Source organism: Malaclemys terrapin, chromosome 4, assembly GCF_027887155.1.
Source record: "Malaclemys terrapin pileata isolate rMalTer1 chromosome 4, rMalTer1.hap1, whole genome shotgun sequence".
In the NCBI taxonomy this organism is placed as follows: domain Eukaryota; kingdom Metazoa; phylum Chordata; order Testudines; family Emydidae; genus Malaclemys; species Malaclemys terrapin.
This window is the reverse complement of record NC_071508.1, coordinates 22,374,443-22,500,155: the sequence shown is the minus strand read 5'-3', so window position 1 is coordinate 22,500,155 and position 125,713 is coordinate 22,374,443. Positions and strand designations below refer to the sequence as shown.

Below are 125,713 nucleotides of genomic sequence, written 5' to 3'. Positions count from 1 at the left end.
AGCCTCCTCCTCGCCTGGTTTTTCAGGTTCTGGTTCAGCATAAACTGCACAATAATGTGCAAGGTGTTTACAATGTTCATGACTACTGTGTTGAGCTGAGCGGGCTCAATGCTTGCCGTGGTACGGCATCTGCACAGTTCACCCAGGAAAAAAGGCACGAAATGGTTGTCTGCCGTTGCTTTCACGGAGAGAGGGGTGAGGCTGTACCCAGAACCACCAGCGACAATGTTTTTTGCCTCATCAGGCATTAGGATCTCAACCCAGAATTCCAATGGGCAGGGAAGACTGGGGGAACTATGGGGTAGCTATAAGATAGCTACCCACAATCCAACACTCCGGAAGTCAACGCTAGCTCCTGTACATGGACGCACACCGCCGAATTAATGTGCTTAGTGTGGCCGCATGCACTCGACTTTATACAATCTGTTGCCAAAAATAGAATTCTGTAAATTCGGAGTAATCCCATAGTGTAGACATACCCCTAGTAAAGTTATTTCACCCTTCTCCGTTTTGCACATGCCAGATCACATAGCTTCACCAATAGCGTCTATGTCATATCCAAGGCTGGAAACAGTCTGAGGAAAAATTGGATCGTGCCAAGATTACAGATATTCCTCTGAGTTTCACTGCCAAAGAGAGTATACATCTAGAAATGTTGCATACATCTCACCCTTCAAGATACAATATGGTGCTGCAGTTTAGTTACTGGCACAACTGACAAGGCCTACCCAAGGCTGGATAGCACTAATGTTTGTTGCCTAGGTACTACAGAGATGTTCCACAGTTGTAGGAATGCCTCTCCATCCAGGGACCAGGAAGAGACTCACTCCATCAATCAGAGGTTCCCAGATCTGGTCACGTCTCCTGGTTTCCGGAGCATTCTCCCACCACAGTGCCTGACAATTTATCAGAGGAAGAAATGGAATACCAGCAGTTAGAGGCAGAACTGGAAGCTGAATTTTTCCCAGATGAAAATTATGGGATTGCTTCAGCTTCCTTTCCCTTCTGAGGATGCTTTGCAGTTTCATGATCTTGAATGGCCAGGACTTTGAAGCTGTCACACTGGAGGAAAACTTCAGATCCTCCATCCTCCGTCAAAGAATACACTCTCTCTCCCAATTTTAGATGGATTATTGCAACCAGTGTAAGCCGTTTAGTCTACCCCTTTGTCTTGTTAAACATTTTCCAAAAAAAGGCTGACAAGTTGTATCAGCTACTATATGAGAGGTTTACTTTCTTTCACATGTACCCTAATCCCAATTCTCTACTAGTGGCAACAGTGGGCCATAGTCATAGAAGAGGATAATCTCATTCTGCTTCACTGGTATAAATGGCAAATTCCCAGGCAGTGATGTCACAGTTTCAATATCACTTATAGGAACAGATTTCTGTGTTTGCAAAAGCACTCCCTGAGGAACAGTGTAAGTTGGCTAGCGTCTTTAATAACTGAAGGTCAGACAATGGCAAAACATGTAATGAGAGCCTCATTTATGTTAGTATACTTTGCAGATATGAATGGCTGAAGTCCTCTACTCTTTCTCCAGAAATCAACTCAAAAGCAGATCTTCCTTTCGAAGAGGATGGGTTATTTAGTAATAATACTGATGAGATACTGGAGAAGTTGAAGGACACAAGATCTACAGCAAGATCTTTGGGTGTCTTCCAACCAAGTGGGAGAAAGACCTCTGGACCTGTCTTCAGGTACCATGGGCAGTTTTATTCCCCATTTTACTATTTCCAACAATGTCATTTTCAACAGCAAAAACCCTTTTCCTCCTCACAGCCACGCCAGAGAAGCAGACCTCTTTCTTAAGCCACGAATGAAAGGAAAACAACCTTCAACTTTACTTCTGGTCCAAATGTCAGGCATCAAGTGGGGCAGGGATAGCTCAGTGGTTTGAGCATTGGCCTGCTAAACCCAGGGTTGTGAGCTGAATCCTTGAGGGGGCCCTTTAGGGATCTGGGGCAAAAGTCCGTCTGGGGATCGGCCCTGCTTTGAGCAGGGGGTTGACTAGATGACCTCCTGAGGTCCCTTCCAACCCTGATATTGGGGGGGGGGGGGGGGGGGGAAATGTGTCCAAGCTGCTCTATGAGACATGAGGATCAGAAGCTTCAGACCAATCTACACTAACTCTCCCTCCCTACCCTTTGGAAACCAACTTTCTCATTATGTCAACACATGGAATTCCATCACAGATTCTGCGAGAACAGAAAAAGCATATGCCGTTCAGTTCGAAGCCCTTCCTCCACCCAACACCCCTCTCCCTTCCCTATTCAGGGACCCCTCTTATGAAAGCATGTTAAGATCAGAAATTGAGTCCCCACTACAAGTGGGAGCAAGAGAGGAAGTTCTGAGTGAAGTCAGAGGTCAGACCTTCTTTTCCAGCTATTTTCTGATACCAAAAAATACAGACGGCTTTGTCCAGTTTTGGATCTGAGGAAGCGCAAGGCCTTTATCTGAAGATTCCATTTCCATATGTTAACTCTAGCATGCATTATACCTTACCTTTCCACTTTAGATTGGTTTGTAGCTTTCAGTCTAAAGGATGCATCTTTCTATATGTTTATCAGACCAAGTCACACCAAGAATCGCTGCATCATAGCAGATCAGAATCATTTGCAATATAAGGTCCTACCCTTTGGCCTATCTACTGACTCCAGAGTTTTTATGAAGTGCCTATCTCCGATAGCAGCTTATTTTAGATGGTAGGCAGGGTACTTTCATTTACTCTTATTTAGATGATCGTCTCTTCAGAGCCTCACCAGAAGATGGCCATATCAGGGACATACGCTATATATGTTCCTTTTTTGAGTGGTTAAGACTCTTGTTAAACATGGAAAAATTCCTTCTGCTTCCTCAACAGAAGATCCCTTTCATAGGAGCAGGTCTTGATTCTCATGAGGGCAGAGCTTTTCTGCTTGAAGAAATATTTCTTAAGCTTTAATCCACGATAAGGGTGCTCCATCAAAGTCCTACCCAAAAAGTAGTGTTCTTTCTAGATCTCATGGCTTCAGCCATATGTCACACCTGATGCTAGGCTCAGAATGAGAACTTGTTAAATTACAGATCAGGTACAGACAGGATGTTCATAAGATTCCTAGAAGAAATTCTGCTTTCCTTGACATGGTGGACTCAGTGTACAAATGTTTTGAAGGGGGTATCATTCAGCCTTCCACGTCCATCGATGACAATCGTCTCGGATGACCCCAACAAAGGGTGGGGAGCATATCTCAGACTAACAGTTCAAGGTCATTAGAGCTCTCAAGAAAATAAGCAACAGATCATAAACATCCTAGAATTGTGAGCAAACCCTCTTATTCTCAGATCTTTTGTACTTCATATCCAAAATAAGGTGGTGCAAGTTGTCACAGAAAACAGCAGCAGCACTGTATTACATGAACAAGCAAGGAAGCAAGTTCACTCTTCCCAACTATTCAAGGAAGCAATTGTGTTACAGGATAGGTGTAACCAGCACAGGATTTATCCCATTGCTCTACACCTAGCAGACAAGGACAACAGCCCAGCGGATCAGCTGCACACAGATGCATTGGAACTACACAAATGTTCACTAAAGAAATAAGTGATAGATGACATCTTCAACCTGTGGGAGTTCCTAACCTAAATCTCTTTGCCACCAGACAGAATTCAAAGTGTCCCTGCTGTTGCTCAAAAGCAGGGAGAGACAGTCTGCCCAGATTGGACACTTTCCTTCTGAACTGGGGGAGAAGTCTAGTCTATGCTCCACCTCTCAACCCCCACTTTCCTTTCCAGAGAGTGATAAAAGAAGATAAGACAGAATGAAACCAAGATAACTCTAGTTGCTCCAGCATGACCAACACAACAGTGGTACACAGCCTCTCCATTTCTCCAAGGGAGTGTACAAACTTCTTGCAGTGTTACTGGACCATTATCTCAACAAGACAGCAGAATTTATCAGCTGAACTCTCTATCACTACACCTGATTGCACGGGCTATAGATCTTTAATGGACTTTGAAAAATTTTGCCCTTTAGAAGTGCAGCATGTATTGATTAACTCTAGAAGACAATCAAGTAGAAGGTCTTATCTCAAGTGGACTAGGTTTGTGAGGTGGATAAGGGAGAAACAGAGATCCACCATGGGCATCAATTCAATATATTCTGGAATATTTATTCAATTAAAAAAGACGGTTACTCACCGTTGTAACTGTTGTTCTTCGAGATGTGTTGCTCATATCCATTCCATTAGGTGTGTGCGCGCCGCGTGCACGATCGTCGGAAGATTTTCTACCCTAGCAACACCGGCGGGTCGGCTGTGGAGCCCCCTAGAGTGGCGCCTTCATGGCGCTGAATATATACCCCAGCCGACCCGGCGCCCCCTCAGTTCCTTCTTGCCGGCTACTCCGACAGTGGGGACGGGGGGCGGGTTTGGAATGGATATGAGCAACACATCTCGAAGAACAACAGTTACAACGGTGAGTAACCGTCTTTTCTTCTTCGAGTGCTTGCTCATATCCATTCCATTAGGTGACTCCCAAGCCCAACTTAGGTGGTGGGGTCGGAGTGAGACATTGCTGTGTGCAAAACCGCTGATCCGAAAGCAGCATCGTCTCTGGACTGCTGCACTAGTGCATAGTGAGCTGTAAATGTGTGGACTGATGACCAAACCGCTGCTCTACAAATGTCCTGGATCGGAACTTGTGCCAGGAAAGCCGTCGAGGAAGCCTGGGCCCTCGTGGAGTGAGCGGTGAGGTGCGGTGCTGAGACACCTGCCAGGTCATAGCAAGTCCGGATGCAAGACGTAATCCAGGAGGATAGGCGTTGTGAGGAGACCGGTGAGCCTTTCATTCGGTCGGCCACTGCAACGAAGAGTTGCGTCGTCTTTCTAAAGTGCTTTGTGCGGTCAGTATAGAAGGCCAGGGCCCTTCGTACGTCCAGGGAATGCAAACGTTGATCCTGGTGAGTGGCATGTGGTTTGGGATGAAAGACCGGGAGAAAGATGTCCTGGTTGATATGAAAAGGAGAAACCACCTTAGGGAGAAAGGCAGGATGTGGACGAAGCTGCACTTTATCCTTATGGAAAACTGTATAAGGGGGCTCGGATGTAAGCGCCCTGAGTTCAGAAACGCGCCTTGCTGAGGTGATGGCTACAAGGAAGGCTGTCTTCCAGGATAGGTACAAAAGTGAACAGGTGGCCAGTGGCTCGAATGGAGGACCTGTGAGCTTGGAGAGAACCAGGTTGAGGTCCCACGTCTGAACGGGCTGACGTTGTTGTGGGTACATCCGGTCTAAGCCCTTGAGGAATCTAACGACCATCGGGTTAGAGAATACCGAGGACGCGAGTTCCCCTGGGTGAAAGGCCGATATAGCGGCCAGGTGAACTCTAATTGAAGATATCGCCAACCCCTGCTGTTTTAGGGAGAGGAGATATTCCAAAATGAGAGGAATGGGTGCCTGCAACGGGGACATGGCTCGTTGTTCGCACCAACAGGAGAACCGCTTCCACTTGGCCAGGTACGTGGTGCGTGTTGAGGGCTTCCTACTGCTCAGCAGAATCTGTTGGACAGAGTGCGAGCATTGCTGCTCTGCCTGGGTGAACCATGGAGCAGCCACGCTGTGAGGTGGAGTGATTGCAGGTCGGGGTGACGCAGCCGGCCGTGGTCCTGAGAGATGAGATCCGGACACAACGGAAGCGGGATCGGTGTCTGAACCGAGAGTTCCAACAGTGTGGTGTACCAATGTTGTCTCGGCCACGCTGGAGCGACCAGAATTACCTGTGCCTGGTCTCTGCGCAATTTGAGCAGTACCTTGTGGACCAGAGGAAACGGAGGGAAGGCATAAAACAGGTGGTCTTTCCAGGGAAGGAGAAACGCATCCGAGAGGGAGCCCGGAGCTCGACCTTGTAGGGAGCAGAACACGTGGCACTTCCTGTTGTCTCGAGATGCAAACAGGTCTATCTGGGGAAACCCCCACTTTTGGAAGATGGAATGTATGATGTCCGGACGGATAGACCACTCGTGCGTCTGGAAGGACCTGCTGAGTCGGTCCGCTAGAGTGTTCTGGACTCCAGGGAGGAACGATGCCGTGAGATGGATTGAGTGGGCGATGCAGAAGTCCCACAGGCGAATGGCCTCTTGGCATAGAATTGACGAACGTGCTCCTCCTTGCTTGTTGATGTAAAACATGGCCGTGGTGTTGTCGATGAGAACTAACACACATCGGCCACGTAGGAGGTTGAGAAATGCCTGGCACGCCAGGCGCACCGCCATCAGTTCCCGAACATTGATGTGCAGGGCTAGCTGGGGTGCAGTCCACAGGCCCTGGGTATGGTGTTCGTTGAGATGGGCGCCCCAACCCAGAGATGAAGCGTCTGTGACCAGGTGCAGAGAGGGTTGTGGGGCGTGAAATGGCATCCCCTCGCAGACCACATTGTGATCTAGCCACCAGGTGAGGGAGGTCAGGACCGAGATCGGGACCGTGACCACCATGTTCAGGCTGTCCCGATGTGGTCGATATATTGACGACACCCAGGTCTGGAGTGGGCGAAGCCGAAGTCTGGCATGCCTGGTTACGTACGTGCAGGAAGCCATGTGACCCAGCAGGGTAAGGCACGACCTCACCGTGGTAGTTGGGAACGCCTGGAGCCCTTGAATGAGGCTCGTGATGGTGCCAAATCGGTTGTCTGGCAGGATGGCTTGTGCACGTCTGGAGTCTAGAACTGCGCCTATGAATTCTATTCTCTGGGTAGGTTCTAGAGTGGATTTGTCCTTGTTGAGTAGGATGCCCAACTCGTTGAATGTGTGCACTATTATGTGGACGTGAGCTTGAACTTGCTCCTTGGTGCGACCGCGTACCAGCCAGTCGTCTAGGTACGGGAACACCTGTATCCCTTGCCGACGAAGGTACGCTGCCACGACAGCCATACATTTCGTGAACACTCTTGGGGCCGAGGATAGGCCGAAGGGAAGGACTGCAAATTGGTAGTGCACCGTGTTTACCACGAATCGCAGGAAGCGTCTGTGAGGTGGGTAAATTGAGATGTGAAAGTATGCGTCTTTCATGTCGAGGGCGGCGAACCAGTCTCCAGGATCGAGGGAAGGGATAATGGCCCCCAGAGAGACCATGCGGAACTTCAACTTTACTACGAATTTGTTGAGTCCGCGCAAGTCCAAGATGGGCCGCAGACCTCCTTTGGACTTGGGGATCAGGAAGTAACGGGAATAAAATCCCCTGCCCCTTAACTCTATCGGAACCTCCTCTATGGCCCCCATGGCCAGGAGCGTAGAAACCTCCTGTATAAGAAGTTGCTCGTGAGAAGGGTCCCTGAAGAGGGACGGGGAAGGGGGGTGGGAGGGGGGGATAGAAGAAAACTGGATAGCGTATCCCCTCTCCACCGTGCGGAGGACCCAACAGTCCGAAGTTATAAGGGACCAAGCGCGGTGGAAGTGGGAGAGACGATCCTGAAAGGAGGGGGCTGGATCCTGGGGGATGACTGGGGCGCCGTCCTCGACCGCACCTTCAAAAGTTCTGTCTAGGACCTGAAGGTGGTCTTGGTGGCCCCTGGTTCTGACCGGGTTGAGGGCCAGCCCATCTTCTCCTACCACCTCGCCCTCGCCTCCGGGCCGAGTCTTGTCTCTGACGAGGCGGGGGGGGGTAGAAGCGCTGAGGCTGCGGCCTAAATGGTCTGCGCTGAGGGCCCACAACATGCATCCCCAGGGAGCGCATGATTGTTCTCGAGTCCTTGAGGCTCTGCAGGCGAGAGTCCGTCTTGTCCGAGAACAATCCATGTCCCTCAAAGGGCAGATCCTGTAGGGTTTGCTGCAGCTCCGGAGGCAAACCCGAAACCTGAAGCCAGGAGATCCTGCGCATAGCGATACCCGAAGCCAGGGTCCTCGCAGCTGAGTCTGCTATGTCCAAGGAGGCCTGCAAGGAGGTCCGAGCCACCTTCTTGCCCTCCTCTACCATGGCCCCAAACTCTTCCCTGGACTCTTGGGGAATCAACTCCTTAAACTTTCCCATAGAGTTCCAGGAGTTGAAATTGTAGCGGCTCAGTAGCGCCTGTTGGTTTGCCGCTCTAAGTTGTAGCCCTCCGGCTGAGTATACCTTACAGCCAAACAAATCGAGCCGCTTAGCCTCTTTTGATTTAGGCGCTGCAGCCTGCTGGCCGTGGCGCTCTCGTGCGTTCACTGATTCCACCACCAGTGAACACGGTTGGGGGTGGGTATACAAGTACCCATAGTCCTTAGATGGGACAAAGTACTTCCTTTCCACCCCTCTCGCTGTGGGTGGGATAGAGGCAGGAGTTTGCCATATCGTATCCGCATTGATTTGTATCGTGCGGATCAGGGGTAACGCTACCCTCGATGGGGCATCCGCTCCAAGGATATTCACGATCGGGTCGTGCACCTCCACTATCTCCTCCGCCTGCAGGTCCATATTACGGGCCACCCTGCGCAGAAGATCCTGGTGAGCCCGAAGATCTATTGGAGGTGGGCCTGTGCACGATGTGCCCGCCACTGCCTCATCCGGAGAAGAAGAGGAAGATGCCTCCGGTGGAACAGGATCCAAGGGCTGGTCCTGGTCTCTCTGTTCCTGGGCTGGAGCATCACCTGCGCCTGGGTCCAGGGCGTCAGGTGGTGCGGACACAGAAGCCTCCATGCCCCCTGGCGGAGGCCGCGAAATGGTGGACTCCGGGGCCCCTCTGATGGAGTGACCGGAGCGAGAGGTCGAAGCAATTGGAGCCCCTTGCGCCTGATGGTACGCCCACGGGGTCCAAAACGACCAGTGAGATGGGCCATGAGAATGGTCCTCTGCCATCTCCTGCCAATGGCCCAAGTCCTGTTCCTCGGCTTGCCCCTGAGGGGGGTATGCCGATCTCGAGAGGTCCTCCGAGGAGTGGGACTCCGATCTCGATGGCCACGGCGGTGCCGAGAGCGTCGAGACGATTCCGATTGGCTGCGGTGCCGCACGGTGCCGGTCCGGAGATGATCTATCTCTACGCGGTGCCGGCGATCGGTGCCGGGACCGCGACCGGTGCCGATGACCTCGTCGGTGCCGGGAGTCGGATCTGGACCTCGACGAGGACCTGGAGTATGCCCGGTGCCGGGAGCGGCCTCTCGACGTCGAGCGTCGACCGTAGCGGTGCCGAGAACTACGTCTCGACGTTGATCGGTGCCGACGATCATAGCGGTGCCGAGACGTAGAGCGGTGCCGCGAAGAAGATCTTGGCTGCGAGTACGACCGGTGCCGAGGCGATATTCGGTGCCGGGACTGCGAGCGGCGTGGGGACCTGCTTCGGGACCTGGATCGGTGCCGAGGTTCCAGCCCTTGCGATGGAGGGCGCATCAAGGCAGGTTTCCCCCTCGACTGGACCGGGCGAGTCAACGGTGCAGTCGGTGCCGGTGGTTGAGGCGGTGCCGGCTCCGTGAGAGCTATTAAGTCTCTCGCCGCCGCGAAGGTCTCTGGAGTCGACGGGAGGCACTGTATCACCGCCGGTCTCGGTGGAGACGCTATCTGCACCGGACTCAACGGCCTCGGCGCTGGAGTCGACGGTGCTGGAGGCACCTGTTTCCGGTGCTCCACCGGCGGACGCGGCTCTACCCCCGGCACTGGGGGAGCCGGCGTCTTCGGCACGGATGTCCCCGTCTTATGGGCTTTTTTATGCCCCGGGGATAATGACCGGCGCCGAGGCACTGCTTGCTGTGCCGACGAGGTCCGGTGCCGGGGAGGCTTGTCTGACGCCACTCGCGTGGTCGTCATAGCCGGTGCCGCCGGGGCACTGCGCACCGAGGTGCTAGGTGCCGGGGCCTGACTTGTAGATGGAGCGTCCGGACTAAGTGCCGCCTCCATCAGGAGTTGCCGGAGCCGAAAGTCCCGCTCCTTCTTGGTCCTTGGTCTGAAGGCCTTACAGATCTTGCACTTGTCTGTTTGATGGGACTCTCCCAGGCACTTCAGACAGGAGTCGTGCGGGTCGCTCGTGGGCATAGGCTTAGCGCAGGAGGCGCACTGCTTGAAGCCGGGAGCGTTGGGCATGAGCCCGGCCCCGCGGCCGGGGGAGAAAGGGGGAGACGACCCCCTTAATCCCCTGAACTACTTAGAACAACTAGAACAACTTTTAAACTATTTAACTATTTAACTATAAACACTAGAACTATAACTATAACTATAACTGTGATACAACAAACTAAGCTAGGGAGAGTGGAGAACAGCTAAGCAGCGCTCCACAGTTCCAACGACCGTCAGGCGCGGTAAGAAGGAACTGAGGGGGTGCTGGGTCGGCTGGGGTATATATTCAGCGCCATGAAGGCGCCACTCTAGGGGGCTCCACAGCCGACCCGCCGGTGTTGCTAGGGTAGAAAATCTTCCGACGATCGTGCACGCGGCGCGCACACACCTAATGGAATGGATATGAGCAAGCACTCGAAGAAGAACTATCAGGTCTTTCCATACCTTCTTTAAAAGAACATTTAGAGGCTATAGTAGCACATCATGCATTCACAGATAATAAATCTGTCTTTGCACATAATACAGTTAAGAGATTAATGAAGGGACTTGCCAACATTTACCCACCAGTCAGACATTGGTTCCATCATGAGACCTCAAGTCCTAAAGCAGCTCATGAAGCCTCTATTTGAACCTATGGCTGGTTGTTCTCTGTTCCACCTCTCTGATAAAACAGCTTTTATAATAGCCAAGTAACATCAGCCAAGTAAGTGAGTGAGTTACATATCTTCCTGACAGCTCCACCCTTCGCTATCTTTCACAAGGATAAAGTTGTACTTTGTCCTAACCCTAGATTCCTTCCCATCTTTGTATCTGACTTCCAAATTAATCATACATTTAGCCAATTTTCTTCCCTAGACCTCACACTCACATAGGGAAATCAAAGTTACATACTTTAGGTGCTAAGAAAACTTTAGACTACTATCTTAATGGTAAGGGTTAGGCTATATCTTCACAGTCATTATCTAGATGGTTTAGACTGTGTATGGAAGAAAGTTGTAAACTAGTATCTATTCCTTTCACTATTGGAATAAGATCACATTCCACCAGGGCAGTGGCTACCTCTATAGCACATCAATGGACACATTCCAATTACTGAGATCTGTAGGGCTGCTTCATGGAGGCTTGACACATTTACAAAATACTATTCCTTAGGCCTAGTGTCTAGATTGGATGCTCACTTTGTTAGGGCAATACTTCAATCCCAAGTCAATTAGGACTCCGAGTCCCACTGTCCATTGAAGGGCTACTGCTCACCAAACTGTCCCATGAGTGGGAATATGCAGAGGACATTCTAAGAAAAATATAAAGATTCTTCAAGTTCCGGGGCATGTGGTTTCCACTTATTGTGAAGCAGCAACCCTTGCACAGGAGTTCAGAAGTTCAAATAGCAATGTCCAGTAAGGGTCGCACATGCACTCTGCTTGCCCATGCACCTCCTCCCCAAAGGTCAGCACGACCCATTCACCCTCAGTTCCTTCTAACTGCCCTTCAGCAATGAGTCAGATGTATCCAAAATGCTCTACACTGAAACTCTCCCCCCTCCACAGCAATGAGTCTCAGAGCCTGGGTCAATTGACTTGGGCTTGCAAGGCTTGTGCTACAAGGCTAAAATTAGCCATGTAGATGTTCCCACTTGGACAGAGGTCATGGCTCTGAAACCCCATGAGGAAGAGAAGCAGTTACGTTGACCTGAGCCCCAGCGTAGACACTGCTAAGTTGAAGGAAGAATTCTTCCATCAATCTAGTTGCCGCCTCTCAAGGGGGTGGATTTGCTAGTGACACAGTAAAACTTTTTCCATCATTGTAGCAAGCATCTGTTCAACAGCAGAATAGCTGCAGCACCACAGCTGTGTCACTGTAGCCCTTGTAGTGTAGACACTTGGATAAGGTGGATAACATTATCCACTGACTGATGGCATGGTTGGATACATCTGTGCAGGCCCTTTTGCCAGGTGCCTCTTGGTCCACTCCCTCTGGGGCACCTGGCATTGGCCACTGTCGGTAGACAGGATACTGGGCTAGATGGACCTTTGGTCTGACCCGGTACGGCCGTTCTTATGTTCTTATGTTCTCCTACCTGAGGAGGGGAAACTGAAGCAACGGAAGGGCCCAAAGCCAGATCAGGTGATTCCCGCTACACTTAGCTTAATTTAGTTACTCCTGGTTATATCACCGTTGTACCCCCCAAATAATTTAATTTCTTTCTTGATATTCTATATGGCAAATGATTACTGCACTAATAAATTTTTAATGTTGATTTTCAATAAGCCTTGGTATATTGAGGAAGTTCCAAAAGACAGCTAATTTTGTGCCAATTTTTAAGAAGGGTAAATGGGTTAACCTGGGTAATTATAGGCCTGTCAGCCTGACATCAATCCCAGGCAAGAATGGAGCTGCTGATATGGGACTCGATTAATAAAATTAAAGGACGGCAATGTAATTAATGGAAATCAATTTGGGTTTATGAGAAATAGATCCTGTCAGACTAACTTTGTATTATTTTTTTTTTAAATGAGTACAAGTTTGGTTTAGCTTCAACTTCCAGACATTGGAAGTTAGACCTTTCTCTGCTAGACTGAAGAGCCCATTGTTAAATATTTGATCCCCATGTAGATTCTTATAGACTGCGATCAAGTCACCCCTTAACCTTCTCTTTGTTAAGCTAAACAAATTGAGCTCAGTCTCACACTACAAGGCATGTTTTCTAATCCTTCAACCATTTTTGTGGTTCTTCTCTGAACCCTCTTCAGTTTATCTACATCCTTCTTGAATTGTGGGCACCAGAGCTGGACATAGTATTCCAGCACCAGGGCCAAATACAGAGGAAAAATAACCTCTACTCCTACTGGAGATTCCTCTGTTTATGCATCCCAGGATTTCATTAGCTCTTTAGGCTGTAGCATCACATGATGACCTGATGTTCAACTGATTGTCCACCATGACCCCAAATCTTTTTCAGAGTCACCACTTCCCAGGATAGAGCTCCCCATCCCTTAAGAATGGCCTACATCCTTTGGTTTTAGATGTATACGTTTACATTTAGCCTTATTAAAATGCACATTGTTTGCTTGCATCCAGTTTACAAAGCAACCCAGATCACTCTGAATCAGTGACCTGTCCTCTTCATTATTTACCACTCCCCCAATTTGTGTGTTATCTGCAAATGTTATCAATTATGGTTTTATGTGATCTTCCAGGTCATAGATAAAAAAAATGTTAAATAGAATAGGGCCAAGAACCAATCCCTGCACTTTTTGATGCTACACTGAAAAGCCTGGCTTAGCTACAAAGATACCTCCAGGCTGCCAACTGCATGAATTTTAAAAAAATATTTTGAATTTCTTTCTAACTCTGTGTAAAAAAATTCAAATATATAATAATTCAATAAATGCGTTTTGTCAGTTTTTGCCTCTATACCCATCTACTACATTACTTTAAAGAATAAAACATACTTTTACATCTGTTACAGAAATATTAATGGGAGACAGAACAGTTCTTTGTACTTATGCAGGACTCTTCATTTGAAGCTGATCTCAGAGCACTTCTGAATATTAGGCAACTTGGATTTTGGTGCCTAAATGTAAACACCCAAGTTCAAACAATTTGGCTAAGGTGTCTGAAGTTGGAAACCAAAGAACAGAGGAACCCAAAATTAAAGGCCCTTTTTGGAAACTCAGTCTTAAGAATCTTGCCAGCCTTCACATAATGAGTTTGTGGTATAGCCTGTCAGTTCTGACTTCCTCTCTCTAACTAGTAAACCTGCTGGATGGCTTCTCAAATAAACTCTGTTTTCCTGCCCGAGTCACTGTGATGCCACCTGCAAGTCTTAATTGCTTTCCTAGAAGAACTGATGAAGAAGCAAATAGCACATTGAAGGAACAGTGAGAAGGACCCACTGAAACACCCAAACCATAGGCGCCTACTCCGTGGATGCTCTAGGGCTGGAGCACCCACGGGGAAAAAAATGGTGGGTGCCGAGCACCCACCGGCAGCTCCCCTACCAGAACCTCCCCCCAGCACCTCCTGCCTGCCAGCGGGCCCCAGTGATCAGTGCCTGCTCCCCCTCCCTCCCAGTGCCTCCGAAGGATTAGCTGTTTCACAGCATCAGGAGGCACTGGAGGGGAGGGGGAAGGAGCGAGGGAGCAGCATGCTCAGGGGAGGGGGCAGAACTGGGCAAGGCTAAGTGGGGTCGGGGCCTTGGAAGAAGGGATGGGGTGGGGCGTGGGCGGAGCACCCCCCGGCAGATTAGAAACTCGGTGTCTATGACCCGAACTCTTGAAAACCAAGTTAAGAGCCAATTAAAAACTGGTGCAAATGAGTAAGAAAACAAAGAAACACCAGGTAAAATTCTTCCATCTGGGGTTTTAATGAGAAATACATTCATCTTTGGCACTGAAAGATGTTTCTGGTGCAGTTTCCTCCCACAGGACAAAGCCCAACACTCTTGTGTATTCAACATCCTTGTGTTCCACACATGCACAGAAGTTCCACACGCCCATATTGATAAATATCTGACCCTGGGGTGGTCCAAATCCTGACAGGCGTCCTCTTTTGTGACCCAGCAGGGGGATTGAGCCCCAACCTTGGCTGGCCCAGCCACTACAAAGACATACCACTCCGCCTCTTGGAGTCCTTCCGGGCAATCGGACTGAAGGACTGAATCTCATTGTATGTATGCCCTTGAAAATGAACAACATGATAATGAGTATCAATAGCGTATATAAAATAATACTGTCACATGATTCTAGAGGGTGTTAAAGAGAGCGTGAGCATGAGGGCAAATAAGAGCTGGGGGCAGATTTCAGATGTAGGGGTACATCACATGGAGGCTGAAAGGATAAAATATAGCTGGGTGTTGGAAAGATGTAGGCAAAAGGTATCTTCAATGAGTGCTTAGAGGCTAGGGGAAGAGGATGGGCATGAGACTACATCAGCAGGATGTGCGTAGGGGGCCGCATACGGGAGTGGGGGTGACATCAGGCATACTCAGCAGGTACATACAGGACAGTGGGAGGGACTAGGAAGTTCCACACAAGGTACTGACAGCAACCCATAAAAGTTCAACATCTTACTTCTCCACTCATCTATGGAAAGCTTCTCATGCTCCAACGAATCGTCGTAGGACTGCTGGGCCTCCGTCTCCTCCTCAATGTCTCGGAATTGGTCAAAATACGCGTGGGCCAGAGCTTCTGTGGCTGTGAGACGCTTTTCCACATCCAGCTGCAGCATCTTGTCGAGCAGGTCCACCGCTGCAGAAGGATGGGAATACTTGGCTAGGTGAGTGAAGCAATGATATTTAGGATGTCCTGCATATAAAGTCTGCGAGGACCTTGGGGCTCATGTTCCTAGCATCCAAGAATATAATGGGTTTCTAGTGGGCAGAAGTTCCCATCAGTACAGCGGCACTAAAATCAACAGGCCAAACATCAGCTAGTTTATATCCCAAACTTAAATTTTGTTTGAAAGAATGGAAAGGGAGAAGGGATACAAAACACAAAGAGAAGAAATGTTTCACAGTTTAATGTTTTTTTTCTGTCATTTAAGCTTTCCCCTGCAGCGTTGCGAACCTAAACATAACCTCGTGCGAGTTATTGAAAATTAGGGAGGGAAAAATAAAACAGAGCTATCTAGCTTCATTGTTGAAACCAAGCAAGCTTCGAGGACATCAATAGTGAGAAGTGACTTCAAGTTTAAAATTCTTTCAGTTCCGATCTGTGTTGGGGGGGGGTGTGGCAAAGTATTTTACAAAGCAAATATAAGCAACCCAAGTAATCTATACAGTAATCTATACTAGGGTTGGTAAACAGGAAGGCAGGAAATGCCAAAGGCAGGCTGATTTCCTTCTTGGTTTTACTGCTTTAAAGTTTCAGAGTTTGGTGGAGCTCTGCTTACCCAAATCTATGACCTATGAGGGGAAACAGTTCATTGTAGGAGGCTTACTTTTTACCATGAACGCATAAACAAATTTCAGTTACCAACTTTGTATAAAAAATGTCCCGATATCTGATACGCAGTTGGGAAGTGATTCATATACTTTCCCTAGTAAAAGGTGGCTGAAGCAGTGTATGCAACTCTCTGTGCCCCTTGCCAAAGATCGCGCTGCCTTGGGTCTGGGAAAAGAACAAAGGAAAGAGGGGTAACATGGATACCGCCTGGTTTGCTCTAGGCAACTTGATCCTGGAGCTCAGTTGTGGCCAAAGTACATTCCACTGGCCAACTGGGGCCCAGAGAGTTCTACAGTGTGATCAGCTACTGGCCTCTTTCCATAGGAAGGTGTGGGAAGCTGCATTCTCCAGGTTCCATTACACAATGGTCTCTCTTCGGACAAGAAGCCATGCCACTTGGCTTACGAGGGAGCATCGCATGCTGTGAGCTGTACATGAATTATGAATGCAGGTGCCATCTGCTCCATTTTAAGCAAATTAGGTGTGGCCCTCGAGCTCCTGATTTAAGGCAAATGTGGCCTTCAGTTCAGTAAATCTAATGACCCCAGCCAGGATCTAATGACCTCTGGATTCTTGGAAACCAAAGTGAACTGGGTTGTATAGGATTGTCTTCCCTTCACAGGTGTGTCTCCATCCTGTCCTCACAAGTGTGTGTAAGACCAGAAGTTTCCTTCTAAATTTGTTCATAGAACTAGGTTCCTTTGACTGTAGGAAAAAGTGAGCTTGGAAGAGGCACCACAGAAGTCTCCAGATGGACTAACATTCTGCACTTAAGTTAGTCCCATTCTCCCCGCCACCACAGCACTACGGAGCTGAGAGATATTTATGAATAAGGCTGGGTTCGCAGTCATGAGAAAAAATTCACAAGTTTGGGAAAAGTGCCAAAAGTCCTGGGTCTTGTTATTTTAAGGGCAGGGGAAGGGAGAGCACAAAGAACAGCAGAAAACTGCTATTTTAATGTCAATAATAATTGTTTTGCCACTTAATTTTACGTATTGTCAGCCCCCGTGGAAAGGGCTGATAAGCAAGAGAAACATCATTAGCCCCTGTAGGGGGCACAGGCAGCAAGAAGTCATGAGGTCTAAGAGAAAGGAAAAGTCCTGGAGTCCACGAACATTGTGACAATCTGCCTTATAATGGACTGGAAGTGGCGTGGGAGAAATAATGAAGATGACTTACCCAGAGGATTGGCTTTGGGGAAAAGCCGGGATAAATCCATTTTGGGAATTTTGGGAAGGGACTGGATATACTTCTTAGCCTGAAAGAGAGAGAGGAATGCACAGCATACAGACATGCTGAAGTCAGACAAAGGGGACTGTAGAAAAGTCCATCGGGGCCTTGCCTAGATGAGCAGGATAGTAGTAAATTATCCAAGACTCCACATTTCTGTGGGCCTCTTTCATGTGAGGAACTGGTTGGTTTTCTTACAAATAAGAGAGCCCTATGACACCCCTGTAAGGTACAAAAATATCCCAAGCTTACAGAGGGCTCAACTGGGTTACAGAGAGGTGGAATGATCTGCCCGAGGTCACACAATGAGTCGCCAGCTGCCTCTGGCCCAGAACCAAGGAGTCCTGACTCTCAACTCCTACACTCTCTGTTCACCCCCTTTAAAGGAATACTTTCACTCATTGGTAAATAGGACTTTCTTTTAAAGTCGAATGGTTTGGAGGTGCCACTTGCAGGGATAGATGCCAAGGCCACTGCCTTAGTTAGGATGATTTATGTTACTAAAAACCACATGCAGGCACATGTCAAAGACAATGTAAAAATAACTTATTTTCATGTGGTTTCCACAGCAATGCATTCAGAAGTACAGCCTCAGGCACAGTGTTTTCCTTACCGCTTTGTCCTCCAGTTTCTGCACGAACTCCTCTCCTGGGAGTCCGGTTACTTTCAAGATCTGGGTCAGCTGATCTAGATCTGGCAGGCTGAGTTAAAGGTTATTTAGGGCCAAATCTTGGACCTAGCCAACAGCCCAAGTATGCTGGCTGTGTGGCTAGGAAGGTCTGTGAGGATTAAGGAGAATGAATCTTTACTCCAAATGGCTCTGGGACGCCTAATGCAGAGTCAGAGCTGCAATAGCTCCCAGCTGCTGTGACCTTCCTAGGCAGGCTTTGGTGGCTGGATCTGTGCATCCACAGGGCCTGCTCCCAGCCCCCTTCTGCCATGGTGTGCAAGCAGCCCTCACAGAGCTGTGTTCTGCAATGGGCTTGGGGCCCTGCATGGATAACCTCAGTTCCTCCCCACAGCACAGAATGCCACTGACTGGCCAGGGCAGTATGCTTGCAAGAGGACACAGGGCAGAATTTACCTCAGTGTACCAAGTTGACACCCTCCTCCCCCAGTATCCCCACCCTCACATGCCTGTGTAAACACCCAGTCACAAGTACCCAGAGTGTCCGTTTCAGGCACAGCTACAGGGCTTCTGGGCCACCCCAGAGGAGTTTGCCCCAATTTGAAAGGATACAATCTTTTCCTTTAAACAGGGTTTTCCCAGTCAGCATTTCTGCCATGATACAACCAACAGACCAGATGTCCACTGTGCAGGAAAAAACCGAGAGGCACATGAGAAAAGAACAAGGCCGGGAGACGGAGGAGAAACACAGTTCAGGGGCTTTGTCCTGCTTTGGGGACTACAGTAATGTCTGCTGAGTTATTTAGTCATTGGCGTGGTTTTGCTCCCACCCTCAACCCCCTTCTCCCACCGCTGTAGCTTCTTGGTTACTACAACCTTGGGTTTCAGCTTTCCCAATGGTGACAGCTTTGGGTGGAGCGGTCTCCTGATGCTTGATTAGCCGGGAGCCTCATAACTGCTGCTGGAGATAAGGTGCTTTTTGTTCCTCCTCAACTTAACAGCCAATAGAGGAGGGTTGTGTGTGATCCACACTAACCCTCCAGAGGGAGTCGCAGTGATGATCTCCAGAAAGCCACAGCTGACGGGATTTAACTCACCGGTCTGGTTGTAATGCATCCAGTTCAGAATGACTTCTGGTGCTCTGTACCAACGGGTCACAACGTAGCCAGTCATCTCAGCATCTGTGTGTCTCGCCAAGCCAAAGTCCAAGATCTACAGATCAACGGAGGAGGGAGACGGTGAGGGAAGGAAAAGAAATCCTGCAGGCAAAAGAGAACCTGTTTCCATGAGGATATGAAGTGGATCCCATCAGAGAGCTATAGCCTCACTGCTACACTAGAGCCACCCCAGCCAACGGTTCGAACAGGTTTGTCTTAATTGCACTGTGAATTACAGCCAGGCTCCAAAACCAGTTGTAGCCTGCAGCCCCGCAGAAGAAATCTGTAGTGTGTGTGACCAATAGAACATATGTTTTAGGAAGGTGGTGATCCTTATTTTTCACAGGACTGTTCTGTGTCCTGTAAGCCAAGCCATTCTCCAACCCCACCTCTCCTACGAAAACGTCCTGTTGCTACCAATGTTCCTCCAGCGGGAGCTGGAAATGCTTTGGCCTGACCTTTAGCGTAGACAGGGCCAAATCGCTTTTAGCAATTCCCAGCAAAGCAGGCCCTTCCTTCCACCCGGGCTCTAACAAGCCTTTTCTACCAGGAGTTGAAAATGGCTTTGTCTACAATAGGTCTTCAGCTCTAGCCGATGGGAACACAGGGGAACTGTGGCTGCCCTCGGTTATCATCCTTGGGTTATTCTTCTAATATAGATGTGGCCCTAGGGCATTGAATTTCTGTAAGGTATTGCTGTGCACGTCAGAGTGCAGTAGGAACTGCACCCAGTGCAGGATGTTCACTCCAGCCTCAGGCCCTGATTCAGCAAGGTACTGGAGCATGTCCGAACATCAAGCACATGAATAGTCCCATTGATTCAACAGACACGGTGTTAAATACCTTGCTGAACATGGGCCTCAGGATGCATTAGGAACTACACTGGTGCGTTAACAACAGGATTCACGCACTCAGAGCGGTTCACCAGCCACCCAACACGCCGCGTGTTTCGCAAGCCATGAAGTGGCACCTTCTTTCCTACCTTTAGTTCACAGTCTTCGTTCACAGCCAGATTGCCTGGCTTCAGGTCCTGCAGCAGACGAGAGCAGAGCAATCAGGACACAAAGCAAATTGCAATTCAACAATGTAAATCTCAGCCAAGTCTCAGCTTGGCCTTTGGTTTGTTGTATCATCGCATCCCAAATCCACTCTTGCCACAGCAGTGGAGACAACATCCCAGAGTAGTTACAAGGATTATTTTCTTTACTGAAGCATCTTTCATTAATCGGAAGGCATTACAAAATTCTCCACAGCCTGTTGCAAAATATTGCATTGCCCACGGAGCAAATCCAGGCCATCACAGGTAGGAAGGGAATGAGGCAGCAAAAGGGAAGAGGTAGAAGTAGTTTAGGGAGAACTTAAGGCCAAGGCTCTTAGTGAGAATACGTTCAAGGCGATGGGAGAAGCTGTTAACACTCTGGCTGAGTTGTGCTTCTCCCAGAGAACAGAAATAAAAGCACAGTAACAGTGCACATGAACTTACCCGGTGAATGATTCCAGCAGAATGAATGTACTGCAATGAAAAGGGAAGCCACAGTGTGATCACCAGCAAGCAAATCTTTCACTTCCCCATAGGAGAAACACGTGTTAGCAACAGAGCCTGTCTATTGAGACCAAAGCAACCTACATTCTTTTTCTGCAAAATCCCCACTCCCAACTCTGTGGCTCTACAGCACAGGTCACAAATAGGAAGAAGAAACTCCTGCTAGAAACCCAAGTGAAACCCATTCCCTACACTACGTTCTCTACAATAGCTGGAATTAGAACACTCCTTGAAGAGGCATAGCTGGTATGGCATGAAAGTTACTTAAATCAACTATCATCTTAGAAGCCTCAAACTTATCTAGTGAGCAGGTAAGGGCTCATTGTAAGAAGGAATGTAATCACTAAATTGCATGAGTTGTGGTTATTCTACCTATCAAGTCATATAGGAAGGAAACAGAGTCTAGCAGCTAAAGCACAAGATTAGGAGTTGAGATATTGGTTCTACTACTCTAACCTCTCCCCATGCTCACTAAGTGATTTTGGGCAAGTCATTTAACCTCTTTGTGCATTGGTTTCCCCCATCTGGGTTTCACAGTGATCTGGGGAAAGAGGCATTGTGGAGTTTAAGTCCCTAATGTTCATAAAGCACTGTGAGAATTGTAGCTGGAGGGCAGTCTAGTGTGAAGTATTATTAATCATTAGTTACACAGTTCAGTGTTCAGATTGTTATAAGGGGCTGTCTTTTACCATTCCACTTCGTCATTGTTGGTTTAAAAACGGACATTCTTGGCTCATAGTAACTGAGGAAATTGCGTTCCATGTGTTTTCTCTAAAAGCAGATGGAATGAGGGAACCAACAGACGCTCCACTTGCTAAAAGCCTCTTGCCACCATCAATAGTTTTGCTAAGGAATCTTGGGCTGTGGGGACTTGAACAGAACAAGCCAACTGCCTTCCTAGCAAGAAATTGCATGACTTATGATGGATTGAATTGGTTAAGTCACCTGATGACCAATATGAAAAACCAAAGCCACCTCTGATACTTCTGAAGTATAAGTTTTCAATGAAAGCAGGTCAGGAATTTTTCAATTAGCCTTTTTTTGGGGTCAGAAAATAACAATTTGTCAAAACAAAATGTTTCTGCGGGAGCGTATCAGTTGCAATGAAACTTCTATCAGCAAAAGTTTCTCAAGATGGGAAACCAGAGAGAGACACCTATCCCAGAATAACCAACAGCCCAGTGGTTATGGCTGCCCTAATGCTGGGCTATTGGCTAGTCCGGATCGGCAGATAGTGTTCGATGTATCGGGGATCGATTTATCGCGTCTCATCTAGACACAATAAATTGATCCCCAAATCGACGCCTGTACTCCACCTCGGCAGGAGGAGTAAGCGGAGTTGATGGGGGAGTCACGGCGGTTGATTCACTGCCGTGAGGATGGCCAGGTAAGTCGAACTAAGATACTTCGACTTCAGCTACGCGAATAGCGTAGCTGAAGTTGCATATCTTAGTTCGGAACCCTCCCCCCCCCCCAGTGTAGCCCAGGCCTCTAGTTTTTCATCAAAAAAATTGAAACGTCTCAGTTTCATCCCATTGCAGACCAGGAAAACACTTGAAATCTCAAAGTTTCATGGGATGGGATAACCATTTCGTGCCCAACTCTACTTCCGATTGATGTGTGTTAGATCCAGATTAGTTCAGCAGGAAAAATGACTTTTCAATGGATAAGCATGGAGACATGAATTGTATCATAAGGATGATCCTACAGGTTAGTCTGTCCATGATTTAAGGGTCCACTCAGGGATAATACAGAGCGAAGTCTACTCGTAAGGCAGACCTGATGATTCAATGTGTAAATCCCTCAGAAACCAGTTCTTGCTTTTGACTATTCCAGACCCACCTACCTTCAAACCTTTCAGCATTTGATAGACCAGGTACTGGATTTTTTCATCACTGAACTCATGTCCCATGATCTTTTGTAAATCTGTCCGCATGTACGGCATCACCAGGTAGCTAAAAGGCAGTAAGATAAGTCCCTGAGTCTAGGAGAAAAACATAGGGAGCCATGCTAGCCTTGTTCTCGCTATGAAGATCAGATCAGTTGCAGCAAGCCTTAGTGTGTCACTGGGTTACTAAGACCTGGCGTGGCTCTATGTTTTTTGCTGCCCCAAGCACGGCTGTCAGGCGGCCTTCTGCGGCATGCCTGTGGGCGGTCTGCTGGTCACGCGGATTCGGCGGCATTTCCGCGGGTGATCTGCCGGTCCCACGCCTTCGGCGTACCCATCGCCGAATTGCCGCCGAAGTCGTGGCACCGGCGGACCTCCCACGGGCATGCCGCCGAAGGCTGCCTGACTGCTGCCCTCACGGCGACTGGCACGCCGCCCCCCGCGGCTTGCTGCCCCAGGCACGCGCTTGCTGCACTGGTGCCTGGAGCCGCCCTAGACTAAGACAACCAGTGAGGAAGTTAAAGTTGCTACCTGCTCTGAAAATTGTTATTTCTACTCTCCTGAATTTGGAAAAATCAGTCGTCCTCATTGTGCCCATTGCAAGATACTAAATATGAGAGCGAGAGAGAAAGCACTGTTCATAGCTTTAAAGTCTTCCATCATCAGCGATAAGCAAATCAGGTGTGTGAAATAGCTTATGGATTTTTAAAGAGAATTTTTCAAAACTGCTGTCTCGGGTCCCAGACTGATCCCCACAGTGCCTCAACCCTGGCTGGTCCAGCTTCACCATCCAAGCTGATGGCAATGCCCAGCCTCCCCCCGCACCAAGAAAAACAAAAACAGATCAACATAAAGGGTGGAAAAAAATAGATTTTTAAAATTGTTTCAGTTTTAGTAGTCTAGGATCTGACAAATATTTTGTTATTGTCCCTGTGCCCTCAATACACCAGCATGACATATAAATCACTACGCTAACATACATCGTTCTATCTTAGGAATATCTAATGTGCCCATTACCATTATATTTAGGTACCAATTTCTGGTATTTACATGATATAAATCAATACGTCTGATCCATTCTCCCAGAATATGGGGTGTATGAGCTGCTTGCTTATATTTTTCTCAGGGATTTTACCAACTGGAGCTGATCTGTGCTTCTAACCTTCCTAATGTAATTTTATTCAGATATCTCTGGCTTTAGATTGGCCCCTTTTCAAATCAACTCATGGGATTGCTTCTCAGCATGACAAACTTCCTTCTTCAAGTGCTAAATCTGCCATTGTCCTGGACAACGACAGAACCTATAGCGAATGCAAACCACTTGGTAAAACCCCCCACAAAAAACTTACAAGTCCTGGAATCCATTGAAGGAGGTGGCTGAGGTAAAGACATCAAGCAACCCAATGACCTGTGGGATAAGTGGGTAAATGTAAGACTGGAAAGTACACACACTGGAAGAGCGGTATTCTCTGTAACAGCTCGCAACTCAAGAGTCATGGGTCAGTGATACTTTAGGATTCCATGTGAGGGATTTAGACTCTCGTCAATGGGCTTTAGACTCTCGTCAATGGGCTTTAAGGCTATTTCCTCTCTTACAAACAGACTGAACGTTTGTCTGTGCTGCAAGTCCAACTTCACTCTTGGAGCAATAGCAAGGTGACAGCGACAAAGAACCCATGGAAATGGGAACTGAACATGGAAACTGAATTTTCCTCTAAACTCCAAAAAGGGTGGGGTCCCTCTACATCAGGCTGGGTGTCCATTAGCTATTCCTGGGGGCATTCTGTGCCAAAACGATTAAAAATTTTGTGCTTAAAAAAATGAAAATTCTGCGCACAATATTTTAAAATTCTGCAGATTTTATTTGTCAAATAAATGTAGAGACTCCAGCATAGCAGTGGGGAGCACAGGCCACTGGCTGAACAGAGGTGGGAGATCACTTTGCAGCTCCCCCTCCCCCAAAGACACTGACTCAGCGGTGAGGCTGTACCCAACCCTGCCACAGTGCAAGGACCAGGCCTGCCCCAGAAACACCCCAGGGCCAGGTCCCTCCATGCCAGGTGCACCAGGTGTGGACAGGCAGGCTCAGCAAGGCAGGAACCAAGTATGGAGGGGCTTAGGGTGGGGGGATCCAGGTGTGGTTTGAGAGGGGTCTGTGTGGGGCAATCTGGGTGCGGGCAGCTCAGTGGGGGATCCAGGTGAGGGTCCGGGGGGATGTGGATGCACAGGGACTTCTTGGTGGGTTCTGGGTGCAATGGTAATGGAACTCTGCTGGGGAGTCCAAGTGAAAGTGCTTGGGGCTCAGCAGCAAGGGGGGTGTCCGTGTGGGGGCTCAGTGGGGAGGGGGTCCAGATCCTGGGGGGAGTGGGGCTCAGTGGGGTGGGGACCCAGGTGCAGCTAGTTGGGGCTCGTCGGGGTGGGGACCCAGGTGCAGCTAGTTGGGGCTCGTCAGGGTGGGGACCCAGGTGCAGCTAGTTGGGGCTCGTCAGGGTGGGGACCCAGGTGCAGCTAGTTGGGGCTCGTCGGGGTGGGGATCTCAGTGTGGGGGGCTCGTCGGGGTGATCTACATGCAGGGGGCTCGTCGGGGTGATCTACGTGCAGGGGGCTCGTCGGGGTGATCTACGTGCAGGGGGAGTGGGGCTCAGAGGGGGTTCTGAATGCAGGGGGGTGAGGCTTGGCAGAGGATCTGGGTATAAGGGAGTCTGAATATACAGGGGTTGGGTGGCTGGGGGAACAGCTCCCTGCACATGGATCCCTCCCCCTGCAGCTGAGGAACAATGGGTGCAGGAAACAGGGGGAGTTTGCAGAGCTTCCTGCAGCTCAGGGAGAAATCTGGGGGTGGATCTGACTTAGCCCCGGATGCTGTGCAGGGGAAGAGGAAGTCCCATCCTCCACAGCCCAGCCGGGTCTAGCAGCTGAGCCCGGCACAAGGTAGGAGCCACCAGCCAGCTCTTCCCCAGTCCCGCTCCCTACCCCATAGTGATTTACCTCTCTACAGGCTGCCCTGAGCACCCAAAACATACTGCTGGAGAGGGTTGCATGACTGCTTTTGTGGCTTCTCTTTGCTTCCCCGTCAGAAAGTAATTTTTCTGCAGGGAAGCAAAGAAATCTGTGGAGGACATAAACTCTGTGCAAGCGCAGTGGCGCAGAATTCCCCCAGGAGTGATTGACAGTGAAGCCCACCTTGCAGCAGCTTCAGGAAAAACATGAGGGCTTTTATCTCTAAAGTCACTATCACTTGATCTTACGGTAACTCAATGGGAGCAGCTCTGTAGCCCTCTCTCTTGTGTCCGCATGGAGAGAGGCAGCGACTCACGTTCTCATGTTGCATGTGCTTCAGCAGCATAAGCTCCCTGTATGATCTCTTGGCAAAGATCACCGACTGGAATGGTCGGCACAGCTTCTTGATGGCCACTTTCTCCCCCGTCTTCTTATCTATGGCTGAACTGTGGCAAACAGATAAAACCAGTTCTGAGTTAAGCAATGAATTTTCATGGACGATGCAATGTTAATCCAACAAGTGGCCTAAGAGGAAGGGATGGCTACTGGAATCCGGAGCTGATCAAGGAAAAAGTTCCATTTTTCCTTGATCTTTCCACAATGTACATGGAAGAAATGCAGTTGATAGACACTAGCATTATACTTCAATTTTTTCTACTGCATCTCTGGTATAAACATGCTACTACCAATATTTTAAACCAGCTGTATCTGCTCTGAGGGAGGTTAAAACGCGCATGGTTGGTTACAGTAGCACTGCCCCATTGCTCCAGCCAGTGAAGATGGGCTGGTGCTAGAGAAATGGTGGGTAATGTGAAGATAGATGCTTGGAAGTCAGGGCTAACCATAATCCTGTACCCACATACTGTGTCCTGCCACTGATTCTTTGACAGCCACTTCTCTTCTGAGCTAACTGGTTCTTGAGAACCCAGCTGATTCTCTCCTCCTATGCCCTTGCCCTGCACCTGTCTGCTCAGGATTTCTAAAATTTGGGGACAGGAGAATGTGGGGTGAGTGTTTGTGAGAGGGGAGATATTCACTTTCTGTGAATCATCCAGAATGCTGTTATTGCTTGGGAGAGAGTCAGCCCTGGGACAACTTACTTCGGGATGTGGTGGATTCTCTCTCATTTGAAAATTTGGATGTCTTTCTAAAATATATGCTTTAGCCCAAACAGAATTGATGGGCTTGATGCAGAAATTACCAGGAGGAATTCTCTGGCTTGTGTTATGCAGGAGATCAGATCAGATGGTCACAATAATCTCTCAGGGCCTTAAAAAAAAATCTATGAATTAATTTGATAATGTTTGTAAAGTGTTCTGAACATGAAAGTACTTTGTGCTACACATTTGGTATTAACAGTGTATACAGGTGGATTTTTTTTTTAAAGACAGTTAATAGTATTCAGCACTTGAAAGTGCTTTTCATGTTCAAAAAATGTATAAATATTACTAGATTCATGCTCACAACAAAGCTATAAGGTAAGGTAGGTATTATCCCCATTCTATAGATATGAAATTGATGCAAAAATGACAACAGAGGGAATCAGTGTCAAAACCAAGATTTGGAGTCGAATGAACTCCACTTTGGAGTTCTTGGCTCCTAGCCCCATGCTGTCAAGAGGGTACAAGAGAGTCCCCCAGTCATATTTGTTATTTATTTCTCCATATGAAGCAATTCAGTGACACCTCTTCTCTCAAAGTCCCGTGGCAGAGTTGCAGAGAAGGCAGGCCTTCGATATAATCAGCAAAGGGATGGAAAGAAAAGCCATCAGCAGCAGTCATCCAGAGACTGCTATGATTCTTCAGATTCTTTTCAGGGTGAAAGCATTTGAAGAGGAACCTCCATAATGAACTGCACCACACCTCGCTGAGCCAGTCAACCCTGGATGGCTGTGAAAGGTTGCCTGTGTTTTACGGCTGACAGCTTCCAGCTGCTGCCTCTTGAAGGGAGAGAGAAAGGCAGGGCTTTCTAGCCCAAGCCTCCTTGTTGGGCTGTGCACTTCCCATCACTTTGCAATTCCTTCTCTCTCAGCTCATTAAACTAGAGAACTGTAAATCAACATGTCTTTCCTGCTGTGACTGCTAGTGGTGCAGCGTGACCAAACCCATGTGAATTTCAGCGTTATCACATTGCACACTTCATCCCATATCTACTTCCTGTTTGAAACCAGATGGTCCCTTTTCTCTTCTCATCACCTTTGAAAGGAAAGCAGGGCTCCCTACCACCACCCATCCACACACTAACAGGCTACAGCCCCTGTTCTTGCTCTGGTGACCAGTAGTGGCTCTAGGATTTCCAAAGGTGGTTGGAGGGAACCACTCTGCAAAATAACTGTTTCTAATCTGCAATAGTTGCATGATAGCTAATGGTTCAGACAAGCAATTTCCCAAGCTCCTGGCTGACCTGCGAAGTTAGTCAGTAGCATTTTCGTTCAGTGTGTCTCAGACCACCTCTGGATGCAGCCGCATCAGAATTACTCAATTACTCAAACCTGATCAAAACTAACTCTCTATACAGACGTGTGAAATCTGCTATAGAAATTAAACAAATATTTTATTTTAACAAAGAAATTTAACAAAGGAATTAGTTTTTCAGGGGAATTAGGGAAGCTTTTGTAACTTGCTCTATTTGCTTCTATTTAAGTATCCGTAATCGCATATAGAGCTTTAAAGAAACCCAAATATATGGACTATTGTAGAAAGAAACATCCCAGTGGTTCCCAGCAGAGGACAGCAAATCCTAATTCCACAAGCTTCCACTTGTACTTCATCCAGGAATCAGCACCAAAACCAGCAAGCATTCGTCATCCATGGAGTTCTGGCACTCCCCGTTTAGTCTAATGGGTGTCATTTAGGGCAAACAAGCTGCTGTTTTTTGGGAGTTTCCACATCAGCTGAGCTACAGGCTGGTTTTATTTAAGGGAGCAGTAAAGGATTTCTTTTGTTTGTGTTTTTCTTTTTGCTTTAGGCTTTATAAAGAAGATCTGGAAAGATCATTTCTCCCCCTCCTTTAAAATGTGTGTGTGTGTGTGTTTTTTTTTTAATCTTTACAAATGTCAAGAATATTAAGTCTGGTTTTCCCTGATTTTGCTGGAGAAGCCTATTAGGAGCATGCACATAGCAATTGAAGGGGCAGAGATGTCGAATCGTTAATAAAGACGAACATTTTGGAGAAAGAATGTTAGCTATTGAAGTTAAATAGATGTGACCCAAAATACAATTTCAAGCCATTGGAGTGAAAAAAAAACTTTCTTTCTGTGACTCTCGTTTGCTTCTTGTGCTGCCATAATTCTACTCTTTCTCCAGGGACCTGCTGTCTTTTAAAGTAGACAAAATTTATACGTCTAATATGAAAAACAAGTAGAGAAAACAAATCTTCCAGACCCTGTTTATGCATCAAAAAACAGCTAACCAGGGTGTAAGTCCAGTGGTCCCAGGACTATGAATTAGGTATATTATGTGACCCTGGTAATGACAATCAGGCAGGATATTTCCTGCAGAATACCTAGTACAGGGAATAAATCTCTCTCTTGTCTTCGTGTATTGGTGTATGGACTAGATTCTGATTTCATAAACTGAGAGTAACTCATTAAGGTCAGTGGAGTTACTCTAGATTTACACACATGCAACTGAGCAGAATCTGACCCTATACATTCATTTTTGTATTAGCTGCCTTTGCCCAGCTGATTGGATTGAATGACTATGCATTGTTTTTCTGTCTGTCTTGTCCCTTCCTAGGCTCAGAATTAATCATTAAACTGGCAAGAGGTTCCAGTCTAGACAGGCTATATTAGTTCCTACCCCGGGACAGAGCATAGCAGGGGCTGGCTGTCCTGTTCATCAGAGAGAGTGAGGAAACCAAGGGACTGAACAAATAAAACCAAACAGAAGGGATGAGCCTCTAGTCCCCATCACCTGGAGGGTGATCAGTACAGCAGCACCTCTCCCCAAAATGTAATAATTTAGGGTTAGGGAGGCCCAGCTCTTCAGGCAGTAAACACACACACAGCAGAACAGCTGCTCAAGCTGAAAGTGACTTAAGGTATGGCAGGCAGGAAACAAACCTTCATCTAACATGCAAATTTATTTCATAATGGAGGACAGCTAAGAGGCACCTCCCCTGTTTTCTTCCCGTGAGCCATGCTTTAAATACCCCCACCCCGTTCCTTCCTGCCAGGGCCCTTGAAAGAAGAAAGGCCAAGACCTACTCACCAGACAGAGCCATAAGCCCCGGATCCCACTGGATTGATGGAGGTATATCTTCTGGGCAGCTCCCACACAGTTTTGTTTACTTCCTGCCTGTAAAAACCTTTGCGCCAGGTTAAGCTCATCTTCTTTTGGCTCTGGACTGACTCCTCCAGAGCACAGGTCTAGGGTGAGACTTCTGGGGGAAAGAGGTGAAAAGACTCCTCTTGTTCCTGTCTTCAGCTGAGAAAGTAAGTCCTGGAGTTTCTTTCTCTGTCTTCATTAGCTGTGTGCGTGAAGGAACACGTCCCTCCTCCCTCCACTCCCACATCAGCCCAAGGATGAGGCATCAGGTTTCAATCTAGACACACCCCTACATCACACAGGTACCTGTGAGGTGGCCCTATCGGAAGGAGGAAATACAGTCCTCCTCTGTCCAAGTAGCCAAGCAGCAAACTCACCTGGGCAAAATGCAGAACTGGAAACTGCTGCTAAAACTAGGGAACATCCTCATCTATGGCTGTCTAGGAAGAGAGAATACAGGACCCACCCTGGTGCACCAATAAATATTTTCATTTAAAAATCCCTTAATGCAGTTAAATGGGTCTTGTAAAAATCAAGGAGCTGTACCTTGGTGGATCAGGATTGTTTTGAGAGAGTCAGGAAATCTAGATTCTATTCCCAGCTCTAGCACTAACTCTCAGTGACCTTGATCAAATCACTTCTATTCCCTTTGGTTTCCCTGCTTGGGTGTGCACATGTATGTAAAGAGGATAAAACTGACCTATCTCACGGGGTGCTAATGAGGCTCATACTCTATTTGTAAAGTGCTTTGTGAGCCTTAAATGGAAGGAACTGTATACAGTATTGATATTAAACCGGTCTGTCCCCCTCCACCAGGCCAATTTGTATTTGCGAATTCTTGATCACCATAGTGAAGAACTAAGGGTCAGCTCCTCAAAGGTATTTAAGCTCCCATCCTCCATTAATTGCAATCTGACCAGTTTCCCTATGCCAGTTCCTGCAGGGAGGGGAGCAGGTTCAGATCTCATTCACACTGGGGTTACCTGTAGGGAAGGGAGAGTTTTGAACAAATAATATTGAAGATAATAGGGCAGCTGATTCCCCCCTCTAAAAACACCCAGTAATTCCCCCATTATTTTTCCCCACCAACTGTTTGCTTTTAATTTTCCTACTGAAGCACCAAAGAGGCAATAGGGAACGTGATCTGCTCACTTATGCTGGGTGACACAGGGGAGAAAGAGGAGAAGAGGAAATACCATTTTCTACAGTACATGGACCTTCTCCAGAACAGACGGTTGTAGATAACAATGAGATGAAACAGGACCATCCCTCAATAGATTAGTAAGCAACAGTAATTATGTCACTGGTGAGTTCCTGGGTCTTTGCCTTCAGCAGAGGGCAGATGAAAACACCTCTGGTTTTAAAACAGCCTTAGAGGCATGATATGCATCCTCAGTCAGGCAACTAGGCTCCTTCCTGCACTCCAAAGTTAGTTCTGACTACAGGCAGTGAAGGAGCACAATGGGGGCCATTTACAGCTTCCTGGCTCATTCCAGCTCAAAGCAATCCTTGATGCCTTCACAACACTTTCCTACAGCCTGTATCCTGTACTGCCATGCTAGGTCAGATTCTCCCCATTTAAAATATCTTTCAGCCCACTTGCTCTCCTTTGGCCAGACAAAGACTAAGGAGACTAAAGCCACACTTCGCAACCTTTGTTCCTTGTGCCTGTAGTCTAGATCCCCATCTTCTCCGACCATACAGAGAGCAAGGGAAGCAAGTTTACATGGTTGAGTCCATTTGAGTCACTACAGACCAGTAAGCCCATATATCTTACACGGTAAGTCATTTTCCTGATAGGAGAGACTTCAGTATATAATGAATGAGTTTCAAAATCTACTGGATGAGCCGCCTAAGGATAAGGTGGTGCTGTGGGTGCATCCCAAATACCTTCCAAAGAGAACCAAGGAGTTTATCTTAACAAGTCAGTCATCTTACCTACATTTCCCCTATAAAAGGGACAGAGCCTTTGCTAGATGCTTGATGTAAAAAGGCATTGGGGCTTATTAAATGGAACCTTAAAGTTGACCCAGCTTTTAGTACCCTTAGACACTAATAATTAACTTTCATCAGGAATACCTGACATCTAGATAACGTGTTAATAAGTGCCTCAGAAAAACCTAGAAGTGATGAGAGCTAGCTGACTGCATCCAATATGGCTACAAGCTGGCAGACTTACAACTTGAAGGTCACAGCTAGACTCACTGTATTTGGAGTGGAGTGCCTTCAGCAGCCAACCTCAGCTACATCTCCTGAGGGTACTGTAAAGCTGCTATACACGGCCTTCTCTGCTCCTTGCTTAAACGGGAACCTAGGTTCAGGTTAACATGCTACAGAGTTTAAGATCATGAGGAGTGCCAAATTCTCCAGTTCCTAGAATTTTAATTGGTTTAGAGTTTTAATCTTAGATTCTCTTCTTGATGGTGCCCCTCCTTTTAGAATTCTCATTATCTTACCCCTCATTTGTTCTTCACACTGTTGAGGAATATTGCCCCTCACATATACAAAAACAGATGCTGTATTTAAACTTTTAAGGCATGTTAGCATTTGTGTGAGTACTTATAAAGTATGTTACATTTTCATTACAGACACATTCCTTGAGTTTTAAAATCTCAAACAGTGGGAATCCAGGGAGAGTCTGTGGAATTTTGAAAAAAAAAACATACTTTCCTGGAAATCTTGTTCTCTGAAGGTGGCAACCCACCAAAATATATTCAGCTGCTCTGATCCCTCCCTGTTTGGAGGGATTCTGTAACTACTGTGTTTAAAAAAAAACAAAAAAAAAAAAACTTTTTTTTGGTAGCTGTTGCCTTTATCTTTTGAAAGGAACTTACCTAGAAAAGCAGGAGGGCAGCCCAAGGACCTGAAAAGACCAAAAATGTAAAGCTAAAGGGCTTTGTACTGGACTTCTCCTTGAAAGCATGTGATCAAAAGTGCTAATCGACAATGAGCTATTCTCAGATTTTTTTAAAAAACTTTTCTTCTAAAGATTTTGGAAAATTGCCACAGATGAAAAGAACAATCCACACAACTGTCAAAGGTAGGGAGAAGGAAAGAATAGTACTGAATGAGAATAATGAGTCCTCAGTTAAAAAGGTCTCCAGAAATATTTATACAAACACAGAAAGTTGATCCAATCAATGGTCCCTATAGTTCAGCACCAGGTAATTCAAAGATCCAAGAACTCCAGAATGGACAATTCTGGAATCCCCTGCCCATAAGGAAAGCATCATCAAGTATTGGTTTGTCCCTGAAGCATGAGAGGTTTTATCCCAAACAAATTTTGTTACTGTGGCTATTCTCATTCATATAAATATCAACCCCTTCTTTAAATCCTATTATTTGGGCCTTGATGACAGCTAGTTGCAATAAATTCCACAGACTGATACTTTTTACAAGATGTATAAATAATTTTATTTCATAAGTTTTGAGTTTACCATTCAATTTCATTGAATATCCCTTTGTTCCTGCATTAGAGGGTAAATATCACCCAAGTTACCTGCTCTGTATAATGTTATAATTAATATTTTTAATCCCATTTCTTATGCATTTTACAACATTGTTTATTTTTTGATCATCGCTATATTCTGAACATTTTTATTAACTGCCTAGAATGCCACGTGAGTTGTGACAGTTAAAATTCAGAGCCCAGCAATGTGTAGATCAAATTATTCCTTCTTGGGTACATAACTGGTTGGAAAATCATTCCCAGAGAGTAATCATCAGTGGTTCACAGACATGCTGGAAGGGCATAATGAGTGGAGTCCCGCAGGGATCAGTTCTGGGTCCGGTTCTGTTCAATATCTTCATCAATGATTTAGATAATGGCATAGAGAGTACACGTATAAAGTTTGCGGATGATACCAAGCTGGGAGGGGGTGCAAGTGCTTTGGAGGGTAGGATTAAAATTCAAAATGATCAGGACAAACTGGAGAAATGGTCTGAAGTAAATAGGATGAAATTCAATAAGGACAAATGCAAAGTACTCCATTTAGGAAGGAACAATCAGTTGCACACACATGCAAAATGGGAAATGACTGCCTAGGGAGGAGTACTGTGGAAAGGGATCTGGGGGTCATAGTGGATCACAAGCTAAATATGAGTCAACAGTGTAACGGTGTTGCAGAAAAAGTGAACGTCATTTTGGAATGTATTAGTAGGTGTGTTGTAAGCAAGACACGAGAAGTAATTCTTCCACTCTACTCCATGCTGATTAGGCCTCAACTGGAGTATTGTGTCCAGTTCTGGGCGCCACATTTCAGGAAAGATGTGGACAAACTGGAGAAAGTCCAGAGAAGAACAACAAAAATGATTAAAGGTCTAGAAAACATGACCTACGGGGGAAGATTATAAAAATTGGGTTTGTTTAGGTTGGAGAAGAGAAGACTGAGGGGGGACATAACAGTTTTCAAGTACATAAAAGGTTGTTACAAGGAGGAGTGAGAAAAAATGTTGTTCTTAACCTCAGAGGATAGGACAAGAAGCAATGGGCTTAAATTGCAGCAAGGGAGGTTTAGGTTGGACATTAGGAAAAACTTCCTAATTGTCAGAGTGATTAAGCACTGGAATAAATTGCCTAGGGAGGTGGTGGAATCTCCATCATTGGGGATTTTTAAGAGCAGGTCGGACAAACACCTGTCAGCGATGGTCTAGATAATACTTAGTCCTGCCTTGAGTGCAGGGGACTGGACTAGATGACCTCTCAAGGTCCCTTCCAGTTCTATGATTCTATGACTGTGCATTATCTTGTTTTTAAACAAGGAGTTTTATGCATCATTGTGCTTTCCATTCAGCTAGCTCTTTTAGGTCTCTCAGAATTACTTAGTTTTGACTATCCTAAATAATGGTCATCTGCAAACTGACTCCTCACTGTTCCCTCTTTTGTCCAGATCATTAATATATTTACCAATCCTAGCACAAAACCTGTTGCCATGGTGAAACCTGATAGTTCATTCCTACTTCCCCAACCATCTTTTATGGTAGACAATTTTTTTTTTTATTAAGAAAAAGCTCTTGGTTACATTCAATCCTCCTTTGCAAAAATCCATAACTCAGTCACCCTGAGAGATTACATGGCATTTAGGCCATCTGGGAATAAATACATTAATAATGAAGCAGCTTGTTATTTATCTGTTTGTGGTAGCAACTACAGTGTGCTTGGGCTTTCCAGTGATTCAAGGGTCCCTATCCTATCGAGCTCACTCTAAGGACAGACAAGACAGGTACACAGATAAGGAGCAAGGGGAACAGTTTAAAAAAATCCCCCAAAATGTATTAGATCTAAAATTTTCCCTCTGATTTTTAGTTAGGAGGAAAACAGAGGCAAGAAAATCACGAGGGACCAAGTTCTCTAAGATCATGCACAGGAATCAAGAAATAGCTCAAGTGTAATACAAATTAGTTCCATTCAATAGAAAATGGATTTTTGCTAGGGGAAAAAAGGATGCTTGGGCACCAGTTAGAATTCTCCTTTTGAGAGATCTTTTCCCCATACTCTTTCCACATTTGGTCCCCTGAATGTTCAAATTCACAAGTATAATGTAAAGCATAGGTTTCCATCAGCAGTTCTTATTTGCCCTCAATTTTCTGTTCTTATGCTCCCGAGTGAGGAAACAACATCCATTCACTAGTGTTCAAGTTCATAAAAACAGCAGTGGTTTTCAGGCTAGGGCTTTGGTATTTTTATTATATAAAAATCATTACTGGGTTGGAAAGTATTGTGTTCAGTTTGGTCTTATATGTCTATATCTCATTTACATAAATACACAAGTTTTACAAATATACTTTTTTTTAAAGTACATCAGAAGCAGGAATCCTATCAATTAGTGGGGCCACTGGACAATCAAGGTGCTAAAGGAAGGCGTACAAGGCCATTGTACACAAGCTAAATGAATTCTTTGCATCAGTCTTCACTCCAGAGGATGTGAGCGAAATTCCCACACCTGAGCCATTCTTTTTAGGTGACAAATCTGAGGAACTGGAGGTGCCAACAGAAGAGGTTTTGGAACAAATTGGTAAGTTAAAGAATAAGAAGTCACAAGGACCAGATGGGATTCACCCAAGAGTTCTGAAGGAACTCATATGAAATTGCAGCACTAACAACTTTGGCATGTAACCTATAATTTAAATCAGCTTCCGTACCAGATGACTGGAGGATAGCTAATGTGACATTGATTTTTTAAAAAGGCTCCAGAGGCGATCCTGGCAATTACAGGCCAGTAAGCCTGACTTCAGTATCCGGCAATTTGATTGAAACTCTGATAAAGAACACAATTATCAGACATATAGATGAACATGATTTGTTGGGGAAGAGTCACAGTTTTTGTAAAGGGAAATCACGCCTCACCAATCTATTAGAATTTTTGAGGGGGGTCAACAAGCACGTGGACAAGGGGAATCCAGTGGATATAGTGTACTTAGACATTCAGAAAGCCTTTGACAAGTCTCTCACCAAAGGTCTTAAGCAAACTAAGCAGTCATGAATTAAGAGGGAAGGTCCTCTTGTGGATCTGTAACTGGTTAAAAAAGACAGGAAACAACAGTGTAGGAATAAATGGTCAGTTTTCAGAATGGAGAGAGGTAAATAGTGGTGTTCCCCAGGGGTCTGTACTGGGACCTGTGCTGTTCAACATCTTCATAAATAATCTGGAAAAAGGAGTAAAACAGTGAGGTGGCAAAATTTGCAGACGACACAAAATTACTAAAGATAGTTAAGTCCCTAACTGACTGCAAAGAGTTACAAAGGGCTCTGATTAACTGTGGGACTAGGCAACAAAATTGCAGCTGAAATTCAATGTTGATAAATGCAAAGTAATGCACATTGGAAAACATAATCCCAACTATACATATAAAATGATGAGATCTAAATTAGCTGTTACCATTCATGGAAGATCTTGGAATCATTGTGGCTAGTCCTCTGAAAATATCTGCTCACTGTGCAGCAGCAGTCAAAAAAAAAAAGCGAACAGAATGTTAGGAACTATTAGGAAAGTGATAGATAGTAAAACAGAAAAATATCATAATACCATTATATAAATCCATGATACGCCCACACCTTGAATACTGTGTGCAGTTCTGGTCGCCCCATCTCAAAAAAGATATATGAATTGGAAATAGTTCAGAGAAGGGCAACAAAAATTATTAGGCGTATGGAACAGCTTCCATATGAGAGATTAAAAAGTCTGGGACTTTTCAGCTTGGAAAAGAGATGACTAAGGGGGGGGGGGGGGGATAGGATAAAGGTCTATAAAATCATTAATGATGTGGAGAAAGGGAATAAGGAGGTGTTATTTACCCCTTCTCAAACACAAGAACCAGGGGTCACCCAATGAAATTAATAGGCAGTAGGTTTAACACAATCAGAAGTAAGTATTTCTTCACACAACGCCCAGTCAACCTGTGGAACTCATTGCCAGAGGATCTTGTGAAGGCCAAAACTATAACAGGGGTCAAAAAAGATTACCTAGAGGATAGGTCCATCAATGGTTATTAGCCAAGATGGTCAGGGATGCAACCCCATGCTCTGGGTGTCTCTAGCCTCTTCTTGCCAGAAGCTGGGAGTGGACAACAGGGGATGGATCACTTGATGATTGCCTGTTCTGTTCATTCTCTCTGAAGCACCTGGTGTTGGCCACTGTCAGAAGACAGGATATTTGGCTAGATGGACCATTGGTCTGACCCTGTATGGCCGTTACTATATTTTGTTCAAGTGTACACAGCATAGGTATAAGGGTGGAGAGGAGACTATGCAGAAGATTACTCACCTGTGTATTTATACAACTAAAGAAGTTATTGCAAAAGAAATACAAAATATTGCTTATGCATGTGCAAGTCCGGAGCTCATGTATGTAAGCAAAGCTACACAAGTCTCAAGCAATGACAGGCAGTTATGGGTCGCTAGTGACTGGGACATTACAAATGTCTAAGATGTTTCATGGCTACAGCATCTTGTTGTTGTTGAACTATTTGGTCTAGGGATAGGTCCTAATTTGTCTAATTATTTTCTAGTCAGTAGGTTTACCTCTCCATAACGGATATGCCTACTCACAGATTTCAGCTAGTCATGATAGGAGTGTTTGTCCCTGCCCTTTCAGCATCTGAGAGCTATGGCACCGGAGATGCCACCCATTTTCCTACAGGTGTGTGATCAGTTCTCAGTGAATGAGAAGGAATAGTATTTCAAGGGAATCACCTGAAATATATTAGACAATTTATTTTTAATATTGCAGTATGCTAAAAAGAACGTCTGCTCAAAGTTATGGAGGTATGAGGAACAGACTGTCCTTTAGATATGTGAGGTCTCCACTCACAGTGACGTTCCTGGAAGCCTCCACAGGACAAGGATCCAGTCTGAATGAGGTCTGTGTAGCAGTGGAATGCAAAGGGATACTTAGAGACCTTATACTTATATGCTGAAGCGAACAGGATTTTCAGTCATTGCTTTTGCAAGCTTCAGCAAGAGCTACCCTTGGAATCTGCTGAAGACTGCATCTTACTGCACTACATACACATGCAGTGGTTTCAGTGACAGCTGTAGCTGCAGTCAAGGCAATAGTCCATACTAAACTGATCTGTCCACAGAAAGGAAAAAAAAAGTATGAAACCAAAGATAGTTAATCACTGAAAGGCAAGTCTTTTTGGCTGACCTTGTTCATAAAGTCACTGCCTAGAGATGACACTGCAGCTTTACAGCCAAGCTGGTCTAGCTTACAAATGCACAAACTCCTCTTTAGACTAAGCAGCATAAAAGCCTCTTCATCCTCTTAGATGGAAACTAAGACAACAAAGGACAGAAATATCTAAAATGGGAGCTCTTATGTTACACAGATTTGCTACTGTAGCCGGCCAGAATGGAGTGTCCATTGAGGGTAGGAAGAATATGTACTTCAAAAGATAGTTGATGGCTTTGAAAATTCTTTGCAGCTGTCATCCTTTTCACTTGCTTTTCAGAGAATCTCAAAATTCTTTGGAAATGCTTAGAACCCTTTTATGTCTAGTTGAGTTTTGCAGCTCCTAGCAGCACTGCATTGCACATGTACACACTTAGCAGATTAATTTTTAAGGGAACTACAGCACTAGAAATGATGTTCAAAATACTTAATACTGTATGCTGTAATGCAGACTAGCTCACCATGGTGCAGCAACTGTAGAAGCTGTAGTGTAAACAGGGTTCAGGCTTTTACCACTGTGTTTTTCTACTCCAGGGATACATTACACTGTAATAAAAATGCCTCCGCCCTGTCTGTACTACAACTGCCTTGTTTGTTGTCACCAAAAGGGGAACTTTAGCTATGAAGTTTTCTAGTGTAGAAGCCTCTGAGGGTGACCAAGCTAATCCTTTTTCCAATACAGCGAACTCCCCAACTTGTTGTTCCCTTTGACTTGGCAAAGCTAAGGTTGGAAGGTAGGTCTCTCCATCTGTCAGTTCACCTAACCTGTTCCTGTACAGTTGAACTGTACCATACAGAATACTGGCCAGTACTTTGGGATACGTTTGTTAGCATAGTGATCTATTAAACGAGTTCACTCTTTACATTTGTGTAATAAAATTTCCCCATAAAGTTTTGTCTTTGGTAATAGCCAGCTATTGTCAGGCTCTTACTAGAGATTTCCAAAAATGCAGCTTGATTTGATCAATAAGTACTACCTCTGCAAGAGTAGTATACTAGGGAACCTTATACCCTCAGAATCAGAGAGCGGCAAGGCTATGCTCCCATGATTGCACCACCTAAGTGACAATACAAGAATCAGAGAACACTCACTTGTAAATAGCAAGAGAGGAAAGAAAACAAAAATCAGAATTACTTAGAAGAGGGGCAGGCCGAGGGCAGAGTGTCAGTACTGAAACAGAGGCAAAACCTGGACCATTATGTTGGACAAACACTTCTTAAGTTTCCACTAACAGAGCTGCCTAGGAACTAGCAAGCACACTTTTCATTGGCAGACAACATTCATGGTCAAACTCTAAACTGTCTCTTTATTGGTTGGAGAAGCCAGGTCAAAGGAATGTGGATACTGATTTCAGAGTAAGTGGAGGAAAGGTATGCATCCCTATCAACTAGGATCCAGTATGAAACCAAACATGCAATCTCTTGGAGGAGCCAAATTCACTTAAATGAAACATTTAACATTACAAGTTTGTATGCACCAGCAGCCAATAAATCTGAAAAATAAGTTTTATTTTAAACCAGTGGTATTGTGTGACATCATATATGGCAGAACCGATTACAGCAAAGTTCATGGATACAAACAAAATAGCAGAATTTCTTTTTTGAAGTGTGTACTTCTGTTCAGAATTCAGGTAGCTGAACAGCACCGCTCTGAAAACAGGGAGTGCGTGCCACGGGAGCTCCCATTAGAGTCTGGACTTTGAAACATTCCCACTCATACATGCAATGTCTATATTTTAAAAAAATCTTGAGCAATATTTCTGCATGAAATCACACTGTAGCGTCTACACATAACATGGCTGATAAAAATAGTCTTGCTGTAGGTTTACAGATTTCCATTTAAATACCTGGACTGCAGATCCAGCAGAGAAGGAGGTTTTCTATTGTCAATTTCATTTGGTCAGGGGGAGAGTTCTGTACCCAAGGCGTGAAAGAATTGCTCTCTGCACCCCATCCCAAGCTTCTCTAAGAGGGTTTGACCTAAAGAGAGATCACTGGAAAGTGTTCTAGGAAAAACTGATGGCTTTATCATCCACCTCCCACCCCTTTGTGCTGCCTCTTTATGCATAGGAATAAATACATTAAAACAGCCGCTCTCAACTCCTATATCAAAGATCCACCAGGATACAAAATACTGCAAAAGCCCTGCTCTTCCCACACAGGAGATGCCTGCAATACATGAACGAATGAAAATGCCCTTTCCCCTATATCCTAAAAAAAGGGCATCTGAGCCACCCAGGACAGCTGCAGTATACAAAATACTGAAAGACACTTTCCTCTCCCCAGTCCCTAAACATGGCCATTTCATTCACACAGGATCCCTGTAAAATACAAAATATTCTAACCAACTTTGTCTTTAAACATACTCCCTTTTCCTGTTTCCTCAGGCAGAGACCAACCCACTAAAATAGCCAAAAAGCTCTTTTCCAGGAGGGTAAAATAAAATCACCTTATTAAAGTGTTAATTACACATCCACACAGATACAGACAGTGAAAGGGAGGTTCTGACTTCATGCATGCTCATTCTTTGTTTTGGACTCCAGCATTTCTAAGAAACTTCTTTTGGGGGGCAAAATAACTTCTAAGTTTGGACAATTAAATTGTCTCATGTTTATCTGCTCCTTTGAAGGACTTGTTTCATCCTTTACTCTATAAATCCAAATCTTTTGAAACCAGAGAAAAGAAAAAGGTGCATGTTTATCTGTCCCATATATTTTATCAAAGCTCCCAGAATGGCAGATATGTTCACAATGAGTTGTGCTACAAGAGGGAGGATACTGTGATTTTCCTACAGCAGAGGAACTCAGTACAGTATTTCATTGGCAGACTTACTGCCCCAGTGCCCTCCTCAAAGATAATGCAACAAAGGTAGGTCTACATGCACATACAGCTACAACATGCAAAAAAACCCCACCCCATCTTGTTAGGAATAAAGTACACAAGCACACAGACACAGCATGAATCATCTCCAGCCTCTGCCTGTGTCTACTGGGCGCTAATGCTGGGAAGCCTCAGAATGAGAGAAAAGGAAGAAAGAAGTATGGTGATTCCCAACCCAAGGGCACACAGTCTGTTGCCTTGGAAAGTATATTTCCTGGTTATAGTGTTCATGCCTGGCGACCTGCAGCCCATGGAAAGCTGTGGTCTCAGAATTCCATTCAAGAATGTTAACTCCAAACTCACTTTCACTCTTTTCCCATTCATTTAAGGCACAAAACATATTTACATTTTCAAACAAATCCTTCTCATGTTTCAAGAATCAAACCGAGATATTTATACTTTCTGCTGGTACACAATACTGGAAAGAGGCTTTGGATGTAGATCGGCCCTCTGGCATGAAACAGAAAAAGACATCACCCCAAATCTGGTGCTGCAGAAAGCAGGGGGCTCTGTTCAAGTATACAGCTACCTTCCATTATCTATAAAGTCACTTCCTCAGAGGAGAACCATTTTAATGGCAACAAATGTGACTGAGAATTAACTGAGCTTCCCTGCATTATGTCTGCCTTGCCCCAGCAGCAATGCAAATTGGTTGCTGTCTGTTACTCTGGAAGGGCTTAAAAAAAAAAAAGTGAGTGACAAATAGATCTTCAGAGGCTTGTCCTAAGCTGTACACAGAATACAAGATAGCATGCAGCATGTTTACATACAGTCAGCCTTCCTCCCTCCCCCCATTCAATACACACACACAAACACGCACACAAAACCCCTCCACCAAGGAGAATATCTTTCTGTCAAGAGGCACTTGAATGATATTTGGAGAGTCCCTATGAAAAGGCCTTCCCCTCACAGTGAAGTGGGACAAACAGAAGAGAGGCAGTTTCTCAGGACTCCATCTCCTCTTGGTCAAGCGGCGGTGGCACAAAGCTGACTACTTCATCATAAGTCAGACCTGGAGGGGAAAGAGTGACAAACTTAATACAGCAAGACTGCAATTTTATAACACAGCTTCTGTTGGATTCCAATGCTCAGAGCCACATTTCAAAAAGAAAACATGCTCTAGATATTCTGAGCAAAAAAAGCCAATGGGCTGATATGCCAAATCAGTCTACATCAGAATGTTACTTCCAGAATGCCAGCACGATATACTTTTGCAGTCTCCAAAGGGTTGAACTGCATAGTCTGCATGAACTGATATTTGTATTACCAGCTAGCAGATGACTGTATTCATTCTATACACAGCATGTCACCAGAACAGTACAAGGTATTCCCAATGAATGAAGAGGCAACAAAACTAATGAGATCCTATATCAGCGCATACAACGTTTCTATCATCTCCCTCTCATGCTCTCCACCTCCAAAGGTTTGCTCCAACCAACCACAAAAGCTATAGTTCGATGTTAGCTCATGGCATCTGCTGTAAGATATGCAGCTTGCCTCAGTAATTCCTCCTTTCACAGGACTCACTTTTCCATTCCTCAATCTCGAGTTCTCTGCTTTCAAAGGACTGGTCATAGGGGTCTGCCACTGGTTCATCATCTGGATCATGGTACTGAGAGAAGTACCCATGGGCCAGTGCCTCGGCTGCAGTAATTCGCTTGTCTGTGTCCAGCACCAGCATCTTCTCCAGCAAGTCCACAGCTATCAGAGCCCCGAGACAGAGAAAAGAATGACGTTTTACACACAGGGAGCCATCAAAACACTTTATTCTAAGGCTCAAGTTTATATAAGTACCACCTAAGGAAGTTTGTAGTTTTTCATGAAACCCCGCCCCCATCCTTTCAAGGTATATGAGGCATCTCCATATTGCACTACTCCATAGTCAAAAACAAACATGAGTGAACAAATCTCAGTATTCCAAGATATGCTAGCATTCAGCTTCACACTTCCTCATTACAAGATTTTACAGACAGCAGGAGTGATAGCTTTTAAAATGGCAATTAGTCAAAAAATATACAGCAGTGGATTCTACTTTTAATATAGACACCACCAGCTAGTTGTATGGGACAAAGCCAAGAACAAGTGTTTCTCCCTCTCCTTAGCAAATACTCTGGATTATAATTAAGATCTGTATTAAAAAATGCAGAAGCAGCTCCCTGGAAGTCAGTGCCAAGCAGCTAGCTGAAACATTAACTGGTAAATATCTCCTACTTTAGAGGCCCAAATAAAAGTGTCAAGGACTTTAAATTTTATATTTAACTAGCGACTTATACCAGGGATTATTAGTCATGCTGCAATCTTTATTTTATACATCTTGTTGTGGAAAAAAGTTCCTAATGGTCTATTAGAATGGTGTTCTTAAAAGTAGATGGAACTGCTGACTCACTCACTTCCCCTCTCCACCACCAAGAACCCTTCTAAACAAATTCATCCTCACACTAATCCAAAGGGAAAATCCCAAGTCTCCAAATCAATGAGCAAGACCGAACAATATCTGCCACTAAATCCCCTTCCAGGAGAAGTGCTGCAAGCCTTACCCAGTGGATTGGCACCAATAAACACATTTTCAAAGTTCATCTTTGGCATGTAGGACAAAGACTGGATGTAGTTTCTTGCCTGTGGAAATAAATGTTTTGTTAAAGAACATCTCCCAGCCACCAAGATGTGGAATGCGCCTCAATTTGTCAGAAGTATTTTGTTGTGTATACACTGCCTACTTACTTTAATTCTCCTGCTCTCACCTCTGTGACTCTTATTAGGCACATCAATTTTATCCTCTCTCACCTACCAACCACCCATGGTGGGGGGAAGGGGTTAGAGATAATGACAATCAGAACTTGCTCCATGGTTTGTGCAAAAGTGGAAACAAAGTACAGCCCAGAGATCTATTGCAAAAGCTTACTGCCTCCTCTAAGAGACATAAGAAGCATATCATATACATCTTCATGGTATCCAGTGGCAAATCATTCAACTGTTAAGTGATACTCTAAAAACAACAACTCATTCAGGTTCTCCTACATCCCAGAGGCTGACAAGCTTAGTCTGCACTGTTCTAGTTTGAAATTCGCTTTAGGGTTGTTTTAAAGTCTTGCTGTAGTAGGCAGTTATCTTAGTGCCCATCCCATGCCTCATGCAAGCATTTAGTGAACCCAAGAAATGGTGACCTGAATTGCAAACCCCTGTACATCCTGTCAGGTCTCACCTCATGGCTGGGCATCCTGTTAATCAGATATGCAGGGGGTGTTCCCGTCAGACGCATGATCTGCTGAAGCTGGTTAATATCTTAGGTGCCTAGTCAAGGGCTTTGTTAAGAACAGTGCAAAAAATCATTTTAAACATAGAAACACAGCTGCATACAAACTATTCCTACAAGGCACAGATCAAACAGGCAAGAACCACTCAATCTGTCAGACATACTTGTGAGGTTTAGTGATGCGGACTAGTGAGCAGCTAAAGGAAGTGATTCCTAATTCTCAATTGCTAATAGCCTGTCAGCACAAACAGGCACAAGTTTAACAGCCAAACTCAAACTTAATTTACAGATTTGCCTCCTTGAAACTTCTCAACAGTTTACCCAGGCTATTGCATTCACATGTGGCCGCTGAACAAACTGATCCTCTGAACTGGCTTTAAATGCATAGCTTTACTGACTTACTGCACAGGAAGCTGTCAAGACCCTTGTGGCCTAGATGCTGGCGATATTAGCTCAGCAACTGGCACCTTCCCTCTGAACAGCTACGCAGACAGTGTGATATGTGGGTGAGGTGATGGTAGACAACAAATGCAGGGTTAGCAAGACATTAGCATTGCACAAAATAAAATATTAGCCGATGTCACTGAACAAAAGTGGAGAGAGTTTAACAGCAACTAAAATGAGGCAGAAAACCCTGCCGGGGACAAATGCAAAGAACAAAGCAAATCCAGAGCTTGTTATAGGAACATCACCCCTGCCCCACACATAAATCCCCATCAATTTAGCTCGAGGTTATCTTCATACAGTACAAAACAGAGCAGTGTCAATACTTTCCTGTATTTTATGCAAAAGATTCTTAGTGTGGACTTAGATAAAAGGAACTCTGCTTTTCCTTCATAGAAGTAAACCAATGTTGCTCAACTCAGTGCCTATATTCTGAAAAATTCCTCCCGATATACAAACTAATCTAGCCCCCTTGACCTTTCCCAGTCTCTATCACACCCATTGTTCTCACACCACTGGCACAGAGTGGCATCACCATCTTCAAATCATGCCTCAAACGTTCTCTCTTCACTTAATTTTCTTCCTTCCCAAAATATGGTTTGCAGTGTTGTTGTAGCTGTGTTGGTCCCAGGATATTAAAGAGACAAGGTGGGTGATGTAATATCTTTTACTGGAATTGGTCCAAGAAAAAGAAAGATTACTTCACCCACCCGGACTTCCCAATATCTGTCACTTTTTCCTAATGCTATCTCTAAATCTAAAATTCAGGGCTTGTTCACATGAACATTTAGTTTGCAGTAACCTGGTGTGTGTGAATCTATCATGCTTTAACCTTCCACTAACAACTGTCCATGCAGACCCTGCTGAGGTCCATTAACAGTTGGTTAATGACCCCTGATCTAGTCCTCATCAGCAGTATCCACACAGATAGTCCATGGCAGATTAAAATTTGATCTTGCTGCAGACTAATTGTTTGTGTAGACAAACCCTGAATTATTCACCTGTTTAACCTAACCCTTCCTTCCTTCACCTCATCCAGTCTCTCCTCAGCCTCCTCCTGGTAGTTTCAATGACAGCCAAAATATTCTCCTCCCCTTAGCACCTTTAGTTTCTCCCAATCTGACACCAAACAAAATCAACCACATTCTTGGCCAGATCAATAATTTCTCCTGCAGGATCAACTGCTTAGTCATCAATGCATAATTTAAATTTAATCTCCAATTCACCAAAACTTTTTTGGACCTCTTTTCCAGACTATTATAGCTATCACCTCAAGTACTACCCTATACCTTCTGCCCTTTGGGTCAATCCTATCCCTCGGTGGTTCTTCTCCCAAACTTCCGCAGTTCAGAACACTACAACATGCTTGCATATGTGTCAGCTACCTTGACAATCTAGGGACACAGTAGTCCACCTACCCGTAAGTCCCAATATAACATTGAACTTGAATCCTGAAGGACTTGGGGTCATCAACAGGGGAAATATTGATGTACCAAACAAAAAAAAGTCATAGTTTAGTAAAGGGCTTAGAAAGGCTACTTAGTCCTACAAGACCCCTCTCTAATCTGTAACATTTTAATCATTCTGCGATTTCTAAAGTCACTGAAACTCCTCACTCAACTCTTCAAACACTCTCACTGCATGCCTTCATTTATCTGCCTTCTCTACCCTTCCTGCCACAAACTGCAAAGAGTTTGATATTTTCCTCCATGTAAACAGCATCCATTCAGCATCACATCACAATCATCTCTATCCTCCTAACTTTATTTCTCTTCAAGTAGACCTACCACAGGGGAGTATGGGGATAGTTAGTTAACCTCAAGGGCTCTCTTGCATGAAGTTCAGCCAGATCCTAAAATCTATTATCTCTCTTATTCAACATTTATATGAGGCTGATGGGGAAGTTAGTGAGATATCAATGGGTTGCAACCCACACACTACATCCTTGAAATTCAGCTCCACATCGTTCATCAGTTCAATCACACTGCTTTTTCAGTGTCTATCTGAGAATCACGGCTAACAGGGCGAAGTCCACTCCAAATTAGTCTGAGGTGATAATGGTAGTCTGAAGAAAACTATCAAAGGAAATGGAGAAGGTACCCTTTCCGCTGAATGGGACGGTCCACCCATCTTTCGTAACTCAGATTTGCGACCTAGGATGCTTATTGGATCCTGGGCTGCTTCTATATATTCAAATATGCAAGTGTATTCAAATGGGCTTCACCTCTATGTCTGAGAAGAGATCTTCGAGCTAACAGTCTGTAAATGAGATATCAGGATCTGGTGACAGTGGCGGGCCCTCAAGTCTGGAATTCAATTCTTTGCTGTGGCCCTGGCTAAACTATGAAGAAAGTTTGCATTTAAAAATGTGTTACTTTATCTAACATGTTTTTAAACACAAAGAAATTAAGGTTGACCATGACAAGTTAACACATCTTTAAAAGTGTTAAATCTTGTCTAAACCAGTGTTTAAAGTCATGTTAATACACCCATAATACCTAATGTGTTTTAAAACAACCTATTTCTCTAGGCTAGACAAGGCCAGTGTTTTTACTTAATGATCTTCTCAAGATCCTGCAAGGCATATTTATTCAGGCTTTTCCTGAAGGAGATATATTGCCATTTTCATGCCGTTTTCCCCACATATTCATTTAAATTGTGATGTAGTTTTTAAATTCCACCCAGCTCCTGCTAAAATTGCCAATATTCCCCCACCAAAACTGCTCACTCTAAAACTGCCACCTCCACTCTAGAGACCATATCTCTACATCTCTTCATGACTCCCATAGGCATAACTATCCCTGTCATGCTAAAAACCACAGCTATCACATCACAAAGAAACCCACCAAATCAAATTGCTATTAGCTATCTCAGCACAATATTGGAGAAAAATGTCATCTCTTCAATAGCTTCACCATGTGAGGCATCCATGAATGCCAGTTGGTTTCTGCACCATCCCCTCAGTCTTTGACCATAATGTAATGTTTGACATTACTGACCATACCATACTCCTAGAACACTACCTCTGGTGTATCTGCACCCCAGGCTTTGCTTTACTTAAAGGAGACAATACTACACCACTATAGAAGTATCCAACAAGGCTTTGTTCTCAACCCTCTTCTCCTCTCCATCTACCTCCCCTTACTAGTGTTCAGCATTTCATAAACATTCCAGTACCATTTTTATGTTGAGGTCAGTGAAAACTTGAGCAAAGTGTCCTCTCTCAATTTATACTCTGCCTACCTGCTCGAACACATCACTCAATTCTTGCTTAACTTCCTTCAATCACCATAAAAGATGGCTATCCTCTTACTTGACAAGGGGAATACCATTAATTACATCTATCTAGCTCATCTCAATTCTGAACATGAGTTCACTTCTCAGATTTGTAATACTGCAGTCACTAAGATACATTTTCTTTGCAACTCTGCAAGTCTGAGTACTATAACTTCAATAAAATGACAGCTACAGTGATACTCATTCTGTGAATTGCTCACTGATTTCATGCCTTACTGTGAGTCCTTTTATGTCCTCCCCCAAATTTACCCACACCCAAAGTTCTGTTGATTCACAATGCTTCAGCCCACCGGATCTTCAGGACATCCCTTGGCCACCGAGATCTAGCTCTCCCTATACCTGACCTGTTCAGTTCTGGCCTCATCTGTCTTCTCGCATGTCTGACAGAGGTCAAACCTTTCCTGCTCCCACATATATGATATATGAAATAGTCTACTCATCCCTCACCAAACTGATCCTCTGATTCTTTAACAAGTACCTCAATACCATTTTTCTGCAGCTTGCCACTAGAAACCTGCAAGCCAGTTCATTACATCAGTATTTACTATGCATTAGCAACCCATTACCTTCTGCTACTCCCCCCCCTTCCCCATATACTCTCTTTAAAAAAAAAAAAATTGGAATATCCCCTTGGTGTAACTTCTGTGCATTTTAATTTTGTGAACAGGTAAAATTAAGTGTGATTTATTTTATACTTTGCCTCCCCAAAGAGGTTCATAATCCAGGAACAAACATTTGTACATGGCAAAGGTGGTAGGAAAGACTGAAGACACTGGTCATCATTTAAATAGGAGTCTGTCTAAATAAAGATTCAGTGGTCATAGATACATGCTGGCAAAAGTACAGTGAAAATTAACACATCCATTAGCACAGCATGACTGTCTGAAGTAGCTAGGCTGGTTGTGCACTTCTTCCGTAGTGGCCATCTCTTTCCTAATTTAGCACCTGCAATGCCGTTTGGATTTTATGCTCTGAAAACAAAAGTCTCAGTGGTGGCAGCAGCTCATTCTGCTGTCAGATGAAAGGCTGCTTTGGGAAGAACACACAAACTCCCATAGAGAAATTGCACATGTTTAGATGTCATGCTCATTTTTGGATGGGATCATTTGCCCATAGAGAGTCCCTTGGACAGGCAATCTGGAGAAACAGTGATTGGTGTAAGTCCCAAGATCCCAACCATAAGTGGTGCTTCTCCAGTAGTGTCTGCCCGTGTGATCCTTTGTGAAGTACAGATCCACAAAAAGTAGTCAGGAAAACGTAAAGTGAGCTGGGAAAGAGGAGTTCACACCATGGGTAGGGCAGGAGGAAGAGATCTCAGGCAAAATATGAACTCACGGACACCCCAAGAGAGAAAAATGAAAAAAGGAAAAGACCAAAAATCCAGAAAAAAGATCACAAGGTACAGACAGACTACGAGAGGGCAGAACAGAGGTAGAAAACACACGGACTCCCAAAAGGGCAGATATTACAATCAAAGTATAAACTCACAGACTCTGAGGAGATTTTCTTCAAAAGCTCAGGCCCTGGGGTTCCAACGAGTCTCAAAATGAGCTTCAACTGATCAATATCTAATGGTGAACCATAAAGGAAAATGCTGGGACAAATCAAAATGAAAAAAAAAGTTCAGAGTATCAGCCTAATGAAGCTGGAGAGTTAAGGTCTAACAAGACCTTATCTGAATAGTCATTTAAAGCAAACTTTATACATTCCTTCTGTATAAAGTTAAACATCCCCACACGATGCACTTGTGTCTAAATCATTTACATTAAACAACTGGACCACAAATGTGCACACGTGCATTGAGCAGAGTTGATCACTTACACTTGACTGCCATGAACAATGCACAGCAGACATTGAAGACAAAACTTTTGTCTCACCGGCAAGGCTTAGTTCACATGCTCACTCCACCCTTTAACATCCACCCAGAGCTTTAGTAGCTAGCAATATTAAGCACATTAGTAATAGATGCAGTAAAGCAGAAGGCTGGCAAGTGTAGGTGCTAGTATGCAACAATACAGAAGGCTGGCAAGTGTAGGTGCTAGTATGCAACAATACATAGCCATTTGCAATTGACTGCTGAGACAGTCTGACCACTTGAGACAAACTCCGGATGTCACAGAATGACTGGAACTTGCTTGCTGTCTAGAGTTGTTCTAGCAACCTAAAAACTGATCTGCTGCACCCTTCTCCCACTTCCCATGCTGCACGCTAAACTGCAGAACGTTAAAGTGGCCAACATAGCCAGCAGAGGGTGCTTACTTCCTACTGGCTTCTTTTAGAAAATATGAAGTGGACTACAGCATCTTGTTTCAACACTGCTGCCAAAATAAAACAAAAACAAACTAACAGGCAGAAGCTTTGCAAAAATAGGGCCTGAAAGTCCCCAAAGCTGTATATCTGTATGATGAAAAGCTTTGTGCTTCCAATGGGACTGCTGATCTAGAATGGACACAATGCCCAGTCCAAAACAGAGCTACTATCAAGTAATTTAGACAACTGAGCTGCTCTCTTTGAAAAGGCAGAAAATAAATCTTTAAGAAATCTAAAATAATGTACATGGAGAAATCTGTTAAAATACTATCAGAGGGGTAGGCATGTTAGTCTGGATCTGTAAAAAGCGACAGAATCCTGTGGCACCTTAGAGACTAACAGAAGTATTGGAGCATAAGCTTTCGTGGGTGAATACCCACTTCTCAGGACTCTCTGTCGCTTGTTAAAATACTGTTACAGGTCTGATAGTCACAAGAATAAAGAGCCAGACTGGACATCAACTTTTTTAAAAATTGGGAGCAATCTTATTCCATCTCTAAATTGCTCTAGTATGCTGCTGTCCAAATCCCATTAGTGATTTCAGACTACATCATTCAAGTTTGTTTCTGGAATATCATACTCTTAAAATTGCATTAACATAGTTTTGGGTTTTTCTTTAAATACAAGATAATCTTCTTTTTAGGCAGCATTGTTCACCACAAGGGAAACAATGCCATGCTGATCTCATAAATGCAGTTGCAATTGTATCTCACTACATGGCATCTCTTTACTCAAATGCCACAAAGCATACATTACTACAAAGTATTCTTACAACTTGCATTTTGCATATATTAGAGTACAATTCTTACTACAAAAGTCTTCAAGTGGTGGAAACATTTAAATTAAATTTTGCCTATGCCCAAGGGTTGTTTTTCAAATAGCTATTTTTAAAACGAGCCTTGTACTACTAAAATGCATCTGCTGATATTAGGGACTCATTGCAAGTCCAATTCTACTTGTTAAAGCCATACTTTGACTAAAGCTTGGTCTACAATAAATGCATCTAAAATGGATAGAAAAATCTATGCTATAATATACTTTGACAAACAGATGAGTTGATGTTTCATTCACTTTCAAAAAGTTCACTTTGATTAAATTGATTGTTTATCAAGTTTGAATCAAACATTACAGCTAATGATCACATACATGTACCTGTAATCACTGAACTGCAAACTCTTAGGCATCAAAACTTATAATGGAATCAGAGATTTCTGTCATATAATTAGCAGAAGACTGCTATAGTTAATACTATCAGCTATATTTAAATGGCCCTGATGAAAGTCAATTTAAGACAGCCATTATACCCTTCACTCATGCTCTTTTGCAAGAAAAACATTTGTGCAAGCTAAGGACTGCCTGCATGCCTTCATTTTGATTTGATATTCTTTGGTTTATTTGTATTTTTTAAATTTAAATTCCTTTTTAAGCGTGTTTCAAAATCAAGCTTAAGACTATCAGAATTATGGATTTGGGCCGCTATTTAAAATGCATTACCCAAAAGGAGACAGTATGGTACTGAAATTGAAATATAGAGCCAGAATGAAGTGTGTATGTTTATGCACATTAAGAAATATGGGAATAGTTGCTGTGCATATAGATTCATTGAGTTTAAGACCTAAAAGGATCATAGGACCCTCCTGTATAATAGTCAGTCACTAAAGACAAAACAGAGGCCATGACCACTTGTGATCATTAAAGACTCCATGACTTTTTATTAAGCGAAACAGTAATGTCCTGGATGTCTTGAGTAAATTCAAAATGTCAAAAGTATTCTGAAAGATCTAAATATTCCCTGAAGTTTTAGCTGAGCAAGATCTTCACTTTTTGTCCTAAACTACTAGAGCATTGCTGTGCTCTTGTGGTTGCAAGAGAAGATACCCATGTATAATTTACAAATGCAGGACATGTCCATTTAGGGAAGTCTACATCAGTGTGTTCGAACCTGGGTGGATACACCTGCACAGATATCCCTAATCTAGATAAGACCAAGTATTTGAAAGAAATGTGAAGTATTAATGTTAAATTTGCCCAGTGTTATTTTAAGATGCAAAAAAGGCTTGATTTATAAGTGTGAAAGAACTGAACTAAAGTGAAAGTCAGAAGCATTTTTTTATTTTGGTAGTTACACTTTAAAAACTCAATAACTATTTGGCACTCACAAAGATGATTTGATCTATTTTATGAAAAATAGATCCAGTATGTAATTTTATAAATAAAGAAAAATATTTACTACTGTGTCTAAATTTTAAGATCCTCTTATTTTTAAATCTTACCTGATAAAAAGAAAAGATGATAAAAAAAGAACTGCAATAGTGCTAGGGTCTGAACTCCTTAACTGAATTACCCATTCACAACAAACCCAGAGTGCTGGCTTTGATCTGGTGTGTGAACACAGGTGTACAGATGACGCTATTGCACAGTGTGCTGTCTGCCGTGTCAACCCTATTCTCAGGAGACAGCAAGGTATTAGAAGTTACTAGAAATTTCCAAAATGTATTACACTTCAAGTACCTTGGTAGCTCCCAAAAGCAAAACTAACGTGCTGAGTGGACATTGCAGCATGCAAACATGTAAACTATTCCATCTAGTTTAGGCCTACCATCTGTATCCCACTGAATTACAAGCATAGCCTTAACTAACGGGGCAAGTGGTGCCAGAGTGAAGTGAACGCTGAACATTTACACACCAAATTAACAAAGTTAGTAAACACACAAAGCAAAAGGAAAACAAAAACAAAACACAAAAACTCACAAGAAGAAAAGTGTATGGAAAGGGAAAGCAGAGCATGCAAACCTCAAAAGGGATCGCCACAGGCTCTCCGAGGACTCAAGTCCCAATGATCCTGAAATGCAGAAAACAATCAATCTTCCATCATCATCATCAGCAGACACTGCAAGATTACAGGAGCTTATCCAAGCAAAGCATGTCCAAAGAATACTTGAGAGGCTAGACAAGCAGAGCAAAATGTACCAAGAGACCATGTAATTTCCAACTGGTTCATTTTCAACATGAAAATTCTGTAGAACAGCACGTGATTGGACGGCAAAAAAATTATATATATATTCATCACAGAATTTAACGGAATACAGTCAATTTAACAGTCAGAGAAATATAATTTTGTCTATATTGTTATAATGAACGTCCAAGATTCCCAACAGTGAAAGAAATGTTTGTTTCCTTTTGCACATGATAGTACTTTGTACAGAGAAAACAGCAAATCAGCTTCCTCTCTTATTTGTGTGGATCAGTCACATTGAAAAAGCGGTGATAAAAATGTTTTTAATCAATGGGAAAATATGCTTGTAAAAGCACAAATATTAGTATTAAACATAAGGGAAGATTACAAAGATCTGAAATCACTTAATTCATTTTCTGAAGATGACTGAATTTCAAGAGGACAGTGAATGATTAATCTGATTGTGTGTCAGTGAGAAATTAAGGTTTTTGGTCAATTACAGCCCTTGAACTTATTCCCATCACCCCAAAATTTTCTGCATCTGTTGATTATTTCCCTACAACTCTTCCCTCATCAAAAAAGATTTTACTAACTTTAGAACCTCACACATTTGATCTCTGAGTTTCACCCCAGAGGTAACCAAGACAAAGATAACACTTTAGAGACTTAATGTTCCCACTGTACATATAATTATAGAAACTATGGCTAATCTCTTGAATAATAAATCCCCAATGCTGAACACGTTGGGAGCTCAGGGCACTGATCTTAACAAATGCAGAAGATCTGGGTGTGTCACTACCTTTAGTTCCTTGTTGCTGTCTATGCAGGACCAAGTCAAAGTTTGGGAGGGTGTTAGCCCCCTTTTATATCTTTGGCCTGAGGTGTAAAGGCTTAGGTACACACATAACCTCCAACAGAAACTGTTTTCCAGAACATGCTAGCCTCACGTGCATAGGATATGCATGTTACTTAAGGTGGGAATCCATGCAGGCAATGCTCAAAAAACTACTAAAGGCTTTCTATATCTGTGGAGGAGGTGTGGGAAAGGCCTCAATACCTTTATATAAAATCAAGCACTGATTAGGAGAAAAGCATCATGATGTGACAAATTATCAACATGTGTGAAAGAATGCAAGCGTTCAAGACAAAGAATTGCAAGTATCTGCAGGAAATATATAAACTAGTAAAGCACCTTAGCATGACACAGGGAAAGGACAGGATTTCCTAAAATCAAACTTGATTTTGCACAGTAGTTATACACTTATAATGCATATTTTAAAAAGTCAGAGGAAAGTCTCTCAGACTTGGAAGGAGAGATTTATCTATTTTGCTCAGTACAGTAAAGTACACACTGAGATGTATTTCCTGGCATTTAACAAAACATCTAACTCTTATACAGCACTTTTCACCAGTAGATTTCAAAGCACTTTATAAAGGAAGTAACATCCCCAGTTTACAGAGGGGGAAAACGAGACACAGAGAGCTGAAGTTACTTGCCCAAGGTTACCCAGAAGGCCAATGGCAACCCCAGTTCCCCTGAGTTCCAGTCCAGTGTTCTATCCGTTAGGCCACTCTGCCTCTCTTATATTACAAATCCTATTTGAGACATTTTAATTACATGTCTTTGCAGCTTTTTTGGTTACATCTGGCAGAAGAGACATCATCTGAATCATCTGAAGTATAAGCAACCTTTGTTAGAGACTCTGAATCAGTATTCTCCTGTTTATATTCTGAATTCAGGGTGCCAGTGCTTCCAGGGTCAAATGTCAACAGCAGTGATATTTTTGCTGATACAGCTATTCTGGTTTCTTTTTCTGCAGCAAAAAGCCAAGTGTCCAAGCGAGACCACCTGATAAATTGGTTGCCAGCAATTAGGTAGTTTTTGTCTATTTCTCTCTTCTAGACTCCAGACAAAGAGGAGGGTGGGAGAGAGAGAGAGAGAGAAGCAGAACTGGGGATCAAGTAGCCCAACTGAAAAGAGGGGAGAGGAAAAGGAGATGATGACTGATTTCGAATGAGAGCATATTTAGCAAATTTAGAGGAATGAGTGAGATCACAGTTAGCAGGGAAGGAAAGGAAGTAGATAATGCAAAGCAAGGAGAGGAAGAAGGATGTGTGTCTTACTATTCAGTAAGACACACTGAAGGAGGAAGAGAAAACATGCAACAGAAAATGACAAGTGTAATGAAAGGAAAAAAGCAATTGGGTTTTGTTTTTTTTAAGACCTAGGAAAGTGCTTTCCAAGATTACATCTTAAATAGTAAGTTAACATATTAAACATTAATAGAAAACTGAATGACAATATGTTCCAGTAAATAGATGTAAATGTTAGTGCTTATGCAGACACACTGCAGTCGAGTGTGTGGTGTGGGGGGAGTTTTGGTGAAAGGTGGTTAATCTCTGTCAAAATCCATCCCTATATTTAGATGTTACTCAATCACTTCTGCCAGGGATGATGTTTATCCCTAGTAATTTAATGGCTGTACTAAAGTTTTATTTTTTTCTTTGAAACACACCAATTTGTTCCAAATAGTAGTTTTTTTGTTCTAATTCCCTGGGGAACATATTCCTAGATCAGTGGTCTCCAACCTTTTTATGCCCAAGATCACTTTTTGAATCTAAGGGCAACCCAGGATCTACCCTGCCCCTTCCCCGATGCCCTGCTCCGCTCACGCCATTCCCCCCGCCCTCTGTCGCTTGCTCTCCCTCACCCTCACTCACTTTCATTGGGCTGGGGCAGGGGTTTGGTGTTCAGGAAGGCGTGCGGGCTCTGGGCTGGGACGAGGGGTTCACAGTGTGGGAGGGGGCTCTGGGCTGAGCCTTGGGCAGGGGGTTGGAGTGTAGGAGGGGGTGAGGGCTCTGGGAGGGAGTCTGGGTGCAGTAGGAGGTATGGGGTGCTGGCTCTGGGAGGGGGCTCCTGGCTGGGGCATAGTGTTGGGGTGCAGGAGGGGGTATAGGGTGGGACTTGGGGTTCGGGATGCAGGCTCCAGGAGGGGGCTCAGGGATGAGGGTTGGGGTGTGGCCTCCTGATGGGCAGCACTTACCTCTGGAGGCTCCTGGTTGGTGGCGGATGCAGCGAGGCTAAGGGCCTAACCCGGCCCCAAACCACTCCCGGAAGGGGCCCAACATGCCCCTGCGGCGGGCACATGGCTCTGCCTACTGCCCCTCTGCAAGCACTGCCCCCGCAGCTCTCCCGGCCAATGTGAGCTGTGGGGGCGGTGCTTGCAGGCAGGAGCGGTACGCGAAGGGAGACCCCCGCCCCAGGCTGCACTGGCCGCTTCCAGGAGCGGTGTGGGGCCGGGGAAGGCAGGGAGACTGCCTTAGCGGTAGCCACATTGCACCGCTGAAGACCGCAATCGACTGGGAGATCTTCTAGGATTGACCAGTCGATCACAATCGACCGGTTGGTGACCACTGTTCTAGATGCTCCTGCAAAGGATTTATTCGTCCCCTAACAAATTACCCTCTCTTGTAGTCAAGTATCAGAGGGGTAGCCGTGTTAGTCTGGATCTGTAAAAAGCGACAGAATGTCCTGTGGCACCTTATAGGCTAACAGACGTATTGGAGAATAAGCTTTCGTCGGTGAATACCCACTTCGTCAGAAGCATTGAAAGGGGGAATTGAACCCATCTGATTAAAATTAGTAAGTGTCTGACAAGGGAGCTGGATATTTGGAACAAATTGGCAAGCGATCCCTGGCCTAACGAAGCAGGAGAATCGCTGCTTTAATAGCACCCCATTTAAACACACAGGGAAGGTCACCTTACTGAGAAATAAGGGATATTTTATACTTGTAAAGAATCTGCAATAAGCACAAGCAGGATGCAATAGGGATATGGGGCATATTGTGCCATTGACCAAACCCAATACTTTTGTCAGACTGACAAGGCGAGGGACTCCCAGCAATTGACAACAAGATAGTTCTAGTAATGGCAGGCACCAGTGAAGAGAAAGAGTTCTGCCTCCTTTTGCACAGTAATGATTTCTCACGTGGGATACACCTAGCCATGTCTGGAGCACAAGAAGTCATCACTGAAAATTTTATTTTCTTGTGAAATGGGTGAAAGTGAAGAGCTCTAATTTACATTCCAAAAGAGAAAATAAAGTTTTTAAAAGGATACGGTCTGTACCAGGAAACAATGTTCTTCCAGTCAAGAGCTCAGCCATAATGCACCCCACTGACCAAATATCAACTGAACAAAACAAAAACAAAAAGATAAATGTAGTATAGGAAAAATAAAATCTCAACAGAATTACCTTTATCAATAAGTAGAAATAAGTCCATGCTTTGGCATTAAATACAACTTATACCATGTCCCAGGCCAGCCAACAATGTTCCGTCACCCTCAGCTGACACTTGACGAAGCAAACCTAATACCAAATTAGATGAAAGTTTCCCCAGCTGGGCATAATGCCCATCAGACATCAAAGTCCACAGAGGAAGAGGGAAAAGCCTGTTCAAGGCAGGCAGATGTCTGTGGGATGGATTTGCACAGCTACAAAAGGGCCTGGTCTTACCCCTGTCATACCCAAATGGAAACAGATGGAAAAGGAAGGCCACAAAACCATCCAGGGGGATGTATACACAAGTAAAGAGGAGAAGGTGACAGGAGAACAGAAAAAGAAAATAGAGGTATGCAATCAAAGGAGCACATTTATACTATCTATCCCTATAGGAAGTCATGACCTGGCAAAATGAGAGGAATATCTATGACGACGGATATTTTGCTCATTATACACTCAAGAATTGTAAGTGAATTATTTAAATGAAATCCTGTGAATGCTAATGTAATGACACTCATGCTGTGGTCCATGGACAGCTGGCTGGCCACACGATGCTGCCTCCTCCCATTCAGCTTTACTCAAGTACAGTTGCTATAGTTGCCCCAGTTGCACACTTACAAATGGAAGGAGTGTGTGTGTCCATAAATCCCTATCAAGATGAGAGCTACACTATAAAAATGTCGGAGAACTCCTCTGCTAGTGTACCTGTTTGGTTGTAATGCATCCAGTTCAGCATGATCTCAGGAGCCCTGTACCACCTGGTAGCCACATACCCAGTCATCTCATCATCCGTGTGCCGGGCCAAACCAAAATCCAGAATCTGCAGAACAAAAAAAGAGAAAGCCGCACATGGTTGCAATGGAAAAATGAAACCCAAACTCTTTAGAACAAATAATCAGGCAGTTTTGAGACTGGGTGGAGAAAGAACTGGATGGAACGATGCAAAGAGTAGATTATGGAACACAAATTAAGGCACTAGACAAAAATAGAATAGGCCTCAAGTATCAGCACTGAGGCAGAGTTGTGTGTGCATAACTTGCCTCTAACTGTACTGTGCTCAATTCCAAGCCAGAGTTGTTAGCTTTTACTCTCATGAGCACTAAATTCACACAACACATAAAAAGTTAAATTGGAGTTTAGCACAAACCTCCTTTCAGCCCCTTGAAAACATACAACAGGTGAGGACTAAAGTATTCCAGGCATTTTAAATTGAGCTATTAAGAAGCTGATTTGCTTAAGTAAGTTCTGCATCTTCAATGTTCACCATAACTACTCAAATCACAAGCCAAACTAAGTGCATACTATCGCCAGATTACCTTCAGCTCACAGTCTTCATTTACAGCTAGGTTACTAGGTTTTAAGTCCTAAAAAAGAAGGAAACGATATTAGCATCAGTCTTGCGTAATAATGTAGTAGCTGCAGCTATGGCAGAGGCTATGCATTGTCTGCATTTGGCATTAACAACAATTCAGATAAGAATGCAACTTTTTATAGTGGGGGGAAGGGGAGTCTCATTCTAGAGCCAATTTTTACTGAGTTTTCTCCTGTTCTCATAGGCGTTCTGTATAAGCAGCAGTTAGTCTTTTCAAGATTCTCTCATAAAAGGCTAATTAAGCCTCACTACCTCTATTAAGGTAATGAAGAGAGGAGTAATGCAACCTACCCAAAAAGACACAGCAAGGCAAAGCAGAGATGGGAACAGAACCCAGGAATCTTAACATCATTTTCCCACTACTAGACCACTTCCTGCAATATTACCCAGCAGCTTTCATCCCAATTCTACAGGTGCTGTGATGAATAGATTCAATGTCACACCTTTTAAATATATTGATTTCAGTACATTTTAAACAAAGTTATCCTAGTACCAATACTCACTCGGTGTATTATGTCAGCCGAATGGATGTACTGTAACACAAGATGACAGATATTTTACAGATCAGTATGAGTAAACATCCTCCCATGTCCTTACTACTACAGCATATAACCGCCCCCCGCCCCAATTCATTTGCAGTAGGAATGAAGTCGGACTTAAGTGGTGCATAGGCCTTCCATGGGTCATATGCACAAAGGTGTTTCATACTTAGTCTGTTTCCTTCCAGACACTGAAGAATTCACTGTTATCAACAATGAAACTAGAATAATTATATAAACTGCAGGGATAAAAGCTCCACTATGCACAGAACAGCTCTTATTCATAACCTTCCAGACTCAGCCCATTGCTATGGGCAATGTGAGAATGTTTTCACACTGGTGGAGCACTATAACAATACTGAATCATTAAGTGGACAGGAGAAAGGCCAACAGAAGGTTACCCTACATTCACTAAGAGAGTGAATAAACTCCACAATCCATTCATGTTAATCTCTTTAAGTAGGATTGTACACTTCAGGAATTTCCATCTCCCCAGTATTTTGATAGGACTGGTGCAAGTACCTTCAGACCCCGAAGAATTTGGTATATAAGAAACTGTACATGGTCATCTGTGAGCTTCTGACATTTCACAATATTGTTCAGATCAGCCCCCATGAGGTGGGTCACCAGGTACCTAGAAACAAAAGGAAAGGTAGGACAGGGTGAGTCACCAGGAAATACCCTTTTCTCCCATGAAAGACAATTACTAAGCAAACTAGCACTCTCACAGGGCTTAAATGAAGCTTTGCTTCATACAGAACAGGATATTAGAATAACTGACCACTATGGAGACATCCTTTCTGTTCCTCATACACTCCTGAATGAAGCCTTTTCTTGTTCAATACAGATGACTAAAAGGCAGCTCCATTTAAGACTCCTCTTTTCTTTCTATAACCTTTCCTCAACTAAGAAATATCTGAAGTAGCAGAGCAATTTTCTTCATTTGCATGGCATTGGGAACATACTGGGACATTTGCAAGTCCAGGTGAGTGGTCATACCAATGCTTCACAGGAAAGCAGAATACCCATGCTGAACAATGTTCTATGGGATGGAATAGTGGGTGGAGCAAGAAACTCCTTGACCCCAGTGGCAATGTCAGCTTATGTCCTGAAGCATGAAATTGAATGCCAGTTTTCTTTGGGATATGAAGTGTCCACTGCTTTCCAAACTACCCATCCATACAAACAAGCAAAAATATTGGTTTGTAAAGTTCTGGACTACATTACTTCAATCCTATATGTTCAGCGAGCAAAATAAGCTACACTGAGTCTCTATTAGGAGGATCTGATGATATAGCTATTCTTGCAAACCTTTACTAATGCAGATATGGTGCTACCAAATGTAAAATGATTGGACAAGGATTTCCTCAGTTATGACACCATAACAATGAAGGTGTTCAGGGTCTATAGAGTCTGCCTTTTTCCCCCACCTTCTAACAACAACTACAAAGAGAAATTAAAAAGCCAAGAAATTGTATTTTAAACAGCAACGATAATTTTATGTATAAGGATTTTACTCTAATTATTGCTAGTTACTTTCAATGATAAATGCACCTTATTCCAAAGATACAATAGGTAGCTGGCCATCCATCCAAATATAAATCCACACAAAAAAAACCCCAATACTTTCTATTTTTGTTCTTCTCAGTAGGAAATTTACATTCAAATTTTTATTTTAGCATTGTTCTAGATTAAAGAATGATAAATTCTAGCGAAACTAGAAGCTGTGCCCCTGCACATTCTCACTATACTTTCATACTGAGTTGGTCCTCTTTTTCTATTAGTGCAAACAGGCAAAATTGTGTTGGAACGAGTAGGCCTTCTAAATGTACCTAAAGACATGATTCAGTACATCCAAGAGAAAGATCAGATTGTGAAAGACCATTTGCAATGTAATAGTTTTACATTAGGAAGCCCAAAATGACCTAACTTCAGAAGTTTAGGTATTTTTCATAAAATTAAGTGTTTAAAATCAATCAATCAATCAATCGAGCTAACGTGCTGAAATTTTTTGGAAACAATCTTCTCTGCTGAAACAGTACTTCAAATAAGATATTCTGGACTCTGCTATTCTGTAGTGCTTCTCCTAATAGACATTGCTGCCACAAACCCATAAAGAACATAACAATGTTTTGCTATGAAGCAGTATATGAGCAGAGGAGTCCCTGTATATTCTCCCCTATTCCCTCTGGTAGCAAAGGGCTTTTACCAAGCTCAGAAGCAAGGGTTTTGTCATCTAAATCGTTTAATTCTGAATGGTGCAGATTTTGTTTGCAGTGCTAAGGATGGCAGGGGCTGTTAAACTCTCACTGTATAGTAGTACATGAAACTTAGGGAGATCTCTCCCCGTCAGAAGTCTATGGGTATCTCTACAATGCAAAAATAAAACCACCCGACAACTTGCTGCAGAGAGTCTCAGAGCCAATGTACTTGGGGTCAAAAATAGCAGTACAGACATTCCTTTTCAGGCTAAAGCCCAGGCTCTGAAACCCAAGGGGGATAAGTCTCAATTAGCAGTGATGCATAAATGCAGAGCACCTTAAAAACACCAGAAGTAACATTTTAAAGAGAACTTAAATTCCACCTTTAGAAGCGTCTTTGGCATTTCAGTTCCTAAGTTCCTAGTCACTTCTGTAAATTTTACCCAAGACCTTTAAAATTGGCTTGCTCAGGAAAAAAATCTCTGTGGAGAGAATCTAAAAATTGGAGCTCAATCTTCTATAGCTCAGTTTTGTACTTGTTTATGCAAGCCAGGGTCTTCACATTGGAAACCCTTCCCCAACGAAGGCAAACCTGCATCTAAAATCATGGGCATCAAACCATGGGCAGTTTTCCTTGTTGCCATAGTCACTTTTGCACAATGCATTTGTATCCTGCCAAATCAGAAAAGCTAGTGTTGTATGAGGAATACTGCCACTCATTCAGTCTGGTTTGAGCGTATGGGCAGCTGCGACCTTTCTTCTGTGTGGCCTAAGTTCAAAGCACTCCACTGGCCTTAACTCGGAAATCCTTGATCGTCTAGCTGAAGAAGTATCCCTTAGCTATCTTGGACTCTCTGGGGTGGTAATGTGTAGCTTTTAAGTCAATTCCTATGGAGATCTGCAGTGTATCTGAAAAGTCTTCAGGCTCATTAAGCAGCAGCCACGTAACAGGGAATTCTTTTGTTACCATAAACATCCCCTTGATTCCATGTGGCAAGCAAAGAATGTTGTGTCGATGCATCAGGGCATGGGACACTGGCATTAGCACAGCACCCTGAATCACAAGTTACACCTAGCTCTTACATTGCTTTCAGCCATTTCTATCACATTGCTCTATAAAAAGGTTGTTAAATCACCACCATCTTCTACAGATGGAAAAAGTCCATACGCGTGAATTGCAGCAATGGCAATATGATGGAACAAAGGATGTGAAGGAGATAAACAGGTACCCATGGACCGAGGATATGACCCATCAGCACCAAAACGTTTAGACTCTGAGGGCTGCGCCGCTGTAGCACTTTAGTGAAGACGCTCCTATGCCGATGGGAGAGCCTCTGCCGTTGGCGTAGTTAATCCACCTCCCCAAGAGGTGATAGATAGCTATGGCAGAGGGAGAAGCTTTCTTGTCGACATAGTGCTGTCTACATGGGGAGCTAGGTCGATATAACTACGTCGCTCGGGGTGTGGATTTTTCACACCCCGAGCGACATAGTTATACCAATACAGATTTGTACTGTAGACCTGGCCTGAATCTCCAGAGGCTTTGAACAGTCTTGACCAAGAGCAGCTGCAGAATGATTACAGCAGTTCAGCATCAACTCAGTATGTGTTTCAAGCTGTATCTAAAGCATCAGTCTCAAAGCATGGAGGTGAGCATGACATGAGGTGACCTCAATGTCCTAAAGCATGACACAGCTGAACACTTCAAAGGAGTCAAAGTGCAACCTTAGGACTTCATGCCTAACTTGTGTTGAAACCAAGTGCACAATTAACACCCAGCTGGCTCGCTCAACTACGGCATTATAAGATACTTTTTACCTCTCAACTTTCTAGCTGATTTAGCCTGGTTCTTGGCCTCAGGTGCCCAGGAAAGTGTTAAATGCTCACCCCAAGTCTTGACTATTTGCAGACAAACCTGAATTCAGATAGGACAGCTGTGGTTCTTCTCTAAACACTGAAAATGGCAACCATATTGTTGGCCATTGAATCCGTGTATTGACCACTGTGCGAGCCAAAGGGCTGCTTCTTTTTTGATGTGGAGGGAGGGGCAAAGAAAAACAAAATGGAGGCAGGTGACCTAAAGTGGTAAGACCAGATGACTGAGAAAGAGGCACAACGATTGAATTCTATTTTATTTAAAGAAAGCTGAAGGCACTAGGCTTAGTTTTATTGAGCCAAAAGAGAGATATAAACAAGTAGTAACTGAAAGACAAAATAGCTATTGTGGCTCCATTTAGCTAGTGCATAGTAATGCAAGGGACTCATGGCTGGAAACAAGAGATCCTGGCCTGTTTAGCAGGAGCAGGAATGAGCCAACCAAGTATTGTCTGGTAATGGATTTTACCTAGGAGAATCCTGCAAGACATGTTAATGGAGCACAGACTCAACAGTAGAGATCTGCTTTAAGATATGCCTTTGAAGAAAATACAAATACCCCATTTGTCAAATGCTACTATCTGCAAGCCAGCGAAGAGGTCACAGTCCCCAGAGACCACCATCCTTCATATGCCAGTGGACTAGCTGAAAGCAGACTTGTAAGAGCACTCTACGTTAGGCATACCACAGTTAACAGAGTAATATCCTAAGTTTGCATTAACAGAACATGTGCTCTCTTGTCCTTTGTGCTGCAGAATCACATTTGTGTGGGATCCAAGAACAACTTACGGATCTAGATATCCATTTATCCACTTCCCCTCTGTCTCACCCTTCATCTGTCAGGATCAAAGACTGTATTTATACAGCTCATGACAATGCCTTGTCAACTGCTTGCAGCAGCTCACAGCTGTATCCTGCTACAAGCCATTCCCAGGCATATCACGATTCCAGAAACATAAACCTGTTCCATAAGGGGCTGGAATTTGGTGATAAACTATAGCAGTTTTGGAGTCACTAAAGTAACCAAAAAAGACTGCTTTCATACTCTCTTTCCAGGTCAATTTCACTGTTTCTCAAAGTTAATTGGTTTCATCTTTAGTCCAACATGAGACACAAATATCTACTGGATTATATCTTTTAAAAATTTATGAATAGCTTGGCACAGGTGGCCTTATTCCAGATAAGGTAAATGTTAATTTCCCAATCCAGTCAATCTCTTTCAAAGCACTCCTACCCACCAAGGCAGGTACCGAATGCATTGCCTGAGTAGCACAAAGGGAGATGACCAGGACACCCCACTATATATACTATGGCTTCAAAGAACTCATGAATGCACTACCCCTTTCCTACTTTTTTGTCATTTAAAAAGAGTGATTATTTTACATCTTTCGACAAGACTAATGGAGCTAAAATGGGGATTTTCAAAAGGCGCTAAAGGAAACTGGGTGCCTTTGAAAATCCCAGCCTAAATATGTATAGGTTGGCTCAGCAAAGAGTAAACAGTGATGGGAGAAACACAAAGGATATCTACTAGTACTTGAAGGGTATAAATATAAAACAGGGAAGGGGTTGTTTATGGCACAACAAGGAGATATCATTAGAAGTGAGAGTTTCTGGACAAGGAGAATGATTAGGCCTTGAAATAATCTCACATGCGATGTAGCAGAAGTCCCATCAGTTCAGAGGTTTGAAACTAGACTAGACAAGGTACTAGCAAAAGCACTATAGGGAACAATCCTACACTGGCAGGAGGAAGGATGAGATGATTAATAAGAAATTAGCGCTAGAAAAGACCTGTAATTCTAAAACAAAATTTAACTATAATCCTCATAATCCTTCCAAATTTCAACCATGTACCAAGGGTAGCTAGCACTACTATAGTAGTTTGTTTGCTTATGGCGGGGAAGGAGGGGAAAGCAGGAGAGAGAGAGAGAAGAGAAGCAGGGGAAGATGTAACAGTCTTCAAATATGTTAAGGGCTGTTATAAAGAGAACAGTGATCAATTGTTCTTTATGTCCACTCAAGGTACGACAAGTAGTAATGGGCTTAATTTGAAGCAAGGGAGATTTAGGTTAGATATTAGGAAAAGCTTGCTGTGGAATCCCCATCATTGGAGGTTTTTAAAAACAGGTTGGACAAACACCTGTCAGTGATGGTTTAGTCACAGTTGAGGGGCTGGATTAGACTTCTCAAGGTTCATTCAAGCCCTACGTTTCTATAATCATATATGCTTGGGCTGCAGTTTTCAAAGATGTTACCTACACATCATTGAATTCTTCCAGTGACTTAGCAGGTGTGAACACATCCAACAGACCAATCACCTATAAAGAAAAAAAGGCAAAAAATGAGAAAACTGAAATATATTTTGTAATATAATCTGATCTACTTCATAAGTGGTTAGTTCCTGTACTGGAGTAGAAAAGATTCACTCCATCTCACTTTTTTCTTCCAAACACATCAAGAGGCCAGGGGAGGAGGGAAGAAATTAGTTTTCATGATCCTGAATACAGCTTATGTTCTTGCGGGGAAAAAAAATCCAGTTTCAATCCATATGGTTGCCATTTTTACCCCAACCATCCAAAAAAATCAAATAGGGAAAGGTGAAAAATCAAGTAAAGCAACTTGATATTATCACTTGACACAAATGCTATATTCAGCGTTGTTGTAGCCACATTGGTCCCAGGATATTAGGAGACAAGGTGGGTGAGGTAATATCTTTTATTGGACCAACTTCTGTTGGCGAGAGAGACAAGTTTTCAAGCTTACACAGAGCTCTTCTTCAGGTCTAGGAAAGGTACTCACTGCTAAATACAAGGTGGAACAGATTGTTTAGCATAAGTAGCCAATGCATACTGCAAGGGTCCATTCAAGGTGAAGTTGGCAATTAAACCCCACCCCACCCCCAGTCACAGGGAGGAAAGGAGAAAGGGAAAGCAGCTGGTGGGAAGGAGGGTTGTTAGTGGATTACAGATTTTTGTAATAAGCCATAAATCCAGTGTCTCTATATAGTCCATGATTTTTAGTGTCTGGCAAAGTTATGAATTTAAGCTCCCAGACTCATCTTTTGAAAGTGTTATGCAAGTTTAAAAATGCTACATGAAATACTGGATAATCTATTAGGGAGGAGGAAAAGAAAGCAGTGGATAACTGAAAGTCTAATTACAAAACAAAATGCTTTTAAAGACAGCACAGTAGAGAAAGCATACAATTGAGGTTTTAAAATCAGAATTAATTGGATTGAGAAGTAGTAATTCTTTCCTTCTAAATTAAGTTATTGGTGGAAATAATTCTAATACTATATTGATCCAAAACACCTTTAAGATGCCAGAGACCAAGAAGGTATTGTTGAAAAACTGTACATCAAATATAGCAAGAGTCTATACCTGTCTGTGTTTTCATTATCCTTTGTTAACTATTTGTTAATGCTTGGCTTTATAACTCTATGATGTTTTATTATAATGCCTGATTACATTCAGATAGAAAATAACAAATAAAGATGGTCTCTTTTTTTTTTGGATTTTTATCTATTTTGAAAATGTGTATAACAGGGTCTGGTTAGTTTTTTTGTTAAATAAAATAATTCAAGTCACAGAGAATTTTTCAAATATTCTTCAATTCCAGTCTTCATTCTGATCTATGGAGTACACAAGAATTTTAATACAGAAGTTCTTTACCCTTCACATGATGACTCCCCATTTTCTAGATGTCAATAGAGAAGGAAATCAAAATGAGTGAACACAAAGTTTTAATTAACAGGTCTAAATACCTCTTTTCCCAGTGAAGATCCTGACCTGAGAGGCAATACAAACCCGTGCAACTGATCAACACAGAAGGATACAGGTGTAAACCCTAGTTTGATAGGTTACAAAACAAAATATCCCAAAGGTTTTGTGGTGAGATCCAGTATAGAACAGAATAGGTTTTAGGAAACCCTACAGCTACACACTACTTGAGTGACCAGCAAAAAAGTTTGGCTGTGAAACAAGGTGGATGAGAAAAAGATACACATCAAGATAGGAAGTTAGAGTCCTGGCCATACATATGATTAGACTGTACGCTTCGCAGTAGAGATTCCATGCCTTTTTATTTGCATTATTAAGGTGCCTAGCAAAATTCTGGGCTCTGTAATCAAAAACAAACCTAAGATGCAAATGGAAGAAATCTTCCAGGACATTGATTCTAGTCCCCAGCTATCACAGGCAACCACATCATATAATCCCTTTCATAAATTTATCAAGCTCCATCTTGAAACGAATCAAGTTTCTTGCCCCCATTCCTCCTTTTGGGAGGTTATTCCAGAACCTCACTTCTGCAATGGGTAGAAACCTTCTTCTAATTTCCAGCCTAGATTTACTCATAGTCAGTTTATACCCATTTGTTTTTGTGGCAACATTGTCCTTTTTCTTAAATAGCTCTTTTCCCTCCCTGGCGTATTTATTGAGTGCAAGCAGATCCCCTGGGACCCTTCATTTTCCTAGTCTAAACCAGTGGTCTCCAAACTTTTTTGATCACGCACCCCTATCAGTAAAAAAATTTTTGAGCATGCACCCCTGCCGCACCGAAGCAAAAAAAACCCAAACACAAAACGCTCGGATTCCCACCTGATGAAGCAAAAACAAAACAAAACAAAAAACCGCTCCTCCTGCCGCGAACCCCCAAGGATCCTCTTGCGCACACCCCAGAAGTCTATACAACCAAGCTGTTTTAGTCTCTTCTCTATTCCTCCGATCGTCCCAGTAGCCATTCTCTGCACCTATTCCAATATTTTTAATAAATCTATCAAATTAGGTTTGGTACTATGATGACCAGAATTGTACCCAGTATTATAGAGGTGGTCTTACCAGTGCTTTCTACAATGGTATTAATACTTCCCTACCTTTATTGGATATACCTCTCCCAATGCAGCCCAGAATCTCATTTGCTTTTTCAGGGCTGCACTACACTGGTGGCTCATTCATTCTGTGACTCAGGTCTTTAGCCTCCTCTGGCATTTCCAACAACGTGCCCCCTGCTTATAATGGAAATCTTCTTCTTAGTCTGTAAGAGCATGAATTTGCACTTTGTACTATTCACTTTCTTCCCATTTTTATTACTCCATACCCTCAAGGTCATCCAGTTCTTGTCGTATTCCAGTCCTCCTCTGTGTTGACAATGCCTCCTAACTTTAGGTCATCAGCAAATTTCATTAGCACACTCCTACTTTCTGAGCCAAGATCAGTAATAAAAATATTAAACAAGACCAGTCCCTGAGGAACTCCATTAATAACCTCCCTCCAGTCCAACAACTCCCCTTTCAGCACAACCTGTTGTTGTCTCCCTTTGAGCCAGTTCCTTACTCACCTTACAATCCTTGTACTAATTCCCATATTCTCCAGTTTAACTAGATGCTTTTTGTTTATTGTGATTGCATTTACGTAGATGTTCAAGTCAAGTGTGTAAATCTAAATGTCTTAGCCATTCAATTGCTTGGGAAGGGTAATCACATGAGGGAATCAGGCAGCCCTTGCTGATGGATGCTAATTTCCCATGTGGCACTGTATCAAACGCTTTACTGGAGTCCAGATAGATTAGATCGGGGTGGGCAAACTTTTTAACCCGAGGGCCACATCTGAGTATGGAAATTGTATGGCAGGCCATGAATGCTCAAGAAATTGGAAAAAGAAGAACAGGAGTACTTGTGGCACCTTAGAGACTAACAAATTTATTAGAGCATAAGCTTTCGTGGACTACAGCCCACTTCTTCGGATGCATAGTCCACGAAAGCTTATGCTCTAATAAATTTGTTAGTCTCTAAGGTGCCACAAGTACTCCTGTTCTTCTTTTTGCGGATACAGACTAACACGGCTGTTACTCTGAAACAAGAAATTGGAGTTTGGAAGGGGGTGAGCGCTCCGGCTGTGGGTGCGGGCTCTGGGGTGGGGTCAGAAACTAGGAATTCAGGGTGTGAGAAGGGGGCTTCAGGCTGGGGAAGGCGGGTGGTGTGCAGGGGTGGGGCTGAGGGTGCGGGCTCTGGGGTGGGACTGGGTATGAGGGGTTAGGGGTGCAGGAGGGTCCCCGGCTGGGCCCGAGGGGTTCGAAGGGTGGGAGGGGGATCAGGGCTGAGGCAGGGGATTGGGGCACTTATCTCAAGCAGCTCCTGGAAGCAGTAGCATGTCCCCCGTCCGGCTCCTATGTGGAGGCGCGGCCAGGTGGCTCTGTGTGCTGCCCCGTCCCTGCAGCTCCCATTGGCCTTGTTTCCCAGCCAATGGGAGCTGCGGCGCAGCACTTGGGGCAGGGGCAGCATGCAGAGCCCCCTGGCTGCCACTACATGTAGGAGCTGGAGGAAAGACATGCAGCTGCTTCCAGGAGCCGCACAGAGCCATGGCACGCGCAGAGCAGGGCATGCCCAACCCCACTCCCTGGCTGGAGTGCCAGAGCGGGACAAGCCCCGGACCTCGCTCCCTTGCAGGAGCTCACAGGCCAGATTAAAATGTCTGAAGGGCCAGATGTGGCCCCCAGGCCATAGTTTGCCCACCTCTGGATTAGATTTACCGCATTTCCCTTGTTTAGAGAATCAGTTCTCATCAAAGAAAGATGTCAATTTAGTCTGGCACTATATTCTTTTCTTCAAAATTTGTTCAAAAAAGTCTTTCATATTATTGAGGTCAGACTAAAAGATCTGTAGTTGCTTGGTTCACTCCCTCCCACCCACTTTCTTAAATAGAAATACTGTGCATTTGCTATTCCTCAGTCATATAGTACCAAACCCAATTTGATAGATTTATTAAAAATACTTGTAATTGTACCTATTCTTTCTGTATTCTGGGATGGAGATTCTCAGGTTCCCCTGACTTGAATATATTAAGCTCTGAGTTTTGCTTCCACCTGAGATGTGGTAATTTCTAATTATCATACACCCATTCCCATTTGCCTTCCTGCCTTTGTCTCCATGTTCTATATCATCATCCTTATTGAAAATCATTATTTAAATCACTAGTCAGGAAGACTATTTAATCATGGATTTCTACATAAAAGTGCATTCTTGCTTGTTGTTATAACTTTAATACATATTCTTCACAACTCAGAGATAGATATAGGTTTCATTTTTAGAAGGTACACACGATACATTTTTTAAGTGATTTATTTTGAAAACTTTTCAGATTAGTTTTACCACTATATCAGAAAATGTATGATTGTTTGGTTATTTCATTTACCAAAGGTAATTGAAGAAGATATTTATGAAGTCATTCGGAGGTGAACTATCTCCAATTCAACAGGTTAATCATTAATATCTGGAGGATTTTGTTGCCATGCTGTATTAGGAGGAGAACATCACAAGACAGACATTTAAATTGTTTTATTTAACTAAAACAACGTTATGTATTTTGGATTTTTTTTCTTCAACAGCAAACATATAATATTTTAACAAAACAAGCATAAGAATTTTTGAATGTAGTTAAAAAGTCAATTTTTTTAAAACCAGGTTTGTTTTTGTTAAAATTGTTTTTAACTAAAATAGTTAAATGAAATTTAAAAAAAAAAAATTAAATTGACTATGTCAGCCAGGTCAACATGAGAAACTTAGAATATTGGCTTCTGCAGCTAACTCAGTCGTCTTCACCTTCAGTTTGTTCATAATCTGGAAAAGAAAAACAAGCTTTCCTGCTTTTTCAGGTCCCAAACAATTTCTCAATTTGGAATGAATTAGTCCAAAGGAAGAAAATATTCTTTCTACACTGCAGAAGAAGCTACTGCTGTTAAAAGTGAGATTATCACTTCAACAGTCTCTGAATCCGAGTGCTTAAGTGATTTCCACCAGTTCACTGGTGTGACTTTCTTTAAAACATCATCAGCAAACATATATTTTTTGAATGGTTCTTATTCCCAAACTGGGTCTCTTTTAGGACCTGCTGCCATTATAGGTTTTCCCATCTAGTGAGAGAATGGTATGGTAGATCTCAACTCAATTAAGGCTACACTCAGAAAGACCTCAAGACTTGCTGCTCAAACAGTTTCACTTTTGTTTCTACTGCCTGTCCCTCCCTTCTCACATTTATCTCCAGACTTCTCCTTGTCAAGATATATTCCGCCCCCAACAATCTTCTATTCATTGAACTTTTTGAAACTTTGCACTTTTAGAGAGAGGTAAGGTACATAAATTTGCAGAGGGACAATAGGGCTGAGGTCTGTTATTTCTCACCTCTATATTTTATTTATTTAAAAACATTTTGCTGTTAACAAGCATGTTATCTCTGGAGACACAAATCCACCGTTTGAGAACTGCAAAACTAAGCATTGCTGATGGTATCTTCTAGACTGAGCATTGAATCCCATTGGGTAGATAGAAAGATTAACCTAAATAATCTATACAGAAGCCCCTTGAGCCCCATAAAATTGGGTCCCTAATCCATGAACTATTGGAACTCATTTACAAAACTTTTCTTAAACATTACATGAATATATTGTCTCATACTATAGAATTAGGATTTATAATCCCTATTCCATGATGAGATATCTTAATTAAAACTATCTTTAGATAGATTTTTTCCCTCAAAAAGCATTTTAACAAAAAAATCTGATTTTTTTAAATCATTGATTTTTATCCACCCTGTTGAAAACTGAGGCAAAGTATTCATTTAGGTTTTGAGACATACCTAAATTATCTTATCTCGACCCCATCTTCACTGCAAAGTAGCCCCACTTCCTCTTTCCTTGTTTTCTTTTAATTTATATAGCTAAAGAACTTTTTACTATTTGTTTTAATTTCCTTTTGCGAGGTCTAACTTGGCTTGAAAAGAACTTACTTTCTAGTATGTTCACAGTGGAGCCAGTTTGCAAGAACAGCTCAGATTCATACCCTCACTTGTACCTTTCCTACCTATGCAACCTCCATCCTCACCTTTGAATCAAAAATCCTCATTCCCCTAAATGCAGAGCGAAGAAGTACACTTGCATTACTTCCTGGAAAAAATATCTATTTACAGGGTCATAAGACTAACAGCTCTCAGATACACAAGAGCAGGGGTTCTCAAACTTCATTGCGCCATGACCCCCTTCTGAAACCAAAAATTACTTCGTCACCCCAAGAGGGGGACCAAACCCTGAGCCCGACCAAGCCCCACTGCCCCGGGTAGGGGACCAAAGCCCAAGCCCCACCGCTCCGGGGAGGGAGTCCAAAGCTGAAGCTCAAGGGCTTCAGCCCCAGGCAGGGGGCCTGCAACCTGAGTCCTGAAGCCCTTGGGCTTTGGCTTTGGCCCCAGGCCCCAGCAAGTCTAAGTCAGCCCTGGGGACCCCTTTCAAAGGGGGTCGCAACCCACTTTGAGGTCCCGACCCACAGTTTGAGAACCGCTGCACTAGAAGGTAAATTAATTTGATGGGTTTTTAAGGTTGCTCTAATTTTTGCCAGTTTGTTTATATTTCCCCTCTCAACAAGCAGATTTTTTAAAAGCATATCTGATAAAGGAAAGGTGTTCCACTAGGTATTTCTCCAATTTTAGTTCAGTTTCTCTCTTCTCCCACAGAGATTTGCTGAGTTCTGTCTACATTCACACCCCTGCAACTCCAATGAAGTTTAATTGTACATGTGTGACTAAAGGTAGAATTTAGTTCTTCCACTTACAAAGGCAGAATTTGGCCAAGTCAACTTTAAGCAGATGGTTTCAAGGGCACAAGTTTTGAGGAGCCAAGATTATGCTTTTGGAAAGGACATATTTAGAGAATAAATGGAACAAGTCACAATCTGAATTTCCTCAGCTCTGCGCTATGCTGAATCCCAAAGATTACTCAACTTCTACTCTGCAATAAACATATTAGATAGACTTGTTCCCATCCTCTGTTCACATTAACTGTGTTATTTAATTTTCAGGAAGAGAACAGCCAATTCATCCCCTGAACAGTGCAAGAACTACAAAAGTCATCACACACTTGTAAGGTTTCTTCAATGGGTATTTCCACCTTAGGTATGAATTAGTCTGCCAAATCACTGCATCAGCCCCCAGTTTAGCACAAGATGACAGAACTTGCCTTTTCCATTCCAACTTTCCTTTTGACCATATCACTTTGAATCTGCACATTTTAATGTGACAAGTTACAGTCTACCCTTATCTTTCATCAGAGAAGTTACACCCACCCATTATCTACAACACTTAAATACGCTCCTTCTGCAGTGTATCATTAACGCAATTCTGAGGAAATTTAATCACCACTACATTCAGAGCCCCAGCCTGACAGTGGACTGTCTGTACAGAGACTGGTCAAAGAACAAAGCACAGTCCAAGATGCTCTAATGCCCAATTATATACCCTGTTGTTTGTAGCAGCAGAGGTATTTCATAGCAGGAGATGCTCAGTGGAAGCAGCTTTTCTTATAAGGGGTATAAGTCAATGACTGTGCCCTCACATACTGGCTGTTTAGAAATACAATTATTATCCTACAATCCTGCTTCCAATTATGTACCCTTTCACAAACAACCTCAAAGACAACCAAAATCCAATCAGAGCATATAAGTACTATCATGGTGCCCAAATGCATTTCACTTTGTAAAATATTTCACAGATTAATCTATGAGACACAAAATTACCAAAATATTGATTTCTAATTCCATTTTAGAACACTTAATATTATGGATATGCCACTTCAGGTTCAGCAGTTAAAGCGGAGTTCAGTTTTACACTTCAACCACTTTTATGTATGAGGCATGCAACATATTCTCAAAATTATTGCACTACTGAGTACATAATGGATTTTCTGAGAATTCAAGTAAATCTATATAGCATTAGACATTTGACGTGCTTTACCAACATAAGGCATTTATTTCCTACTCAAAAGAGTTTAAAATCTTGAGACAACACAGGACAATAGTTCAGAGGAAGAATGATATGGTGATTACTGATAAGGAAGGAGGATTTGCTTGAAGAAATGTATTTTAAGAGATTTATAGGAGAAAGAAGGTGCCTGCCAGATTAGAACGGGAAGATTATTCCAGGCACAGGGGTTAGAATGAGAAAGACTCAGAAAGTAGATGAAGACTGCAGTGAAACAAGAGAATTGGGAAGAGCAAAAGCAACAGTACATGATGATAAACATTATTAGCCATAAAATCTCTACTCTAATTTCCACTGCTTACTCCTACTAACTCAGCCCAGTGTGCGACTGCTGCCCAGAACTAGTTAAGTAAAATGTTTATCCTGAAGGAAGGTTTCCACAGCAGCCCACAGCAATTTTGGGAAGAAAAAAGCAGCCCAAAAAGGTTCAAGAGAAACTTGGTAGGTGTGTCTATTAGGGTAATGCCATCAACACTAGAGCTCTACCTTCACCATGGCATGAAGCGGGTGTTGTTGGGGAATATTCTTCATAATATGCAGGTGTTTTAAAAGTTCCACTTAAGTTAGCAACACTAACACTGTCAAGAAGGACTGCTGAAGTGTCAGAGCCATTGGCGATACTGGCAGCTGACTGACATTGCTGGTAGCCAACTACACACACTGGAATGAAAAATAACATGAGAAATTCCAGTCAAAATGCCCAAGAAAATCCATGAATTAAGTTGTTTTTGGATGTTATTTCCTCACTAGATAAAGACACTGGAAGCAGGTTAGGATCAGCTCACTGCCAAAATTTCTGGAATTTTCTTAATGTCAACCTAAAGCTCATATAAAATATAAATTAGAAGTCTCCCTCTTAACATTTTGACAGCTGTACAAAGAGCTGGAGAACGTTCAGCCATGTGATTTTGCTGCCTCAAAATAGCATATGGCACTGATGTGCTGGTGCCTTTACACTGCAGTGAAAGAGAATTATTCACTCAAAACCAGACCTTGTCCTAGGGCAATATAGAAGTTACACACACACACACACACACACACACACATTCCCAGGATGCCAAGGATGTATTCTGAACAAGTCAGAATTGTATTCATTCTCTTACTTTTTGGAGGAGTTCATGGCATAAATTGATGAGAAAAGAAAATAACCCCCAAAGGTATACATGATACTGCACAAGTGAAAGTATTAAGACAAGCAGCGTTTGAAGTTCAACACAGATTGGGATTATTGTTTACATTGAACCTTCCCAGAAAAATCTTATCTTGCTTGCTAACACTTGCTGCATCCTGTGCACAGAAGTTATATTACAAAAATGCTCTCCAGTTTCTCAAAGGATATTAGGGTTGCAAGAAACCTCTGATATTACCTGATCCACCCTCAAAGAGGACCAACTTTCAGGCTTTTTAAAGAAACTAAATAGCAGTATTTCTACCCTCTCCAATTTCTTGTGTTGTGCAAGAAGCCTGAAAGTTGGTCCTCTGGGAGGGTGGATCAGGTAATATCAGAGGTTTCTTACAACCCTAATATCCTTTGAAAAATGCATTCGCATGGCTATGTCTCTGTAGTGCTTCTGGTTAAGACTCTTTAAAGTGACAGCAGAGAGCTCTCCCATCAGTTTAATAACTCCAAAAATAATGTACATTTTACTGCTTAATCACTCAATGCATTGAGCATAGTAAAATGTTACCGCTTAGTAACTCCACCTCTGCAAGAGGCAGTAGCTATGTCGGCAGGAGAAGTTCTCATGCCGACACAGCACAGTCTACAAGGGGAGTTAAGGTTGGTATAACTACCTCACTCAGGGGTGTGGATTTTTTCACACCACTGAGTGACGAAGTTATACCGAAGTAAGTGTGTAATGTAGACCTGGCCTAAGACAATGTCTCTGTCAAAAGGCACTTACAATCACAATTCTACATACATACATAACAAAAAAAAAAAGCAGAACACCAATGACCAGGACAGATCAATTTATCACATATTGGTGCAAATATTTTTCTTTTTATAATCGATACACGCAGCACTATTAGGATGATTCATACTGTGTTCTAAGAAGGGATCCGAAAGAAGGGTAGATGTCTGGCACAGACAGAAATTCTCCGCAGAAGGGACAGCGTGACAAGAGGCATAGGGATGAAAGTGGGAGAAGGATAGAGGAAGCAATAACACAGAAGATATGGCCAAAGCAGAGGAAGTGAGGAAGAATTCAGAGTAGGAAGAGATTACAGAAGAAATTGGATGGGGCGGAGTTGTGCAGAGCCTTAAACGTGAGGATGAGAAGCCTGAACTTGATACAGAGGCAATGGAAAACCAGTGAAGGGATTCGAAGATGTGGGCAAGGGAACGAAGTGCAGTGGGTATGAAAGATAGTGTTTGTATTCCACCTCTCAGTCTTGTGGCCCAGGTACCAGGTAAGAAAAGGGGGGGGACAAAGTTTCCCCCCATGCTACAGTCCAAAGGTTAGGCTTTCCTCCCCTAACCTAGAATGTGAGCTCCCTGGAACAAGAACAAAATGTTAGTGTATGGTTCCTACAGCGCCTAGCACAATGAGGCCGTGATCCTTGATTGAGGCCTGCTGTAATACAAATAATAAAGTCAGGCCAAGGACAATCTATGTCAATGAAGAATTAAACTGCTGAAGAGGCAGAGAATTCGCAATAAAACCCACCCAGTGGGAATTCAAAAAAGAGACAACAACCTCCTCCTAATGCTTGGAGAGTCCCAGCATCGTGGAAGATAAGTCATCGTGTCTCAAGACACTTTCCCCACATCCATCTTTGCAAGGGCAGTGGCAATTAATGCTAAGATGAGCGATTGGAACCTGGGGGGGGGGAGGGGGGTTCAGCAGCACTAATGAAGCCCTGTTTAGAATAGGCACAGCAGGAGGAAAGTCAAGTGACATTATCTTTCCTTACATGCAAAGACTGACCTCAGAGTGGAGGGAAGAAACCAAACCTCCCAGAATATCATTAAACATGTTAAAAGCACAAATGTCAAAGAGGAACAGACAGAGCACTAAATCAATTAGGCTCATCTTAATACCTGTGTATATTACCTTAACATACTGTGAATCAAATTGAAGCTTTACTATGAAATAGTTACATTGCAAGCCTTGCTTCATCACTGAAGGTTAGTTCTCTCAAAATACCCTTTTAAGAGTTAAACTTTCATGGAGTTACAGGAAACTAGACCAACTTATTACTATTAAGGATCTTCTATAAGCCCAGTAAAAAAAACTTAACACCCAAAATCAACTACAAAAACAAATATGCAACAGTCATGTGTTTAATAATCAGGTACTTCTTCCATCTTATGTTTTCAATCAGGTTAGTCTAAGGAGGTTCGGTCACTTTCAAAAGCATTTACACCCCATTGCCTTTTCCCTCAGTCCTCCTTCCCAACACCTACACAACATCCTGCAAATCAGCAAAAAAAAAAAAAAAAGAACTTGTAGCAGACGTTAAACTAGGGGTGTTGATTAATCACAGCAAACTCACATGATTAACTAAAAAAAAATAATCGCGATTAAAAAAGTTAATATAGTGATTAATCACAGTTTTAATCACACTGTTAAGCAACAAAATACCAACTGAAAATTTATTACATATTTTTGGATGTTTTTTACATTTTCAAATATATTTATTTCAATAACACAGAATACAAAGTGTACAGTACTCACTTTATATTATTATTTTGATTACAAATATTTGCACTATAAAAATGATAAACTATTTTTAAATTCAGCTCATACAAGTACTGTAGTGCAATCGCTATTGTGAAAGTGCAATTTACAAATGTTGGATTTTTTTGTTAAATAACTGCACTCAAAAACAAAACATTGTAAAACTTTAGAGCCTGCAAGTCCACTCAGTCCTACTTCTTGTTCAGCTAATCGTCAAGACAAACAAGTTTGTTTACATTTACGGGAGATAATGCTGCTAGCTTCTTATTTACAATGTCACCTGAAAGTGAGACCAGGTGTTCGCATGGCACTTTTGTAGCAGTCATTGCGAGGTATTTATGTGCCAGATATGCTAAACATTCTTATGCCCCTTCATGCTTCAGCCACCATTCCAGAGAACATGCTTTCATGCTGATGACGCTTATTAAAAAAATAATGCGTTAATTAAATTTGTGATTGAACTTCTTGGGGGAGAATTGTATGTCTCCTGCTCTGTTTTACCTGCATTCTGCCATATATTTTATGTTATAGCAATGTCGGATGATGACCGAGCACATGTTATTTGTTTAAAGAACACTTTCACTGCAGATCTGACAAATGCAAAGAAGGTACCAATGTGAGATTTCTAAAGATAGCTACAGCACTAGACCCAAGGTTTAAGAATCTGAATTGCCTTCCAAAATCTGAGAGGGACGAGGTGTGGAGCATGCTTGCAGAAGTCTTAAAAGAGCAATACTCCAATGCGGAAACTACAGAACCTGAACCACCAAAAAAGAAAATCAACCTTCTGCTGGTGGCATCTGACTCAGAGGATGAAAATGAACATGTCGGTTCACACTGCTTTGGATCGTTATTGAGCAGAACCCCAGTATCATCAGCATGGATGCATATCCTCTAGAATGATGGTTGAAGCATGAAGGGACATCTGAATCTTTAATACGTGTAGCACGTAAATATCTTGCGACGCTGGCTATAACAGTGCCATGCAAATGCCTGTTCTGACTTTTAGGTGACACTGTAAACAAGAAGCGGGCAGCATTATCTTCTGCAAATGTAAACAAACTTGTTTGTCTTAGCGATTGGCTGAAAAAGAAGTAGGACTAAGTGGACTTGTAGGCTCTAAAGTTTTACATTGTTTTATTTTTGAATGCAGTCATTTTTTGTACATAATTCTACATTTGTAAGTCCAACTTTCATAATAAAGAGATTTCACTACAGTACTTGTATTAGGTGAACTGAAAAATATTTCTTTTGTTTTTTACAGTGCAAATATTTGTGATAAAAATAAATATAAAGTGAGCACTTTACACTTTGTATTCTGTGTTGTAATTGAAATAAATATATTTGAAAATGTAAAAACATCCAAAAATTTAAATAAATGGTATTCTATTATTAACAGCGCGATTAATCACGATTAATTTTTTTAATCTTGACAGCCCTAACCTTAACCAATTTTATGCTAAAAAAAAAAAAATACTCATTCTTCTGACTCACTTCTGTCACCTTCTCAAAGTACTAAAAAACACTTTAATTGATACCTAAATTCCTATAGTACAAGACTTTTAATGTAGTCATGCTGGAGGTTCAGTTTTACCTATCACTGGGTTGTCTGAATTTGATCGAACTTTTCACAGCTATGAACATTCAATTTCCCACATATGGAATGTCTCTGGGCATCTCCTAGAACTTACATTTTCATGTTTCATATGTTTAAGTAGCCGTAGTTCTCTGTAGGTTCTTTTGGCGTGGATGATGGACTGAAATGGTCTGGACAGCTTCTTCACAGCCACTCGCAGCCCAGTTTTTCTGTCAAAGGCAGAGCTACAATTTAAAAAAAATAAAAGTTACCAAATGTAAAAAATACTTTAAAAGTAACTAGCGATTGAGACTGAAATAACCCATTTCCCCCAGTGAAATGTCCCTGTGCCACATTTTAAAAAGCCACCTTTCCATACCTATGTTTGGTTTCCAAGGAAAGTGGCAAATAGCAAGATGAATTCTTTGCATCAGGATCAGTGGGAGGGAGAACAGGAAAGGGGTTTTGCAGAAAAGGTCTGTATACGATATTTTAAGAAAGCAGTCTGATGCATACCCTCAAAACATTTGTATAGAACATTTTAATTTACTTGGGAATTAAGATGCGGCAAACACAAATGCTGAACAGCTTGGCCTTGCAAAAATTTTACAAGTAATTTACAAGGAAGTGTCCTGCAAGCTTCCCTGAACATTTCACAGCTCAATGAGAAAACCCTTATGAAACTTCATTACAGTTTATTCAACTAGTTCAGTTCAATTACTAGTTCATTCAAAGTTAAGAAACAAGTTGGGAATTGAAAAAGCAGGAAAGCTTGTTTTCCCTCTTACAAGTTATGAATAAAATACTAACGTAAGGATGAGCTATACTAGTTCAAAAGTCTTGAAGAATATGGTGACCAGACAAAATCAATTCAATTCACTAACTACATAAGCTACTACCTTTAATAAAATCAATTTTAAATGGAAAACATGTTTTGATACATTTTTCTTATGTATCAGCACATTTAAAGTAGTTTTATTTAACTAATCAAAACATAACTGTTTCGGGCATTTTAAATGAATTCCAGTTTCCATCCAAATAGAGCTTTACATGAATCAAGAATAAAAAGTTAATCTACACATTAAAAAATGCATTATTCACCATTTTCTAACATAATAAAACGAATAAAACGCAAGAGTCTGGGTAAGTGTCTGTTAAGCTATATAATTGCTTAAAAATGTGTACAGATTTAATGTATCCTCCTGGTTAGCAAAAAGTAAAACCAAATGTATGTAAAGACTATACTTAGTTGTAAATCAACACGTTTTAACGGTTACCAACTAATGAGAATCAACTTCTCTTTAGGGGAAAAAAAGGTACAAATGCAAAACATGATTAAAACTGATTATTTACAATCAAGGTTTCCTGCCTGATAATTTAAGTCGCTTTGATTTAAATCAATCAACCCTGAACGTTATCACAAGAGATTTTGACATAGATGAAAAGCATTATTCTATTACATCCTAGATATATCCCCACACAATATTCCAGAGTCATAGCTGAGAATTTTAGATTCCAAGCACTAACAAAAGATGGATATTTAGCTGTGAACAACTGAATTCCACTTCTGCTTTCTTCCCCCTTTGGACGTTATCTAAATCTAGCTTCTTCTGGTTTGTCAAAAAGGAGAGAGAGGAAGAGGCAGAGGATGTGAAATTGATGAAGTTACACTTAATAGTAAGATAATGGAGAAAGTGTGGAGAGAATGGAAGAGAAGCTAGGAGAATTGGGACATCATTTGTCCATTTCACAGAACTTTTATTCAAACCACCCTGCCTCTCGATTCTACCTAAGATCTATACCGGGGTCTCAAACACGCGGCCCGCGGGGCTATTTCCTGCAGCCCGCACCTGCCCCCCCCCCAGGCCAGGGGTGAGCAAACTACACCCGCGGGATTGCCCCCCTCAAGCCCCGCGCCGGCTGGCATCACATCCCTTCGGCCGGGCGGGGGGGGGGGGGTGGGGAGCAGAGGGCTCCGTCCATGTCTTGCCCTGGCTTCCAGGCATGTCCCTCCCCCCGCAGCTCCCATTGGCCGGAAATGGGGAACCGCGGCCAATGGGAGCTTCGGGGAGGTACCTGGAGGAGCGGCAAGCAGCATGCGGAGCCCTGCGTCCCCCTCCCCCAGGGGCCACAGGGACATGGTTCCAGCTACTTCCCGGAGCAGAGCAGGGCCGGGGCTGGCAGCCTGCCTCGGCCCCGGCGTGCACCGCTGCCACCCCAGAGCCCGAAGCCTCCTGCACCCTGTCCCCCAACTCCCTGCCCTGAGCCCCCTGCCTGCACCCCAACCCACTGCCCTAAGCCCCCTGCTGCACCCCACACCCCTTCTGCACCCCAACTCCCTCCCCTGAGCCCCCTGCCTGCACCCTAACCCCCTCCCCTGAGCCCCCTGCCTGCACCCCTCACCCAACCCCCTGCCCTGAGCCCCCTGCCACATTCCACACCCCTCCTGCACCCCAACTCCCTGGCCTAAGCCCCCTGCTGCATCCCACACCCCTTCTGCACCCTGAGCCCCCTGCCTGCACCCTAATCCCCTGCTGCTCAACTCCCTGCCCTGAGCCCCCGCCACACCCCTCATGCACCCTCTGGGGGCAGGGAGGGGGCGGAGTTGGGGGTGGGGACTTTGGGGAAGGGGTTGGAATGGGGGCAGGGAAAGGGTGGGAAGAGGTGGGGCCTCATGGAAGGGGTGGAGTGGGGGCAGGGCCGGGGGCAGCAAGGGGTGTGTGTGTCAGTGATGTGGCCCTCGGGCCAATGATCTAGCCCTCATGTGGCCCTCGTGGTCATTTGAGTTTGAGACCCCTGATCTATACAGATCATTTCCTTTGATAATCATGAAAAGGAAGGGAAAGCTCATGTTTACAAGTTCACAGTGGGAAGCAAGGCCAGTAATGGAAAGTCCATCACCACATCCCACAGAAGAGAAGTCACAGCAGGAAAACATATGTATACTAAATCCACAGCTTTATACAAGTCAGAAATAGAAACTAAATATAAACCTGCTCCAAACCATAGTTTATTTATCTTCTTTAAAATGAAGTCACAATACTTCCAGTGTGACTTGCTAAGTTTCACTTAAGAAAAATATCCCTATTAAAATTCATGTGCACTCTCCACTCAGAGTGCTGAAATGAAGCTTATGAAAAACTGGGCAACTATGAAGCCGAACACTTAATTTTTTTTCAGCTAGCAATGATCGTCTTCCATATGTTCTCTATTTTGTACTATTGAGATATGAAAGGAGTACTTTCAATCCTTCTTTGCAGAATAGCAGTAGCCCAGGGGTCGGCAATGTTTGGCACGCGGCTCGCCAGGGTAAGCACCCTAGCGGGCCGGGCCAGTTTATTTACCTGCTGACACAGCAGGTTCGGCCGATCGCGGCCCCCACTCGCCACGGTTCGCCGTCCTGGGCCAATGGGGGCGGCAGGAAGCGGCGTGGGCAAGGGATGTGCTGGCCGTGGCTTCCCGCTGCCCCCGTTGATATGGAAATAAAGCTGGGAAAGTCTCCCAGAGATCACAGAAGCCTCAGACTGCTGTAGTTGAATTACTAACATTGCTTTGGATTAATCAAAATGTGTTTGAAATCTACTATGTTCTTCATAATTTATGTGTATTACTTCCTACACTTCACTAAATTGGACAATCAAAATAAACTAGTAATGGTTTTATTTTGTTTTGATTGCTGTTTCATCTCAAGTTCTCATTCACAATTACAACGCATCAATATTGAAGTAGCAAACCCTGCAGGGGAATATTTCAAATGCTATTTTCATTTTCTGTTCAAGTTTCATGCAAGTTTTTTTTTTTTTTTTTTTAAATACTACACACAAAACCTGAATTCAGGGTCTACACATAACAGTATCATTTTAATGACGTGTATACTTCATAGCTCCAAAATAAAATCTTAGTCATCACAATGCAAACTAGACCGATGTGAATTGGTCATCCTCTTTAGCAGGCTCCATCTCTTTCAATTGCAACAGGTAGCATACAATACAGTTTAACAATCTCTCTTGCCTTGGAAAAAAGGGAATCCTCTGCATATTTATTCCACCTTCACAACTGCAATCACTATTACCATACTTCTCACTTACCGGAACACAATATACTGCTTCCAGAACATCCCTAACCCTGCCAACCAAGGAAGCAAGAGATTGGAATTCTTGGTTAGGTTTTCCTTATTTACAACAGAAAATAAGGAGTAACTTCAGTTAAATAAATGGAGTTACAGTGGTCCAAGAGTGATGTGTGATGGGGAGGGAGGAAATACAATTTCAAGGCTAATCCTACCTAGGCAACATTTCTGTTCCTAACAAGCACAAATAGGCTACATCTAGTTTGAACTTACACAAATTGATCAGATGCCTGCAATAACCTGAAGGAAACAGTGTCCAGGAAAGTTTAAAATGAAAACACACGACAACTACTTGACAGTTAAAACCCCTATGGCTTCAGTATGACAAGAGTCTTCCTACTTTGTACTTGACCGGTGCTAGAAGTAAAGATCCTGACCCAAACACTTCACATATTTTCTTTCAGTATCCTAACAAAAACATTTTTACATTATTCTTTATAGTTAGCCTTCTTTATGGAGAAGAGCAATAAGCCAGAAAATTTTAAAGAACAATACCTCACCCACACTTTGTTTTGTCTACTTAGGCTATGGCAGTACTAGAGAGCTTACAGTGGTGCAGATGCAACAATGCAGCTGTGAGCTCTCTAGCATAGCCACTCTAAACCAACAGGAGAGAGATCTCCCATCGACTTAATTAATTCACTTCCACCAACCGGCACCAATGTCTGCGGGAAAAGCTCCACTACTGTACTAACTTAGCGCTATCCACCCTGGCGCTTAGGTTGGTTAAATTATGTTGCTCAGGGGCATGGCTTATTCACACCCCTGAGGGTACATCTACACTACAGCGGGGAGTCGATTTAAGATACGCAAATTCAGCTACGTGAATAGCGTAGCTGAATTCGACATATTGCAGCCGACTTACCCCGTTGTGAGGACGGCAGCAAAATCGACTTCTGCCGCTTTTTGTCGGCGGCGCTTACTACCACCTCCGCTGGTGGAGTTAGAGCGCCGATTTGGGGATCGATTGTCGCGTCCCAATGGGACGCGATAAATCGATCCCCGAGAGGTCGATTTCTACCCGCCGATTCAGGCGGGTAGTATAGACCAGACCTGAGTGACATAAGTTATACCGACATAAGTGGTAGTGTAGACATAGCCCTAGACAGACAGTTTCCTCCCTGAAGAGCTTACATTTGTTAGGGCAGTGGTCCCCAAACTTTTTAAGGTCAAGCCCCACAAATGTTTCTCTGCACACACCCCCAGGTGGGCCCACCCCACAGTTTGGGGACCTCTGTTCCTCTGTTTTAGGAGTTTTTCAGTGCCTGGGTCAACAGGGCCCCACCTTCACTTAGAACCTTTAGGTGGTACCATAATACAAATTATTGTAATAGTTCAATACTTGTTTTCTTTGCACCCTATTCTTTTATGCTCCTATATTAGATAATATTTAGTGTTCTGAATATGGAAAAAAGTTAAGAGAGAAGGTTTTTTACATACCTACCAATTTTGCCCTTTTCTACTTGTCAAATTTATATTTTTCTATGTATCTTTTAAGAGAACTGACAATATATTTTTATTTTTGCACTTCACATTTTTAACATACAGAACAGTTCTCCCCCTGACCCTCATAAAAAAAAAATCATTGTGATACAACATCATCATCAATTGATGTCATTAGCAGTAAAGCTCTCTGGGAACAATGTTTGTAAAAAGCTACTGTAAAGCAAGGGAGCTACAACTTCGCTCAACTTGTCATGACTCCTAGGGCGGCACCAAATTAACATAAACAAACAGACTGTATCCACTTTAATCATGATATCTAAACAGGCTGTACTTTAATATTAAACACAAGGCTGGCTACAATGTACAACTTTAGTCATCTCTGCTGCAGAGCCAGAAGAGGAAGCAAGGAATCCCAAGGGAGATGTCAATGTATCCAGTACAATAACTTTTCACACAGCATAAAAACAATTAACATTAGATGTCTGTACTCCAGAGATACTCTCTACCCCCAAATTATAACAGTTTTAAGTTAGGTCATATCTGAGGCCTAGAAACTGAGCTTCTCTAAAGATTTTTGAGCATGCTGAGTAATTTTTGGCTGATGTAGATGACTGCCTAATGCTTTTACAAATAAGAACACAGAGCTACACAACAGCCATCACATTGGAAAGTGTTTTTAAACACTACCTAAATCAGCATTTATTACAACCTTAAAACAGTTGCATTAAATCTATCCATTATATTTCTGCTGAAAAAGACTGTCGAGGAAGAGAAGCTCATGACAAGTAGAAATTATAAATCCCATTTTTAAGAATGATAAAGAATGAGTTTAGGATTTATATGCCTCTGTCATAACTAACAGCTTCCAAGTTTCACAGCCAGTTAGGCTCTATTATGGATGCAATTCAGGAAATTGCCTCATTACCGCCTAACTTACCAAAACACACACCACTTTGAGTTGTGATTGTATGTCACTTAAACAAAGCTAACCCTCTAAGAATGACTACAGAACAAATCCAGAGAACTACTGTGTCGAGACAAATTATGTTTTTTCAGTGGTCTGATAAACTAAAGAACTGGCAAAACTACTCTTCAAGTAGAGTTTGTTTAGAAACTGGATAAACTGATGATCAGTCTCTTACATATCTAGTTACCATGAATGCTGTTCTGCTTATCACTAGCTGCTATGCAAGCAAACATGCTACTCTACTCATCCAGTCCCTTTAGCAGTATCCTCTTTTTTATCCTGAAGATTGTTTTAGAGACCACCAACCCCACTGTGTAAGCAGGAAATCTATGGCCTTCAAAATGTGTGAGAGTCCTGTTTACATGATACTAAAACCACAGTCATTTACAAGTTCAGTCCCTATATACACCTCTACCTCGATATAACGCAACCCGATATAACATGAATTCGGATATAACGCGGTAAAGCAGTGCTGGGGGTGGGGGCTGTGCACTCCGGTGAATCAAAGCAAGTTTAATATAACACAGGTTTTTTGGCTCCCGAGGACAGCGTTATATCGAGGTAGAGGTGTATATGCCAATTAACACACACACAGCTATAAAAAAGGCATTTATTTCAGCACCTCTTCCTGTCCTGTGTTTGATCATATTAAGTCAGCACCAGTTTGCAAAAAGCTACAATAGCAGATATCCATGAGTATTACCTTCCTGTACAGTAAGTAGTTCAGGATAGAAAATGACTCACAATATACCTCCACTTCTTTCGAGTTCTACAACATGTTCAAACTCCTTGACCTCACTTTCAAGGCTCTGCCCAGCACCTTCCCATGTGTATGACTTATCTCCTGCTACACCCGTTTGCATGTTCTGCTAATGCCACCTGCCTTACTAAATTGTTTTCAGGCTCCTCCCAGTGAACTCCATGGCTCCTTTCATGCCATGCCCCATACCTGGAACACCCTTCTCCCCCTCAGTGAATTAAGCAACCTTGCTTTCTTCCAAGTCCCTCCCATAAACTCATTTCTTTTGGCTAGTCTTTCACAATGTACCATGCACCCAATATGGATACTTCATATACAGACACACTACAACCATTCACAAACAAATCAAAGCACCCTATAAACCAATCAAGTTATTTCTCCTACAGGTTGGAATGGCAAAAAGAATTATTTCTATTTTATTATTTATTTTTTTAAATTCGGAAGGTGCTCAGATACTTTGGTGATGGATTGGTGAGGGTGAAGATAGATGCTATTCCAAAAACACTTTCAAGTAGCAATGATTTTGCAAACTATTTGAAGAGACGTGAGGTTTTTACTTAATTTTCCCTTAAAAATTTAACATTTAAACTTCCTTAAATTTGCAGTAGGTTTCCCCCCCCCCTCTTTAAAGCTAAAGGGAACTAGCTGTGTGGCATAACATGCAAGAAACTCAGAGTCTGGGTCTGATCCTTTGATTTTTGACTCTCAGCTGATAAACTCGGTAAAGTGTATTTTTACAATCTACTGTTCTTTATAAAGTATACCTCTTTTTGAAGAGCTACATAATTTACAACATTCCTCCCCAAAATAAGTAGGGCCTTAAAGAGGCAATATAGAGCATCTATGGACTGAGGCAATAGGCAAAAAAGCGGTTATAAAAACACATTGCTTGGAACACCTTGAACTTGCAATGCCTATGCAACACTTATATCTACACACAACAGATGGTCAACACATTTTATAAGTACCAATTGCATAAAGTGTCTGAAACATCTGGGACAGTCTTTAGTTTGGATCTAGCTGACCCCATGCGGTCACCAATGATTTTTCCCTGGTATGGCCAGGAAGCCACAAGAGTTGCATCAACATCAATTCAGTCACTTGTCCCAATTCCATTCTACAATGTAGTACCTGGCATTTTGAAATTAATCAAAATCTCCTGTACCTAACAACCACATGGAGGCATTCTGAAATAGGTGCTTCAGGAATCCCAGAATGCATTGATGCCAACACGATTGTAGAGTGCACTTCATGTGAATGCACAATAAGAATTCAAACAAAAACAGCTATGTTGCATGAAGATGCTAAACTGTTGTAAGAGCAACCAGCATAAGCATTTCACACAATAGGTGTTACTGCAATGGCTTCATAAGTTAGTGTAGGCAACTTCACTGACTACACCAGTGTTTTCCAGACTTTTGAAAACTGAGCTGCCCACCTTGCATCTTCACATTTTAATGTATACATCTTCCTTCTATTCTTTTTAAATAAAAAATGAGACTTTAGAACAAACTGAGAGGTCTGCCTGTGCCTTCTCTCCCAACTACTGCATCCCATAATTTGGAAAACACTAATCTACATGACTTGTTAGTTCTGTTATTTATGTTTGAGTAAGAGTCTTCTCTCTCACAGCCTAGACATTCGTCCTGTTTAATTCCCTCACCTTGGTGTGCAAGTAGTGATGCATGCTAGTACATTTTATCTGCATCACTGCCTGGGGAGTTTTCTGGCTTGAGGATGTTAATCACACTAAAATCATAATCCTCTGTTTGCAGTCTCAATCTGGTACAATGAAAATTAATTTGATGCCTCATTCAACATAGTGACTTTACATTAGGATCAGGAAGGAAAAGATATGCCAGACCAGAGCAAGTCCTGTGTGAATATAATAAACTTTGATAATCAGCAACTATCAGCTATGTCCGAAGCTGCTTCCAACAGAAAATACAACTTCCTCTGCTACTAATGCAATTGCACAATCTTTAAAGGTTTTGACACAGTGAAACAGGAAGTTCATGATGCAAATCCTTATGTTATATGGGTAGTGGAAAGAAATATTTGGAAGTAATGCAAGCATTTTGGAAAGCACAATAGGAGTTGGGGGGGGTAGGAGGAGACCTTGCTCATTTTATTTTTAGAGTTGACCCCGCCACAAGGCACTGAGCACCCTCAACTCCCATTGATTGTAATGGGCAATCAGAACACTCAGCATCTCAGGAGATATTTATCAACCAGCAAGGTCAAGCACTTATCTTACTACTTCAATTAAGCTCAGCCTTTCTACAGTAAAAATTTGGTGGGAATGCATTCAGTTGTCATACCAATTATTCATACTATTAGAACTTGTTTAACCTTTATACAAAGGATAAAGGACAAATGCTCATATACTTTAGTACATAAGTTTTAATAGATGTTATTTAAATGGAACTTTGCAAACAATGTAGTATAATATAATCACCCTTTGTTTAAAAAACAAACAGCTGATAGTTTGGGTTTTTTTAAAAAAGCTACAATAGATACATGGCTATTACTTTTCTTCATTAGTATTGTTTACTGTGAGTCCTACACTGTGGATATAAATTTACATATTGCATAAAACTTCATTAACGCATGCTCACTTCACACACTGGAGGAGACCACTGTGTGGAAACACTATTACAAAATCTTCATCAGGGTCTGCAAAAAGAAGAACAGGAGTACTTGTGGCACCTTAGAGACTAACAAATTTATTAGAGCATAAGCTTTCGTGGACTACAGCCCACTTCTTCGGATGCATCCGATGAAGTGGGCTGTAGTCCACGAAAGCTTATGCTCTAATAAATTTGTTAGTCTCTAAGGTGCCACAAGTACTCCTGTTCTTCTTTTTGTGGATACAGACTAACACGGCTGTTACTCTGAAACCTGTCATCAGGGTCTGACATACTGGGTGCAGAAAAGCTTTAAACACTTTACGTGTTCATAAGACATTAATGCTTTACATACTCTCTCTTTTAAAAAAGGGCAAAGCCACCTAAAAAAGCTGTCATGCATCACTGTGATTTGACTGCAACATTGACGATAGTCAAGTAGAGAAACTCATTTCCTATTCTATATTTTGAAGACCAAAACTAATAAGCACTGTTGCTTCACAAAATGAGCAAAAATACTTGATGCAACAAGGGAGTACAACCTTTTAAATCATGATGCTGTAACTACAAGCAAGTCAAGCTCTGCAGATACACATCTTATCTGTATTAGTTTAAGTAAAGATTAAAGACCAGAATGTTGTTTTCCTGCCAGTTATGTCCACACTTTCACAGATCTGACAGCAAGATGTTGCTACCATAGGCATCTACGCCTAATTTTCTCACTCAGGAAAGACCACGAATTTCCCTATGTTAACCTCCCATGGCCAGTGGTATGGTATCTGTGAGAGCACTCCTGGCAGATAGGGCAAGGCAGAAGAGATAGCCTTTCCCACCATATCACTGTCCCAGTATCAACAAACCTCTCTTTTAAAATCACCCAAAATGCAACCTGCTCTGCAGCTCCCAGATGAAACTGGAACAAGAGCTACCAGGCACCTGTTCTGAAAAGCCGACTGCAGGGACTTGGCATGCCCTACCACTCAGTAACTAAAGGGGGGATGGGGAGGAAAGTGTGTACATTAATACCCTGGAGGAAGAGTAGGACAAGACTATCTTCTCCTGTGAAATTGACTTGACCCCCACCTGCCATGTGGTGCCATCTGGTGCATCTCACCAGGGAGACACTGGTTCTGCAGCAGTTTCTCCACTAATCTAGGGATAAAAGTCACCCGTGGGCAAGGCCGATTCAACCACATTGGGGGCAGGAGGAGCCGGGGGATGAACCCCCCCCCCCCGAGGCCAGGGAACCCCCGCCGCCCCCCTTCAACTCAGTCGCCGCCCTGCACGTGCAACACCGACGGTACTTAGAAGTGGGTGAGAAGCCGGGGCAGATTCCCCACCTCCCCTCGACCCCCGAGAGCGGAGCCGGCCCGGGGTGCCCGAGTTCCCCCCAAGGGGTGCAAGTAGGACAGGCAGATTCCGATCCAAGCAGTCCCCCACCCCCGACTCACCAGACGGAGCCGTAGGCCCCGGAGCCCACCGGAGACAGGTTCTGGTAGCGCTCGGGCACCTCCCAGACCGTCTTGTTCAGCTCCTGCCGGTAGAACTTGGGCCGCTCCTGAGACATCTCGGCTCCGGAGCCCGCCCCGCCCGGCCAGGCGGGAGGGGGGACTCTGCCAGCGGCCCCAGCAGTGGCTCTTCCTCCCCCGCCCCCCCCTGCAGAGAGAGGGGCAGGTCTGCACCCCTCCCTCCCCTCAGGGGGGCCTCGCGCCGCCTCCGGCCCCCCTCGCCACCGCCCGGGCCAGTGACCGTTGACAGCCTCCGCGCACCCCCTGTCGCGCGCTGCTACCCCCCAGAGGGAAGGGGCCGGGGGTGTCTCGTGCAGCGCCCGCCCCCCCCCCCAAAGAGTGGGGTGCGGGGGTTGTCTCGCGCTGGCTGTTAGGATTCTCCTCACGCGCCCCCTGGGCGCTCCGCACTGTCACCCCAAGGGGCGGGACAGCGTGTGTGTGAGGGGAGGGGGGTCCTAAAAGGAACCAGATGTTGATGCAGGCGGGGGGGGGGGGAGGACACACTCCTCACAGGCAGAACAAGGCAGGCGGCGAAGGCGACTCCGGAGGGATCTCCCCCTCCCTTGCCCAGTGGCACTGCCCAGGCGAGTCCGCCTCCTCCCGGAACCCAGACCAATCGATCGCACCCCCCACCCCCCGGTGCCTCGCGAGAGCTAAGGCGCAAAGAGCGGAGATGACCCAATATGGAACCAGCGCCGACCGCCCTCCTCTCTCGCGAGAGCGAGCCGCGGCAAGGGGCCGGAGCGCCGCGCGGGCGGCCTGGGACCTGGCTGGGCTTGGAGCGGGAGGAGGAGCTAGCAGGGCGCGGGGAAGCCGAGCGGAGTGCGGCGCTTGCGGGCGTGGGCGGCGAGCCTGGCGCGGAGGAAGGGGGAGCTGGGGCAGGGCTACAGGGCGCCGAGCTATTGCTGGGAGCATTGGGGACGTGGGCCAGGCTGGGCGGAGAGGCAGCGCACAGGCCTGGTCATTTCTGGGTATTGGGGCTGTTTCGCTCTCATACATCAGAGGGAAGCTGCTCCTGTGGTTCTAGTGTCTCGGGAATTAATTTCACTTCCCCAGTGTGACTTACTTCTGCAAACTCAGTCCTAGCCCGCTGCCCTAGGGCCGCCTGTACGCAGGAGCCCAGGGACTAGTGGAGTGGATGAAAGCTGCTAAATCACCTCCAGCTGGAGTCCCCAGCGTGTTCTCGCTTCACTATGGCCCTGTCTTCTCGACTGGCGGAACCGCCTTTTTGTGGCTGGGCGGTGTACAGCGCCAAGGATCAACATCAAAGCAAGCAGCTGTGTACATGCTTAACTCCGAGCACGTGTTTGAGAATAAGAAATTCTTTGGGAATAGATTTAGGTATTTGCTTCAAAATGAAGCATGTAGTGAGATGCCTGTGAAATGGAGCTCAAGCTTAGTGTCAGCACCAAATAATCAATGAAGTGAAGTGACTGACACAAAGTCACAGAACAAATAAGTGACGGTCAGCATTTGAATTCAGGGGGGCCTCCCTTTGACCGCTGGCCCATACTATCTGTCTTTTGAGGTGGCGCGTTTTATAGGCGCTATTATTCAAGACAGGCTTGAGTCACTACACTGCTTCTGAGTGGCATATGCATGCAATTGCATGAAGCGCCGGGGTTATTTTGCAATTACATCAAATTGGGTTTGAAAAAGTAGGTGGGTGCAACAAAAACCAAAGAACCGCGCTAGAAGAGGCCATTAAAATACTGGGCCTGTCAAGCTGCCTGATCTTTTTGCTTCACTATGTACCGTGCAGCGGATGAGAAGTTTTATGAGCTGCACATGCACTTTTCTTCAGTATCTGTGCAGTAGCCACAGCCCCCCATGGGGTTGGAGAAGATCAGACCCGGTCACCCCATGGGGTTGGAGGCGGGAAGGGAGGGGCTCAGACGCGGGCACCCCCTGGGGTTGGAGGCGGGGCTCAGGCCCCCGCGGGTGAGCTGTGGCAGTATCCCGTCCACCTCGCGCCCCACCCCGGGGTTGGCAGTTGGCGAGGCCCGGCCGCCCCCGCGAGTCTCGAGGCCGCGGCGGCGGCTCAGGTTGCTGCGGGTGAGCGGGCCCTGGGCTCCCCCTGTTCCCGGCAAGCGAGGGGTGTGTCCCCGCCTGGGGCAGCGTCGGGTCCGGCGGTGGCTGGCGGCACTGGGGAGGGGGCGTGGGCGAGCCGAGAGATGGGAGGGAGAGGCCGAGAAGGAGCCGGGGGCATTCGGCCCCCAGCCCCTCTGAAGAGCTGCCCCAGCCACAGGGATCTGGGAACAAGGGTCCCATTCTTCCCCCGGTGACCCCAGTGAAGTGACTCTTGAGGATGCTGAGAAGGTGGGGGGTATTAACACTGCCATTGTGCCACTACTGTGCCGTGGACAGAGGACCTCAGCCTCCACCCCAGGGGCTTGGGTGCACAGGTGCTGGAACTGGGGGTGCTGCTGCACCCCCGTCTTGAAGTGTTTTTTTCCCATCATATCCATGGATTACAGTTTGGTTCAATGGCTCTCAGCACCCCTGGCTTAGTCAGTTAAACATTCTCTTTCAATGAGACACACCCGTTCTGTGACCTCCTTCTTCCCTTCAGTGTCACAGGTAACGACAACGGCTTTGATTTCACCCTCTCGCCTTCCCTGTTCCCACGTTTTTTGACTGTTCACTATCAGTGTGACCGCATGGAGCCAGATGCTGAGACTATCAGCGCTCCCAGGCTGCTAGGGAAGTACAGAATCAAGAGAGGCATATACACTGAAGAGCAGTTCCAGAAAAACTATGAAAGAAACACCCCCTCCCCAAGGAACAGGGATTTCAGAATCCAAGGAAGGATCCAGTGCAGGTGAGTAATGTACCAGAATTTGGCTGGTATGAAGAAGCTGAGGAGCCAATTCAGGTACCAGTGTAAAAACAGTTACCGACCCTCCTGCTGCCCCCAACTCTACTACAATAAAGAGGTGACTGATACAAGCTGAATCAAAGCACCGAACTGTAGAGTCCCATGCTTGGAACAGGTAAGCAGGGCCATCTGTGTGTGTTTTGCCACCAAAGATGGAAAATGTTTTTGGTGCCTTTCAGACGACTGCGCAAAACAAAACAAAAGCCTTCAAGCAAAACTTGAGAGAAAAAAACACACACAAAATCAGGGATTTGGGACCTCTCAATGCAAAGATTTAGTGCCCCCAAATGTTGGTGCACATGACATCACTCGCCTCTAAGGCCAGCCCTGCACGTGAGTCAAGCTTACCACAGCACTGGGAGAGTTTCTGCCTACAGACCACAAAAGTCTCTGTTTGTTTCACAGCTGTGGTAATGTGAGGCAGCTATGCATAGTGAGGAGGGATTCTGCTGATTGTTTCAGTCCCCTCCAGTGCTTCCTTCCACCCTAGCTGACAGACACAAGGTTACATCTGGTTTTCCTGGCATTTGTGTTTGCTATTTTTGTTTAAATTCTCCCAAGTACCACTTTCAGTTCCCGCCTAGAGTAGAAAGAGACTAGGTTTCCTAAGGCCTGGTCTACACTAGGCGTTTATGTCGAAGTTAGCGCCGTTACATCGAATTAACCCTGCACCCGTCCACACCGCGATGGTATTTAGTTCGACATAGAGGTCTCTTTAATTCGACTTCTGTACTCCTCCCCGACGAGGGGAGTAGCGCTAAATTCGACATGGCATAAGAGTATGGCAGAAATTGCTGTACGCTCTAAGGTTCCCTCCTAGGATGGGCGAAGTGAGTGTGCAAATGCAGTATTAGTTAACGTAATCCCAGCGTGTTGTTCCCAGTAGGGACTTGCCCTGCCAGAGTACTCTTGGGATTGGGGTGTATACCCAAAGACTCAAAATACCCTTCTATGCTGAGATGCTGCAGGTGCTGACCACAAAGGAGCCTCTTTCAGCAGCATCAGAGGATGTCCTGTTCTTCTACCAAGGCAAAATTAACCAGTCAAAGTTTGGAAACTCATTTATCACATTCCCTTTAGTTTTGTTGTATCACTCTGTCACCCAGACTGAGCTGTCCCCTGGGTTATGTTCATCTCCATGTTGTCTCAGGTTTTATTCTGTCAGTCATTGGGATTTATTTGGGTTCATCAGGGGGTTGCATGTGGTAGGTTTTCTTCGTTGGTACCTTTCCTTTCTCCCACCTGGAGATCAGGACAGGGGCTTCCTTTTGAAATATCAGTTATTGTTCTGTGGATTGGCCTACAAAGAGCACTATGAGTGGACTAGGTAAATTCCTTATTCTTGAGTCACTTAATAGGAGCACCTACATACCACTGTTCTTATAAAGAAGTAGATACCGAGTCTCCTGAAACTCCAAGTCTCGGCGTTCTGTTTCAACTGCTCACTAGAACTGAAGTGACTGCTGAAGCTTCACCTGCTGTTTTGTGACCCTGATATGACTTGAGGTTCAAAGCTAAGTCTGTGGGTCAAATTCAGCTTTCAGTTACACTGTTGTAAATCTGGAGTAATTTCACTGAGGTGAGTGGAGGCACTTTAGATTTGCATTGATGTAAATGAGAGTACAATTTTATCCCTGGTCTCCTTTTCTAGCTCTTCCTTTACCTTTAGGAATAATCAGAAAGAAAAACATCGTTCACAGAGATCTCCATTAAGTAGCCATGGGTAGGAAGCTCCATCATATAAAATATAAAATATCTATATTATTTATATAGATATAAAATAAAAGATAGCGATCAGACAAAGTACTAGAGCAAAGGTATCTAAGTTGTTTGGAGGAGAGGGTCGAATTCTGTTTAGTTATGGTCTGTGAGCTGGAGCTTACATTGAGGTCTGTGTATTACCTACTGATGTCAGTAGGAGATTTGCACAGAGAGCAAGAGGAGAATATGGCCTTTATGTAGTAGCTCAACATTAGTTGTTTGGTGCTTTATTATTTAATTAATTGAGAAAATCTGCCCCCCTATAGGCCTGTTGTTTCTGCCTTTTGTTTCTCTTGCTTCCTCATCCTCCTTTCACTGTTTCTGGCCCACTTCCCTATCTTTGTGTGTCTCCTCTGTTCCTTCTCTGTGTTTCATTCCTAGCTGCCAAACCATTGAACTTCAGTCACTCCCCATGCTCCCATTCCATCCACTAAAATGATCAGTGATTAAATAGTTAATGTTGACATCAGAGTGTCATAACTGGACTTTAAAGTTGACAGTCCAATCAGATTAATAGGGAAGATGGAAGTTTACTCCTGAAAGTAATTGTATCAGGCCGTCTGCAGATTCGGGCAGATGCTGCATCGGTTACACTTGGTTCGTTTTGGAGCATTATCATTGCAGCCATGACAACTAGAAACTTGCTTTTTTTTTTTTAAATGAAAGCTTAGTTATTAGAAACTCTGATAAAGACATGTGGACCATATAAATGCATCATGTGACCAATGCACAGTCAGTCTGTGGAACTCATCACCAGGGGATACTGCAAAGGCCAAAAGTATAACTGGGTTCAAAAAATAATTAGATAAGTTCATGGAGGATAGGTCCATCAATATCTATTAGCCAAGTTGGTCAGGGATCCAACCCCATATTCTGGGTGTCCCTAAACCTCTGCCTGCTAGAAACTGGGATTGAATGACAGGATGGATTACTCAATAAATTGCCCTATTCTGTTTGCTCCCTCTGAAGCATCTGACACCGGCCGCTATTGGAAGACAGAATATTGGGTTAGATGGACCATTAGTCTGACCCGGTACGGCCGTTCTTATGTTCTTAATCCTGACTGCAGGCCATTAGTTTGACATCCCCATAGTACAGAATATAGTACAGGAAACTAATTTGATTGTTCCCTGTGGTAGATGGACTAGGGGACTTATAAGTCTTTTTCACCTCGTTTTCAAAGATTTTATCATTTTCAATTTTCCACCTTCATCAGAATAGCAGGAATCAAAGCACTGTCTTCCGCTTATCTGTGGTACCAAAAATAAGAAATCGGTATGTCCAGAGTTGGGAATCTTAATTCAAAGAGTGAGTGATACATAAAATGAGTGACACATAAAATGCTTGTTCTTGATTTGAATGGAATGCAAGGGAACCAGACACAGGGATCACTACATTGCATTCATATTATATGTCCACAAAGCCTGAAAGTGGTTAATCCTAGCTCTATGCATTTGGGGCATAAAAAGGACAAAGGCTTGGTAAGGCGCTACAGAGGTGGAAATACTGAACAAGTGTACACAGAACTTGTCTGGTTCCTTTCAGAGTCTCCTGGGCAAGATTCAGGAAGATTATACTCAAGATGTTTCCTATCCTGAACTGGTTGTGTGCATATCGAGTCAGAGAGTGGTTCTTGAGTGACATACATGCAGGCCTAAGTGTGGGGATGGTCCAGATTCCGCAAGGTAGGCAAAGAAAAATATTCTTGCATATCTTCCCATTCCATCCTATTTTTATTCATACCTCATTTTTCCTCCATTCTCCCCAGGCTGATCAGAAGTTTATTCTCCAGTCATGTAGGGTCCTAAAGTGGATAGAGTTTATATATGCATGCTTTTGTGTACATGCAAGTGCATGGTTTTTTTCAGGTATGCATCTTGCGTATATACACACATTGATGCGGGTATGCATGTGTATGTGTGCGCTTGCAGGATTAGTTTTGGGGGATGAATTTTAAAGTAGTTTTTCAGCTCACATGTGTATGCTTGTGTACATTTGCCTATGCTTACCCTAGTATGGAAGCACTGCTCATTGTTCCATAGTTAAGTTTGAGTTTACTTGTTTTTTTGTTCATTTGCTTAAAGTAGGGATTCAACCACTTTGTTATGAATGAAGAATACAATGTATTCTCCCCAAAGTTACAGCATTTACTCTTTGATTACAGAATACATTTTCTGAGAATTTACAAGTAATGAGCTGAGATAAAATTTCTTAAACAGATGCTGTGAGAGGGAAAAAAAAACTAATTTGTTTCTAAAACTTACTTTAATCTAATTTGGGATCACAAACACTAAAATGCCTTAATACAAATCATATGGTTATTGCATGGTTTTACTACAGGGCAGAATTAAGATTGTTTGGATGCCCCGACTGTTCGTTTCCATTCCTTTTAATATGTTTGTATTTTTTTAAAATTTAATGTGAACTCTGAATTTCCAGGATTTATAATGCTTGATTCTGGAATAATTGTAACATCCCTGTAATGTATTTTACCCTAAATTACTGATAAATACTTAGTCTTTACCCCCCAGTCTTTAACATAGTTTTTATTGGGGAATATACAATGGGCTTCAAGTTGACATCAAATTTCCTTAACTGAATTTATAGCCTGCTATGTACAGGCCTGGACACATCTGCATACATATATTTTTACTTGTGCTCAGCATATACTCTCATGCACAATATTTGACATACACAGAGATGCACACATGTGCTCTCAAACAAATATGCATACACACATACACCTTCTAAGATTCAGTATTTTATTAGTATTCTTTGTGACAATTAAAGTACAGTAGAAGATAAAATCTTGCCAGGTACACTTTGCTTTTAAAAATGTATGTTTCTCCTCCAGGACTGTCAGGAGTTTTGTTAACGAGGTTACCAATACCAATTGTCAATGGCTTCTATTCTGCATTCTGCTGCTCATTAACATATGTTGTATTTGGGACTTCGCGCCATATCTCCATTGGTAAGTTTTACTCTGCTCTGTGAATTGGGTCCCCAGGATTTATGGGGTCATGTGCAGAGTTGTCATTAGAAGGTGCGGGCAGGGCTGTAGCAACAAAGAACGTGGCCCCCTCCGAATGGTGGCCCCCTCCGAACATATGTCCGGGTGGGACCCCTTACAATGCAGAAACTGGAATGCGGTATTTATTTTGCCACTTTTAGGGGCCCCCTTCCTTGCGGGGCCCCCTCCGGTCGGAGGGTACGGAGGGCGCACGCTACGCCTCTGGGTGTGGGAAGTGCCTGTATCTATCTTTGTCTCATCTATTTAATTTTACTTGGTAGCATGGTCTTGGAGTGAGCGTCCTGACTCCCAGTCACCTGCTTGGTTCTGACTTGTGTGATCCTGAGCAAATCTCTTAGGACTCAGTTGTGGACTACCTTGTATGCCCGCACAAGGGAGTAAGGTGTCCACTTACTTCCTTGCATGGACTATCCACATCACAGATACCAGCACAGAGGAGAGAGTCAGAATTCCATGGAAGAGTAATCAGCACCAGACACAGTAGGGCTTGCGCAGAATACTCTTCCTTCCTTCTCTCCCGAACCAGACTGAGTCACAATTTGGCTTCTGGTCTGCTCACGGGGTCACACAGCTGCTTGCCATTATCGCATCCTTAATGGTTCTGCACTCTTCCTAATTATATATTCACACAACACACAAACACATGAGACAGAGAGATTTGTACAAGGAGATCAACAAACAAATGGATTGGAGACATAAATCTGTGAACAGAGCCCTGGCAATTATTTTTTGGCGATGGTTCTGATCCTAGACCTCCTTCTTTGTTTTCCCTTCCTTTCAGGTGAAAAGGTTGTCCACTGTATCACAGTAAGTGGGCATAGGGTGCCCTCTAGTCTTAGAGCCAGAGCTACACTTCCTTCTTCAGCTAACTTCTTTCACATTCACTCTTCAGTCTATTTGACAGAGGGGTAAAAGCTTGTTTAGAGTTTGTATTGAAATAATCTTTGGTCATGCATCTGAACGACTTGATAGTTCATGTTTGTGAGGTTGTAAATGTAGTCTGCTTTTGGATGATATACAGTATCAGGAATTTCATATACTTGGGAGGGGGGTGAGTGAGAATCGGTGTTTGAGACTTGATTTTATACATCTGAGACATGATTTTATATAGCTATTATGAAGTGTGTGTGAATGCACACACACACACACACACACACACACAGACACACACACAGAAAATAGACCTTCTAGTGCATGGGTGGGGGTGAAAGATGGACTTGTGGTTGCAGGGAATCATACAACCTTCTTCTCTGCTTCTGTTGGTCACAGGTTCATTCAGCATTCTGAATGCAATGGTAGCAGATGTTCTGAAGACGCTGAATTTCAGCCCAATATTGACTGCTAATGGAACCTTTGCCAATTTCTCAGATGCAAATTATATGAAGAGTTACATGGAAGCCTTGACACTTACTGCATCAACAACATTTCTGACTGGGATCATCCAGGTAGAAGTTGCATTCCTTTTAGCTCCCTATGGATGTCGCCTTGATGGACATTGTACAAACCAGGGGACTAGAACTACCAAGAGGTTAAACTTTCTCAGCACATGTTTGAAATATGTATTTTTTGCAGTGCATTGTACATAGGGCTCTAGTTCTTTTTCCTCTTGTGATTTACGACCAAGATATGTCAAGGTGCCTCTACCCCTTAACCCACACATTCAATTCATTTCCAAATCCTGGCACATCTTCCTTCATAATATTTCCTGAATCAGCATTTTTTTCTGTCCACACAGCAAGAACTGCTGGAAGCTGAGAGTGGCCGACAGGGGACGGATCACTCAATGATTGCCTGTTCTGTTCATTCCCTCCAAAACACCTGTGCACACACACCAATTGAATCTCTTTGCATCAATTTCAGCTTTTTGACTCCACCTTTAAGACTTTTTTTTGCTCTGACTCTCCCCACTTGTCTGCTCTTGTCTCTTGCCAGTGATGCCTGGTAGTTTTGGTAATTTATCTGTGGATTTCCATGCTTTCAAAAGTTTGGGTTTCTTGTAAGTTTTAACCTTATATCTGAATTTCCTACCTTTTCTAATAGTTTTTTTTTCTTAACTGCAATGTTCTTGTAAGGATTTACCCTTACATGTACTGATTTCTATACTGACTCTTAATTTTTCTTTAACATTGTTTTTTGTCTTGGAATTATTCCTAATCCATCAGATCAAAAGTGGAAGCCAGAGAATCTCCTTGTGTGCTACTGTATAGTTAGCGTTAAATGTTTTGTATTTGGCAGCCTGATTCTCCATGGCTTGCACCTTTATGTAGTCATTTATACCCGTACAAAGCGGATGAAGAATGCTGTCAGGCTGCTCTGGTAGCGTTTGACACTCGTGCAAAGTGGATGCAACAGGTACAAATGAGTTCACTTGGTATAAAGCAGTGGAGAATCAGCCCCTTTGGTTTATAAAGGACAAGGAGGGGGTTGGAGAGTTAATGATTAGGTTCCAAAGTAGCTGATCACTTAGTGTCAGGCTCAGTCCCCTTTGTGTCACCACTTCTCATTCCTCTCTTGCCTTCCTTTCAGTTGCTTTTAGGCTGTTTCTGCTTGGGGTTTGTCACAACCTATCTGCCAAAGACCCTCATCGACGCTTACCTCACTGCAGCAGCGCTGCATGTCATCGTATCCCAGTTCTCCTTCATCTTCGGGATTGTGATCAACTTCCATATGGGCCCCCTGGCCATTTTCTACGTGAGTAAACCAAACACTTGGTGCCTGCCCGTTGGAGGGGAAGAGGATGAACAGCTTCAGAAATTAAGATAATTTCAGTATAAGCACATTGCTAGGGTAGAAATTAGGCAAGTCTCAACCGTAGCTGCGTTCACCTTTCCTAGGTGGGTGTACTATACAGTGTATGCAGATTTTCTGGATGCTAGGAGGAGAGAGGGGCTGGAGAAAGTATATTGTTCTCTACTCACTTTAGAAAATACAATGAGAAGTACAAAGCCATATTTGTGCTGTTGTTTTCTGTATTGCTCTCTATAGAAAACATATTTTTAAAATCTCGCTGTGTTCTTAGTAGCTGTCTCCCTCGTCCCATTAAAGATGCTTTTGTCACAGAAGGGCCTACCACTTGAAATACAAGGGCATCCTTTTAGAGAGTATGAAATGCCAGCTCATATAAAAAGCTGTAATACCCCCTTCTCATCCTCTCTATGATGTTTCCCTTTCAGAACCTGTTTCATTATTGCATGGCTCTCCCAAAGGCTAATGCCACCAGTATATTGCTATTTTTGGTTGGCCTACTCATGCTGAGGGTCAGCAATTGTATCAAGATAACTTACAAGCACAGTCCTGTTGCATTCCCTATGGAACTTCTCCTGGTAAGTCTTCTCCATATATCCACTATGATAACTAAAATTAACAGAAACCAGCAAAGTCTCACTATGTGAGAGGCAACTTGGTATGGTGGTTAGAGCATGGGGCTGTGAACCAGGAACTCCCGAGTCCCATTGTCTGTTCTGCCACTGATTTGCAGAGCGGCTTTGAACAATTACTAAATCTCTGCATCCCTGCTTCCTGAGGATGCTGTGAGGAGTAACTAATGTCTATAAAGAGATGGGCGCAAACCAAAACACCACATCTATCCCCTGGATCAGAGTGGGAACTTCTTATCTTTATTTATTGTGGACAAAATTAGAACCTTGCATCTAAACACTCATTGGGGTTTCTGAATCCGGATCTGAATCTGAACTTTCCCAGATGTTGGGGATGTTCAGACTCATTCTATTTTAGAGACAGGTTCCAGCTGTGGATTCAGATTTTGTTGTCATCTTTCGTTTACTTTTTCTCTTTTTCTTTTTCCTCTCCTGAGTCTTTTTCTTTTTTTTAGTGATCAAAAATATTAAATGTAAAAATAAGTTCAGAACAGGCTTAAAGGAAAACTCTGACCATTTTGCTCGGCCAGAAGTCTGAAAGTTCAGCGGGTCAGAGGTACTTTCCCCCAGGAATAAGGTACTTAGAGTCCAACTCTGATTGATGTTAGTGGAAGTTGAGGCCGCTCAGCACTTTGTAGAATAGGGCCCATTTGTGACAATGGCCATGTCAGAATCCAGGATCAGAGATTGTAAACTGGTTTCCATCCTGCTTTATTATTAATTTAACAACTGGAGAAAGAAAACTTTAACTCTTTAGTGTTCAAAAATTGTCAAATCAATAATAAAATTGATTTTAATATCTCCTTATATAGGATGCCTCCCATACTGCCACATCACAATCATGGTCACCTGCAAAAAGCTCAGAAGTGCCAGTAGTAATATATTTTATTGAAAAGAACATTTTACAGGTTATTTCAAGATTCTCATATATTTCCACTTGCAGAAAGAATCTGAAGGTAGCTGCTGTAATTATTCCTGTGGAATTTTGAACATTCCATAGTTAAGTTATGATAGAATTTTGTGAGCAAGTCTTTAGCTTTCTCCTACTCTTCCATTATGACAAACTAGAAACTGCTTTTCTTATTGTATATTTCTTAAGGAAGTATTGTATAACATGTATGAAAAGACAGTCCCTGCCCCCAAGAATTTACTATCTATAATATAATTTTCCTGTTTTCTTTCCCAGATTATTACAATCACCATTATTGCTAACCATGTTCACCTGCATGCCGAATCCAGTATGCTTGTGGCCAAAATGGTTCCACACAGGTTGGTAATTTCCAGTTATGAATGAAAATGTACTCTTTTTAGAGAGGGAGAGAGGGAGATGTGGCCTGCATTCCTTGTTCCTAGATGTATGACTTTGCATTTGGCTTTCTGAAAACATTTGGTTTGAATGGGCCCATCTTACCAAGTAATCCAAATTGTTCTGTATGTCTGCTCTGTCCTCACCATTATTTACCATCCACCAATCTTTGTGTCATCCACAATTTTTATTTTATTTATTTACATTTTTAGATTAAATTTTATTTTAAATTGTAGAGAAAGGTTCTTGATTGTGGTTTCTGTTTTTGTTTTTCCAAATCTTTCCACCCCCCTCTCCCCGGTCATTTTTCTTTACATTTGGCTTTCCTTGCAATGGACTTAAAGTATTTTACAGACATTAATGAACTAAACCTCACACTATCCCTGCAATTGAGATATTAAGTATCCTTATTTTACAGAAGTTGAAATTCAGGCACCAAGAGGTTATAGGCGAGCAGTTGAAGCCAAGTGGAAAGTGCATTGCAGTGCGGGATATTTCTGAGAGGAGGGCGCTGGGTGAAACACATTCAACAACGATCCTTATTTCTGCTGAAAATACGTGCAGTCTGTGCCCCCTTCATTGTGTGCTCCCAAAGGCAACATGTAGATAGGGGAGCCTAGATACACCCCAACCAGCAGCTCTCTCACACCTCCCATAGGGTCATGAAATGCTCCTCTGTGTGTTAGCAAGGTTTCTGCCTAGTGCTTAAGGTAATGCTTGACATCCTGCCCAGCTCCTGTGGATATGCTGGTTGGAAAGAGGCTACCTGGATGCTCTTTGATCCACCCTCCATCTGCTGCTCTTTTCAACAGCATTCTCCACAAATTACTGACTTACATTTACTGTGCAAATACATTAAGGGATTCTCATGAGATAGCAGTGACCACCCCAACAAGAGTCAGAGCATCTCCTGAAGAGTACTGAATGCCATCAGCTGAGGTCCTAAACAGGGGACTGTACGTAAGGCACAGAACAAGATTAAGACAATTTATTCTCTGCTATTCCAGGTTTCTGCCTCCTACGCTGCCAGACTTATCAAATTTGAGCAGGATTGTAGCCCATGCCTTCTCCCTGGCTATTGTAAGCTACTTCCTTCTCATTTTTGTGGGAAAGAGGTACGCTTGTATTCACAACTACAACATCTCCAGCAACCAGGTGAGAGCAAAACCTCACGTGCTTCCCAGACCAGCCGAACTGGACTTACTTGTCACTTACCAAAGCCATTAACTGGCTCGGAGTGTGGTGGGAGTCCCAGATGCAGAGCAGAAATGCAGCCCAGTGGCTTTACAGCAACTCAGCTACCTTCCCAATGGGAGGAAGAGCACTGGCATCATAATTAGCTGAAGCAGCATAGGAGTTGAGAAAGGCTAAAACAATGGGTGACCTCCAGCACTCTGCCTGAAACCAATCACATGCATATGGATGTTTGTTTGCTGCTGAAGAAAGATACATTGGGATATGGTAGGGGGGTTGGAGAGGCTGGGCTAAAACAGCTGCTTCTTCTACAACCTGACCTCTGTATGTTCCTAATTGTGGGTTGCACCCGCTGCTTATGCCAATGAATTTTGGAATCTGTTCGGAGAGCGGTGCCTATTCCACAGCACCCAGACATTAATAGCCAAGGTTATAAAAGGGCTGAATAGCCTCATTTCCTTCCTTTCTGTAGCCACCTGTTAGTGTAAGGATCTTCTCTGTCTGGAGTGATGATATGGGAAGTCTTTGGCTCCCAACTCCATTATTTCTAGTGTACTATAGTTAGTAACTAGCAAGCTTGCGCCATTTCATATTTAGCTTCTTACGAAGGCATTGAGATTTTATGAGGATGGAACTAAGGCAGGTAGGAAGTCAGCATGACTTCTTGTAGCCTTTGGGGAATACAAAGGGCTTGTCACTTGCACCCAGCATTTGCATAGGTACATTGTGCTGTGCATGTTAATTGGGTGTCATTCATGCAGGGTGCTAGAGTTCACTCTCAAAGGACTCTTCTAGAAGAAGGAACTGAAGTTGTTGAGGTCAGTGCTTCAGGGATGAACATGTGGTACAATGAAAGGGACCACCGTAGCAAGCACTGCTTTTCAGAAGGTTCCCAAAGCTTAGCAGCACAGGCAGGCATCCCATAAGTGAGAGCAGACAGTAATATCACTCTTGGAAAAAAACCACAGTTACTATGATAAGTAAGTGTTGGGGTTGTGTGTTTTTGTTTTGGCTGTGCTTTATAGGAGCTCGTGACTGTGGGGCTATGCAATATCTTCAGCTCATTTTTCAAAAGCTTTGCTGTCAGCTGTGCTATTTCTGGGACTGTCATTCAGGAGAAGACAGGCGGAAAAACACAGGTGAGTTGGGTTGCTTGTATGAGCTGCAACACCTGATCAGGAGGTCAAGCTTCCAGACCCTCATCTAGGATCAATATAATTCCACTAGGGCAGGGGTGGACAAACTTTTTGGCCCGAGGGCCACATCGGGGTTGCAAAACTGTATGGAGGGCTGGGTAGGGAAGGCTGTGCCTCCCCAAACAGTCTGCCCCCTGCCCCCATCCACCCCCTCCCACTTCCTGCCCCCTGACTGCCCCCCACAGAACCCCCGACCCATCCAACCCCCCCTGCTCCTTGTCCCCTGACCACCCGTTCCTGGGACATCTCCCCCTGCCCCTAACCGCCCCCCTGGCACCCTACCCCCTATGCAGCCCACCCTGATCCCTGTCCCCTGACTACCCCAACCCTATCCACACCCCCACCCCCTGACAGGCCCCCCCAGGTCTCCCACACCTATCCAACCACTCCCCCCCCCGTTCCCCGTCCCCTGACCGACCGCCCCCAGAACCTCCACCCCATCCAACCGCCCCCTGACTGCCCCCTGGGACTTCCTGCCCCTTATCCAACCCCCCCTGCTCCCTGCCCCCTTACCATGCAGCTCAGAGCAGCAGGAGCTCGCAGCCGTGCTGCCCGATGGGAGCAGCGGGCCAGAGCGCTGGCGGCGCGGCGAGGTGAGGCTGCGGGGGAAGGGAGACAGCAGGGGAGAGGCCGGGGGCGAGCCTCCCCGGCTGGGAGCTCAGGGGCCAGGCAGGACAGTCCCGTGGGCCAGATGTGGCTTGCGGGCCGTAGTTTCCCACCTCTGCACTAGGGCCTGGTTTTCATCCAAGCAATTTACAGACTTCTGTAAACACCACTTTTCACAATTATGCCTGTGCAACGTTAATTCCGTCCCCGTATGCTTCTGCATTAACATGTAGTCTTTAATTACATGATCACATACTACTAGTTTTGCAGTATCTATAGCAGAACACGATGGGTCATCTACTTTTGCTGCTGCTCCTGTACTAGGGCGTAATAGTGGTGGTCTTGCAATCAGAGGCACACGATTTCCTTTGCCCCTTTCCTTACTTGAAGGAGGTCTCAAATCCCCCTGCTTATACTGTTTGTGGGCAAATGGTCCTTCAGCTGAAAAGAAGAGTGTATCTGAGTGGTATACAATGTCACCAGGCTCTTTTAGAATTCTCTGAACGGGATTAGGCCAATGGGATGAGCAGCCCAGTGAAAGCTGGTGCTTCGGAGGTGTAGGGTTTGACAAAGCAATTGTACTTTGGAAGTACTATTTCCCATTGTCCCGTGAAATCCTTCATTAGTCTCTTACCTCAATAAGCTGCGCTGCTGGTGGCTGTACAAGCTTTGATATCTGAGGAGCTTAGCAGAGGAGCAACTCGTGGTAAGTTCCGGAATGCATCTCTAACAGAATATTTGTGTTCAGTTTGCAGCACTAATTGGAGCATCCATAATGCTAGTGGTAGTGATGAAACTAGGACACTTTTTCCAGTCTCTGCCTAATGTAAGTGAATTTGAAATAGAATGTAAGTAGGCTGCTCCCATAACTAAGCATAATACAGAAGTCTTCCAGAATGCATTAGGGATTACACTACAGTTAATGGTTTCAAGGGATGGGACCAAACCAAAGTCACAGATTCAAACTCCCCTAAACTTTATAGGGCTGAAAATCCAGATAGAAAATTTTGCATCGCAGGCCCATTTCTGGTTGTTTAGAAAGAGCTTGATCTCACTGGCTGAAGCATAAATGAAACTTCATAGCCAGAACCCATCATTTAAAAATAAAGGTTTCACTTATTATCTTAGTCCCCTATCTTGCAAACTCTTACACTGAGTAGTCCCATTGAACTCAACGGAGTTATACACTTCCATGAAGTACTCTTAGACATAAATGTGTACGTGTTTGTAGGATTGGTGCCTGAGGCTAGGTCTACACTATCCGCCTGAATCGGCGGGTAGAAATCGACCTCTCGGGGATCGATTTATCACGTTCCGTCGGGACGCGACAATCGATCCCCGAATCGACGCTCTTACTCCACCAGCGGAGGTGGGAGTAAGCGCCGTCGATGGGAAGCTGCAGAGGTCGATTTTGCCGCCGTCCCTACAGCAGGGTAAGTCGGCTGCGATACGTCGAATTTGCGTATCTTAAATCGACCCCCCCCCCCCCCCCCGTAGTAAAGACCTGCCCTTAGAGACTTCACTAAAGGACACAAAACCCTCTAACGAATTTGGTTTTAGTATGTCTGGTACCAGCTTGGACTTTGAGATTTATTCCAAAATCAATGGTCTCCTAAACTGCCTCCCCCAGATCTTTCATTGCCATATGAGACTACAATAAAATATTGTTCTTCAGGGGCCTATTTTTCCATTTATCTCTTAATATTTCTTCTGGCTCTCCCATTCTTTTGAAAGTTTTACTTAGGGAACTGCTGAGGCCAAGCCATATTTCCCAATGTCCCCTGGCCTCTCTGTAAGGCCATGTCTGCACTAGCATTTATGTCAGCAAAACTTTTGTCGCTCAGGGGTGTGAAAAAACCACACTCCTCAGCGACATAAATGTTGCCAGCATACGCGCTCGTGTACACAGCGCTGTGTTGGCAGGAGACACTCTCCCACCAATATAGCTATCGCCACTCGTTGAGCTGGTTTTATTGTGTCAACAGGAGAGCTCTCTCCCGTCTGCATGATGCAACCACATGAGCGCACTGACAGCAGCACAGCTGTATCAATACAGCTGTGTTGCTGTAAGCTTGTAAGTGTAGACATGGCCTAAGATGGGAAGACCAAGCCCTTTCCCAGAACTAGCTGACAAATTGGATGTTACCCACCCCCAATTCTCTTGTCTGCATTAGGAGAAAGGGGTGTTTTTGACAAATGGTGTCAGACGGCTATGTGTTGTCCATGCTAGTGGAAAGCACTCCTTATAGAAGCAGTATTTTTGTGGTGGCAATGTGGCCCTCCCTTAGTGTTTCAGGAGGCAAAAGCATATTTGCTGTGGTTTATTGAAGAGTACTGCAGTGGAAGTTAACACATATTTCAACAGACAATGCAATAATATTTGCAGACATTCCTATGAAATTAGACAAGAGATTATACACAAATTTAATATGGGTTTACAGATCAGAAGAAAATTGTTAGTCATATGTATACACGGTAATTACTGAAATGTAGATATTTTAACACCTTAACTTAGCTGTTCATCTAGCCGTGGTCTATGTATCTATTTCATAGCATGTTTAGAGTCCCATAATGAATTAACAGGAGAATAAATGCTATTTTTCTCTGACTCTCATAGGCTGTACTAGCTGCGATTGTAATGGTCAACATGTTCCCATTTCTTGAAAAATTTATGGACATCCCCACCCTGTGGAGACAGGATAAGTATCATTTTGTAAGTGGGAAAGACTCACACAGGGATTTGGGGCAGGGAAGTGGGAAGGTGCTTTCAGGGAAGGATGCAGAGCAAACAATTCAGGTGCTCTTGGAAAGATGGTCCTCTGATGCACAGAGGAGGTTGAATTACTGAAAGGGGCTGTTTGATGCAGTGAAATAGTTTTACAAATTAACTTGCAATTATTTCAATATAGGCCAAATTGCTTATGGCCTCAAAATGTTAGGGGAGGCAGACAGTTCAGGTACCATGTGGGTGACTTCAGGCTAGTAGAGCTGGATGTTAGTAAGGAAGCAGTTCTCATCTGCACCCAAGCCAGCCCACGTCCTCTTTCACCTAGAGATGACTTGGTATCCTTTTTTTTAAAAAAAGAACAAATAAATTGAACAAAGTTTCTCCCAAAATAAAAATATATGTAATGAAAAAAATCAACAAAATTATCTCCACATATGTTTGAAGTAGACAAATGTTGAATGCTCAGATCCCACAGTGATGAGCATGGTATACAAACCTATCTGATAAATAGATAAACTAGGTGCGATACCTCCTTTAGTGTTCTGCGTGTTAAGGAAAGGAAACTTAGCTAAGGAGCTTTGCTTCCAGATCATACATCCTGTTTTCACTACTCCTGGCCAATGCTGTGGTTTTGGTAGCTGGGACAAGAGAGGCCCATAACTGTAGTAGCCTGTTTATATATAAACACTATAAAACTTGAGTAACCTACTCCTTGGCAAGGCTTACAGCTGGAAACAAGATTTTCTAAAATTCTATGAACCTAGATCATTTCCAGCTGAACTAAAACAGCTTATTAAAACATTTCAAAAATATATTAACTGAACTGTAATTTATTCAAACACATACTGGTGTAAAAGCAGCCTGTAACCTATAGCCAACCTCTCACTTTAAATGCAGGATCTGCTTTTAAAAAGTCTTAGCCAAGTAGATCCACACAGTAGGTGGAAGTGTGCTCTTGGTGACTGAACTACTGAACCTATAGGAAGCAGTGTCCATTGGAGCCATGCTGTCTTCCCACCATGTGTGGACACACATCCCCTCTCCCCTCATGCAGGATTCTGAGCTCAGAGGAGCATGACCCCAATTGCCATTTGATACCTTCACATCACTGAAACCCTGTTAAGAAGGCTTGAGATTCCAACTGAGCATCAACTTTTCATCCTCCTCAGATTGTGGAGACTTTGGTGTCAACCTCTGTCAATACTCCCTGGAAAGGATGGAGCATCTGGGTCACTTGTGCCTCCATTTCCAGTGAGAGTGGTTGTGTTTTCTTCAGTTGACCAGAGCAGGGTTCTTTCCCCTGTTACTCCACTCCAGGATTTAGCACATGAGCGCCTTCTGGGAGAGACTGGGTCTTGGTACCCAGGGACTCAGTACAGTTTTTCTGCCATTGGGGATGGTGCTCCAGACCTGTGTTGGGAATTCTCAGCACCCTGTCTCAGCCAGGCCTTCTCATCCTTTTAGTCCTCTTGGTGTAGGGCACAATTATGTATGCAAACTTGGATCCCCTTGTAGTTACACATAACACTGCCACTGGTGTATTATGGGCTTTGGATTCTGCATCCTCAAATGTATGGTGCCTGTATATTTAGTGGAGTAGGGGGAGTAAATCTATCAGCATTGGTAGCTTGACTCTATGGTTGAGGTTCTGAAGCCCTGTGCTTTGATCCCTGTCTGTCACCACTTCCAGGGTAGAAATGTTCCAGGAGTGAAGTTGAGACACTTCACCTGCTATCATTTCTAACCTCTACTTTCATACAGCAACCAAATGAGCTGCAGAGAAAAGCCAGCCAGAGATGCCATGTGATAGGACCAGCAGCAGCCAAAGCAGGGACCTTCTGGCCTTTGGACAGTCCAATCACAACTATAGAATGTTTTCTGACTTTCTCTGCCCTATGCTGATTGGCTATTTGCTCCAGCCCTCCACTCCCTTCTCACACCTCAGCTTCCCTTCACACCTTTTCCCCTGCCCTGTCCCCTTCTCCTTCTTTCCTCTCCCTTTTCTTTCCATTTAGCTGATCCCCTCCTAAGTAAACCCACCAAATCTCCCTTCTCAAAAATGTTGCAGAACCAACATGATGTTTGCAGCCATCACATAGTTCATTCTGCTGTGTTTGTGTAGCGTCTAGCATGTGTTCCTGGGCCATGACTGGGGCTCATAGATGCTGTTGTAATACTACTACTACTAATATAATAATAAATCTAGCTTAAGAACATAAGAATGACCGTACTGGGTCAGACCAAAGGTCCATCCAGCCCAGTATCCTATATCTGACAGTGGCCAATGGCAGGTGCCCCAGAGGGAGTGAACCTAACAGGTAATGATCAAGTGATCTCTCTCCTGCCATCCATCTCCACCCTCTGACAAACAGAGGCTAGGGACACCATTCCTTACCCATCCTGTAGCCATTAATGGACTTAACCTCAATGAATTTATCCTGTTCTCTTTTAAACCATGTTATAGTCCTAGCCTTCACAACCTCCTCAGGCAAGGAGTTCCACAAGTTGACTATGAGCTGTGTGAAGATAGTGCTTGATGGTGCTGCCCAGAAAAGTTCAACTGAAAAGTCATTAGGGCCTTTCTGAGGTTTACAGTAGCTCTGCCTAAGAGAAGCCATCCCAAGTACATTCATTAGTACAGGATGCAGCTGAATTATTGGTTTGACTGAGAGAATGCTGCTGTCTTTGGTGGCAGGTTACATGGGGGCACTGTTTGTGTGTTCTACTTGTTTGAGCTTTTCAGCAGCTAATATTGTTCTCCCTGCCTCTTATTCAAAGGTTATTTGGATTGTGACTTTTGCAGCCGTTCTGTGTCTTGGTCTCGATATCGGCTTGGTCATCGCAATGGGATTCACCTTCTTCATCATCACTGTTAGGTCACACAGGTACCAGGTCTTGTTACCCTCAGAGCAGGGCACTAAGTTTACCTAAAGTTGTTATTTTGGGAATAGCAGTATGTCACAGTCCAGTACAGAAGTGGTTTTGTGCTTGTGGGGTAAACCCTTTGGTTAATGTTTTTCTCAGGCCTAATGATTTCCCATCTGTGCATGAACTGGTACATTTTTGGGAATTTAACCTCCTAGCCTAGCTGATGGACTATCCATTTGAGCCTCTGGAAATGGTACCTCTGTCACCTGACTGAAGACCATTTATTGTGACAGTAACATCAACCAGGAGATTCAGCAAACTGCTTGCTTTAATCACCTACCCTTCATACACAGTCTTCCATAAGAATAAGGTGGTACACTGTGTTCTCATTCCAAGATTATCCCTAAAGTGGTCATTGATATTCACCTGACTCGGTCCATCAACGTATCTTTCTTCTCACTAAATGCATTCACTGCCAGGGGAGATCAGCTTACTCAAGTTCGACACTAAATGGACCCTTCTCTACTCCTGTAACAGAACAAAACTCTTCTGTAAAATCTCCCCCCCCCCCAGTTATTTAAGGTTTACATTGATAGACTTATGGGACAGATTATTTCTTCCAAGTGATTATCAAAGGACATTAAATTCTGTACAGAGACATGCTATGAGCTAGCAGGTATCCCAGTCCTTAAAAGTATCAGAACACATTTATTGAGTCATAGAGTTTAAGGCCAAAAGGGACCACCAGATCCTCAAGTTTGACCTTCTGTATATCCCAAGCCATTAAATACCATCTAGCCACCCCCATACCAGGCTAACAACCAGAATTAGACCAAAGTATTACAGCCCTCAGTTGAATTGATCCAAAGTGGCTTCTAAGGCATTCCTTCAGAATGTCACAATTATGAAAATATTTCTGTGCAGCATCATTTTCGTGACCTAGCCTTGACATCTAATGAGCACTTTGGGAGAGTAGTTCTGGATAACTGTTCATTTAAATATCCTCCCCATTCATACCATGTTGGCAGTTTGTTACTGCTTGTGAATTTCCCAAAAGTGGGGATGTGTACTGACAATACTCTAAAGCATGAGAAAAGTTACCAGGAAATGGATTTCTTTGAGTACAGTGTCACTACACACTGACACTAGCCACACTCTAGATCCTCCTTCCTCACTTCTTTGGAGAATATATTGGATTTGGGGGAGGGAGGGACTACATGCCTTCTTACATACCCTTGCCTGGAGTGTTCCCTGGCTTGAAACAGAGCTTTCTAGAGGGTTCAAGGTTTGATGTGAAGGGCACAGGTGCTTGGATGTCACACCCCTAAAGCCACAGCTGCTGTACCCAATAAAGAAGATAGGGACAGGGACCAAAATATTGGGTGGTGCTGGTTTTTCTCTCTACTCTAAGAAAATCTAATAAACACCTTGTTTCAGAATGAAGATTGTGATGCTGGGCCAGATTCCAAACACGGATCTATACAGAAATTTATCTGACTACAAAGCAGTAAGAGAAAAAACCTAATACTCAGTCCCTCTCTGTAATCCAGTTTCTTCACTTGGGCACCTGTGAGTGATCCATCAGACTCAGTTCGTTCACTTCAGGCCTTGAAAATCTGTAAGGATCTTTGAATATTGGCAGCGAAGAGTGATACAAATTGCCCAAAGATAGGGAGATGGGTCTGACTTGTCACTTTGGGAGCTCATTCTATCGATACAGGCTCCACCGGTAATGAAAGGCTTGCTCCCTGTCATTGCTGGAACTATACAGAATTTATTGCTGATCTGCTGTCCTTAGTCAGGTTTTGCCTACGCTAGGAAAATGACCCATTTTTCACAACAGATGTCAATAATGGCTGTGTCTGTGTGACAGATTTTTGTTACCAATTCGCCATTGGATTGTGACATCTATACTAGAGTTTCTTAAAAATTCTCCCAGCAGTCGTAGCAGGAGCAGGGCACTGGTATTTTTACCATAATGTCATTGATCCTACTGTATGCGGATCTGGATAATGCTGTGGTGAACAGCAATGTCTACATTAGTATTCCCCTTATTGCTAAACTCATGGAGCTGCAAAGGTGGGAGAACTTAAAAAAAAGTTTGGTGTAGACAAGGTGTAGGGTATTTTCACTAATGAGTTTTGAAAACAATATGGCTTGTCCTGGTCAGAGGAGACCCATTGTCAATGTCAGCCGTGGATCATTTTTCTAGCGTAGGCACAAACCTCAGAGACTCGGGTTTTGTCTTCCAGGCAGCAGAGATTGAAGGTGTGAAAATCTTCCAGTGTTGTTCCTCCATCTCCTTTGCAAATATGAGACATTTCAAAGGCTACTTGTTACATAAGGTAAACACCACTTTTCCAATCGCCATCAGCTTCTGATCTCCTCCACTGGAATGACACAACCCTCTCTGATACACGGTCTGTCTTTTTCAGATGGATGTGAAAGCAGTGCCCCTGGATGAAAATGAAATGAGATCTTTAATCTCAGTTAGTCTGTCTAGCACTGGATTGGAGAGAAAGGATTTGAAGTGTGCCTGTGTTTGTGATCCACCTGAGCCATTACCCAGGGTCAGCTACTTTTTTTTTTTTTTTTTTTTTTAAATAATTATCTAGCCAGGGCCCCAAGACTTTGTGACACTGAGGGCCATGTCATTAGCTTGCCTGAAGGCCATACCTAATTGCATAGACATTTGCATATATTTGGAAACCAAAAATAAGCAAGTACAACCCTTATATTTGCTCTCAAACCTTATATTTGTTTATATCTTCCATGGTAGATGAATTGTTGGTTGAATTGACCAACAGTGGGAAAACCCAACATGTTTACCTTCCTTTCTGGGGCTGAAAAAACTAACTTTGTCAGATGCCTCAACAGGGGGTTTGCCTTCCTTTTCCGACACAAGTCAAAGACTGTCTTTGGCTGCCTGAAGAATTCTAGCCACTCCTAATGTGAGATACCCACAAATGCATGATCACTAAAGACGTCAAATCCTACTAGTCACAGTCTCCGTGATCAGAGGATTTCTCCTCTCCTTATTACGAACTCTGTTGAGTGCCTTCTGTACGGCCAGTTGCATGCCCCATAATCGGAATTTGACAGTATCATAAGCAAATGGATGGAAGAGGCTTCAGGACAATATTCTTAATTCTCTAAATTATCCAAGGCACTTTGTAAAAGATAACAAAAGCCCCTTGTGGGGAAGCAGTTTTGGAAGGATGGGCAGGACTGAGCTTCTGAAGGAAGTCTGGGATCGCTTTGAACTGCCATCTTCTTCCAACGTGCCAAGCTGCACTGTGTGAACCTTTCAGCTGCTTTTAACTCTTTTTCTAGTGTAAAAGCCAAACTTGGAGCTATTCAGTATTTCAAACTTAACTTTTTAAAAAAGGAATTGAGTTAAAATTATTGGCTGGGTGACAAACTACTGCTGAAAAGGCAGCTAGGCTTAGAAGGGGCAGGGGGTGGAGAGACCAAGGAACCATCACAAGAAAGGGTTGGGTTTAAAAATTAAATAACAAAAGTATATATTCAAACTATTAAGGAAAAAAATGATAACCTCTTCTCTGTTTTCTCATCACTTTATCTTAGGAACTGCTTTTCATAGGGGAAGAATATGGTGCATAAAACCTCATAAAACTGTTTCTGTTTTAAAAAATGGAATATAAAATTAGTCGCCCACATTCCAATGGTAATAAACAACTTCAAGACGTGCAGGACTAGGCTAACAGAGCACTTCCAGGGTAGTTGAAGGTACTCTGCTGACCACATCCAAGACTTGCATCAATCTTCTACTAATTTATGTACTGTTGTGGCTTAATGCTATATTTAGCGTAAGTTCAAAGGTATTTCTACCATGAGAGAGGAAAGATATCAAATGATTTACCATGCTGTCATAACTGCAACAAGAGAAATTCTACCTTCTAGACACAATTCTCCTAACTGTCTTTACTCTGCGCTTTACCATTCTAGATACCCTATACTGAGAAACTGGTGAAGCGACTTCATAGGGATAATGAGTCTTCATCGTCTTCCCTGAATTTGATACGTTGGTCAAAGTTTGAAAGCAAGCACAGTTCTGGGACTCTCACAACAGGAATGTCGCAAACACAGCATGCTCAGTCCACAGCCATCAGGCTCAGGGCAGCAAGACCTGAGACTGGAAAGAAGAAGGATGAAGGGAAGAGGACATGGCATTCTTCAGACCTTGGAGTAGATACTTCCACAACTCTATTGTGCCAGGAACCAGTACTGTTGCAGTCCACGGAGTTTTCAACATATCCAGTCCACACTATTATTTTAGACTTCAGCATGGTGCAGTTTGTGGATTTGCAAGCTTCAGACTTACTGAGGCAGGCAAGTCACTTCAATGCATGTAAAAGCAGAAACTGAAGTTTGCCCACAATCAGATGCTTCCCATTACCCTAAAGTTACCTATTATATAAGCACCTGTTCCTGTTGACTTTAATGGGAGCAAGACCGATCTTTGTATTTTCACAAATGTGTAATTTCGAAGATCCACATATATTCCCTGGCTATTGTTTAAAGGTACACTGTAGATCTAAAAAAACACATGCAAAAATGCCTTTACCTGAGTCACTAATAATATCTGAGATTATTTCAATTCAAATCACATTTTTAATCTCTCATATAATTTTCCCCATTTCTGCTGTTTGTTTTTTCCCTTCCCACAGCAAACTGGAAGCTTTGGCATATTTAGGTAGTGCTGGGTGCCTGTTGTTTTGGAACTTCAGTGCTTTGTACTTCATTACAGCTTCCAGGAGGAAATCCTGTTTGGAACACTCAAAGTGCTGAGTCTTGTTTCCAAAGTAGGAGAGGCTCAACTCTCTCATTCCATGAGATGTTTTACTTAAATTTTTGGGATATCCCTTATTGTAAGTTAGCATGTTCTTACATGAAGTCTTTGTCTCTAGCACACGTGAGCATTTTTGGTTTGTCTGGACATTTAAGAGTTATCTTAGTCCTAGACAGAAAGAGTAGATATAAAAATGTCTGTTCTTTCTGATGGCATTGGTTTGTTGTTGTTATTCACTGAAGCCTTACCTACTTTTTCTTTGGGACATCCCTTTAGCTTCAAGTGAAAATCCTGGCAGGTAGTATCTTTAGAGAAAATAAGTTACCAGTAGCTGTGCTTCTCTGAAGATACCATGTCAATGGAATTCTCACCTGATTCTCCTCAAAACTTAAAGATGATTTTTTAATGAGTTTCTCTACTTACACTTGACCTGGATTTTCAAAAGCAACTAATGATTTTAAGGGCCTCAATTTTGAGGTGCCCAACTTCAGGCACCTTAATTATAAAGGGACCAGATCTTCAGGGTATGCTGAGCACCTGCCCTGTAAAATCAGGTCCCTTTTAAAATGTAAAGTGTCTCAAGATGGGCACCCAAAAACAGAGGCACTCAAAATTACTGCTTGTGTTTGAAAATGTAGATCCTTATTTCCATTGTTTACTCTGGGGCATATTTTGTGTGTGCATGCGCATGTGTCGGTGTTGAATCATTTCCAATTGGCTTAATATGGGAGCTGTACAACCAAAGCAACTGATTTGAATACTGTGAAGGCCGAATTTATATCCTGCAGACTGTGGTACATGATGTCCAATATGGGACCTGGCTCTCTGGAGTCAGAATTCTTTGAACTGTGAGAGTTCTGCTGGTCTTGCGCTGACCTAAGACCCCGGACTAAGTCTTCTCTGAAGATACCATTGTTCTAGAAGCAGAGTTATAAGCAAAAGCTTTTTCCCCCTTGTATATCCTGCCTTCTGGTGCCAGGGCCATTCCTGCATAGAGCATGAGAGTGGCACTGATATTAATACAGGATTCTCTCTACAGATGTTCCACATGTTTCAGAATATTGGCATTTCGGTCCTGATAGCCGGCTGCCACCGTGAGTATTGTATTGGTAATGCTATATTTAGCCACTTTTTGTAAGAAAAAGATAAGCTTTAAACCTCGGTGAAATGCTTTAACTGTGCTCCTTCGTGTGACCCTGTCTGCACTGGTGGTGGTTTTTTTTTGTTTTACAGTCTCTGTAATAGCAATCTTTGAGAAGAATGATTTCTTTGATGACTGCGTCACCAAAGCACAGTTCTTTCTAACGCTGCATGATGCTGTGCTGGCCGCTTTAGAACAGAATCAAAAGCCAGAGACTGTGGAACTCAGCATTGGAGAGCCTGAACAGGAGTTAGATGAAGGGCTTACAGAAGAACAGAAGGTGTGATACTCAGTTTAAATCTAGATGCTGCCTAGTGATCCTACAAGGATTTGAAGGTGTAAGCATAGAAAGGCAGTTTGAACTAGGGGAATGAGTATGGGCATATGGTAGCCCAGGGACTCCTGGGTTCTAATCCCATCTCTTACATTGACTCCCTCTGTGATCTTGGGAAAGTTACTTAATCAGTCTGTCCCTCAGTTTCCTCACCTGTAAAATGAGGCTAATAATACTGCCCTGTGTTATAGCCTGTTGTATTAATTAATGTTTGTAGAGCAGTTTTGAAGATGTATAGTGCTGTGACCAGGTGCCTTTTGCAGTTTGATTTAAAACAAATTCTACACACTGTGTAAAGTCAAACTTATCCCCTTCCTGGGGATTGGCTTTAACAAAGAAATTAACAATAAGATAAAGTTCTGTTAAAACCTTTTCCCAAGCTTGGCTGCTCTTAGGATTCCTACCTCAGGGACTGCTTAGCCCACAACCTAAATTCTCTCCCTCCAAAAAACCTCTGCTAGCTCTCTGATATGCAGTTGAGATAATGAACCATTTGCAGTATTGAGTCATCAGAAACCACTTAATCTATTCCCAGCAGGATCAAACCGTGCTAGCAAAGTGTAGTGGTTTCAGGAAAACAGTACCACCCTGTAACAGGCTATATGTATAAGCATTATTAAACCCCAAGGAGTGAGAGGAAAGGCCTGATTCTTCTCTCACACTAGTGTAAATCACGAGCATGAAAGCCAATGGATTTACACTAGTATAAAAGTGGTGTTAGTGAGGAGAATTGGACCCAAATTGTTTAGGGTCATATAGGAGTAATGGCATGAAACTAAGCAAAGATAAATTTAGAATGAATACCAGAAAAAGTTCCTAGTGATCAGTTCTGTCAGCAGCATATCACTAGAGAATATATTGTTGAGGAAAATCATGCCTTGACTGTGGGCTATGTTGGGTGACAGAGAGAGGGACTCAGTCTGAAAAGTCTTTTCATCTTTATACTCTGATCTACAGAATTAAGGTAAATCAACTGGACTATACATTTTCATGTGTTGTCACATTACACCCTCAACTGCTGATGTTGAAACTCACTAAGAAGCTGGCTAACTGGGATTCCACTTGGATTCTTGCCAGGTTTCAAATAATAATATTTGTAAAGTAGTACTCAAGTGCTGAGTATTAATCAATTAATTCTCACAGGAATGACTTATCTACTTTCCCTGGTAGATAATTAGGTAAGTATTATTCTTTAAAGATCACATCAGTGCAGGTTTCATAGTCCTTAAAAAATATTCACAGTGGCTAAGGGTGACGGGAGATATTTTGGATATTAGAAGTCAGTCCCTAGTTTCCATACCCTCTGATTTTCCCAGAAAAAAAAATCCTTTAGACATTAAATTCACCTTGCTTAAATTCAAACCAAAGATGAATTTTGGAAAATTTTCTGTTCGCTGTAGGCCAAATTCTGAAGTCTTTGATTTGGGCAAAACTCCCACTGAAGTCAATGGAAGTTTTGCCGCTGAAAGCCTTCAGAAATTTTGGCTTATCTCACTGACAACAGTACAATGCGTTATTGTCTTGCAATGAAGACCATTTGTATTCAGGAAAGATACCATGACACTTCTGAAAAATCAAGGAACTAATCCCATCATCCTTACCTACTTAGATAAATTCAGCCTCCCTTCACTTATCCTGCAATTTCAATTAGATGCAGCATTTTTTTTCCACTTCCCTTCCTAAACTGTTGTATACTATTGATGTGTGCTGTTAAACAACTAACCTCTGGCCTATACTACAGAATTACTTCAGTATAACTACTCAGGGGTGTAAATAATTAATATCCCTATCCTGGAGCGATGTAGTTATACTGACCTGAGTGCAGGTGTAGACAGCACTATGTTGGTGGGAGATCTTCCGCCAACATAGCTCTTGCCTCTCGCGGAGGTGGATTATCCTGTCGGTGTAGCGCATCTTCATGAAAGCGCTACAGTGGACAGTGATTTGAGTATAGACCTGCCCTCACTCCTGCTTTCCCCCCACAAGAGGTTGCTGCACTTCATTGGTTGGTAAAGTGACCACTATGTATGTATAGTTTGTGGTGCCACCTTGGGATCCTTTTGGATGAAAGGTACAATGGAAGTGTAAGACGATATTATTATTAGGGTGAAATACATCATTTTTTGTATATGTTGGCAGGGGGTGAACCAGTATGTGAGTTATGGCGAAGATGGTCTTGTTGGTGACATAATGTCAGTGCATATCCTCTTGGCTGCTAGATCAAGGACCCTGTCAGGGCAATTCAGAAGTTTTATTTTTTTCTAAATTATTGCTGGATCACTTCAGTCTTATCAAGGGAAATGCAAGGGAGCAGGGGGGCTTTTCATTCCAATATCTCGCGCATTGTGCAGCTCACTAGAAGGCATTGTTTGTGTGTGTTTCAGGAGAGAAGTCTGCACTCCGGTAACAACAAAGATATTTCCTCTTTAAAGACTACCAGGAGCGAACTCTTAAATGAAGAGCCAATATCCGATCTCTTCCGCACATATTCACTCCAGAATGAAACAGAGATGAACGTATTCCAACAGTATGATGCTCCACCCCCTGAGCCAGGTGACAGAGATGAGGAGTGGGAGCAGAAGTGGAAATATGCCAGAGATCCCTGAGATGCACAAGAGCTGACAGGGAATCCTAGTCCAGTAAATGGGGAGAGGTGCTGATATAGCACAGTTCAGGTAGTTCTTGCCTGCATTTTGGTGGGGTTTTTTGCCTTTGTCTCTTTCAAAGTTATTGAAGTAGCCAACTAGCCAGTCCATCCAATCGTTCTGCTGGTTTAAGGGAACTAGCACAGTTTATGAAGTTACCCTTCAGGACTTTCAAACAGAGGGATTATTTAGCAGCAATTTTAACCTTTGTAGTGAATTAACTATAAAACTTGGAGCCATTAAATGAATTTTTACATGTTTCTGAAATTCTTTGTAGTTTTTTAAATGTCCTCAAACACGGCACATCTTTTGCATGTTGTTTTTTTAGGGACTAAATCTCGTTTGCAGTTTTCAGCAGATTGCGCACATGCTATTTCATTAACCTCAGATGCATGCAAAATGAGGTGACACTCTTGAACAGTGTTTCTCAACCTTTTTGATACCAGGACTTGCTGCCTTCCTAAACTCTGTCAGGGAGATCTCAGGGACCGGCGCCGGTCTATGGACTTGGTCATTGAGAAACACTGCTCTAGAAGAAAGCATTTCATCACTGATACTTTGCAAAAGTTGCTTAGTGTATTCAGTAAAAACTCAATACTTTGACTTTTTTCCAGTCCTGCTAATACCTCTTGCCAGTGAATTATGTTATTTGCTTCCCTTTTTGGTAGACATTCACTGAGACAGCAACAAATGGAGACATTTAGTTCCGTTTCATTATTAAGAGCTGAAAAAAATGGCTTCTTTAGAATAAGATATAGGTGGTAAGTGGAAAAAAAAACCTTCTCAGTTGTATTATCAGAGTACCAGCTTCATACTCAATAGACTGGTGAAACTGTGACATCACCATAATGGCGCATGCTGGGGTTTTATTTGGAACAGGAGCAGTCTTGCTATATCAGGGATGCACATCTCAAAACCCTACCATGTGCACATTCAGGGAATTCTTCCTTGGCCTCAGTACCTAGAGTGAGGACTGAGAGTGAAATTCATCAGCACAAGGTCCATGTACCATTTAAGTCCCTTTGTGAGACCATAAATTAGATTTAAACAATGCATAGTCCCTGTACTGGTCCTGTGCTCCAGCATGAATTTCGCTCTTTGAGAGCATCTCCAGCCTCTGCTGTGTGCATGGTGCGGTTTCTCCACGTGGAGCAGTAGTAGGGAGACTATATAGGACTCCTCCACTGCTGGGCTGTTCCTGGCAGTTAAGTTTTAACTGTATGTGGGTGCATAGAAATGTTGATATTTAATTATTTGTAATGTCACTTGCATTAGTAAATCATCCAGACTTTTTAAATTTAAATTCTTACGGCTTCCAGGGAGTTTCTGGAGGAAGGACATGGTACTGTATCTGTGTACGGTGAAACGGTAAAAGGTTCTTACAGTGGAAGAAGCTTTCAGTCTCACAGCTCTGATACTTGTGAATGGAGCTTTACATTCTTCCTGTCTTTCTAACAGTGTTGAGTAACTCTCATAGTACACAGGCTTCCCTTGTGGTGTTTCTGTACAGTGGCTTCAAGTCAAGTCCCTTCATGAGTGGCAGCTCCAGTCAAAACAGAGCAGTACAAAATTTACAACAAGCAAGGCCTTAATTTTCAGAATCTATGGGTTGTACTGTGGCATCCTTGACTCAAGATGAGTGATGCTACTAGCCCTTTGCAATGCAAAGAGCTCCCATTGCAAATTTGGGAGGAGTACTCTTGGCCTGTTAACCACCCTTGCAAAGAATAAACAATACCAGCAGCAAAGGTGTGACTATGCCCTTTCCACTCCACAACTGGTGCACTGATGTGCTAACTTCAAACATCAACATGATTTTAAAACAGTTCTAAAATATATGTGTATTAATTATGCAAGGCATGTACTTTTCAGTTAGTGGGAGTCCAGGCACTTTCTTATTTCCTGGTCTTTTTCTTGTCTAGTCATTGCAATGCCTTAACACTAATCCCAAAACTGTGCACAAGGTTCCTGTGTTTAACCAAGGCACAGATCATCCAGTAGAGTTTTGTGGTGTGAGAAAGCATGTACCTTGCACCAATACCACTTAAAAGGCAGGGCAAAGGAAGTCAGGGTCCAAAGGTCTGTCTACACAATCATATGCTTGTAACCAGACAGTCTCGTCTGACCCAGTTACAACAAACACAGTTGTGTTTTGTTGACACTGCAACTTTTTTCACACATCACCATGAACTATGTATGTGCTACCATGCTGTTTAACTGTTTGCATCATTGTGTGCTGGGGAAGTCTGGGCATGGCACCTAAATAGGAGATTCAGGTCCTGAATTTCCATTGCTTTGTACAATATAGTAACTTAGTCCAATGCAAAGAGGGTGTCAAATGCCACCAGAGCAGAATAAACTGAATAAATGACTACACAAGTGAAAAGGCAGTACAGAGGCCCCACAGTGTTAAGGGGACATGCACACAGACTGGCAGCAGAAATTCATGCAGCAATGCACTCTAGTATGTCATACTGCACAGGGAGCTGGGAGGAAGGAGGACTAGTCAAACCAGTTACACACAGGCATAGCTAGAGGACCATCTACACTGTTTAAAAAAGTCAGTGCCAAACTGGTGGCAGGAAGAAAACCACATCTTCGCCTAAGCTGCTGGAAATATGAGAGAAAGGTGGCTATTGCATCCCCTTCCTGTCAGTTCTTTCTCTGCTTCCACACATGGTTACTGCAGACTATTGATCAAGTTGTGTGTGAACACACATCTTGATTAGACCAAGCGTCCCAGTCACTGGTTACAAATGCAGGAACAGCAGACCCCATTGCAGGAGTAGGGCCTCAGTGTGCCATCATATGTACAGTATGCTATAGAGATTAAAGAGACCAGTACATACATTTATTTAATAGATAAGAATCTAAATTTTTGTAAGGAAATAGATTTGGGATCCCAGGAGCTTATAATAAGCAACAACAAAACAACTTTAAACAGTGAAAAATACTTTTAACTGTTGTCTTAAAGTTACATATGGACATACCTTGGGCTCTAAACTTGCCTTACCTTGGAAATGTTTATAATCTAATCTAATGCTCTGCTCCTACAATGGCTTCTAGGTTTGGGTTGTTTTTAGTACTCTGTTGCCTAGAAATAAAAACAAAATACATGTTGCTCATATATAGATTTTACCAACCCAATGTTTTGAACTCCCTCTGCTGGCCCTATATGGCTGAAGATAACTAACAAGCATTGTTGCTGGAGCTGTGATGATGGCATCATTGTATAAACAGGATGAAAATCCCAGACTACAATCTGTATTATGCCAGAGTTAAGGCTGAGAATACATCAGAGTTTTAAAACAGGGTTATAAGATTTTTATAGGATTAAAATAAAACATAGCTCCTCACAGCCCAAGACACACCAACTGAAAGTGGCGCCAGACCCCGCCAGAACAACAGATACAAAACTTGTAGACATAACTCCAGTGGTACAATATCCAGCACACCTTTACAACATACCTTCTTCTTCGAGTGCTTGCTCATATCGATTCCAATTAGGTGTGCGCGCGCCGCGTGCACGATCGTCGGAGAATTTTCTACCCTAGCAACACCCGGCGGGTCGGCTGTGGAGCCCCCTAGAGTGGCGCCTTCATGGCGCTGGATATATACCCCAGCCGACCCGGCGCCCCCTCAGTTCCTTCTTACCGCCCCTGACGGTCGTTGGAACTGTGGAGCGCGGCATAGCTGTTCTCCACTCTCCCTAGCTTATCCGATTTCTTCTGTAGATAGTTGTAGTTGTTATATAGTATTAGATAGTTGTTCAGTTTACCTTTTAGTAGTTGTAGATAGTTAAAGGGGATTAAGGGGGTTGTTCTTCCCCCTTTTTCCCCCGGCGCATAGCCGGGCTCATGCCCAAGGCTCCCGGCTTTAAGCAGTGCGCGTCCTGCGCTAAGCCTATGCCCACAAGTGATCCGCACGACTCGTGTCTGAAGTGCCTGGGAGAGTCCCATCAAACAGATAAGTGTAAGATCTGTAAGGCCTTCAGACCGAGAACTAAAAAGGAGCGGGACTTTCGGCTTCGGCAACTCCTCATGGAGGCGGCACTTAGCCCGGACACTCCATCGGCGCGTCAGGCCCCGGCGCCAAGCACCTTGGTGCGCAGTGCCCCTGCGGCACCGACTGCCCCTGCACCGCGGGTGGAGTCGGACAAGCCTCCGCGGCACCGGACCCCTTCGGCACCGCACCCGCCGCAAGTGCCTCGGCACCGATCCTTGTCCCCGGGACATAAGAAATCCCGTAAGACGCAGGAGACTGCTGTCCTGAAGACGCCGGCCCCCCCGGTGCCGGGGGTAGAGCCGCGTCCACCTGTGGAACACCAAAAGCAGGTGCCTCCTACACCGTCGACTCCGGCTCCGAGGCTGTTGAGTCCGGTGCGGACGGGATCACCACCTCGCTCAGTGGTAGAGCCGTGTCTCCCGTCGATCCCAGAGACCTTCGCGACGGCGAGAGACTTGATTGCTCTCACGGAGCCGGCACTGCCCCAACCACCGGCACGGTTGGCTCCTCGTCCGGTGCAATCCAAGGGAAAACCTGCCATGATGCGCCCCCCATCTCAAGGACTGGATCCACGGCACCGATCCAGGTCACGAAGCAGGTCCCAACACCG

The 125,713-nt window shown here is 43.5% G+C and overlaps 3 protein-coding genes across 6 annotated transcripts; 1 reads left to right on the top strand and 2 right to left on the bottom strand.

Annotated features, from left to right (window-relative positions):
* Positions 1-14,325: 14,325 nt before the first annotated feature.
* Positions 14,326-29,887, bottom strand: MAPK13 (mitogen-activated protein kinase 13). Its single transcript, XM_054024934.1, has 12 exons — positions 29,586-29,887; positions 25,691-25,820; positions 23,724-23,782; positions 22,333-22,441; positions 20,427-20,456; positions 19,926-19,973; positions 18,884-18,998; positions 18,399-18,470; positions 17,772-17,851; positions 17,108-17,186; positions 15,056-15,232; positions 14,326-14,662 (listed from the first exon to the last, which is right to left on the bottom strand). The coding sequence occupies exons 1-12, from the start codon at positions 29,702-29,704 to the stop codon at positions 14,583-14,585; spliced, it is 1,098 nt and encodes a 365-aa protein (XP_053880909.1). The 5' UTR covers positions 29,705-29,887; the 3' UTR covers positions 14,326-14,582.
* A 9,916-nt stretch (positions 29,888-39,803) lies between these two features.
* On the bottom strand, positions 39,804-91,814 carry MAPK14 (mitogen-activated protein kinase 14). 2 transcript variants are annotated; one of them, XM_054024936.1, is made up of 12 exons: positions 91,164-91,814; positions 79,899-80,028; positions 65,985-66,043; positions 60,169-60,280; positions 59,611-59,640; positions 59,052-59,099; positions 58,441-58,555; positions 57,573-57,644; positions 44,394-44,473; positions 43,729-43,807; positions 42,719-42,892; positions 39,804-42,203 (listed from the first exon to the last, which is right to left on the bottom strand). In XM_054024936.1, the coding sequence occupies exons 1-12, from the start codon at positions 91,277-91,279 to the stop codon at positions 42,136-42,138; spliced, it is 1,083 nt and encodes a 360-aa protein (XP_053880911.1). In that variant the 5' UTR covers positions 91,280-91,814; the 3' UTR covers positions 39,804-42,135. The 2 variants fall into 2 exon arrangements, with proteins under 2 accessions (XP_053880911.1, XP_053880910.1); XM_054024935.1 differs by lacking the exon at positions 44,394-44,473 and adding an exon at positions 49,674-49,753 and having other exon boundaries at positions 91,164-91,810.
* Positions 91,815-91,943: 129 nt separating this feature from the next.
* SLC26A8 (solute carrier family 26 member 8) lies at positions 91,944-121,365 on the top strand. 3 transcript variants are annotated; one of them, XM_054024781.1, is made up of 20 exons: positions 91,944-92,501; positions 93,793-94,041; positions 97,405-97,544; positions 98,714-98,830; positions 100,160-100,335; positions 101,417-101,581; positions 102,064-102,213; positions 103,454-103,536; positions 104,581-104,728; positions 105,793-105,906; positions 107,318-107,395; positions 109,187-109,282; positions 112,076-112,182; positions 113,603-113,672; positions 114,418-114,510; positions 114,601-114,735; positions 116,135-116,518; positions 118,018-118,072; positions 118,212-118,399; positions 120,838-121,365. In XM_054024781.1, exons 1-20 carry the CDS (start codon positions 92,359-92,361, stop codon positions 121,057-121,059), a joined length of 2,913 nt encoding a protein of 970 aa, XP_053880756.1. In that variant the 5' UTR covers positions 91,944-92,358; the 3' UTR covers positions 121,060-121,365. The 3 variants fall into 3 exon arrangements, with proteins under 3 accessions (XP_053880756.1, XP_053880755.1, XP_053880757.1); XM_054024780.1 differs by having other exon boundaries at positions 91,944-92,561; XM_054024782.1 differs by lacking the exon at positions 91,944-92,501 and adding an exon at positions 93,208-93,275.
* Positions 121,366-125,713: the final 4,348 nt, after the last annotated feature.

Excerpts from the sequence above, each read along its gene's own strand:
- MAPK14 (XM_054024936.1), bottom strand. The coding sequence starts at position 91,279 with ATGTCTCAGGAGCGGCCCAAGTTCTACCGGCAGGAGCTGAACAAGACG. Across the intron at positions 57,645-58,440 it reads GATGCATTACAACCAAACAG|TTGATATTTGGTCAGTGGGG; the intron begins GTACACTAGCAG and ends TGTTTTGTTCAG. Across the intron at positions 42,204-42,718 it reads CGAGATTGAGGAATGGAAAA|GTCTGACTTATGATGAAGTA; the intron begins GTGAGTCCTGTG and ends TTTCCCCTCCAG.
- MAPK13 (XM_054024934.1), bottom strand. The coding sequence starts at position 29,704 with ATGAGCTTAACCTGGCGCAAAGGTTTTTACAGGCAGGAAGTAAACAAA. Across the intron at positions 23,783-25,690 it reads AGCACATGCAACATGAGAAC|GTCATTGGGTTGCTTGATGT; the intron begins GTGAGTCGCTGC and ends CTTATCCCACAG. Across the intron at positions 19,974-20,426 it reads CTGCTGGAATCATTCACCGG|GACCTGAAGCCAGGCAATCT; the intron begins GTAAGTTCATGT and ends CGTCTGCTGCAG.
- SLC26A8 (XM_054024780.1), top strand. The coding sequence starts at position 92,359 with ATGAAAGCTGCTAAATCACCTCCAGCTGGAGTCCCCAGCGTGTTCTCG. Across the intron at positions 97,545-98,713 it reads GATGGTCCAGATTCCGCAAG|GACTGTCAGGAGTTTTGTTA; the intron begins GTAGGCAAAGAA and ends TTTCTCCTCCAG. Across the intron at positions 109,283-112,075 it reads GACAGGATAAGTATCATTTT|GTTATTTGGATTGTGACTTT; the intron begins GTAAGTGGGAAA and ends TCTTATTCAAAG.